The sequence below is a fragment of the Rhinolophus ferrumequinum genome (genome assembly GCF_004115265.2).
Source record: "Rhinolophus ferrumequinum isolate MPI-CBG mRhiFer1 chromosome 13 unlocalized genomic scaffold, mRhiFer1_v1.p Super_scaffold_3, whole genome shotgun sequence".
In the NCBI taxonomy this organism is placed as follows: domain Eukaryota; kingdom Metazoa; phylum Chordata; class Mammalia; order Chiroptera; family Rhinolophidae; genus Rhinolophus; species Rhinolophus ferrumequinum.
This window is the reverse complement of record NW_022680356.1, coordinates 2389852-2511747: the sequence shown is the minus strand read 5'-3', so window position 1 is coordinate 2511747 and position 121896 is coordinate 2389852. Positions and strand designations below refer to the sequence as shown.

At 50.0% G+C, this 121896-nt stretch overlaps 4 protein-coding genes and 2 pseudogenes across 8 annotated transcripts; 2 read left to right on the top strand and 4 right to left on the bottom strand.

Moving 5' to 3' along the window:
* Nucleotides 1-5622: 5622 nt before the first annotated feature.
* LOC117019310 (tyrosine-protein kinase ZAP-70) lies at nt 5623-31175 on the bottom strand. Of its 2 annotated transcripts, XM_033100930.1 has the most exons (14): nt 31100-31175; nt 30798-30869; nt 21135-21585; nt 20380-20540; nt 12550-12688; nt 12370-12451; nt 12241-12287; nt 11968-12019; nt 10794-10986; nt 10050-10256; nt 7995-8187; nt 7775-7915; nt 7567-7679; nt 5623-6109 (listed from the first exon to the last, which is right to left on the bottom strand). In XM_033100930.1, the coding sequence occupies exons 3-14, from the start codon at nt 21534-21536 to the stop codon at nt 5986-5988; spliced, it is 1854 nt and encodes a 617-aa protein (XP_032956821.1). In that variant the 5' UTR covers nt 21537-21585; nt 30798-30869; nt 31100-31175; the 3' UTR covers nt 5623-5985. The 2 variants fall into 2 exon arrangements, with proteins under 2 accessions (XP_032956821.1, XP_032956822.1); XM_033100931.1 differs by lacking the exons at nt 21135-21585; nt 30798-30869; nt 31100-31175 and adding an exon at nt 20731-20951.
* Nucleotides 31176-36942: 5767 nt separating this feature from the next.
* C13H2orf92 (chromosome 13 C2orf92 homolog) lies at nt 36943-55794 on the bottom strand. Of its 4 annotated transcripts, none has more exons than XM_033100932.1 (9): nt 55063-55794; nt 53961-54260; nt 52853-52915; nt 48552-48644; nt 46459-46521; nt 44358-44450; nt 41694-41771; nt 40164-40262; nt 36943-37263 (listed from the first exon to the last, which is right to left on the bottom strand). In XM_033100932.1, exons 2-9 carry the CDS (start codon nt 54055-54057, stop codon nt 37244-37246), a joined length of 606 nt encoding a protein of 201 aa, XP_032956823.1. In that variant the 5' UTR covers nt 54058-54260; nt 55063-55794; the 3' UTR covers nt 36943-37243. The 4 variants fall into 4 exon arrangements, with proteins under 4 accessions (XP_032956823.1, XP_032956824.1, XP_032956825.1 ...); XM_033100933.1 differs by having other exon boundaries at nt 52871-52915; XM_033100934.1 differs by lacking the exon at nt 44358-44450.
* Nucleotides 55795-56854: 1060 nt separating this feature from the next.
* ACTR1B (actin related protein 1B) lies at nt 56855-65209 on the top strand. The gene is made up of 11 exons (XM_033100936.1): nt 56855-57047; nt 58848-58912; nt 60096-60171; nt 61156-61281; nt 61565-61689; nt 61917-62133; nt 62241-62333; nt 62422-62596; nt 63644-63705; nt 63947-63987; nt 64180-65209. The coding sequence occupies exons 1-11, from the start codon at nt 57000-57002 to the stop codon at nt 64280-64282; spliced, it is 1131 nt and encodes a 376-aa protein (XP_032956827.1). The 5' UTR covers nt 56855-56999; the 3' UTR covers nt 64283-65209.
* A 4039-nt stretch (nt 65210-69248) lies between these two features.
* Nucleotides 69249-70814, bottom strand: LOC117019269 (cytochrome c oxidase subunit 5B, mitochondrial). The gene is made up of 4 exons (XM_033100833.1): nt 70653-70814; nt 70044-70117; nt 69778-69877; nt 69249-69447 (listed from the first exon to the last, which is right to left on the bottom strand). Exons 1-4 carry the CDS (start codon nt 70753-70755, stop codon nt 69335-69337), a joined length of 390 nt encoding a protein of 129 aa, XP_032956724.1. The 5' UTR covers nt 70756-70814; the 3' UTR covers nt 69249-69334.
* Nucleotides 70815-81685: 10871 nt separating this feature from the next.
* LOC117019268 (60S ribosomal protein L29-like) lies at nt 81686-82255 on the bottom strand (annotated as a pseudogene).
* A 4172-nt stretch (nt 82256-86427) lies between these two features.
* Nucleotides 86428-87879, top strand: LOC117019340 (tubulin alpha-1B chain-like; annotated as a pseudogene).
* Nucleotides 87880-121896: the final 34017 nt, after the last annotated feature.

The following is a 121896-nucleotide window of genomic DNA, read 5'->3' as shown; positions in this document are numbered from 1 at the left end:
AGCCAGGTTATAATTCTCCCTCCTAGCTGTGTGTCCTTGAGCAAGTGAAGCCCCCTCTCTGAGCTTCCCTGCACAATGTTTACAGATGATAAAACCAGACTTCGCTTCAAGAAATCAAGTACAACAGGTCCTTGGATAATGTTTCATTCAACATCATTTCATCATAACATGGATAAGGTGCCGTAGGAACTTAACTCTTGTTTATATCAGTTAACCTGCAGTAAAACTGGTTTCATTATACTTCGTTTCTTTTAAAGTCACAGAACCTGTCAACGACGTTAAGCAAGGCCTTACTGTACACACTGAAACCATCCATCCCACTGTAAACATTTAGAAATGGCAGGAAAATACTAACATGAATGAGAGTCCACAGCAGAGGTGCCTGATGACATTGGCAATGTCCCCACTCACCCACGGGAGGCTAGGACCAGTGCTGGGACCCCTAATATGTGAGGCCAAGAACACATGCTTTGTAAGCCCTGACCAGGTGCACAGGGGAGAAATCCTGAGTGACGATGGACTCACCCCTTCACGAAGTTCCCACAAACTCCCCAACTAGAAGAATTTGCATCTGAAGAAACAGAGATTAAGAGCAATCTCAAAAGGGTTTAACAACAAATATCTTAGATGACTCAAAGAGATCAAGAATGGAATAATAGCCATGAAACAAGAACAGGAGACTCTGAAACAAAAAACAAGCAGAAATAAAAGAGGTCGGATATATAAAGCAGAGTTGCTAGAATAAAAATTCAATAGAGAGCGAAATGAAGACCCAGAGCTGGGAAGGAACTAAACAAGATCACATTCGATTTTGGTGGCAGACCTGGAACCAGAACCAAGACAAAATTCAGGAGTCAGGTTCTCCGAGAACAATGGATGTTCTGTTTTCCTCTCCCTCTTTCTTGTTTCTGTTTCTTTCTTTGAAGTGTAAGGCTGGTGTGGAGCAGGACCCTATAGCCCCTTCCTAGATGAGAGGCAAGGCTTCCATTCCCTGACTGGGCGGGTGAGATAATAGGTTTCCCTTGGAGATGGACAGGTAGCAGCCACGCTGCTCTGGAACCTGAATGAAATTACACAGAATCAGAATGTCTGAAAAGGAACTGGTTAAATGAAGCCAAGAAAAGCAGCCAATAGAATTGCCTTTTACATATTGGTCATTGGATGCTGAGTTTGTGCCTTAGCCTCTCTGAACCTCAGTTTCCTCATCTGTAAAGTGGACGGGTGTTTTGAGAATTAAATGGGAAATTGTGTGTCTAAGACATTCAGCCCATGAGACTTTTCTTGAATGGAACACCTTCCTGGGGCTTCATAGCCTTGCCCTTTGAGTTCAGACACCCCAGACAAGGACAAACCTACAGGCACATGGGACCCCAGCCTCCAAAAAAGAGAGAGATTTAAAACTGTGCAGGGACATAAAAGGGGAGGAGGGGGCGGTGGGGGGGAAGATGACTCAAAGAAGAGCAAGAAGACTTCCCAGTCCTTTCCACCCCTCCCTCCCTGCCCCTGTGGCTTTCCTCTTTCTCCAGAGAGGATGCATGTTCTCTGCTGGTTGTGAGGTCTCAGGCACACCTGGAACCACCACCCAGCTGCTTACAAGAGGGCTAATGTGCCCTCCTCTCCACAGTGACACACCATTTTCCCCATGTGAAGGTGAAAACATTTTTTAAATGATAAAACCCAATGCTGGGAAGGATGCAGCTCTGTACTCGGGGTAAGGCTGGGCAGGCGTGTAAGTTTCTTCCTGGCAAGAAAACTAGGAAATACAAAGGGTGCCATTTGTCTCCCATGGGGTCACTGTTCCAGGGTCCCCTTATCCCTTTGCTGGCTTCACCAGCCCCCCTCAAACACAGAGTTCCAGCCAAAGTTTCCAAAAGGCTGTTATCTCACCTGCATGTGCTATTCCTTCTGCCTGGAACACTTTCCTCACCTCTTCCCCAGCCAAATCTCACTCATCCTACAGGGGAACCAGCTTAGATATCACCTCCTACAGGAAGCCCACCAGATTGACTCCCTCTCAGATGAGGAGCCTCTTCTGGGCCCCAGGGCCCCATGGGCTTTCACCGTCACAGCAGTTATTACTCTGGGTCTGTGTCCCCATGACACCCATCTCCACAATAGGCACGTGACAAATATAGGAAGACTGAAATGTTTGGAGAAAGAAGTGAGTTTTGTGTGTCCTTGGGGTCATGGAGGGAGTGGTCCAGGTTGGGATCAGCATTTGAAAGAACGTTCTAAGAATGCCAGCACACCAGCAAGCCTGGGCTCCCTCGGTAAGTAATGAGCCGCTCATCACGGGAGGTATGCAAGCAGGTGTGAGAAAGTGCGGCCCTTGGCGTCGCTTCGTCACACTCAGAGAGCCGCGGCTGAGGCCAGGCCTGCCTCCAGGCCTGTGTGCAGGGCACTCAGCCCCAAGCCTGTGCACATGCCTTGTACTCCCTCCTGGCTCAGAAGGCTGCCCAGGGGTGCTGGGCTCAGGCGGACCATAGGGGCTGTTCCCAGAGCTTTGCTCAGCCCAGTCCATTCCTCAGAAAGCCTTGGGCCCCGACTCACCTCCTGGCACATGGAAGCCTTGGTATGGTCCCCACCTGAGCTCAGTCAACACTACACCTGCCATGGCAGGAGGCACGGTGCAGAGGCTGTGTGTGGTGTGCCCTGGTATGTGCACAGAGCCCGCACATACCCAGCCCCAGTGCTTCACGCCTCGCTTGGGGTAAAAGCCAAACAATCCTGCACACTCTGCCCCCACCTCCCCATCTGCCCCTCACTCTGCTCAGCCACTGGCCTCTTCGCTGCACTGCGGCACACCGGGCCCATTTCCATCCCAGGGCCTTTGCACAGGCTGTTCTCTCTGCATGGAACACTCTCCCCAGATATCAGCATGGCTGCTCCCTCTCTTGATGCCTACGACCCTTTCTGTCCCAAGGGGAGGCTCCTGCCCCTGCCCAGGGCCCCTCAACTCCACAAACCCAGGCTCCTCCAAGCCCCTAGGACTTGGCATTCAAGGAAAGGAGCCTTAACTTGAGACACAGTGGCCAGCCCTTGTGCCCCACCAATGATTTCATTCCCAGGGCCAATCTTCAGGGGCGGGGGGTCCCCCATCTTCCCCATGAGCAGGGTCCAGAGCCCCCAAGCCCCTGCTCCAGCCAGTATACAAGCATACAGCAAGTGTTTGAGTGGAAACAGGAGGTCTGGGGCCACGAGAGGGGCAGACGGAGAGAGCCAGGTGGAGACAGAGGAAGACAGAGCAAAACACAGACAGAGGGAAAGATGGGACAGCTGATCTTCACTAACTGCACCCCAGGGTACCCCACACAACTCCAACTCCAGCAGACGATAGCCCGAAGTCTATACAAGTTTATTGCCTGCAACAGATACTGCATCATCCTCAGGACTCCCCAGAAGCCATCCCAGGCCCGTCAACCTTGGAGCAGCAGGGCCCTGCAGCAGCCAGACCCCCACAGCCAAGGACAAGCACGACAGCCCAGCTCTGGCGGGGACAACTCTCACCCCAGACCAGGGCACCAGCCCACACAGGCTCTGCAGTCAGAGCCCTGTCACCACACAGCTCCCCTAGATGTTCACAACTGCTTCTCCTCAACAGTCAGGTCCACACAGTGAAGCTGGGCTCCCCAGTAACAGCTCCAACCGTTCTTCACAGCAGAGCCCAGGAACAGCTAGCTACCCCAACCGCTGTATCCCTGCTCTCCCAGGAGCTGCGTCCTGAGCGCCCACGGGTGCTGCCCAGGCCACCTACACCGTACCCCCACACACACCCCTGCTAATGGCTGTGTAAGGACTTTTCCGTGGTGACTACCCTAGGATTGTCATTCAATTAGTGTTAAGAAGGCCGGCTGCAGTACCAGCTGGTCAGCGGGTGATATGTTTTGGGAACCCTGGAACAGGTTCCGACTTGCTGGTAGGAAAGATCTTGCAAATGGCCTGGGGTGAACGGATTGCAGGGGCCCGGGAAGAGACAGCCACACGGAGGACTGGAGGAGAAGGCCGGATTGGAGGGACTGAGCGACCTTGGTATGGGGAACAGCGGCACGTGGTGGTAGCTGTGGGGAACCGCACCCTCTTTCATTAGTTCAACAGATACTGGGAGCACATTTAATGTTCCCAGTGTATTTGACATCCAGAGCGGGTCATTTTTAACGCCTTCTATAAAATAAAATTATTTTCAGGAATAATACTGTAAAAGAACAAATAATAATGGTGACCTAAAAGAGATTCAATTTAAAGTTATTTCCCTTCTGATATACTTTATGTAGTAATGTAAATGTCCATTAACATGTAATAAAACTGAAATATCTGCAAACAGTACAATTTGCAGGGCCACAAAACTGTACCATTGATGTGAATTTTTTTCTTGATTTGTCCATTAGTTTTAAAACACTTCATTTAAAAAGTTTGCCTTTTAATGATGTTGTTCAAATTCAGTAATATAGTTCACATATGAATACGCATTTTCCAACTAAAGATCTTACATTTCATGGTTTGCAAGGCTTCACTGTTTTCCGTTTTAAGCACAGATGAAATCTCCAAGTGGCCACAGAGGAGAACAAAACGGAATTCAAGTTCCGTCTTTATCTTTACAATCTCTGTGCTTTCCTTGTCTGTTTTGAGCCTAAATGCAGCAAGACAGTGTCCGGCGAGCTCAGAGACCTCACAGAATTCCAGTGCTTCACAGACTTGCTCTCCAAACGCACACACACAGCTCAGGACCTTTGTGTATGTGGAGTTGGCTGTATAACTGGGGGTCTTTTGAACTCACTTCCATGTAGGATACAAAGTTCATTAAAGAACATGCTACTATGAGGCTAACATATAAAGCATGAAAACGTGATAGCAAATGGCAAAATCACAGCAAGGTATGTGACTTAATAATCCCAGTGTCCGTTTCCTGGTTCCACAATGTACTCACAGGTCACGAGGGCTCAGGGGTCTGCTCCCCGGCGTCACCATCTGGAACTCACGCTCCCACTTTGCACAACAGCTAAAGCCCCCGCCCCACAGCTCTACAAATACCACAGGCATTCCAGATCTCCACAAATAAGGACTGCTGTCTCCTCCTCACCCTCCCCGGGCGGGCGGGCTCCACGTGGGTCTCTGGAGGGCCAAGCCATGACAATGACAGGTCTTCTGAGCAGGACTCAGCTGGCACTTGAGGGCACCAGTTGATAAAAACCCCAACTATGACTGTCCAGCCCAGGGAGGAAGGGGGTGCAGCTGAGAAGGATTGCAGGGGACAGGATGGAGGGCAACCACGGAGTTTAGGTTGTTCCTGGGGGTAGAATTACCTGAAGACACTTTAAAATGCACCAGTGCGGAGGTGTGGGGTTAGGAGAGGGTCAGCATTTGTTGAAGTCTTCCCAGGTGATGCTACCGTGCAATCCACAAAGACAGGGAACCTGTGCGAGGCCCAGCCACGCACACAGCCCTTCAGCCCCCACACTCACTTGCCTCAGTTTCCCCACTGTGATAGCCCCTCACTCACATGAATATTCCCAGGGCAGAGAAGTGGGAAAACCAGCCCCACACAAAGAACGTGGTTTTCAGACACTTCTCATTGACCCGTTTCCTTGTCCCTCCCTCATCCCCCCAAAATGAGGAATCTCCAACAAGAGAGAAGCTGAGTTTATTCCAATAACTGGGGTCTTGCCACCTGCAGATGTCCAGAGTCTTCCCCTTCAGGGCCCAGAAGAAGGAGGGTCCTTGTTGTAAGTAATATCCCTAAGAGCCCAGGACCAGGCCACACAATCCCCACCTCCCTTGAGCTTCTGTCCTCTTCCAGCCAGAGGACAGGTGACAACACTAGGCAACACTAGACAGTGTGGGCCTCAGGCTTCAACTGTCGCCTTCCACAGCCCGGCTGGTGGGGGAGAGGAAGTAAGCTGGCCCAGCCAGACTGCAGGTCCTGAGACAGGGCTGAGCACACAGCGAAGGGGGGCACAGGGGCCTGCTGGCCCTGGGCAAGGTGGGCGCTCAGACACAGGCAGCCTCGGGCCCCTGCCCACACTCCGGGGGGCCCTCCATCTTGCTGGCCAAGCTGTAGTAGTAGGTCCGCATGCGCTGCTCCACAGTCAAGAAGTCGGGACGATCCTCCCACCTGTGGGGATGGGCAGAGCTAGGCCACTGATCACATGGCCAGAACCCAACTTCAGCTGGAGGTGGACATGCAGGGGGCTCAGAAATCATGGGGGCCGTCGGGCAGTCCTGGCTAAGGGGGCAGCCTCTCAGGTGTGAGATCTGGAATTCAGGGGTCTGAGAGAAGAACGGCTGACAGACAGGAAGTGGTGGTAACTAACAAGACTGTGCGTTGGGCTGACACTACTGACCATGGGTGACCAGCTGAAGCACTGAGCACGGGATGTACCCAGGGCCAGGTGCAAGGATGCTGCCTGCCCTTAGCTGCAGGCACTGAGGCGGTGGGGCTAGTGGGGAGCGGGACACTAAGGGCACTACGTGTGGGATACCCCTTTAATCGTTGGGGTGTCAGGGGCCAGCCTCTCTGGGTGTTGGCGTGCTGGTGTACGGTGGGCAGGTTAAGGCGTGTTGGAGTAGGGAGGGCATTATTTATCCTACATATTGGATTGCTTGGGTGTCCGGGTATTCATGTCTTCGGTGCTGGCCAGGGAAGGACAGGTATCGAATGTGGGATGTGTGCACTGCACAGCCAATGTGGGGTGACAACTCATTTGGGCGCGTGCTGCCTGCTATCTGATGGAAAGGCAGGATATTGATGGTGTTAGGAGTTCGAGCTTTGGGCTTCAACCAGAGATGTGGTTCTGAATATATTGAGCGTTGGTGTGCTTTCGTGTTGGCCTGTCTGGGTACCTGTGGGGACTGAGGAATTCCTACTGGAGTCATATCCCATGTCTGAGTTTGGTACCCTGTGGGGACAGAGCCAGGAGAGCTGTTTCCAGGCCCTGGACCTCACGTGGAAAGGTGCTGGCTCGAGTAGTAGATGGCCATCAGCTGTAACCAGTTAGCCATTAGCCACAAACATAACTGCCGTGGCTACGCTGGCAAGTTGGTTGGTTGGCAGAGAAGCGGACGGGTGATAGCACACCGTGTGGCTCCTGCTTCCTGTGTCTCCAACCCAGCCCCCAGCAAGACTATAGTGGTGTGATTCCCCTATCCATGGCTCCATGGGTGTTCCTTTTCGGCCTCACCACGGCCTGCGTTCTTAGGCGGAGAGCGGCACCAGAGTCCCTGCATGACACACCCTAGTTTGGTAAGAGTACTAACTTGGTTGAGTATTGCAGGATTGATGGGTGAAGTGTTGGCTAGCGGGGGACAAAGGTTTTAGATGCTGGAGCACTGGGTGTCCACAAGTAGGGTGCTGGCCCATTGGAACACTGTAGTGTCAGTGTGTTGGGGAGCCAAGCATAGATATGGGGGGGCTAACGGTGCCGAGTGCTGGAAAGGCCATGAACTGGGGAGCATCTTTGGGTGGGATGACACCAGGGAGTTTTGTTGGACCAAACGACGGACCACTGAGACCTCTTGTCCCAGGCCCACGTGTCAGTACTGCCAGGTCCCCACCCGCCAGCTGGCACTCACTTGTAGATCCAGCAGTCTCTCATGAGTGCATACATTTCAGGCGGACACTCCGGTGGGCACTCCATCCGCTTGTCCTCCTCGATGAAGGCCATGACCTCGGGGCCCTTCATCTTCTGCTCAAGCCAGAGCCAAATGTACACGTAAGTAACTGGGGCCCTCACGCCACCCCACAGCGACAACCCGCCCGCCTGCACACGCGCACGCCTGCCTTGTAGGGCTTCTGGCCGTAGGAGAAGGCCTCCCACATGGTGACCCCGAAGCTCCAGACGTCACTGCGGCTGGAGAACTTGCGGAAGTTGATGCACTCGGGCGCGTACCACTTGAGTGGCCACTTCCCGGCCGAGCGGGCCTGGGGGCAGGAGACACTGCTGAGGCAGGGTGTGGGCCCCCCACCCCTGCCCACCTGGGCAGAAAGGGGCAGGACTCACGGTGTAGTAGCTGTCATCAGCGCCTAGGGCCTTGGAAAGGCCAAAGTCACTGATCTTGGCATAGTGCCGGTTGACCAGCAGGACGTTGCGGGCTGCCAGGTCTCGGTGCACAAAGTTCTTCTCCTCCAGGTACTTCATCCCCATGGACACCTGGTGCAGCAGCTCTGCCACGTTGCTGACGGGGATCTCCTCCCTGGGTGCAGGGGAAGGCGGGGTCAGCCCACATTCCCAAGGGGGCCAAGCCCACATCTCTAACCCAGCTGGGCGTGTGTTCATGCATATTAAGCACCTGCTGTGTGCCAGGCACGGGGCTGGGGACACAGCAGTGACACACAGGCAAAGCCTCGGCACTCGTGCAGTCGGAGACTCGTATTTCACCCACAGGCTGATTCCCAAACTCATATCTTTGCTGCATCCTCCATGAGCCCTCCAGGGTGTCATGGCGTCTCAGACAGCAAGAACAAAGCTAAGCTCAATTGTTTCCTCTCCCTCTCTCTCTCTCCGTCTCTCTCTCTCTCTCTCACACACACACACACACACACACACACACACACACACACACACACACGGCCAGCTCCTCCTTCTCCCCACCCCCTCTCTTCTCCACCTCCATTCTCTCACCTACTCAGGCCAGAAGCCCTGGCCTTGCCCTTGGCACCTTTCTCACACCCAGCATCTAACCGGTGAGCACACCTGGCAGCCCTGCCTTCAGAACCCCTCCAGAACCCTCCACTTCTCCCGCTCCAGCTTCTGACTCCCTGGTCCATCAGCTCACTCAGGGTCAAATCCAAGTGTTTCCTGTGCCCACCAGGCCCTCCATGACCTGCCTGTCACCTCCCCAGCCACATCAGCTCCAGCCACAGGCCCCCATGTATTGTTCCTCCACCACAGCAGGCACGGGTGCACCTCAGGGCCTTCGCACTGGCTGTCCCTCTGACTGGAACGCTCTGCCCTAGAGCCGCGCTGGGCTGCCTCCATTTGCACAGACCTCACCTCCTTGTCACCTCCCACCGACATTCACAACCCCTTTTCCATAGTATTTATCTTCCAACATACTCCATACCTTACTGTATTATAATTATTAAAGCCTCTATTCACCCAACCAGAATTCAGGCAGAAACCTTTGTCTCTTTTATTCACTAATGAATTCCAAGTGATGTAATAGTTCCTGTCACAGAGAAATTGCCCATTGGACATCTGTGGAATGACCAAATGCATGAGCCAGGCTCACCTTGAAGGTGAGTGTGGGCTGGCGGCACAGGCCTCAGTGAGTGTCTGTGAGGATAAGAGCTTGAGGCACATGGGAACACAAATGAACTGGCAATTTCTTTAGATCAGAGGTTGGTCAGTTTTTTCTGTAAAGGGCCAGATACCGTGTTTCCCTGAAAATAATGCCTAGCTAGACCATCAGCTCTACTGCACATTTCGGAGCAAAAATTAATATAAGACAAAGTCTTATTTTAATGTAAGACCTGCTCTTATATAAAACCGGGTCTTCTATTAATTTTTGCTCCAAAAGACGCCTTAGAGCTGATGGTCCGGCTAGGTCTTATTTTTAGGGAAACAAGGTAGTAAGTACTTTATATAGCCTTTGCAAGCTGCATGCGGGCTCTGCCACATATGCTTGTGTGTGCTTTTTTCCCTTTACAGCCCTTTACAAATGCAAAACCATGCAGGACAAAACAAAGTGTCTGCAGTTAGCCGACGCTGCTTTAGACAGTTGACTTAATTACACAGGTCGTGAATGTGGCCGCGAGTAGGGTGGCAATGATGACAACATTTAGAGCCACACTTAGTTGACAAGCAGTGCCAGCCACTGTTCTAAGCACTTTATAAGTATAGGCTCATTTGACCCTCACTGGGCCTCCTGAGGGAAGCACAGGGCGCACCACTGCGGGACAAACGAGGAAACTGAGGCCGGATGAACTGAGAGCTGCTGGGGCACACGGTTAGTGGCACAGTTAGTGTCTGGGTGTGCGCAGGGGTAGGTGGGCCCGTGAACGTAGAAACCCCCGTGTGTCCAGGCAGACCGCACGCCGGCAGCCAGCCGCTCACCTCTTCCCGAGGAGGAACTTGTGCAGGGGCCCGCCGCCCGCCATCTCCATGACGAGCATGAGGGCCTCGGCCTTGCACACGCCGATGAGCCGCACGATGTAGGGGTTGTCCAGCTGGTGCATGATCTGCGCCTCGCGCATCATCTCGTCCTTGTCCGCCTTCTCGGTGCCGTGTTTCAACACCTTGACGGCCACGTCGATCTGCTTCCTGCCATGACGCACGCGGTGCGGGAGGTGCGCGGTGAGCCAGCACCGGCCCTGCTCCGCCGCCCAGTGCCCCCAGCCTGCCCCTCCTGGGACGTGCCGTGGACGCTGTGGGCGGCTCCCTCACACCCTACCGCCCCCCAGGGCCCAGGCACGGAGCCCCCAGCAGTGTCTTCGGCTGGAGCGGCACTCAGCCAACTCCCGCCCCGGGAACCGCCCCTCGCTGCAAAGAGCATCTCATTCACCCTCCCCGGAAACAGCCTTTACCCAATGACCACTCGACGCAGGGGTTCAGAGAGCGCCTCTGCAACTCCCGGGGGTTGGCCGAGGCCTCTGTTACAACCATGGCCCAGCCAGCCTCCAGTCCCAGGCTGCTTCTCTCACGCCTCTGGGACTGTCCCCACTGCACACTCCCAGGACGTCCTCTAGCAAGTTCCTGTCCCAGGGTCTGTTTCCCAGGCACACGGTGTCACATCCTGGCCCCCACCCCATCTTTGCCACCACCCCCATCGGTCCCCACACCGCACAGGGGCAGCCATACTTGCGCATACGGTAGACACCCTGGCGCACTGAGCCAAAGTTGCCGCAGCCAAGTTCAATGTCAGCTATCAGGAGGTTCTCACGCTTCAGGAAGAGCTTCTTGTCCTTGAGCTCCTCAGGGTCACTGTAGGGGCTCTCATACACACTCGTGTCCATGGGCAGTGGCCGTGCTTTCTCTGGGGGTGCTAGGCATGCTGGGTAGGGTACACACACAGGTGTGCACTCCCAGGTCAGGGGAAGGGCGAGGGACGGGGGGGATGGGGAGGGCAGGGCAGCCTCAGCACCCACAAGGCATGTGTCCCAGACAGGCGTGTACCACCCAGAGCGTGCACATGTACAAGGGTACAAGTGTGTTCGTGTGTGTGCACTTCTGGTCCCATCTCTGGGAAGCCATGTCCAAGTGGACTAAAGGCGGGTGCCTGTGTCCACACAAATGCACCCATGTACACTCCCACCCACATCTGTGTGTGTGCTGGCACAAGCATGAGCGTGCCAGCTGGAGCATGCACATCTGCCTGCGTGTGCACTGATGTGCGTGCACCTATGTCCATGCTTGCCCGTGTCTATGCAGGCACCACACAGCCATGTTTCAAGGGCTCCAAAGGGGAGCCTCCGTGCACCCACAACTATGTGTGTTCTCTGAGCCACACATGGGCAGGTTAGCAGCACAGAGCAAACACGGGACCATCGGCAACAGGGCATTTTAGGGATGTGGGCTCTGGAGCCCGTTTGCCTGGGTTCCAAACCTGCCTCACCACTGCCTAGCTGCGTGACTTAGAAAGTTATTGCCCTCCTTTCTCATCTATACAATGAAAGTAATTACTGTGGCTACCTCCTATGGAGAATCCAACGAGCTCATATGCCCGTGAGCTTGGAGCATAACTGGCATATAATAGGTGTTTAACAAATGTGTGTCTGTGCCTGGTGGCCCAGGCACGGCCAGGTGTCCTCCCCTGCAGGTCAGCATGAGCCCGTGTACGTGCACACAGGTGGGTGTGATGGGAGTGCCCCCGTGCAGGACTCTGTAAGCTCAGTGTATGCACAGAGCCAACCAAGCCGACTGCCACAGGCCAGGCCAGGCCCATGTCTGTTCCCCAGCAGACTCAGAGCCAGCAGGGACCCTGCCCTCAGCCTGGCACAAGCCCCATCATACACCTCTGCCTCTGCCAGCTCACCTGGTTCAGGGGTGTATCCATCTGAGTTGAGGGTGTCGATCCGTCTCTGAGGCTAAAGGTCATGGGGTCAGCAAGGGTCAGCAGGGCCCGAGCTGGGGCACCACCCCTCTCATGAGACCCATATCCCCTGACAACTCCCAGGGACAGTGCAGGCGGAGAGCCTCCTGGTCCACAGCAGCCCTGCTCTGCACCCCAGCCTCGCCCTGGAAACAAAACCCATGGCCCCACCAACTCCATCCCTGAGGCCCCCACCTTGGGGTGCCACTGACTCACGTGGGTGAATGTGGATGGATGGGCTGGGAGTGTGGGAGCAGCGGCCCCTGGGAGAGCAGAAAGGGGGGTGAGGGGTGAGGGACGCATCTCCCGCTCCCACCCCACGCCCACCCCCGCTGCCCTACTCACCTGCACTAGCGCTGGTGTTGGGGCAGGCCTCCTTCAGGGAGTAGATGAGTCCGTCAGCCTTCAGCTTCAGGTACTCCACCAACTGCAAGGAGGGCATCAGGGCAGGGCTCCCGTGCTCCCCAGGAGCCTGAGAACCCCGCCCCAGCGTCTCCCCAACAGCAGGGTGGGCAAGCAGCTCACCTGCCACAGGGTGTCAAACTTGGTCCCCTCAGGTATGCAGTATTTGCCCGCCTTATCCTGGCTGATGAGGTAGTGGTACACGGTTTTCCCGTAAATCAGGGACAGTGCGTACGTGCCTTGCTCCTTCCGGGGCCTCAGCCTGCCAGGGGCAAGGAAGGAGGCCACTCCTACAACCCCGAGTCCCTCTCGTGGTGCCCCCCACCTGAGCCCAGCACCCGTGCACACAGGGCATCATACAGAAGCAGAAGAGACAGGGGGAGCCAAGGTCAGGCCCCACTCAACCTCTAGACGTACTGGTAACCTCCAGGCCAGTGGGGCATGAGGCTGGGGGCAGCAAAGAGGAGAACCAGTAATCCCAGGAGATAGTCATGTAATGTGATATGTGACCATCCATCCACAGGGAAGCATTGGGCTTCCCACCGCACACACTTAGCCTGCATTGCCTGATACTCAGCCACCCACAGCTGGACACTAGGACACCCAGGGGGACACTCAGCCATCCGCAGGGGACACTCAGCCATCCGCAGGGGACACTCAGCCATCTGCAGGGGACACTTAGCCAAGCACAGAGTACATTCACTCATCCACAGTGGACACTTGGCCACCCATGGAAGGCTATGTGGCCACCTCTGGTGGCCACAGAGCCACTCACAGGGGACACACAGCTCTACTACACATATAGACTTAGGACCATTCTCTTGTGCAGAAGTGCATTCCCATGCACTACTCATGAAGAGCAACAAAGGTAAGCACAACTCCATGGCCAGCACACGGGACACCTTCGTACCAATCAGAACAAGTCACCTTGTCATCACAATAGACCTGCCAGTTATCCTAACAGACGAACCTTTGACAGAATGAGACCCTTCACTGTCCTCTGCTGGAAATTTGCCAAAATAAATAAATCTTCCATGTCTATGAAAGGGAATTGAGCCCTCAAAGATCGTGCCTCTCTATCCGCACATACACACATGCACACACAGACCAACCGACCACACATGTGCACACACACAGACCAATCTGATCACACACACAGATGCACACACAGGCCAGCCTGACACACATGCACAGACACATACATATGCACACACACGTGTACACACAGACCAACCTGACCCCCCACACACACACGTGTACACGCACAGACACATGCGCACACACGCTGATTTAGAGCCCAACGCCCACACCCTCACACCCCACGGTGAAACTGGTCATCATCTGCCACCATGAGTCACCGGCACAAGATTCTATTCCACAGTTAGGGGCAGACGTCCACCAGAGGACAGAGGGCAGCTGGTCCTGGAGGTCTCGGGCTCTGCGGAAGGTGTAGGCGTCTGACCAACAAACACAGGAATTGCACTGAGTACAGAATAGCTGGCTGGCAGCATGCAGCCTGAAATAGCACTGGAGTCCCGACAAGTCGTATAAATTCAGACAGCGCTTGGGATCTGCCATGGATATCCATTCACAGGACAAATGTTTACTGAGTGTCGACCATGTGCCAGGCACCATTCTAAGGCAGAGATTCAGTGGTGAACAAGTCAGATGTAAGCCCAAGTTGCAATCAAGCACTTCCTTGGATCAAAGGAACAGAGAAATCTCCCCTAGATCACCATGTAAAGGACTGAGGGGTGGTTTGTGAATGTCCCATCCATTCAACACAGCAAGTTCCCCAGAGAACAATACAGGTCCCACGCTAGCCCACGAAAGTGAGGAGATGCCAGAAGAGATAGGAAACCAGAATAGGGTGATGGGGAGCACCAAACAGCAAGGGGGGAACCCCACAACAAACAAATGTCCCACAGAATGGAAAGCACTTCCATAGCTAGACTGGTGGGCTAGCCTAGAGGTTATGGTCTCTAATTACTGCTTCTCTCCTTTTGAGAAGTGAAAATATCTCTTAAGGTCAAAACCTTAAGTTTTGAACTGACAACAGAAACTCAACGCCCAGCCGCTCACCAGCAAATGTGTGTGGAATACTGAAAATACAGCCACACATTAGGCATTTCTGCCCATCGGTAGCTGGAGCCTAGTTCCACGTTTCCTGAATCAGAGCTTGGCCATGTGACTTGCTTTGGCCAATAAGACATCAGCAAACATGACACAAGAAACGGCTTGGAAAGTGGTTGACCATCAGGGCTTGCCTGCCCTCTCTTGCTTTTCCTGGCAACCCTGCAACCACTGTGGTTCTAACGTGAGTCCACGTCAGCCTGCTGAAGAAGTCACGTGAAGAACATGGCACCCAGCCTGCCAGCTGCCCAACATGGGTGTGAGGCTATCCGAGACCATCCAGCCCCCGGAAACCCACCATCTGACTGCAGCCACAAGAGTGAGCTCCAAAGAAACCAGCAGGAGAACCAACCAGCAGAACTAAGTCCAGGCTGCCAACCCATTGAATCAAAGGTGAATAAATGACATGTTTCAAGCTGTGACATTTTAGGATGGTTTGTTATACAGCAAAAGCTAACTGAAACACTCTCTTTGGAAAGAGACATAAAAGAGGAGTCACCAATCCCCAGAAAATAACCACTTAGGCAAAGATTTTGGTGTGGTCACCATATAAAAGGTGTGATCAAAAACACAGTGAATGTCTAAATTTAAAGAATTTATTATAGTAAAAGACACATTGCCATTAATCCACCTCAAAACACTCCCCCTCGCTTTGAACACACTTATCCCATCGTTCTTGCCACTTTCTGAAGCAGTTCTGGAACTCCTCTTTCCTGAGTGTCTTTAGTTGCACTGTCGTGGCTGCCTCAATGTCCTGAATCGATTCAAAATGTTTACTTTTCATGGTAATTTTGACTTTGGGGAAGAGCCAGAGGTCGCACGGTGCCAGATCCAGTGAATAAGGTGGATGAGGACACACCGTAATGTTTTTATTTGACAGAAATTGCCATATACCAGAAGCGATGTGTGACACGGAGCATTGTCATGATGGAGGATGATTTACGGCACCCTTTAAAACACACCTTCTCTCCAGCATGGCTCACACCTGACTGACTGCACGAAACAAGTTGAAACTTGTCACACACTGTTACTAAGGTTGATGTGCTGCTTCCTGTATTGAAGGTCCTGCCTTTCCATTGGGTGGCACTCGGCAGTAGCATTTCACAACGTTTTGATCACACCATGTATTTCAACGCCCCACATTCTACTTTATTCACCAAAACACCACTAGGTGGGGCAGTTCTTTGTCCTTGCAGTTCAAACTTGAACTTAAGCTAGAGGTACAGGCGAAGAAATCAACTTGCATCTCTACTTTTAAAAGAATATAGATAACCTGATAATAGTGATAAAAATTAAGAGCCCAGATTTATGAAGATAGTGGTTCTAAACTCTTCACATTTTTGTCATTTCGTTTTCACAGCGTTCCCCACAAGGTAGGTACTAGTGTTATTATCCCCGTTTTGCAGATGAGGAACTGAGACACAAGGAGAGCTCTTGCCTACACTGCACAATTTGTTGGAGGTAGAGCCAGGATTCCATTCGACTCTACCATTAATTCTACGTAGGACTGACAGCCAGCTCTGTCACAGATTAACTGTGCAACCCTGAGCAAGCCACTTATCTGCTGTGCCTGTTTCCTCGCATGTAAAATAAGAAAACTGAACTAAGTCAGAAGTTCTTAATCTGAAAAGATCTCTGAGAATGAGATTCAGGACCAATCATAAACTCATGTAAGTATATAAGGGCTGACAACTAAGTTCACAAACTTGCCACCGTGCACTTACATTGGCAGCACTGTGCAAACAGCTTAGTAAGGTGTATCAGTGTCTCACAGCTGTGTTCCTGTTGACAGTGTGTGGCAGTGTCTTGCTGAGTGGCATACATTATTGTTGTTCCATGTTTTTGTGTGCTGTCGCGAGAATGTCTGAACTTGAATTAGAGCAACGAACAAACAATAAATTTCTTGTTAAACTTGGCAAGAGTGGAAGTGAAATCAGGGACATGTTAGTCCAAGTTTATGGGGATAATGCCATGAAGAAAATGGCAGTATATAAATGAATTATACGTTTTTCTGAGGGGAAAGAACGCTTCACTGATGAAGAGAGATCAGGGCAGCCAGTAAGAAGCAGAACTGACAAAAACATTGCAAAAATTCATCGAATTGTGCATCAAAATCGTCAGCGGACTGTGAGAAGCACAGCAGACCAAGGAACATCAATAGAGAAACAGGAAAAAATCTTAACTGAACATCTTGGCATGAGAAAGGTATGTACAAAAATGGTCCTGAAGGAGGTCAGCGATGAACAAAAGCAAAGGAGAGTTGACGTTTGCCAAGACCTTTGGGAGAAACAAAACGATGCTTTGGGCCATGTTATCACTGGTGATGAAACATGGGTGTACCAATACAACCCTGAAACAAAGTGTCAAAGTGCACAATGGAGGTCAGCCAGTTCTCCATGACCAAAGAAGTTCCGTCCAAATCCAGAGTCAAAACAATGTTGCTGACCTTTTTTTGTATCGGAGGGATTATTCATTATGAATTTGTACCAACTGGACAAACAGTAATCAAGTTTACTATTTGGAAGTGCTGAAAAGGCTACATGAAAAAGTTAGACGAAAACAACATGAACTTTTCACCAACAATTCATGGCTCATACATCACGACAATGCACCAGCTCACACGGCACTGTCTGTGAGGGAGTTTTTGCCAGTAAACAAATAATTGTATTGGAACACCCTCCCTACTCACCTGATCTGGTCCCCAGTGACTTCTTTCTTTACCCGAAGATAAAGGAAATATTGAAAGGAAGACATTTTGTTGACATTCAGGACATCAAGGATAATACAATGACAGCTCTGATGGCCATTCCAGAAAAAGAGTTCCAAAATTGCTTTGAAGGGTGGACTAAGTAATGGTGTTGGTGCAAAGCTTCCCAAGGGGAGGACTTCGAAGGTGACCGTGGTGATATTCAGCAGTGAGGTATGGAGCACTTTTTCTAGGGTAAGTTCATGAACTTAACTGTCCGACCTCGTATGCAAGATCTCTGGCGTAAACATGTTTGGGGAGGTTGTGAAAGGGGTTCGGCTTCGGTAAGATTCCCAGAGGGATCCATGATCCAGAAGTTCAGAACCAGTTAACAATATTCTCTTGAAGGCCCTTCCCAGGGGTCAAGTTTCTTATCAAGTTGAATCAACCAGTACCACAAATGCTGCAATTATGCAGAAATGCAGAGAGCTGTGGCAGCAAGTATCATTAGGAACAATGCCATCCCTTCTTTAATATTCTCAACAGTCAGTGGTAAGCGTGTCCCTGGTCTCACTTCCAAGCCTGAGTGGCATGCATATCTTTCTGTCACACCCTGACCTCAGAACTAGACTAGTTCCAGGCGTGTCCCAGGCCCCGTGATAGCAGGGGTGTTTCTCTCACCCCTGCCCCACGAGGTTCTGTGCCTACAGCTGTGACCTTCGGCTCTAGCCACATACTGAGAAAGCAGATACTGGCTACAGGAACTGCCAGAAGAGTCGACAATAGTGTCCATCCGAAGCACTTCTTGCCTGATTTTCCAGCAGTCTGGCTCATTGTAGCTGCTTCTGTCTCTTGACATTTCCCGGCACGAGTCACTGTCCCTCAAACTGTCACCGCTCCACCTGCTTCTGACGTAAGTGCCACCTTCAGTCTCTGTACTGTGCCCAGATTCTAGGTCCTTCAGCCTCACCCTCTGTGGCCATGCCGATCCTACCTGCCTCTGAGCCTCCAGGCCACTGGATAGGCCGAGCCCAGCAGCTCAAAGTCACTGGCCCTGGTTCTCCTGAGAGTCCTTTCATCTCAACAGGCCAGTTAACTCGAAGCCTGTCATAACTACTGCTGCGTTGGTGCAAAAACTTTTCCTTTTGGCAGTGGATTCCTTTGTCAAACAACATCTTTCACGAAAGCTTAACATATGAAACAGGTCAGAGCTGTACTGGGATGGGCCCTCAGAAGCCCCCTGGCTCCACCCTCCAGTCCTTCCACCAGTTCCGCCCGGGGTGGGGAGTAGAGAAGAAGAAGAAAAACCAAGACAGAAGGGAGGCAAAGACCAAGGTGATGAAAAGCTGAATTAGGCACTTGAGATGAAACCAGGGAAGGGAAGCCTAGACTGTGAAAACAACGGAAAAGGAAATGACATGTCATGAGGAGAAAGCAGAGACCAGAAGTGGCTGTACCAACTGGAGGGTCATACAGCCTCCTTCATGTGGCCGGCTTGGAGAGAGCCCCAGACACTCAGGCAACGGGGGTAACATGTACACGGGCAAGTGAGGTACGGATGTGTGCGAGACGCAGGACCAAATGTCCGCAGCACCTTCGTGAGCATCTCACCCTCGATGGGGAGTGTGCAGCCTCTGGATGAAGACAGGTAACATCGGGAGAAGTGCCAGCCCTCACTAAAAGATGGTAGGCTCTGCCCGCAAGTTTACATTCCAAAAGGAAAGTAAGAGCCCCGAACACTTGTGTGTGAGATGCTCGTCACCTCCATTATGGCTCCTTATTCCAATCCTGGGACAGACTGCTTGCAAAACTGGCTGCTCTAATTCCTCTCCTGTGGGATTAGCCTAAGTCATTAGGCAGGGTAAAAAATCTAGTTTATCAGCTGATAGCACAGTCTTGTGGAGGAACCTGCATCCTGTGGGACACCCGCAAGTAATCTGGTACACGCACAGAGACCACACATGGGTGGGGAAATCGAGGAAGGGGTCCACAAGGTGGCCCCAAGAGAGGAACAGGGAATGGAGGCCCTGAGAATTCAGACACCTTGGGGAGGATAGGATGCTGGACTTCCTGGGGTCACAGGAAAGAGGCAGGCACCGAGTTTCACTGTATCTCGAGGCCTGAGTGATGTCAGCTCACATTTGGATAACATCCGTTATACAAAGGGACCTGTGTCCAGACCAGAAAGCAGCAGCCAGCAAGACTTCCAACACGCAGCAAGGTTATGTAAATAGCTTCAGAGATACCTTCACAATAACCAATTCACAAACAGCCACCTGGCTCAGCTGTGGCCCAGACATGGGCACATACCAGTACATGTGTCCACCCATATATAACAACAGCTAACATTTACTGCACTTTTAGTACATGCCAGACACTGCATGTTGCTTTACACATAGTAAGTCATGCAATCCTTGTAGCAGACCCTTGGGGAGGCACCACTCATCCACAGAGCAGGCAGAGGGGGTCACCGCCTCCCTCCCTCACCTCTCCCACTCCAGCCCTCACTCACTCAGCTCCAAGCACACTGGCCTCTTCGCTGTTCTCAAACGTGCCACCAACCTGTCCCCTGGTCTTTGTACTCACCTCCCTTATCCCAGAGGGCTGCACAGCTCACTTCTCACCTCCTTCGGTTCTTTACTCAAAAATCACCTGATCGGACGGGCCTTTTCCAGCCACCTACTCTCACCCCCCTCCCCACCTGCACACTCTCACCACCACTTGACAGACTGTATTTTATTGATTCATCTTTTTTGTCTACCTGCTCCACAAGGACAGGGATCCGTGTCTGTTTTGTTCACCACCATGCCCTCAGAGCCTGCAACAGTGCCTGGCACATGGTGCCTATTCAGTGAATTTGTGTTGAATGAAGGTGCAGAAATGGAGGCAGGCGGAAGTTCAGCTACTTGCCCAGGGTCCCCAGCTGGTACGTACCAGACACTGGATTCCAATTTAGGCCGTCCAGCTCTGGGGTCCTCACCACTGCTGCTCCTGCCCCGTGGAACGGCCCTTTGCAGACTCAGAAACGCATCCCGACTTGCACGTGGAGCACAGGCACGCTGCTCACCTCTACGGGCACACTGACACCTGCGCCCGCCTCACTGCCCCAAAGCCCAGGCCCAAGCCCCACGTACAGGAACTTGCCGTCGGTCTGCGAGCCTGAATAGAGTTTGCGCTCAGCCTCCTCACGCGTCAAGTTGCTGTGGTACCAAGGCATCCGCTCGTGGGCTGTGGTGGCGATGAGCTTCTCCACCTGAGGGGCCTGGCTGATGATGGCCTGCTCCAGAGCGTCTCCCTAGGGACGGGAGGGTCAAGGGCACTTGGACACGTCCCAAGTGCGTGGCCACGGGAACCCTCTTCTATCTCCTGGACCTTCCCAATTGCCTCTGTTCCCATGAGACCCCACTCCTACCCTAACCAGGCGCCCCTGGGTTAAGTCCTTCAGGCAGTTGAGGACAGCCTCCCTCCTTTGTCCACATTCCCACCTCAGTTCGTTCCAGGCCCCGCCCATCCAGGGCCGAGCCCCAGCCCCCGCCTTCCAGCCGGCTCCTAGCACATCTCGAGCTTGAAGTTCTGATACTGGTAGTCGAACACCTCGGTGTAGTACATCTGGTCGAAGATCACAACCCACCGCCCTTCTGGCCACCCTACCCCAGGGCACCGCCCCCAGCCCAAGCCTCTCTCCTTCAGGGTCCTGAGGGACCTCCCCCTTCCTGTCTGTGTTCGCTTAGGCCCCTGCTTCAGAGGACCCCTCCTAGTCCCGCCCCTCCGGCTTCCAAATCGGACGCAACACGGCAAAGGGCCAGCGGAAGAAGAGGCTCCCTCAACCCCCAGGTCCGCCCTCCCCAGCCCCGCCCACTCGGAGCCCGCCCCGGCCCAGCGCTCTCACCTCCAGCTTCCACGTCTGGCGCACGTAGTCACGCACCATGGCGTCGCGCAGGCAGTCGAAGACCCCGGGCTGCGGCTCGAGGCCCGACGGCCGGTTGCACGGCTTGCGCAGGTTGCAGGGCAGTCCGTCGGGGTCTCGCGAGTAGAACTCGCAGAGCTCAGCGGGGCCGCAGTGCGCCTTCCCGCCGGCGATGGCGTAGGTGCCGTTGAGTTGGCGCTCGATGGGGAAGTGGTGGAAGCGCACGTCGTGCACCAGCGACAGCACGTAGCCGCCCAGCGAGCGCAGGCACTGGCGCAGCAGGAAGAGCCCGTCGGCCATGCCCGCCAGCTTCAGGTGCTCCTCGGCCTCGGCGCGCGAGATGCTGCCGTAGAAGAAAGGCAGGTGCGCCGCGGGGTCTGGCATCGCTTCCGCTGCTCCGCGCGGGTTGCGCGCCCCTGCGCCTCACCAGACCCTGCGGGTTCAGAGCGGGATTTGGGGCAAGTCAGGGCCTCGCTTCCCTACCTGAGCTCCGTCCGTGGGCCCAGAGATAGTGGGAGAGAGGCCGCATTGATGGGGCATCCGTGCCGATCGTGCAGAGCATGCTTTGTGTCAGAACCAACTTGGAGAGGAGACCTAGCCTGCGTCCCGAACTCACCTCTGACTTCTCAGAGAATTTGTGCGGAGCGCCCAGACTACACGACTGGCCCCTCACACCAGCACCTGGAACTATTCATCTCCAAAACACGTGTTGAATTCTTATTGTGTCAGGCCAATGCTGGAGATAAGCGTGGAAAAGACAGGCATGGTTCCTGCCCTCTTGAAGATAACAGTCTTGGGGGAGGGAATGCAATAAACAAAGAGACAAAAATAATAGCTACGGATTTAGGTCAGTGTTATAAAGGAAATATAGAGCAATATTAAGAGAGAGAAGAGGCCACAGTAACTGGGATGGTCGCCTTCTCTGAAGAGGTGTAGCATATGAGCTGAGATCTAAAGAATGAGGAGGAGCTAACATTTCAAAAAGCAGGAAGGAGAGCACATCAGGCAGAGGGAACAGCAAGTGCAAAGACCCTGAGGTTAGAATAAGCTTTGCTCATCAAAGGAAGCTTACTCTGTCTTCCCGTCTCACTGATTCTTTCCCCCACAGCCTTAGAAATTCCCTTTGCCTTGCCCCCTCTGCCTTCATGGACACATTTCTAGAAAGCATAAACTAATCTGAATATCCATCAATAGGGGATTGGTTAAATACATTAGGGTTTAACTCCAATGTGAAGTTTGATAGAGCCATTAAACAAAATGAGGTATGTGATTGGGAAATACCATATATGGGGAGAAGGAATTAAGGATATTTAGGTAAATGGGTATCTGGTGAGGCAGATAACCTAAAATTATCTACCTTCAACTTTCTGGGGTAATGGTGATGTCCGATATCTTGATAAGCATTGTGTAGGACAGGTGTCTGAATTCCTCAAAAATTAGAGAGTGTACACTTAAGATTTATTCATTTCATTGTATTTGGATCCCTCAGTAAAAAAGAACCATAAAATATTGAACCATAGTTAATGATCTGTGTGCAGAAATATTTATCGATGACTGTAATTTACTTTGAAAGGCAACCAAAAATTAATATTGACTGATAGATGAATAGATAGGTCCAGTCAAATCTTATTATTCACAGTAGTTCTGTAGTCACTGCAAACATGGAATTAGCAAATACTAAACCATAGAGGAAATCCAGGGCTAGGATCCTCTGAGATTCTGGTTACATTTTCACCCACTGATCAATATGTAGCCTTGTTCTATGTGTACTGCTGTTTAAAGGCACCTTGGTTTATGTTGTTGATCCATTAACATTGAACACTCAGCCAACAGCACTATAACTAGAAGCTTATCTAACACCGTTTTGGCACCCCACAGCCTGCCTGCACTTGGGAACACTAGACAGCACCTCAGCACTGCACTTGGGACCCATTGGAACAGTGAAATCTACAAACAGCACAAAAATCTGGCACCAAGTGGACTGAGGCACTTGTTTGTGGTATGAGAGCTGAGACAGGAAGGTAGAGTGTCTTGTACAAGCTTGGCGGGAACATGAACATCAGTTGACTCAAATTTCTTGCTGCTCTGCATGTGTCCTTGTGACCGTGAAAGTGCCTCAAGTATTAGTTTTGGGGTTCCAAATAAATTTTAGTGATAGGCTAATTCGCAAATACAGGAAGCACTAATAATGGGATCGACTGTATGTGATTGAGCAACTATGGCAAAATGTTAATTGTAGGATCTAGGGGGTGGCTATGGGTGTACAACTAATTCTTCCCATTTTTCTATATATTTGTAAGTTTTTATGTGACATTGAAAAAAATTATCTCCCCATAGCAGTTTCTGGTCATTTCTCTACTGAGGTGGGCCCAACAAAGCCACCCAGGCATAGGTTGTGTTCAGGGAAGGAGCTTTGGAGCCTTTCTTAGTTAAGCAAATGTAAGCAGGAGTGCAGAGGAAGCTTTTGTGGCTTGAGCAAGGGTGCCTCTCCCCTGGGTGTCCAGGGACATGCAAGGATGGGTACTGGGGCTGAGAGGAAGATACAGGTCTTCACTTAACGTCAGTAGGGTCTTGGAAACAGTGACTTTAAGCAAAACGACGTGTAACAAATCAGTTGTACCTGAGACTAATTGATAGAAACAAGAGTTAGGTTCCTACAGCATATTTCTAGTCACAAAAACATCATCAAACTTCAAAATAAGACCCAAAATACTTCTCTAATATTAAGCATTGGCATAAAGGTGAGCTCAACATACATTGAACAAATATGAATAAAAACAAGCAAGATCATTGTTTTCCAACCCTCTGATTCTAGTTCAGAGTCACGGTGGCCAGAGCCTCTTGACAGCTCAGGGCGCCAGGTGGGACCCAGCCTGGACAGGACGCCCTTCCATCACAGGGCCACTCACACACACCCGACAGTCACTCAGACGGGGACAATGCAGACACGCCATCCTCTCACATGCTCATCTTTGAGATGTGGGAGTCCTGGGAGAAAACCCACGCGGACACGGGGAGGACATGCAAAGTGCACACTGACAGTGGCCCCGCCGGGAATCCTGTTTGTTTGTTTTTCTCTCATCAACATTATAACAAAACAGCATTGAATGAAACAGCATTATTTCAGGACCTGCTGTACTGAAAATTTCAGGTGACGTTTGGGAATCATTTTAGGCAAGGCCTGTGATTCCTTTCAGGTGAGGCCTGCAAATCATTTCAGGTGACATCTGGGTTGGGACAGCTGAAGGAGGGGCCAGAACCTGCATTCTGACCAGATACCTCTGACACGGGGTTAGGAGGGCCAGGGTTGTGGGGATTCCTGGGTGTCCTAGAAGTTACCGGCAGGCGACTAATCAGGGACTGCAGCTGTGTCCCCACGTGGAGCCATCATAGGCCGTCATTCTGTAATATACGCAACAGCACGGGCGACCCTCAAAGGCATCACGATGAGTGAAAGTAGCCAGACTCAAAGGCTACCACCGTGTGATTCCATTCAAACCTATCAATGGGGAACACTTCAGTGGCTGCGGCAGTCTGTGTGTGTGTGGGGATGGAGGGAGTGCCGACTACAAACGGGCATGAAGGAATTTGGGGGAATAGTCTATGTATTAATTGACATGGTGGTTTCTTGGCTCTATGTATTTGTCAAAACTCACAGAATTTTTCTCTAAAATGAGTAAATTTTACTATATGCAAATTATACCTTTGTTTGTTTTTTAATTAAAGGGGGATAAAGGAGCTGGAAGGTAAAGACACACCACGCACTAAAAATAATAACTGAAATCGGAAAAGGAGGGCTGTCTTCACTCCTGCTCCCCTTTCTTGACCCCTGCCCTCCATCCAGCCTCAGAGCCTGCCCCCCAAACACAGGCTGCTCCCCAGTCTCCATGGACTCCCCGGCTGGCCTCCTCCCTCTCTGATGCCAGGTCTCTGCGTCCCCAACCCGGTCCCCTCACTTGGGCCATCCTGTCTGTAGCTAACTGTGCTGCCACTCCCACTTGTCTAGTCCAGATCTCTCTCCTGAGGTCGGTTTGTGCTGCCATCACCTCCTTTGATCTCTACCCACTGTTTCTATTAATAAAACCTGAGATCCTGATCTAGCTGACGGTGCCTGTGATTGGCTGAACCCTACAGTCTGTTTCCCACATGAGCTGAGCTCAGGGGTCTGCAAGTTGCTTCTACGCATCTCCTACCCAGGGCCTCCCTTATTCAAGAACCTACTGTGGCTCCCTCCTGCCTACTCCACTGACTCTAACTGAACTCCTCAGCCCTCCTTCTGCTCCAGCTAGGCTGCACTATTAGTCTTCTGCAAATCTGCTTACAAATTCTTATCCCTGGCGTGCCCTCCCCTCAGAAGGCCCTCCCCACTCCACTTCCCAAGTCCAGCCAGCCCTGCCTCACAGGTTCATAGAGCTGCTCCCCGTAGACACAGGACAAGGCAGTAAGGTGGGGGCCTGTCCAGCGACCGTGGGGAGGGGTGAGGTTGGGGAATCTGGTCTCTGGGGCAGGAAGCTGTGGCAGGAAACTGTCAACAACACAGTTTGAGAAACTCCTCCCCACAGTGGTTCGCAGGTGCAGCCTGGGTAGCCGAAAGGGGGTTGGTGCAGAAGTGGGGGTGGGGAGAGGCTGGCCCCTGGGGCCATAAGCCATGGTTGGCCACCGTGGACCCGAGGCCAAGGTGTCCCAGAGAGAGGAGTGCTCTCTGTGCGTCCTCAGCGTTACCCCAAGTTGTCCGCCTCACTGCAATCATGACAACAGTATCAACAGCCTTCAGAGCAGCCGGGCCCGTCTGCAGCGTCCTGTGAGACCCCAGACTCGGCCCGAGGATCAGCTGCTTCTGTCCTGAGCTGTGCCCCACAGACTCCATGGCTTTCGCAAGAGATGTGCCCTCCGTGAGACTCCCCACCCCAGTCCTGCCTGGGCTGGCTGTGTCCTGCCTCCCCTCAAGTGTGTGAGCATCTTGTGACACCCTAACCTGGCCTTCTCCGAGTGTGCAGCTCCACCCAGACACCAAGGGACACCGGCCCTGAGACAGGGAGGAGAAAACCTCTGATCCTTGGCCAGACACATCTGCCTGAAATTCTACCATTTAAGCGCCCTCCCTGTGTAAAGGTGGGGTTAAATTATATCTGTTCCAGGAAAACCTGACACCCCAAACGTACTGCAAAGGGAGGAAAAAGGGTCAAGGGATCAATATATTTTGAAAAGCATATTAGCATATTAAAGACTCTGATGCAAAACAGTATGGAGGTTCCTCAGAAAACTAAAAATAGAACTACCTTATGACCCAGAAATTCCATGTCTGGATATTTATCCGAAGTAATCCAAAACACTAATTCAAAGAACTATATGCACCCTTATGTTCACTGCAGCATTATTTACAATGGCCAAGATGTGGAAGCAACCTGGGTGTCCATCAATTGACGACTGAAGGAAGAAGAGGTGGTACATATAAACAATGGACCAATCATAAAAAAGAATGAAATCTTACTATTTGCAAATACATACATGGACCTAAAGAGTATTATGCTAAGTGAAATAAGCCAGACAGAGAAATACAAATACCATACGATCTCACTTATATGTAGAATCTAAAGAACAAAATAGACAAATAAATACATAAATAAATAAAGACCTGCGTGGAAGGTCCCTCTCCAGCTTTGTTTAATCCCACAGCTATGTAGCAGGGCCTTGAAGGTCCACTGTTCCACACAACATATTCTGAGCCCCAACTAAATGGCCATCGTGAGAGCCCAGAGGGGAGGCAGGCTGCAGAGGAGCTGGATCTGCTAGGAGTGGGTAGGAGTGGCCCCAGCCAGGCCTGCAGGCTCTGCATGCCACCCGCAGTCAGACCCCGAAGCGTCCCCACCCAAGGCATTGTGGAAACGAGGGCCCGGCTCCTCACTGTCCATGGCTCATCTCACTGACCCCTAGTCCTCTGCCCTAGACCCCAAGGCCCCCCTGAAGCCATCTTTCTTGCTCCTACTCCACCGGCCATGGTGGGGCCCCCTATGCCCACACACAGAGGCAGCACAGGCATTTGTCAGCTAACAAAATGCCACCTGGGTTACATAGTAAGTCACAAGGACAACAGTTAGCATGGTGTCATAGACGGCAACAGGCTCCTTCATATCTTTTCTCTGAACAGGGCGTCAGATTGGAATCATGGAATCATGGATCCATTGCATAGGAGCAAGTGTGGTCCTGAGCAGTGAGCTAAGCTCGCCAGACCCCACCTGGAAAACGAGCCAGCAAAGGTGCCCAACACTGGGGCACTGCGGAGGTTCCCTGAGCGACGGCTCGCGGAGCACCGAGCACAAAACCCGGCCCACCCTTCCACGTCCATGTCCTGCCTGCTCGCAGCTCCAGGACCCCGCCTCGCTCGCAGTGACCCCAGGCTCCGCACCACCTGCCCCATCACCTCCCTGCACTCACTCGCCCTACAGCAGCCACACGTTCAGGTCACTTAAACAAATCAGGCAAGATGCAAGTTCAGGGCCTCTGCACAGTCTGTTCCCTCTGCCTGGACACTTCCCCCAGTATCCCTCACCTCATTCAGGTCTCTGCCTAAACATCATCCCTTCCTCCAAGAGGCCTTTCCCGACGTCCCTCTCTAAAATCACCTCCCCTTCTTCCTCTGTCCTGAGCCAGCTTTATTGTTCTTTACCACCAAAAATGGGATATATATATATCAACTTGTTGACATGTGATCTTTGACATATGTTAACAAATGTTATGACATATCTTATAATATGATGGAACGTGAACAGTGTGAGAGTGGAGACCCTGTCTTGTTCCCCTGCCTATACCAGCAAGGTACATAGTAGGTGCCCAATAAACGTTTGTGGTGTTTGCAGAGGCCACTGATGCCAGGTACCTGAAAAGGTATGCAGCCTGCTGTGATGGGTGGACACACCTCTGCGAGTCCCTGGATAGGGACGAGGGGCCGTGGGGGCTTCCTTAGGAGAGAAGGGGGAATGGTGGGTCTAGAGTCTTCCTCCACTAACAACGGTGGGAGAGGAGAGGACCAACGCCAGCAGCCTTTGCACAGGCTGCTTTCTGTTCCCAGAACGGCGCCCACACCCTTCCCTTGGCCAGATGCTGCAGGTCCCCTCAGTTGTCCCCTCTCCTGGAAGTGTTCCTGCCCAGGCTGAGTCAGGCACCGCCTCTGCTCTCCCAGGGCCTGTCCTCCCAAATCACAGCCCTGATGGCTGCATAGGACCCCTGTCAGTCTGCTCGTCTGCCTCTGACCAGGCCGACCGCCCCAAGACAGAGCCTCCAGCTGTCTTGTTTTCTCCTGTAGCCCCTGCTGCCTCTGATAAATACCTATCACCCGGGCAACAACAACAGCCTCTGTGCCAGGGACTGGGTGGTACCTCTTACGAGCGTTATCCATTTAATCCAATCCTCATCTCACCTCCATTCACTGCTAGCCCCATTCCTCCTCAGCTAAAGAAACTGAGGCTTACAGGGGTCAATGCTGTGTCCAGAATCATGCAGCCTGCAATGGCAGTTGGGATTTGAACCCAGGCCTCTCACCCAGAAGCCGGCATCAACCACTCCAGTCCACGAGGACAGTGGAATCCCTGGTTCCAAGCTGTGTGCCCAGAGGCTCCCCCACCCACAGACCCCGCACTGACCCAGGTGTCACTGTCCCCTGAGCTGCCTTCAACTGTCAGGGCCCAGGCTGTCTGGGGGCCAGGGGCAGGTCCCCACATCCAGCAGACTCTCTAAGTGTATGCTGAGTGACTGGATGATGCCACGACACCAGCTTCCCCACCCCACCCCGACGTCTGCTGCCTGGGTTTTAAGGGCTGTGTGACCACGACGAGGAGCTCTCCCTCTCTGCACATCAGGCTCTGTGACTGTAAAAGGGAGATGGAAAAAGGTTTAGGGGATGAGTCTGGAGGACGGAGCCTGGTGGAGATGTGGGGACAACATGGTCCTATGCATTGCAGGGTGCTTAGCAGCATTCCTGGCCTATAGCTACTATGTAGGTGCCAGTAACACTCCCCAAGGGACAGAGGGAAGGTAAAATTGGCTGTGTCTTAACCCTATGCTTGGGGAGGGACCGGGAGTGGTCAGCATGGAGCAGTCTGGCTGCTGCAGCCCCCAGGACAGTCTAGGATATGAAGTCCAGAGCCTGAGACCACCCGGAGTGAGGAATGATCATCAGAACTACAGTTATGCTGGAACTACAAGCATTTGAACTGCCCTGGTCCACGTACACGCAGATATTTTTCAGTAACTATGCAGTCGGCCCTCCGTCTCCCAGGTTTCGCATCCACAGAGTCAACCAACCCACAGGTCGAAAACAGTATTTTTGATCCGCGGTTGGGAATCCACAGATGCGTAGGAGTGACTGTAGCCATTGTTCTAGGACATTTTATGTATCGAACTTGAGCCTCCGCAGGGGTCCTGGAACCAGCCCCCATGGATACAGACAGACGACGGTGGCGTCAAAAGTTATACATGGATTTCCAACTGTACGGGGGTCAAAAACCCTAACCCCCACATTGTTCAAGGGTCAACTATAGCAATATACTTATATAGCACCTACTGTGTGCCAGGCACTTAGATGTATTCACTCACCTAATCCTTGCAAGAGCCCTGTGAGTGAAGGATTTGTGGATTTGGGACTGAAGCATGCAAAGGTGGAGTGTGCTTCACTTCTGTGTGCCCAAGGTCACACAGCACACACAGTCGGTGGCAGAGCCAGGAGGCTAATCTAGGTCTCCTGCTCCAGAGTGTACACTTCAACACTGCCCAGTGTCCCTGCCGGGCTGCATGCATGAGGCTGGAGGACAGGCGAGAGGAGGAAGAAGCAGCTCTGGGGTGGCAGAAGAGCCTGGGCACATGGCACCCAAGGACTTGGCACCCCAGGAGTCCCAGAGCCTAATCTCTCAGCCAAGCTTTATTCAACACCTACTGTGTGCTTGCTGCCTTGGCTGAAAGAACAGTAACAATGATCATCTTGAGTTGTTCACCACACGAAGCCCTGATCCTTTCTGCCAAGACCGTTTCCTTCCTGGGGCACCTTTCCAAACCTCTCACCCAGCAGTCAGGAGTCAAGCACCTACTAGGTGCCAGTATTTTTATCTGCATGTACCAGATATATAAACTGAGGCTCAGAAAGGCCACGCAACTTGCCAACGACACACAGCGATTGAGCGGGATTCAAGCTCTTTGCTCCTTCACCCCTCTGGGACCCGTTTAACCTGAGCTGCCGTACAAGTGGCTCAAGCCTGCCCCGGACTCCTCACGGTACTCATCGGCATTTTGTTGTTCAGATTCACAGCCCTGTTGAGCCACCCTCACATTCATGGCCTCCGGCCAGAGCACAGGTTTACTTTCTCTGGAGGTTTCCCTGCTTCCTGGAACCAAGAATGCTGCCCTGGCGGGGCCCAGCGGGAGGCCAGGAACTGAACAGGCACCTCTGTGTCCCCAGGACACTTCTACTCAGCTGAGCCTCTGAAAGGGTTGGGGGTGGGGGGTGCTGCTTCCCTCAGTGTGGCCGCGTCTGCTTCCTTCTCCAGCTAGACACCCCCTGTCCCAGTCCAACAGCGCTCCGGACTCTATCCTCCTCCACCAGACCCAGGCCACCCCTGGAGACAGCAGCCAGCTGTTCCATCCGTGATGACTTACCTGGGGATGGATGTCCAGTCAAACGGGCCACCCACAAGGTCTCTGGTCCCCAACGCAGACTCACAGCTGCTTCTAGATGAAGAATGAGGGCCCAAGAAAACAACTTGGGTTTCTCTGTAGGCCAAGCCCCCAGCCTGAGGCCCCCGCTGGCTAACCAACCCCTCAGGCAAGGTGTAAGGAGGTCCCGCCCTGCCAGTTTCTCACTGGGGGGAGTTTTATTCACCTTCTGCCAGCTGCCCCAGAGTCCCCTGGGGTGGCTGTGCTGGCAGGACAGAGGCAAAAAACAAAGGATGGCCACTCACCTGGATGCAGCAGCGACAGCACGAAGGCCCCAGCCGGGCAGGGACCTGGGCCGGAAGGCCTGATGTGCTCTCAGCAGCGGGTTTCTCAGCCTATTTCCTTGATGCGAAGACAGGAAAGGGGGCTGCGTTTGAAGTTTACGTATAAGTCATAAAGTGCTGTGTTCAAGGAAAATCACAGGCCACGTGCTCCGGAGAGGGCAGAGGGCATTTCCGGGGCCAAGCAGTGCCTGCCCCAGCGGGGTGGGGGGAGGAATCAAGGCTAGCTGCAAGCAGGGGATATGCAAGAATGATGATTCCAATGGTACCCCCAAACCTCAGGAGGGGAGCTGTCTGTGCTGGAATTTTGGGGAGTGGGACAGCGGAAGTGGGAGGGGGCGGAAACTGGAATCCCCCCACTTTCCCTTCCCAAGGGGACATGGACACAGGCCAGCCCCTGACAGAACTGCCCCTATGAGTGATTCATTATTTATTCCATGGGCAGGTTAAAGCTAACAGAGGAGAAACCTACAAAGTCAGTGCACACCTCAAAGTTTCCAAGCACCTTCTGTGTGCCAGGCATCAGGACAGTGATGACAGCCCTGTCCCTGCCCTCAAATGGTTTCAGGCTAGAGGAGGAGGCAGCTGAGTCACCAGGGAGACAGAGCGTGATGGCAGAAACCTGGGCACTGTGTGTCCCCAAAGGAGCCCCACGCAGCCTGGGGGTGTCAGGGAAGGATTCTGAGAAGGATCGGCCATATCAAGGCACGGAGGCAGGGCGTCCCCAGTGCCCGCCAGTCCGGCCCCACCTGGACCTTCCCCTCCCACTGCACCTGGCTGGTCACCACCTCCGCTCCGCCACAACCACTTCCTCATCCTCTCGCCCTCCCTTCCCACACTGGCCCATCCTGTGATGGCACACACCCACCCTCGGAGGTGGTGGAGCACCCTCATCTGCTCCTTCAGTGGCCCGCAAAGTACCTGTGGCACGGCGCCCACTTCACCCCATCTCTCCCTCCTCTGCCCCAAGGTCCCTGGAGGCTCTCTCGTCCCCACTTCCTTGTCTCTTGGACCTGTGTGCCCTCAGGCATCTGTGTGGGGCTGTCCTAGGTCCACTGTTGAGATCCCAAGAACCTTCCTTCTCTGGGTCCTGCTGCCCTGGGGGAGGTGGGCTCAGCTCCCCAACCTGACTGCATTTCCTCCATGATGCACCCAGGTCTCCTCTCCTGGGGACCCTCTCCCCATTTCTGCTATCCCCCAGTTCCCTGAACCTCCCTCTCCCCACTCAGGAAATCCTTCTTCTGGGCTCCAGGCTGGGACACTTTTCTCCTACATAGATTTTCCCCTAAAACTGCTTTTGGTTAGAAGCCTTTCCTTTCCCCACAGCCATCATGAAACTCAGGATGTAGAAAAAAATCTCTTTGTTTCCATACTGGACTCCCCTTTCCTGGGGTAGTGAGAGAAGACTGCCACAGGCGAGGAGAGGACAAGTCACAGCATCAGTACCCCTACTCCGCAGAGGTAATAACAGGAGCACTTAGCCAGCACCTACTATGTGACAGACAACCCTGTAAGCAGTTCACAATTTACTCTGTTTTCCACATAATGTAAGTGAAGCCCAGAGAGGTTAATTAACAGATGCCAAGTGGCCAGGCGGGATTGGGGCTGGGGTCTGGCCCCACAGCCCACCTCTGGACACAGGAGGAGGATAGCTCCCTGCGAGCTGGCCTCCCAGAGACCTGGAAGGTAAGCAGGCTGCATGTGGGGGCTTCCATCTGGGGTCTTCTGGCCTGGGAAGGGGACTCCCAGACTCTGAGAGGCACTGGCTCAGCCGCCCTTGAGCCCCCTTCCGGTCCCATAGGCCTCCTCCTGAAACTACATGGCCCCAGACAGTCATTCTGAGATTGGCCTGCAGATAAGGCTGCGAGTTCTGCCCAAGTGATGATAGATGGATGTGTCTCCTGAATGTTCAGAGGAAAGAGCAAACAGGATGGAAATGTGGGCTGGGAAAGTTGTGGTGCATTTGTCGGGGTGGGTTGGGGTAAATATTCATTCCAGATATGCAAAGAGCCTCAGGACAAACTGATCGCTCACTCTCACACCCCACACTAGTCTCCCGGCCTGAACTCTGTCCCCCCACCTCTTCTGTCTGACTCCTCCTCCTCCACGTCTCTGGTTCCACGTGGCTTCCCCCAGAAGCCTTCCAAGCCTCAAACTGGGCAGGGTGGGCTCTATGTCTGTTCCACCCGACCCGTGCACAGGCCAGATTTGATGCCAGAATTCAAAGGACCCCAGGCCAGGGAAACCTGCCGCAGGGAGGGGGGCTGCAGGGAGAGAGCTCACAGCTCAGAGCAATGATCCCCCAAGGGAGGGTAGCCCCCCCCCCCCCGGGCCCCTTCTCAATTCCTTCCCACCTGGGGATCTTCAGCCATGCAGCTCACGTGCCTTTCCTCTGGATGGTCAGACAACGGTGATCTTTCTCTTGTTGCTCTTTTCTGGTTCTGCCACTTACAGCCCAGGGATCTCAGTAAGTTCCGTGACCTCTCTGTGCCTGCGTTTCCTCATTTAGGAAATGATACCTATCTCATAGGGCTATTGTGAAAATTAAAAACAGACCTTGAAGCACGTGCACTATTACTGCTGTCGTCGTCGTCGTTATCATCTTTAGGTTGTCCCGCTGTTTACAATGTGCTAGTGATTGCAAGTCCAAGGGCAGCAATGGGACTCCCTTGCGCCCTCCAGGGGCTGCTCTCAAGTACTGCATGCTTCCAAGTGCAATGCAGGAGCCTAGAGGTTGAAAGTGAAACCCATCCCCACCCCACTGCACCAACCCCCCGCAGAAAAATTAATCCAACCTGGTTTAAGTCACAGAGAATCAACTGGACACAACAGCACATGTGTGCTCTCCCCTGGGGTCATCAAATATCTGGCTCCTTAAACATTCAAACCATGGTGACAGTGTCACCTCTTCAGTCCTTTTGGGGCTCCCTATTGATTCAACCCCGAGCCCCTGCTCTGTGCAGACTCTGTTCTAGGCACTAGGGATCTGCTGTCAACAATTCATATGAAAATCCCTTCCCCTGTGGAGCTGACATTCTGGTGAGGGTGAAAGAGAAGTAACAAAATAAATAAGTGCTCCATAGAATATTTCAGGTGGTTTCAACTGCTGAGGACTAAAATAAATCAGGAAACGGGAGAACAAGTGTGTGGGCATGTGATTTGGAACAGAGGGGTCAGTGCAGGCCTCATGAGGGGATAGCCTGAGAGTTAAGACCTGAAGAAGGTGCAGGCGGAAGCAATGGAGAGAGACATCAGAGGAAGAGCATTCCAGGCAGAGCGAACAGCAAGTGCAAAGGCCCTGGGGCAGGTTCGTGACCTCTGAGAGGTGGGGAGTGTCTCACTCCTGGCTGCATCCCCAGCAGCGGAGTGGCACTCGGCACAAAATAGTGTTCGATAACTGTGGTCTGAGTGGAGGAAAGGCCCAGATAAGGGCGTTGAAAATGCTTGCTCAGGGTTTAAATGCTGACCCAAAAGTTGCTGCCTCCTCCACCTGTTGGTTTCATTCTCAGACAGTTTTTCTCCCTGTGGTCCAAGACAGTGATTCAGCTTCAAATGCACTTGGGGAGCAAGAACCTCTCTCAGTGCTCCCAGAAAAAGCCCCAAACAGCTCATTGGCTGAAGGGATCACATGCCCATCCCCCAGCCCGTCCCTGAAACCAGTGGCTAGGCCGTGAGTGGCTTAGGACCAGGTCACATGCCTTAGCACACCACACTGAGACAGGGGAGAAGAACCCCAGGGAAGTCAGAAGCTATGGCTGGAAGGAGGGGGGAAAGGGTGCCAGGCAGGCACAGAGCCAGAGTTTCACAGAGTAATCATCACAGCCCCATGAAGTAGGCTAGCCCCATTTTCCAGATATAGAAACTAAGGCCAAGAGGTTTCACAGCCGGTAAGTGACAGAGCCTGTGATCTCCTGGTTCAGAGGAAGCCCAGAGCCTCCACAGGGCTGGACCCTGCAGTCCCCATGCTGCTGAGTGGCCATTCCTCCCCAAGCCAGGGACAGGCTGCTGGGGCAACCACTGAGCTGACGGCAGAAGCCCTTAGCGGACAGCACACTGAGAAGGCAAAGGGAGCCACCTCTTTGATAAAGAGGGAGATGGAAGACAGTTCAGGGCAGGCTGCCTGGGGGCCCTCAGGTAAAGGGGGGGACCTCTGGCAGAGGCTGAAAGTGGCTGACCCCACTTGTTCCTCCAATGGCAACCTGAGGGAGAGACAGGAAGCCAACAGGAGGTGTGCTGCCTCTCGGGTCTGGAGTCCCAAGAGGTTGGGATGAGGGTGGGGTACCACTTGTCGGGAGCGCAAGGAAGAACCCGGTGTCTGGCGTGGCTGCTGCACACCCAGGCCTGCCAGATGCACCACACTGCATGCCCGGGAGGATGCCAGCAAGCTGCTGTGAGGAAGGCTGCACCACCTCTTCTCCAGGGTCCTCAGCACCCAGCCCAGCAGTGCCAGGCACACAGCCGGCACTCAATAACTGTACTGCTGAGCGAACCACCCAACAGCCCTGCAAAGGAGGCAAATTCCTACCCCCTTTGCCAAGACCAGGAAACTGAGGTTTAGAGGTCAGAGTGCAGCTGGGCCCAGCTTCCCAGGGGCCACGCCTGGAGTCATGTGTGGGGCAGTCAGATGTCAGGCAGAACTGGCCACACACCCGTCTCCGCCTCTCTCTCCTGGGGCACCTGCCCCGCACAGGCACCCACAGGTCTGTGGGGCAGCGCTCACTCTTTCCCTCTCTGGCCTCAGTTTCCTCATCTGTGAAAGGGGACCGGTCGTGCCCTCCTCCCGATGAAGGGGATACATCAGAGGCCAAGGGCAGGCCCGTGCAGGGCACCTTCCCGCAGAGAGCTCTGGGAAGCCAGTGAGTCAGGGTGTGTTTGGCACAGGGAGGTGCCCCATGAATTCTTGCTTGAGGGGGACCGGGGCTCAGTAAACACCAGCTATTGTTGCAACTGGTGGGGAGCGGGCTCTCCCTCCTTGCCTCCATCCCTCCACCACGTTCACCAGTCCCAGCCAGCTCTCCCCCACCCCTGCTGCCTCATGCCCACCCCACCCTGCTCCCACCCCTCCTCCATTTTCTTCCCACCCCACTGCCCTACTCGCACACCTGCACCCAGTTCCTCCTTCCTCCCCCCCCAGCGCCCCCCACCTCCTTTCTCGCCCATCCTCACCCTCCACCTTATTTCACCTCTCCCCGCTCAACTCAGTCCAGTTCCCTCTCACCTTGCCCTCTCCACCCCCCACTCCTACATCCCTCCCCCACAGGTGTCTTGGGCCAGTTCCTGCCCCCCGTTGATTGGGACCCTTCGCTTAGGCTGCACTCCTTCCTTGCTCACTGCCTCTCTCCTCTGACCTCTGATTTCCCTTGTCCTTGCCCCTTGGGACCCCCACCTGGTGCTAGAGGAGCCTGTGCCTCCGCTTGGGTGTGGGGGTGGGAACTGCACTGCACCTGCCGTGCTCGGTCCTCCCCAGCTGCTACTGGGACAGCTCTCAGGACCCTCTCCTGACATCTCCGGATCCGCCCTGCAGTGTCCAAGGGACTCTCCTGCCCCCCACAACATCCGACACCAACTGGAGGACCCCAACCTCGGAACAGAGCCCTAAGGGACCACCTGAGAGCTTCAGCCAGCCCCTGCCATCGGCTCAGAAACTTGCCAGGGCTGCACCTGCCTCCCGTACCTTTGGTTGCCAAGTGTATTTTGACATTGTCTACATATTAGCTGTTCAGTTCATGTCTGCCGAGGAATGGCTGAATCGATGAAGCAATGCTTTAATAAAGAAGTCCACTGGCAGGTTTGTCTGCGGGGAAATGTGCTAGGTCCCCTGCTGTCACAGTCCCATTCCACTGTAAGCATCCCGGGATAAGGTGTTTTCTCTTGGTCCGCCCAAGGTACGCATGCAGAGCACACCGCACAGCCAGAAATCCAGGGGCCTCTCAGGGGTGTGGCTAGAGACTAGCTGGGCCTCACAGCTCCCAGGCGCTTGGGCTGCCCGCGCGGCCTAGACACAGGAATCGCAGTTCAGCTGTTTCTGCTTTCCTGCAAACTTTTTGGAGTCCTTTTCTTGAGACTTTTGCCACCAAGTCTTTCCGTTCATTATGAAAATGTTATACGTTATGTTTGCCGGAGAGTATCTGAAACAAAACACAAGAGCCACACTGCACAACTGCATGATGAGAATCCCTGCTGTGCCCTGCTGAGGGGTGGGGACTGTGTGTGAAGTCCATTCTGCCTCTGTGCAGCTCCTTCCCCCAGGGCCTCCCCGCTCAGGCTCCCACAGCTTTGGTGGATCTCTGTGGGATAGAGCCCATCGTGACCCCGTCTTCTGACGCCTCCAAGAGGCACAGAGGGAAATGGCGAAGCTAGTGGGTGAGCCCGTCAGAAATGGGGAGTGGCTCAAGCTTGTCTCCATGAGCTCCTTCCATCTTCCATCTCTAACCCCTGCCCCCTTAAGAGCTGTCCTTTGCTTCAGGGGCCCATTCCTGTCTCAGGGAAGGAAGCTGCCTGTGAGGTGGTAGTGGCTGGTGGCATGCGTCTCCAGGCCTGGGAGCCCTGGCGTTTTAAAGGACACCTTTAGGGAAAGCTGTGCCATGCTGCTGGGGAATTAAAACACTGCAGCCGCGGAGTCAGAGAGTGGGCAGGGCCAGGGCCGGACACTTCACCCCTGGTGCCACACCACAGTCCCCTCTCTGTGCAGGAGCTCAGCGCCCAGCAGTGTCAGACAGGACCTGAGGCGCCTGCAGGGAGCTGCTCCTCCTGTGACCAGAGATGCAGAACAACACCCATAATTTCAAGGTGCAATGATACATATATACAATCTTGTAAACAATTTACTTCCTGGTGCCTGCTCGTGGTTAGAGCCACTGTGCCCGAGCCCTCTAATCCAGGGGGATAATCAAAATATTTAACATCTGGTAGGGACAGGCACTGACCAGTGAGAGTGGCCACTGCTGGGCCAGGCATTAACCCTTCACTGGCAGGATCATGGGGAGGACAGAGAAGTCTGTGGGAGGTTCTGGAGGGGGCGTTTCCCAACCAGTAGAGCCGTCTTCCAACATCCAAACCAGCAGTGCTGCTGGACCAGTGAGGACAAGGGCTGCTGCCGCCTCCTTTACCCTTTTACTGTGTTTTTCCTTTTTTTCTCCATCCATGTTCCTAGTTTTTGGTCTTCCAGCCAGAGGCTGCATCATCTTTTTCAGTAGACCTCACACAGAAATAGGGGTGGCCTAATCTGTGTGGTCTGTAGAGGCCAGCATGGCCCAAACCGGAGGCCCCCAAACCCCACTGCACGCAGAACCTCCAAGGCAGCACCCAAAAACCACCAGCCGGGTTAGTTGTGCTTTCATGGCTCCTGCCAGGTGGTGCTGATGACGTACCACCAGGTTAGACGCCTGCCCTCCTCCTGAACCCACCCGGGATCGGCGGGGGCACGGGACAAACACCCATGAGTTCTGGGAAGGAAGGAGGGAGCCGAGAGCCACTCACAATGGCCGCTTCCTCCTGCTGTGTATGGTCAGCATAAGCAGCAACAAGCCCGTGGCCGCCAGGATCCCTGCCACTGAGATGGCAGCAATGACGATGTCCCTCTGGAGGAAGCTTGGAAGCTGCGTGCACGGCACAGCCTTGCTTTGGGTGTCTAGATAAGAAGAGCCGTGGCACGGTGAGCGGAGAGGCTCCCACATTGAGCTGCAGGGACAACCTCTTCCTGCTGCCTGTAGCAGACATGGAAGCTTAGCATCTGAGCTGCTGGCTCCAGAAAACTTCTCGGGGGAAGGAACTGGCTTTGTTCAGGAAAACACATTCGTAAGCTTTTCAGGGGTGGAGGTGAGATGTTGTGGGTGTGAGCTGGGAAGCAGCAAAGCCACCAAGAAGAAGGTCCCACAAAGCACACTTTGTAGGAAGTGCAGAGAAGCGAGGAGAGTTCAGATGCAGGGAAGAGGCAGAGGCACCAGGGGAGGTGACAGTCGTACTGCGATGGCTCTTAAGGACAATGGCATCAGATACTCGTTTGAAGCTTTACCCAGGGCAGTGCTACAACCTCTCTCTGCTGTCCTCTTCCTCCCGCCCCCACTCCACTTTCAGGAAATTCTGTCGTATACACAACCTGCCTCATGTGTGTAGGTTTGGGGAATTCTGTGCCATAAGGCACACGTGATCCCGAGATGATCCCAAGCTCTTATGGCCCTCTGATGACATGCAGAAATCTTGAAGGTGGTGTGTGTGGGCTTGGGAGCACAAGGCAATCTTAGCTAGATCTCAAAGGAAGGAGAGCCCAGCTGGCATCAGGGACTCCTCGAGCTTCTGTCACCCCGTTTGTAGCATGGACCCAAAAGGAAGAGGACTCCAGGAAATGGGCACAGAGGCACGACGACAGGAATCCGACGGTTTGGTGTGGAGAGCTGTTGAAGGGACAGTTGCTGGGTGATGCCGGCAAGCGGTGCTGGCCAAGGGTCCTCCAGGGTTATGGGGAGAAAACCAGGCCTTTCCACGTGCTGCCTGCATGTCTGCCATGTCCGGAGGCAGCAGGCCACTGTACAGGCTCTGCTGGAATAAGTCAGCATCTAACCCTCCGAGTCAGGAAGAGACACAGCTGAGATTCTGATAGTGGGGGAGTGTGGACGGGCTGCACTGGTTTGGGTACCCGCATGCTGCCGTGGTGGGCCAACTCCTCCCCATGCCGAACAGGCTCAGGCTCAGGTAATGCATGGCTGACGATTACGGACTAGGTTCACGTGTGGCATTTATCCCTTGCTGTAGTGGGAGAGCCTCAGGGCCCCGTCCGGGGGCCCCAAGATGACGCCTGTGGCATGCATGGCCCTGGCTGTATAGAAACAACATAAAAGTAGCATCTTTGTGGAAAAGTGACCCGACTCCTGGAGTTAAATTCTAAGTTTCACTGCAGTTCCTATGCTTTTGTGGGTGAACTAAAGGTGTGCCGACATCTACTCCGTTTAAACACCGTGAAAGGCAAACGGACACGCTCTGACTCCTCTGTATTTCAGTGTCTCCTCGTTGCTCACGCTACAGACATTACCTGGCTTTACTCTTCCTTGATCCACTGTAGTTAACGGCTCGCTTACAGCCCTGTTGAATAGAGAGGGTGCCTTCCTCTTCCTCTCCTCTGAAATGTGACCTACAAGAGACAAAGGCAAACCGTGTTCCTTTAAAAACCATTGGGGTTTGTGACTAGTTCTGTCTAGGATAAAAGTAACTTCCTCTTGAGTCAAAGTGAGGACTTAGGGAGGGTTTTGGAGAAGAGTTCAAATGTACATCAAAGTTGTGTTCTTTATTGATTTTTTTAATTGAACAAATTTCTGGGTGTAGACTGAGACAGTGGTTCTCACACGTTGAGTGTGTGTCAGAATCACCAGGAGGCCTTGTTAAAACAGATCACTATTGAATATCAACTGTAATTGAAAAACATTTGTTAAATTTAAAAAAAAAATCGCTGGGCCTCACCCCCGAGTTTCTGATTCAGGTCTGGGAGAGCCTGGGAACGTGATGTTGATGCCACTGGTCGGGCACCCGAGCGAGCGAGAACCTTCCAGCCAATTGCAAGCCTCCCTGAGCCTCAGTCTCCACTCATATAAAACAGAGATAAGAACACCTACCTCACAGATGGCATGATGTTCATGAAAATTTATAAACCACAAAGTACTATAAAAATGTTTCTTGAATTGTAAGGGCAAGATAGGAAAATGAACTAGACTGAAATATTCATTTATGGGTAAACGGACCGCAGAATGGTTTAGGAGAAAGAGGCCGGATTGAAAATTAGAAGTATTTGCATCCTACCTCTGTCATTGGCTGTGTTTGACTCCTTTGCACACAGACCTGTCAAAGGGCACGAGTGAACTCAGCTTGGGGAAAATTGGGCAGCCAGAAAGCTGTCTGCCCAACACAGGAATGGCCCTAGAAAGGGACTGAGGAAATTTCTGAGAACTTCTGGGCAACAAACTAGAACCAACGAGTAGGAGCTCCGGAGAGATCTGTTTGGACTGTTTACAGTTAGAAAGTAGGGCTGTCAAAAAGGGAATGGGGAAGAGTGAGAAGTAATGGAGCTTGTGCCCCCAGAAAACCTCAGGCCAAGCTGGAAGCCGGTCCCTGATGGGAGAGCTCTGAGTGCCCAGGGACAATTTTGATAAGTCTCCCTTGGCCTAGTTCATGAAGTAGCGAGAATAAGACAATTGGGTTACGACTGTCATGAGGGGGTGTGATTACAGCCTCATGAGGTCTTACTTATTTCTGGGTAAAGACAGAAATTTGGCTAAGAAAAGAGCAAAAGCTCCTAGTATAATACGACTCCTAATTCCTTGACTTTGAGTGGCCAACTTGTCAAAGCAGAGTTGAGAGATTAACCATCAGACAGAAAACTAGATAACATGGAGTTGGTCTACAAAAGGGCTGTGTTTGCCTCACTTTTTCATGGAGTTGTAAAAAAGACAGACTCGTCAGTTGAACATAAATGTTTTACTTTCCTGGTCTCCGTACCACCAAAACAAAGAGGAGAACTGGGAGCCAGAATCCCCATTTATCATCAGTATGGTCCTACGTTTTCACTTACCTACGGTTCTTTGGAGAGTTTGAAGAATGTTTTCCACATGTGGTGGGTTATGGTTTTCATCATTTGTGGGATTATTTTCTGTGGGGGAAAAAAAAAAAAAGCACAATTATCAAGTTTTGCGTAATACAGTCAATTTCCAAACATCAACTTTAGAAACCCAAGGGCTGTGAGAGCAACAGCCCACTTCACTTCCAGAGCTGGCACAGAATGCGAGTTGCCGGTGCTTTCACGTTGCCACTCACACCCTGGGCCTGGTCAGTGTCTTAAAGGAGTACAGAACCGAGGAATTTTGGCTCTATGCTCAAGAAGTTGAAGTCTTACATCTTCATAATTTCTCTGTGTTTTTTTAATAGTCTTAGGAGACTCTAGCATTGAAACGAGCCTTTGATTCTATGTGAACAGGACCTCCAGTGTTAGCTGAGGACTAGCATCCGTCCAGCGGACCGGACCCCAGTAACGGGAACTCTGTGCACACTGTGTACAAGACACTTCACTTCTCAGAAAGTAGTGTCCTCCCCCACTTCCGATCCAGACCTTCTAATCATTTGTTTGAATGGTCACCGTTGCTAAGGAAGAGGTGAAAAATCAGCCACAATGTGTCTTTAAAACAGACATTCAGCAAGGGTTAACTGCTGTCTCCTTCAGGCACCCTGAGTTCAAACACCAGCAGTGGCTCCTACTAGCTGCCCAGCCTGAGGCAAGTTACTCAAGTTCGTATGTAATATGGGGGCATAATAATAATGCCACATACATAGGACTGCTGCGGAAATGAAATAACGTAGCTGGAAAACTACTATGTCTGGTCCATAGTGAGTGCTCAGCATATTTTAATTTTCTCGTTATAATAGTGATTATTGTTGTTACAGAGAAATGTACGATTCATTCGTTTACATATTTTCTCATTTAGCAAATATGACTAAACACCTACTATGTGTCAGAGCTCAACTCCTCGGCCCTGGGACACACAGTCTAATGAAGGCACAGATATTGTTGTGATCTGTCTTAGGGTCATTTCAGCATGTGCACTGGAAGGGTGAGGACCAGTACATTTAAAGGGGGAAACAGACAGCCCTAAATACAACAAGGCATTGATTAGAAAATAACGTTTGCAAAGATGAGAGGGAAGTTCTAAATTAATTCTGATGTTAAAAAACCAAACATTTTGTCCTGATCCTCCTGAAGGAAACTATCCAACTCAGTGGTTCCAAAGGTCAGGGGCTGGTGGCTGCTGCCTGCAGACAAGTCACTCTGAGGAGATGTGCAGAGCCCTGGACTCCGCTGTTGGATTTTCGGTGGGTTCCAGGAAGCGGGGTTTCCAATAGGCTCTCCCTCCTCATCCTGCTCCCCACAGCTGACGCTCAGCTGATCTGGGAACCACTACCTGGTTCATGTTCCTGCACCCAGGAAGACCACACACTTGCTGGTCAGACAGTGACCTGTGGGTCTATTTTCCCTTTTCAATCTTTAAATCTCTTGAGGGAAGAAATGCTTCATGGGACTCTAGTTCCTCATCCTGTCTTCAGGCCCATCTGCCTCCTCCATCACTGGAACTGTGACAGGGGCCTTTGCTAGTCAACCGTCAGCTAGTGGGCAGCACTTTCCCACACTCTTCTGGGGCGTCCCTTCAGAACCATGCTCAGCCCCTGCCTAGTACCCCACCTCCAGGGAAGAACGGGACTTCACTGGTGAGTTGGCTGTGCCTGCGGCCAGTACCTTCCTCTATTTGGCACCCATCTTCCCTGGGAAAGCAAACAATCTGATCCGTTCCTCTATGCTGTAAATTTTACAGAAGCAAAGTGTCTCACAGGGTGGGTCTGGAGAAGTCATGGGTCCCCTAAACCTCACCAGTGATTAGGGCACTTCCTAATTCAGGGTGAAGCACCCTCATTATCCAGCCATGTATTTCTCGAGAAGACAGGTTGCATTCCATCTGCTGGGCCCTTAGCTCAGCCTCACATATGTTCTAAACTCAGACGAGAGGAAGAAGAGGTATTATGTATCGATCCAGAATGACAATTCTACCCATCTGCAGTTACCATTATTGGAAATTCTGTCCACATGGCTGAGAAAAGATGCTGGTTCAGGAGAATTCCCTGCAACACTGGCTGCTTTGATGAAACACATGACAAAAAAAATGGAAAGGGAAAAGGTTTCGTCAGTCTGTGAGCACCTCAGGCCCCCACTTTAAGTGTTGAAATGCTAATACCATAGAGAATGCTGCTTGTACTTGGAAATGCAGATTCCAAGTGTGTGCGTCAGTGTCCAGAGAGGCACCAGCGACTGTTGACTGCGAGGCTGGAGCCCAGGCAGAAGCTGGGGAAGAACCTCGGGGATTAGGATTCACATCCACGTGCAAAATTCCAGCAGTGCCCCTCCCCACTGCCCAGGGTGCTTTCTGCTGGCAATTTCCACTACACAATTGGGTCCTGGTGACCTGTGATCAAACACCTGTCTTAATTCCCAAAGTGCTGCTTTTCAAAAATAATGTGAAGCTGCTTTAGGGAGGAGTATGCTCCTCATTTCTGTCATTTCCCCAGTGTGCCTGGGCTTTGATCGACTCTCCTCGGTCTCATCTGTGGAATGGGGTGCCCACGACCAACCCGCCGGCTCTCACAAGGGCCGACAGAGATATGTGCGTTTACAGAGCTCACGACATATACTTGCTTTCTTCCATGGCTCTCCTTGTCATTGATTTGCCTGCTGTTCTTCTTGTCTCATGAAAGGGAACATTGGAAAACATCTGCAGGAGAATTTCATCTCGAGAGAAGTACAAAGGGCAAGTCACACAGCAGCCGCAGTGCAGGCCCGCACCCTGCCATGCTGTGAGGCCCTCAGTCGTCTACATAGGGAACAAGTGGCACAAGTTCAATGGACATGGGAAACGGTACTCCAAAATACCTACCCTTGGAAGGGCAAAGTCTAACTACCTAAATCACTTCTGAAGATAATTCTGGTTGCCCTGTGTACCCTGGGCAGCAAACACTGCTCACTAAAGATATGTGGCTGGAAACATGGCCCAACAGCTCATGATGTTTAGTGTCATAATTTCCCTTCTCATTCTGTCGTCATTCTGACCACTTCTGACACCTTCCCCAGCTGGTCCATAAAAATGGGTGAAGGATATGTGGGTAAAAACAAAGAACAGCCTTTTTAAAATCAGAAAACCCTTTCTTAATTCCCAAATCTTTAGTTATCAAACTGTTCTGAATTTTTCACAGTTGTTTTTTCTTTAAATATGTTTATTTCTCCTTCCCTTTTAAAAGTTTTTATTCTTCTACATCTCCCTGGGGAAAGCAGTTTTATTTTTCCTTCTACATTTACTTTGTAAGCCACAGAAAATGATCACAAATTTCATTCATTTAGCATTCTTTGAATCCTTTTACGAAGGCTGTCGATACCTTGGTCTACTCACCCCCTGACTAGATGCTTACAATAAGGACACAAAAAAACTAACCGTCACATTCACTCATTCCAGATGATGAGTTCTCATCGCCAGCCCCTTCCTTGCTGAACGGGTTGACCTACGAGTTCCGGAATGCTGCTCAGACAGAACCCGGCCAGTTCACCAGCGGCCCACCAATGCCAAGGCAGACACTGCAGGGCACTGGACAGTCCAGAAGGCTCTCGAGGGAGATGGGATCCTCCCAAACCCAGAACCAGACACCCATCTTCAGGGGCACACACCCCCTCCCACACGTGTGGGTTCAGAGACACGGGGCACCTGCGAGGAAGAGCGCAGCCTCCTCCTTCCTAGACGGGAACTGGAACTGCTGAGAGCAGGGACAGTGGGACTGCAGGAGCTGGCCGCACCCATTCCTTCGTCACTCGCCACCCGTCAGCCAGCCAGACGGTCATGGCACACTTACTGAAGCGTCTTTAACAGCACATGGGAGAAGGGCGCACCCAGAACTCCTGGCATGGGCCGGCGCCTGGAACAAAGGGCCACGTCTCCTGTACAGAGACGTCCCCTTCCCAGCGGGACTGGCAGGCATGGCCCTGTGATCACAACACCCAGCAGCTCCTAACCCACAGGGAAGCATCCACGCTCCCGTCCCAGGAGCCCTTTTGCAGACCAAATGGCTCTCAGGGTCCACTCCTGACCCCCACACAGCACCAGAGAGGAGAGACTTCTCTGGAATCTGGACGGCTGGGGTTTCACACCTTCCCCTCAGTCTCACCTCTGGCAGGACTCCCTGGGCCTAGTTACTCTCCAGCAGTAAACGGGAGGCCTGGGCTAGATCAGAGAGTCCCAGCTGAGACTCACCCGGAGGGCTTAAAAACTGACTCACGCAGAGGTTTCACCCCACACCAAGGAACCTCGTGGCTGGGGTGGGTCTGGAAGTCTCTATGTGACAATCTCCCAGGGGACTGTCGTGCTCAGTTAGGCTGAGGACCTGGGCAGAAGGCCGAAATCAGCCTCAGGGCCTCACCGCCTCCACTACGTGCAGCATCTCCTGGGCACCTTCCAGGCAGCTGTGATGCACCTGGTCCCAGCTGGCACTGAGGCTGCACTTCCAACACCTGCCAGAGGGTGGACCCCCCGCTCTGTGGGGAGCAGAATCCTTTCTGCATGTTGCTCTTCTATGCTTTTGATGATTTCTAGGGAATCTGCCTGCCTGCCTGCCACTTAGAGAACTGGTTCCAGCCTCCGTGCAAAGCACCTCCCTTCCCATCAGGGCAGCCGATAGGTCATCTGGGGGCCGGCCAGGGATGCGCAGGAGACGCTCAAACACAGCCCGACTGGTTCACGGGGGAAGGTACTTACCAAATATTTTAGCCATACCTTCCTCCAGATTTTTTGAACTTGGTGAACGGTCAGCATTTGACCCTGTGGGGGAAAGTAAACCGTAGCTGTGAGTAAATCTTTCTTTCACTGGCTCCGCGTGTAATCGCAAGTCGATCGTCTCCCGGTGCTGTTCCGAGAACAGCACCGTGCAAGGGGCCTGCTCTAGGGGACACACGGGTTCTAGGCCCCCTCTGAGTGCCTGTGGGCTTGGGCAGTAAAGTGCTGTGGGTTTGGTTTTCTCCTCTGCGACTGGTGGGCAACGCGCCAACCTCAGGAGGCCTGCGAGGAGAGGAGATAAAAGGTGCTGATGTGACTGTGGAAGGAGAAATGCCCTCGCGTCTCCCATCTCAGGTCATCATCTGTTGTGACCTGACCGCTGTGCTCAGTGCTCAGTGTGGGGACAACAGAGGGAGACAGACACACATCGCAGGTTTTGAAGAGAAACTTTCCCCATCCAAGGATCGATGCCCATAGGAGGGACCGTCACCATTTTGAAATGTAGTGCTTACTTGTTTTGGAGGTGAGCAATATTACTGCATACTCTGGGTCTATGTTTCGGAGGGACTCACCTCTGAGGCTGTCCCCACTTGAGTTGTTTGCTCAGCCCAAGGAACCCTGATTTCATTGCCAAATGAAAACATGACGGTACAAATGAAATGGACCGGTTGACAATTCTCTTAGGACACTAGGGACTGAGTTTAAGATGTCTGCTCACATTCCCGTCGTTCCTCAAGGACATGACTCAATTGGACTAGAACATCGTAGCGACCTGGGTAGTTTTGGAGCTATATTTTCAGGCTTCTCTTTCTGGAGGTTGCGATGTCTCAGTGTCCAGACACATTTTCGTGATTTAAGGTCAAAGCCAGCCATTTTCTCCTGACCCCAGGAAAGTAGGTGACCACCAAGGAGGAGCAACATACTCCCTAATGAAGTGCTTGCCAGAGCCACAGCACCCCTCCTGAGTGAGTGCCACGGAGCAAGCCTGCGTGTCTGCCAAATCTGAACTGTAACCCCAAACTGGTGACATCGCTGATTTTCACTTGTTTCCTGGCATACAATCTGCATAGCCATTGAGAAGTTTTGTGAACATGACAGCTTTCAACTCTGCAGGAAAATTGGTAGCACAGCCTGCATCGTAAATGCCAAATGACTTTAAGTCTGACTAGTTTGATCCGATAAATGACAAACACACAGGCATCGGAGACATCAGAGACTCATTAGGAATAGGTGCACTGAACCATGTGAGCACTTTGCTGAAAACGTACCGTTCATATGGTGTCAGCCAAGGATGCAGAACAAAACCCGTGCAGGCACAGCCTCCTGACTCTAGTAAAACGGTCACTGTTCTAATATGTGCTTCATGAAATGCGCTGGCAGGGCGTTAGTTATAAAATTGGTTTGCTCATAGTCTTATAATTTCTATATGGCACACATGCCTGCTTGTCCTGAAAACTAATTACCCAATTTTATTTTTTTCCCTATTGTACAGAGTGTCCTCCTTACAGGGTTTCCCTGTCACTTGTGTGATTGGGGCTAAGGTGTATCTTGTTTGCATATGTGACCCCTGGCTTCCCCTCAGCTTTGGCATTTCATATCAGTGCAAAGGCAGAAATTGGCCCTGCTTCTCAGTGCAAGTATTTTCCAGAAGCTGGGGGTGAGGAGGGAGGTGGGAAGGCTTCCCTCTCAAAGCCAGTGACCCAGGCACTCACGCACGCAGCACAGGCACTGCTGAGTGGAACACTATTAAACTACCCATGGCCAGTGTTCCCAGGAACAGATCATGCCGCTTGGAAGTCAGTGCCTGTCCTCTGAGCAGCCTGCACTGTGACAGAAGCTGCCCGACACCTGAACAGAAGAAATCAGCCCAAACCACAGGCCTATCCACACTGCACACCAGAGACGGCCATAGTTGCTAGAAGGGTAGAGAGAGTAATTCTTCCTTCTACGTCTCCAGTTGTGTTTGCCCCGACATACCTGGTTTAAAGGACGCTAAAATGATAGGGTAATACCAATAAGACAATACACAGGCCTGCAGAAATATGTGCGTCATAGTTTTAAAGATATATACTTGCTTTCTTCTGTGGCTCTCTTTGTCATTGATTTGCCTGCTGTTCTTCTTGACTCATCAAAGGTAATACTGGAAAAAACTTGCAGGAGAATTTCATCTTAAGGGAAAGCAAAGAAAGGCAGGTTAATACCAGCAGGGCAGGAGTGACACAGTCTGCACTGTGAGGACCTGAAGTTGTCTAGGAATACGGTTGAGTCAGTGTATTCACTCACAAATGCATCTTTTATTGGATACAGAATGTCATGCTCTACCAGGCCTGGCCTTGGGGAACTCCATCTGTCAAAATCATTTCTGAAAAGTTGTGATTTCACTAGCTATGCCGGACAGGAAACACAGACCTACTATAGAAACTGCTCCAAATCTCCCGCTATTTAATGTCATAATTTTTCTTCTTACTCATGTCGTCATTCTCCCCACCTCTGAGACTGTCCCCAAGCTGTCCTTCTGTCTGAACAAACCTCTGTCCTGTTTCTATAAGAAGCACATAATTTCCTCCCGTGGAACCTGCTGCCCCTCCCAGGAAGCTGCTCACAGGGGAATCTTGCTCTTGTGGCAGACAGACCTAGTCCGAGTCTAGAGACTGGCTGTTTACCAACGGGCAAATAACTCCACCTCTTTGATCTTCAGATGACTCACTCATAGGACAGGAATACAATTATTTAACTCATAGAACTTCTGTGACAATTGAGTAAAACTATGTATATAAATGCACATAACACAGGTCAGAGTGAGGACCAGCTGGAAGCTGCTCCTCACCACCTAATTTTAACAAGGGCCCCGGATCAGCTAGTGCTTGTTTTCTGCTCAGTGGAACCCTGCACAAGTGGAATAATATGTGGGTAAGGAAGGAAAAAAGGACATAAAATACAAAGGAAACAAAGATGTAATTAACATATGACAGAAAAAAATAAATATGTTCGTAGATTCTGTGGCATTCCGTCACTAGCCACGCTCGCCCCCTTCCTGTCTACTGTGGTTGGAGCCTCAGAGGCCAGCCCTCAGACAGACGCGTCCTTTCCACCCTCCCTGGTCACAAGGGGGGGGGGCTGTGGGACTTGCAAAGTTCCTCTGAAGACTCCTGTGACCCTGGAAGAATCTTGCTCCTCCAGATGGAAGAGAAAGCAGTGCTGCAGCTGCACTTTCCCACCCCTTACCTCCTGCCTCGAAGGTGGACATGATTTCTGGAGCTGCAAAAGTCATCTTATGACCAAGAGACATAAGCCCCAAGGAAGGCTCTGATGATCTCAGACAAACAGGCCCCGACCTGAAGCCACTGAGCACTGCATCAAAGCCATGGCCGCCTCCCTCAGGCTGCTTGTGACAAAAGGAAAGTGAACTACCCTCTGTTGAAGCCACTAAATTCAGGTCTCCGGTAACTGCAGCCAAGTGCATTCTTAACTGGCACGGCGACTCTGGTGACACCTGCATGTCCCTCACTCACATGACCTTGGCCAGTTTTCGTTGTTTTTTTTTTAAGATTTTTTTTTTTTAGTTGGGGAAGGGGAACAGGACTTTATTGGGGAACAGAGTGTACTTCCAGGTCTTTTTCCAAGTCAAGTTGTTGTCCTTTCAGTCTTAGTTGTGGAGGGCGCAGTTCAGCTCCAAGTCCAGTTGCCGTTGCTAGTTGCAGGGGGCACAGCCCACCATCCCTTGTGGGAATCAAACCGGCAACTTTGTGGTTGAGAGGATGCACTCCAACCAACTGAGCCATCTGGGAACTCAACGGCAGCTCAGCTCAAGGTGCCGTGTTCAATCTTAGTTGCAGGGGGTGGAGTCCACCATCCCTTATGGAACTCAAGGAATGGAAACCTTGTGGTTGAGAGCCCACTGGCCCATGTGAGAATCGAACCAGCAGCCTTCGGTGTTAGGAGCACGGTGCTCCAACCACCTGAGCCACTGGACCAGTCCCAACCTTGGCCAGTTTTGATGAACCATTATTATATGGAGGACCCAAGCATCTAGGTTCCTAAAACTCATAAAGCCCATGCAAATTGAGACAGAATAGAAGCCTGCCATTCAGATGCCAAGTGTTTACTGAGCCCTAGCTCTGCTCAGAACTGCACAAGGAGCTGGATGTTCAAAGAGGACTGAGACCTGCTGCCTGGTCCACATCCTAGAGCCATCCAGACACGTGGAGAAGCAGGTACACACAGACATGACCAGACACACCCACACACCCACAGAGCAACAAGGCCAGGGCCGGAGCAGAGAGGAGAGAAAAACCAATACAGCCCCAGGACACCAGGAGGGGGAAGTGGGCCCTTCCAGGCCAGGCTGAGTCTGACTGAGTGACCAGAGTCGTCACTGAGACCCCCAGGACCACTGCTGTGCACAGATGCTGGGTGCCAGTAATCTCCCTTCAACTACACTCTGGTGCCCATCTGGTGGTACAGCGGCCTTGGTGGTCAGTGCGTGACATGAAGAACCTGCAGCACTAACTTGACGAGCCTCACGCAAAGTCCTTGAAGCAATAATCAGGCAGCTGCTGCAGACCAACGACGGCCCCACCAACATGCCACAGGACTCCCAGGGCCAAGAGAAGAACCGGGAGTGGGGGGTCGTGAGCAGACAATTCCATGTCCTAACAGGACTGCTGAGGACATGAGAAATCCAGAAGACATGGCTGTACTCAGAGGTTTCAAATCCACTTACAAATGTTCTATATGAAAACCATACCCACAAAAATTGGGTGGAGGCTGGGTAGGAGGGGGGAGAAGAATAATAGATTCTATAAGCTTAGAAAACTTTTTTTATAAACCTGTTACTAATTTTTCATAGCCACATTTTTTGAAACATCAATTTCTCCTTCTCTTATAAAGTGTTTCGGTTTCTACCTGTCCCTGAAAACAACCATTTCATTTTCCCCTTCTAGGTTTACTTTGCTAAGCCACATTGATGTGATATTTATTCTGAGTCCTTTTACGAAGGCAGTCGATACCTTGGTCTACTCACCCCCTGACTAGATGCTTACAATAAGGACACAAAAAAACTAACCGTCACATTCACTCATTCCAGATGATGAGTTCTCATCGCCAGCCCCTTCCTTGCTGAACGGGTTGACCTACGAGTTCCGGAATGCTGCTCAGACAGAACCCGGCCAGTTCACCAGCGGCCCACCAATGCCAAGGCCGACACTGCAGGGCACTGGACAGTCCAGAAGGCTCTCGAGGGAGATGGGATCCTCCCAAACCCAGAACCAGACACCCATCTTCAGGGGCACATACCCTCTCCCACACGTGTGGGTTCAGAGACACGGGGCACCTGCGAGGAAGAGCGCAGCCTCCTCCTTCCTAGACGGGAACTGGAACTGCTGAGAGCAGGGACAGTGGGACTGCAGGAGCTGGCCGCACCCATTCCTTCGTCACTCGCCACCCGTCAGCCAGCCAGACGGTCATGGCACACTTACTGAAGCGTCTTTAACAGCACATGGGAGAAGGGCGCACCCAGAACTCCTGGCATGGGCCGGCGCCTGGAACAAAGGGCCACGTCTCCTGTACAGAGACGTCCCCTTCCCAGCGGGACTGGCAGGCATGGCCCTGTGATCACAACACCCAGCAGCTCCTAACCCACAGGGAAGCATCCACGCTCCCGTCCCAGGAGCCCTTTTGCAGACCAAATGGCTCTCAGGGTCCACTCCTGACCCCCACACAGCACCAGAGAGGAGAGACTTCTCTGGAATCTGGACGGCTGGGGTTTCACACCTTCCCCTCAGTCTCACCTCTGGCAGGACTCCCTGGGCCTAGTTACTCTCCAGCAGTAAACGGGAGGCCTGGGCTAGATCAGAGAGTCCCAGCTGAGACTCACCCGGAGGGCTTAAAAACTGACTCACGCAGAGGTTTCACCCCACACCAAGGAACCTCGTGGCTGGGGTGGGTCTGGAAGTCTCTATGTGACAATCTCCCAGGGGACTGTCGTGCTCAGTTAGGCTGAGGACCTGGGCAGAAGGCCGAAATCAGCCTCAGGGCCTCACCGCCTCCACTACGTGCAGCATCTCCTGGGCACCTTCCAGGCAGCTGTGATGCACCTGGTCCCCGCTGGCACTGAGGCTGCACTTCCAACACCTGCCAGAGGGTGGACCCCCCGCTCTGTGAGGAGCAGAATCCTTTCTGCATGTTGCTCTTCTATGCTTTTGATGATTTCTAGGGAATCTGCCTGCCTGCCTGCCACTTAGAGAACTGGTTCCAGCCTCCGTGCAAAGCACCTCCCTTCCCATCAGGGCAGCCGATAGGTCATCTGGGGGCCGGCCAGGGATGCGCAGGAGACGCTCAAACACAGCCCGACTGGTTCACGGGGGAAGGTACTTACCAAATATTTTAGCCATACCTTCCTCCAGATTTTTTGAACTTGGTGAACGGTCAGCATTTGACCCTGTGGGGGAAAGTAAACCGTAGCTGTGAGTAAATCTTTCTTTCACTGGCTCCGCGTGTAATCGCAAGTCGATCGTCTCCCGGTGCTGTTCCGAGAACAGCACCGTGCAAGGGGCCTGCTCTAGGGGACACACGGGTTCTAGGCCCCCTCTGAGTGCCTGTGGGCTTGGGCAGTAAAGTGCTGTGGGTTTGGTTTTCTCCTCTGCGACTGGTGGGCAACGCGCCAACCTCAGGAGGCCTGCGAGGAGAGGAGATAAAAGGTGCTGATGTGACTGTGGAAGGAGAAATGCCCTCGCGTCTCCCATCTCAGGTCATCATCTGTTGTGACCTGACCGCTGTGCTCAGTGCTCAGTGTGGGGACAACAGAGGGAGACAGACACACATCGCAGGTTTTGAAGAGAAACTTCCCTTGAAAGTATGTTAAATAAAAGAAACCAGTCACAAAAGACCACATGACTCCATGTATGAACTATTCAGAACAGACGAATCCATAGAGCAGACAGATTAGTGGTTGTCAAGGGCTGTGGGAAATGGTAAATGGCGAGTGGAAGGCAGTGAGTGTGACTGACTTTTTGAGGTGATGAAAATGCTCTAAAATTAGATACCGGTAGTTCACAACCCTTTGAATATACTAAGCACACTGAATTACACACTTTAAGAGAGTGAATTTTATGCTACGTAAAAATGTCTCAAGCTGTTATTGAAAACAATGTGTGTGAGGGAGCAGGTGACACCAGCTCAGCCTGATTAGCACGTGGAGGTGCATTCTACTAATCATTCTACTTTTGTGTGTGTTTGAAAACGTTTATAATGAAAAGTTAAAATGTATGTTTATATATGCTACCCTCCTGTGGGGCTCTGGATTCTGAGAAAGCTGCAAAATTAGGAAAAATGTTAAAGCTACTCCCTTCTCCTGAGCAGAAATTCCTATGGCAGATTTGGGGTGATGAGAGGCTCCAGGTTCACCACACCAGGGCTCACAGAAGGAGACTCACAGTGAGTCTCCCACTTCTCCATATGCCCCTGCAATCTACCTGTGACCGTACCTTCGACCGGTGGGAAAGGCTGATGCATGTCTGCACACTGCCAACAGTCCAGGAAGAGGACAAATAAGAGGGCCCCTGCTCCTCTCAGCTTTACCATGGTCTGGACACCACTAGAGAGAAGGAAACCTCCTGAAATCCTCAGCCAGGATACTGTGGAACTCGCCGATCTGTGAAGTCACAACCGGAATGGGTGGAGGTAGTTCTACAGCTGGTAGAGGGAGGGCCCAGGCTCTGTGCACAGGGACCAGAGGGGACTCTGGTGCCCCGCAGGGCCTTCCTCCATCCTGCGAGTGCTGTGACCTGAAGGCGGTAGGACATTAACCAGAACTCTTAAGTCGCGAGTAACAAAAACTCTATTAAATCAGCTTAAGTTAATTGGAAGCGGCTAGAGTAGCCAGAAAAATCTTAGGATAAATCAGGATATCAAATTATTATTTATTGTGTTACATAAAATTATAACACCAAAAATATTATAAACAAAAGTATAAGTTGATGTTATCATTCACGTATCACTATTTCCCTTGTTATGTTTTATAAGTATCACACTACTTTCAAAGGAAAAATCTTTATATTTTAGCACCTTTAACTGCACTTTTTTCCCTGCATTTTCATTTTGCATTGGCTTGTGTGTGGCCATCTCCTCCCTATGTCTTCACATCTTCTTCCCTCCATATATATTTGTGTCCAAAGTTCCTCTTCTTATAAGGACACCAGTCATATTGGATTAGGACCCACTCTAGTGACCTCATTTAACCTCAGTAACCTCTGTAGACACACCAAATAAAGCCACATTCTGAGGTACTGGGTGTTAGGACTTCAACATATAAATTTAGGGGTGGGAGGTGGGGGACAAAATTCAACCCATAACATTAGGTAATAGCAGCAGCATAAATATTATTTCTCTAAAATATCTTCAAAAAAACAAAAACAGAACAACAACAAAAAAAGAACATAAAACAACACAAAACTCACACTCTCAGCATAACCAGGAGGAGGTGGCATCAAGCCTAGGATTCCATCATCTTTCTTTTGGGGTCTGATTCTAGGGAAATTCTTCAAGGACCCCACCCTATGGGTTCCTCCATATGTGCTAAGAACTTACCTGCATTGGTGCATTTTGTCTTGTCAACAAAATGTTACTGCCACTAATCCAAGGACAACAGGAATCCTCAATCCAGGGTGCAGTAAAAGTCAAGATTTTATTCAGGGAAACTGAGGAAACTCAGAGGAAACCGAAAGTGTGCTTCTCCAAGACAAAGCGGAGGCCCACTTACATAGAGAAAGTGCCTGCCCTGGTCCCCATCTGTCTATTTTTATGCAAAGAAAGATCCAAATTTTAAGTTTGATTGGTCCAAACGGCAATGTCCTGATTGGTTGGAATCACATGTCCTGATTGGTCGTTATGGAGCCACTCTGATTGGTCAGTAAAGATGCAAATGAGTATAAAACTGTGCAGCTCTGATTGGATGGGGCTGGTCTCAGCCCATTGGTCAAAATACATTCCAAGAAGTCCTTTATACAGGCGAGCTTTAGTAGGCAGGAACACTGTGTAGAAGTCTTGGCATCCCAGTCTGTGGCTTTTCCCTGAACTGCAGCAATACAGCAATGTAGCAGTGCAGCAATGCAGCAATGCAGCTCTGTGTGGGGGTGGGGGTGGGGGCTCTGTAAACAATGGCTACTAGACTGGGAATATGAATTTGGGCCCAGTTAACCATGAGGAGTCCTTTTGACAAGTATAACCCTTCTCCCGACCAACAGTCCTTATTTTGTAAAGTGGGTGTAAGTAACAGATTGAGAAGAAATCTAAGTGCTAGGGTGACATTCCAGAGAGAAAAGGAGGTGCTGTCTGGGAGGTGCTGAGAGGATGGCTCCAAAGAGCAGGAGGGAGTGGCTGGCCCTACAGGGTTTGGAGGATTCTCTCCTGCACTGTCATTCTCTTACCCACCTCTCTCTCTTTTCCTCTCTCTTTCTCTGTTTCTCCCTCGAAAGTAAGGTTTCTGAGCTCTTCCTCTTCCTAGTTATCTCAGTTGATAATTGAGGAGCCTGCCCTCCTGCCTCCGTAGCTGAGTTTTCTCTATAGTTTTCAACAACATGTACGAATTATAATAAACCATTGAATGTATACTTAATGATATCTGCACTTTATGATGTTTTTCAATTTTACCAAATTTAATCTCACAATCCAATGGGAAAGGCATATATAGAGGCCATCACTACGGCTCAGTTTAATAAGTGAATTCAGGATTGTTGCACGTTGACTCCTGCGCGGATGGAGGCTGCCTGCAGGTTAGGCCCCAGCTGTTGCTAGTTACATAACCTAGGGCAAGTTACATAAATGTGAGGCTCCTCAGTGCCCACATCTGTAAAATGGGAATAATAATACAACTACCTGGTAGACTTATTGCCTGGATTGAATAATGCAATCCACGTAAAGTGTGTCGAAATGCTCCGCAAGCACCATAGCAGGCGCTGGCTAAACGCCAGATACCAAGTTACCACGAAATTGTAATTGTTACAAGGGAGAGGGTCCTCGTCGGTGCTCAGTAAAGAAATGGTTTGAGTGATAATATCCAGCGCCGGCCTCCTTGGGGACTGCGTGCCCATGAAGGTGTAGTCGGAGGCGCTGGGAATCCGGAAGACGTCTTCCTGGACAGGGGACCTCCCGCCCGCGAGCCTGCCGTCTCCCGCGTCCCCTTTAAGAGCGGGGCCATGACGTCATCCCCACACGGTGCAGCCTACCTTGGAAGCGCCTGGGCGGTTCTTCCCCGCGGCCGCAATTGGCTGGCGGGCTCCCTCTGCCCCGCCCCTTTGCCGGCAGCGGGCCCGGGGCGCGCGCCGTCATCCGCCCGGATGGGAACGGTGATTGGCCGCGGGGCGCGCCCTCGAGGGAGCCCCGGGCTCGCGTAGGCTGTGCGCTCCGCACGGGAGGGGCGCGGCCCCGCGTCTGGAGCCGCTGCGGTCCGGTCCACCCGCCTGCGCGTCCGCCAGTTTCTCCTGCCGCCCGCCTGCTGGGCAGGGCCGGCCCGGCCCGGCCCGGCCATGGAGTCCTACGACATCATCGCCAACCAGCCCGTGGTCATCGACAACGTGAGGCCCGGCAGCTGGGGGAGGGCGGGCGCCCCGCCCGCGGGTCGCATGCGGCGGCACCGGGAGGAACCCGCCTGCCTGAGCTGGTCCTCCGCACGCTGCCCCCGCCCGAGGCCCGCGCGCCCGCCTGGCCCTGTAGCCCGGGCCGTGGGGCCCCTGCCCGAGCCCTGCCCCAGCCGGCCCCATGGTGATCGTCTCGACCGCGGGCGGCCCGGCCCCGGCACGCACCCGGGACCCGCTCGGTTCAGAATGGGGTCGCTGGGCTGGTGCCGAGTATAGCCCTTTTCTCCCTTTTTCGGGCTGTGCCTCTGGCTGCCTCTCTTGGTAGAGGAGGGTTGGCATTTGCCCTTTTGCACACTGCTGGCCCGCCTTTTGGAGATGGTTGGCCTGGTGACCTCTAACAGCACTTCCCAAGGGGCTGCACCCCCCAGGCAGGACCTCCGGAGAGGACAGCCCTACCTGGGCTCTTTTCCTACGACTTGGGGAAAAATGCAAGTTCAGCTCTCCCAGCCACAAATCCACCACCACCACCAGGATGGCCAGTGCCTACTTTGATCCTCTGCCGAAGTGCTCCCTGTGTGGAGCAGGAACGCCACAGCCGGCAGGGCCCATGAGCAGTTGGGGATAATTGTTTGGAAGCCGCAGAGAAAGATGCCTGGCTTCCGGTGTCTATGTCCTTCAGCCCTGGGACTCAGCATGCTGTCAGCTGCCCTCAGAGGATTTCTGGCCTCAGAAATTTCTGGTCCTTGGGAAGTAAATGAAGGGCAGGCGTCTATGGCATTGCCCCTAGCTGGCTGTCTGCCTCTGGTGTGCCAGCCTTGCAGTTTTTGATAACGACTCCCTGCTCTTTTGGGGAGCTGTCTCCCTCCCACATGATCCCCCTGTCATCCCTGAACAGCTGTCTTTTTTGAAGTACCCCTGTGGGCTCCTTGAGTCACATCAGGCGATGTTTACTAAGAATGCTAAAACCGAGCTTAGGGGGTGCTCTCCAGCAGGCGACAGGAGAGACCAGGCCCCTCCCTTCTTGTTGGGCAAATCATTACGTAGGCTAATCAACAAGCTTATGCGTTCAGAGAGCTACCTGCTTGTCTCCCTGGCCTGCAGCCGCTCTGTAATTTGGGGATGTTTGTTCGTGCACTGCAGAAAGGAAGTGTTATGATGTAAATCTGGGAAGGGGGGTGAGATGCTGATTCCTTCATTGGATGGAAGGGTGCAAGGTCTCTGAGACCCAAAGTCCAGCTTCCAGGCTAGGGCAGTGGCAGGACAAGTTGTCCTTGGCTTGCAGTTTTTGGGAAAGCCATGGAAGAAGTGCCAGTGTCCCCAGGCACCCAGTGGTCTTCCCGTGGGCCCTGTATGTGGTCCCGTCGGCTGGGGACCAGGGGACAGGAGCTGCTGAAAGAAACTACGCTTAGGGACTGCTTCTGGCTGGCTTTTGGGAGTAGCTTTCCCATGGATCTCTCCTGCCTGGAAGTGCCCTGGAGTGTGCAGGGGGTGCTCCGTGGTCCTTGCTGCTGGCATTCTGGGCTCGATCATTCTCGCTTGTGAGGGGCTGGCTTGTACATTGTAGGGTGCTTAGTGTCCAGTGTCCCTGGCCTCTACCACTGGATGCCAGTAGCAACAAGACACTGTTGAATTTGGGGGAAGGGATGCAAAATCGCCCCCCCACACACAGTTTTGAACCACTGGTGTACTAGTGAATGAACATGCCCTCTTGGCAGGATCTCAGCTTCCTCCCCAGCCGCCTTGGTCTGGCAGCCCACAACCTCCATGCCCGCAGCTAAACATTGTTTTTTCTTGCAGGGTTCGGGGGTGATCAAAGCTGGCTTTGCAGGAGACCAGATTCCCAAATACTGTTTCCCAAACTAGTAAGTGTCACCCAGGTAGCAGCCCTCACCCTTTTGTTTGCTTCCCGGGAGAGCAGTGGTTCAGGGTCACAGCTCTCTTTGAGGCCAGCCTTGCCCCCACCTGTAGGGAAGGAAGGCACCAGATGTATGAAGCTCATGCTGCTGAGGGCTCTGGAAGGAGCAGACAGGTGCTCTGGGCTTCCCCCTCTTTGGCGTCTGACTTTGGTCTCTCCCTGAGCAGCGGAGGAGAAGCCTCCAGCTTCAGCCTGGGGACAGGGTGTGGTAGCAGCAGTAAGAATAAAAGGCAATTTCCATGAGAAAGACCTGATCTCAGGAGGAAGAGTGGGGAGTTAGTGCACAGCCACCCCTTCCTCCTAGGAGAGTTTTCTTTGGAACTTACTTATTTTCAGACTCTAGAAAAGATTTTGTTTCAGTCACGCGGGTCTTTCCCTGCCTGACGCTGGTGGTGGCTGGGGTCAGAGGAGGAAAAACCCCGAGAAAGCCTAGGTGCGCCTTTGGCTACTCCAGCCCATCAGAAAATTCCCCCACGGCAGCGTCACCTCGCAAATCCGAGAGGCTTTAGAGTGATTGGCCTAATCCGGGCGGGGGTCCTGAGGCCCCCAAAGTGGCTGGCTATGGTCTGGGGACAAGCCAACATGAAGCACGCAGTCAGGCTCCAGCTTTCCTTTTCTGAACCCCACTGGGTGTAATTAAGGTTCCAGTTGATGTGCAGGGAACTTGGGTCAAATTGTGGAATCTCTTATTCTGGAAGCCCTGGCAGTGGGAAGGGACCAGATCTACTGAGTGAGAGAGGGGTGCAAACAGGGGCTGCCACCAGCTTCCTGGGGCCATCCTCCCTCAGTCTGCAGATAGTGGTGGCAGCCTGGCCCTCCTGAAGTCAAGAGCATGGGCTGAGTCAACTGTGGCTGCAGCTGACCCTCTGCCAGAGCTCTCAGCCCTCTCTGGGAGGGAGGGTGGAAGGGGAGGGGACGCCTTGTCTTTTGACCTGGGCTTTCTGTCCTGCCAAGGCCCACTCTGTAGTCCCAATGTCCCATAGGCTTGGGTTCCGACCTTTGCCGCATGGCCACATCCTGATGCTTTGGGGTACAGTACTCCTTTGACCGCTGGAGTTGGACTTTGGTTTTCTGGGGCTGGACTCAGCCGTGCCCCCCGCCCATCTCACTGACTTGACATGTCCTCACAGCGTTGGGCGCCCTAAGCACATGCGGGTGATGGCCGGAGCCCTGGAGGGGGACCTGTTCATTGGACCAAAAGCAGAGGTAACGCCTATGGAGCCTGCCTTTGCCAGGGTTTGGGGTCTTCACAGTCCCAGGAGCATCTGTGGGCTCCAAGCTGTCCTGTGGAGGCCCCCAGGACTCTGTTCTCTGGACCACGTGCCAGGTGCCCTCCTGGGCTGTCTAGGCTCCACCTCTGAAGAACTCTGCCCTATGATGGGGCGATCGTTCGGGGGTTGGGGGACACCATGAAGTTAGACGACTTCATGCCTGTCTTGTGGAAGCTGCAGAGGAAAGAACATTAAAAAGTGACCTAAGGGTCTGAATCAGCCAGACTTGATAACCAATCCCAACGAGAGGTGTGGGCCACCTCTTGTGCCCCACTGTGGTGATTTGCCAGGGGCCGCACGGCTGGAGGAAGCCCTCAGAAGGAGCAAATGTGGGGTGGGAGAATGACAAGCAAGTGCCGTTTAGGTGCCTGGGGAACACAGCGTGGGGGGGCTTGAGCTGGAGGTGCAGATGGAGGCTTGCTGGACATGGCTCCGAAGAGGCCCAGTGGTATGCTGTGGGGGACATCGAAGGCAGGTCTGTGCAGGAGACGTGAGCACTGGCTTGGCAGCTGGGAGGAGGGGGTGACGGGTGACCACAGGAAGGGACTCTCCGGGGTCGGCCACAGGGAGGCTCCTACTGTGACAGGAGTGGTAACGGTAAGTGGTAGGGTGGAAGCTGGGCCATGTGTGGGGAGAGGAGGGGAGAACGTGCTGGCAGTGAGCATAGAGCAGTGTGGGAGGGGAGGGAGCACATCGCAGCCCTCCTGGTCTCTGGCCACTTGCGGCTGGCTGGGCTCCGAGACCCTGAGACGCTGCCAGACAGTTGAGCCTGCAGTGAGTTCAGGGCCAGTGTGGGGACACTTAGTAAGCAGCGGTGGGTCAACTCCAGGCAGGTGAAGGGCAGCTTCCTAGAAGGCAGGGGCAGGGGAGGGCCTGGAGCCACAGCAGCCTTCCCACTGTGCCATCCCTGTCTGGGCAGGAGCACCGCGGGCTGCTGGCGCTGCGCTACCCCATGGAGCACGGCGTGGTACGGGACTGGAACGACATGGAGCGCATCTGGCAGTATGTCTACTCCAAGGACCAGCTGCAGACCTTCTCTGAGGAGGTGCGGCAGCCCGAGTCCCTCAGGGCAGGCTCCCACATTTCCTGCTGTGAGGCCCAGCCACTTCACTGTGTGTGTCTGTGGGCACCGTGGTCAGGGGCGGCTAAGCAGAACCTTCCAGAGAGCTGGTTCTTTGCAGGAATAAGTTCCGGCAGATAACAGGCTAGTGCCCTGGTGAAGGAAGGACAGTGGGCTGCAGCCACGGTGCTGGCCACTGGGCGGCTCCTGACAGACCCCTGCAGGGCCCAGGCTGCCTACACGCACCCACAGCTGCCATCTCTTGCAGCATCCTGTCCTTCTGACGGAAGCCCCGCTCAACCCGAGCAAGAACCGCGAGAAGGCGGCAGAGGTGTTCTTTGAGACCTTCAACGTGCCGGCCCTGTTCATCTCCATGCAGGCCGTGCTCAGCCTGTGAGTGCTCCTGGCCCCATCCTCCCTGCCACCCTCCTGTCAGGGGCCACCAAGTGTCTGCCTGCTCTGTGGAGACAGCCCCCATGACTGTTCCTTTAGCGAGTTCCTTGTGTCCCTTTTTCAGACCAGATCATGTGGTTGTCCCAGGTTCCTCCCGGGGTCGGGGGGGGGGGGGGTGGTCTCTGTGCCTTACTGGCGGATGTGAAGGGATGCTGACCTGCTGACAGGTACGCAACAGGACGCACAACAGGAGTGGTTTTAGACTCGGGGGACGGGGTCACCCATGCTGTCCCCATCTACGAGGGCTTTGCCATGCCGCATTCCATCATGCGGGTGGACATAGCTGGCCGCGACGTGTCCCGCTATCTCCGGCTGCTGTTGCGTAAGGAAGGCGTCGACTTCCACACCTCTGCAGAGTTTGAGGTTGTCCGAACCATCAAAGAGGTGACGAAGGGCAGGAGGGCACGGACATGACCAGGAGGGGGCGTGAGGTCGAGCCTTGGTGGGTGTCCAGGTCCCAGCCTTCTGAGGGCGTGTCCCTGCCCCCACAGCGAGCTTGCTACCTGTCCATCAACCCGCAGAAGGACGAGGCGCTGGAGACAGAGAAGGTGCAGTACACCTTACCAGACGGCAGCACACTCGACGTAAGTCGCTAGGCCTGGCCCTGGGTGACAGCAGAGCTGCTGGGACCTGGGGGAGGTGGCCTGTCAGCTTCCATCTCATGTTCCGAAGGTGGGGCCAGCGCGATTCCGGGCCCCCGAGCTGCTGTTCCAGCCGGACCTGGTGGGGGACGAGAGTGAGGGGCTGCATGAGGTGCTGGCCTTCGCCATTCACAAGTCCGACCTGGACCTCCGCCGGACACTGTTTGCGAACATCGTGCTGTCGGGTGGCTCCACGCTGTTCAAAGGTATGCCTGCCGGCAGGTGGTAGCAGAACCGGAGGCCAAGGCCAGCTGGACCCTCACCTGCAGCCTGGGCCGTGGCCCATTTTCTATGGGCGTTCTGGTGCTCAGTGAGCATTTTTTAAAGAGTAAGATTTAAAATTAAATTTTATTCACTTTGTAAATATAATATGTGGTAAGTTTACATGGGACATAAAATATGATAGAAGAAGTCTCCCTTCCCCATTGTCCTGGCCACACAGGAGTTGCTGATTTCTCAGGCGGCTGTCAGCCACCTCCCTGCACAGCTGAGCAAATGTGTGCACCACACACACACACACACACACACACACACAAACACACGGTAGTGTTCTCTGCGATCCCGACGGGGCACGGCCCACTTAGCGCCAATCTGAAAGGTCTCTTCCACCCGTGCAAAGTCTTTTATACAGCCGTGCAGTATTTCACCCAGTGGACAAGCCATTTAGCCACTGTCCCGCTGGCCTTTCAGAGAGCGGCAGTCACTTTCTAATCACAGAGGCTCAATGGCTACCGTCCTGCACTGTCACTCCCTCACGTGGTGAGGGTACACCTGAGGGCAAACCCTGGGGTAAAGCGGCGGACACAGTGGGTGTGCCTTTGTGATTTGGTGGATGCCACCCACGATCCCCTCCTGAGAGGGCCCCACCCGAGACGCCCCAGCAGCCTCCGACGCTGTGGTGATCTTTGCCCCTCTGATGGGCAGAATGGTAGACGTTTCCTCCTGGTTTGTCATTGCCCTTGACTTTGCTTCCAGCGGGTTTTGGCTGCTGGAGTGGTGGGTAAGGAAGAGCATGGGGGCCAGCAGTAGCATGTGACTTGGGGTTCCACCTCATGTTACCTTTTTTTGGAAGCTGGATCCCCCTGCAGGTGTGGTGCTGGGTTTCTGCCCTTGGGGTGGCTCACCCCTGCCCTTAGTCCTGGAAAGAACTACTGAACAGAGGGCGACTGGTGGGGGCACCAGGTTGGATATGGGGAGCTACAGGTAATGGGGTTGGAAGTGCACCTCGGGCTCAATCAGCCTTGTGTTCACAGGCTTTGGTGACCGGTTACTAAGTGAAGTGAAGAAGCTTGCCCCAAAGGATGTCAAAATCAAGGTGAGGTTGCAGGGAGTCCCCGTGGGGCATTGGGGTGCTGGGCAGCCTTGACCAGGGGAGGACAGAGCACCTGCGCCTACAGAGGCCCTGTCACATCCAGCCCAGCCACTCCTCCCCACCCACCAGCTCCCAGCTGGTGCACTTGCTGTCTGGCCTCAGGCCCTGCAAGAGCCACCCCCAAGGCTAGGACAGGGGCTGCTGTGTGGGGACAGGCAGTGATATTGCCTCTTGCTCCCTCTAGATCTCGGCCCCTCAGGAACGGCTGTACTCCACGTGGATCGGGTGAGGCAGGGCTCACGGGGTGGGCTCTGGGAGGAGAACATTTTGCTCTGGACATTTGTCCCAGGGTTGGCCCAGGCCACGTGGAGGTGGGTGGATTTTCCTCCCAGGTGAGGGGAAGGGAGCTCTCAGTGCCCAGGGAGGGCGGCCGGCTCAGCCCTCAGGTCCACAAGAACACCACCCTTCTGTCCTCAGTGGCTCCATCCTGGCCTCACTGGACACATTTAAGAAGATGTGGGTCTCCAAGAAGGAGTACGAAGAGGATGGCTGCCGTGCTATTCATCGTAAAACCTTTTAGTGCCCAAGGAGGGGCGGCGTGTTGAGAGAATGGGAGGACAGAGCCACAGCCCTTGGCCCTCTCTGGTCTGGGCTCGTATTGCGGGCCTCGGGTCCCCTGCATGCCAAGCCCTAAGTAGGCAGTGCACACACACACACACGTACACACGCACGCGTGCACACACAGTAACATTTAGCTGCATGGGGGGGAGTCTTGAGCTAGAATACAAGAATTGTGGAGCCCAGCCTAGGGTGGTTCTGGGTGTCCCCGTTGGCAGGGCCAATTAGACCCTCGGTTCCTGGCTCTGACACTTAGGGATGCTTCCCCGAGCTCCAAGGCCAGACACCCAGATGCCTCCATTTCCCCCGATAGGGTCCCTCCCAGGGCCAGCATGCCTAGCTGCCTGTGTAAGCAGCCTTGGGAGTGGGTGGAGGAGGGGGTGTCCAGCAGCTCCCCGCTGGTGCACCTTTGCTTTTCGTGCCACCTCCTCTTATGACCCAACAGGGTAGCACAGAGGGCCAGCCATTCCTAGGCATCCCTGACCTTCCACACTCTGTGCCCCGTCTTCCTGAGTGGACATCTTGGTGCAGGCTTAGTGCTGGGGTTCTGGCCAGGGTTGGGCCCTTTGGAGCTGGGCAGGCGATGCCCGGGGTCTGGACAGCCAGCCTGTCACTCTCCCCTCTCAAAGCACTTGCTGACTTCTGCCTCCTATCCTTTGCCCCAGCACCCTGGACGGGGAAGGGTTGAGGGCAAGCCACTTAATCAGGGGTCAGACCCGAGGGCTGAGTGGGCCACATCTCCTCTCCCAGCTCTCCCACAAAGGAGGTCTTCATCACCCTGGGCCAGGGCCCCCTCCCCCTCCCAGATCTGTACAATAATTTAACACAGTTGCCTGAAGAAAACTTTTTTGTAAATCATTATAGTAATAATTATGGACAAGTCCCAGTGTGTGGCTGTTTCTGCTGGTTCTTGCGCTGTTGTTTACGCACCCATCCCTGGGGACTTTGAAAGGACCGGTGAGATTGTAGCATGGCCTCTTGTCCAGAAGCCTGAGGGTTTCAGTGGTTGGCCGGCAGCGTGGCACAGGAGGTCCCAGGGGGCTGGGCTGTCAACCTGGTGGCCGAATTCGCAGCCTGCTGCCCTCCGCCAGCAGAGGCAGAGAACAGGCTGCCGTCCTCGGCCTTGTTCCTAGACAGGGCCTCCTGGCAGGCAGGGCTGGGGCGTGGTGCCCCCACGTCCTCGCCTGCTCTGTGAGTACCTCTGCTGCCCCACTCAGACGTGGCTGAAGCTGACAGACCCAGGCTCAGCATCAGACAGGTTGGAAAGGAGAGTGACGGACATGGCAAAGGCTGTGTCGGTGAGCTGGGCTCTGAAGGTGAGCTGAGGACGGGGGGCACTGAAAAGTGACAGTACGGAGAGTGCCCGCCCTGTCCTTCCTTCACCAAGTATTTGAACACCTAGTGTGTCCAGGAGGGTGCCACATGTTTGGGCCTATGGTAAACAAGACATATCTTTACCCTCAAAACATACAGGTCAGAGAAAGATAAACAGACCGATTCAGTATGGAGTTGTGGGGTCCAGGGAGTGGCATCTAACCCCGCAGGTGGGCAGGCTGACTTGCACAGGTCAGGGAGGTGTCAGGCGGGTGGGGAAGGGTGTTCCAGGTGGAGGTAGGAACTCGAGGAGATGCCTGGAGCCAATGGGGCTGAACAGAAAGGCACGGACCCCAGTGATGCCAAGTCAGCAGGGAAGGGAAAGAGGTCTCTGGCTAGAAGGCAGGATACACCCAAAAGGTAGGTTGGGGCCGGCGTGTGGAGGGTCTTGAGAGTTTCTAGCTTTGTCTTAGGTGATGGGTGGCCAGCCATGGAAGGGTGGTTAGTATAGCTGTGTGTTGAAAGTAGTCGGAGTTGGTGGGGCTGAGGGAGGGCCCAGAACTGAGATCAAGTAGGAGGGGAGATGACTGAGTCAGGCTGCCGTTATAGGGCACTTTGTGAGGCAGTGGTCAGAGCGCAATTAAGCCCGTTCCCACCCTCAAGGTGGAAACAATTTACAGAGAACCCTTTGTTTGGGGTTCTGTTCATGCCACTCTCTCCCACCCATATAAGTTGAATCCTTATGGACTCCTTTCTTCCTTACCTCTCCCATGTTCTGCCAGTTGCCAAGTTCTGTTGGTTCTCCTGTACCACCTCTCCTACCCATCATTCCTTTTCCATGATGGCCACTACCACCCTGGCTCAAGACCACAGCTCCATTCTCTTTCCTACCAAATCCTTTTATTGTTGGACCTACCACCCAGGCAGCCTTGGTTCTGCCATTTCCTAATCCCAAATGGCAAGTGGTTCTCCCCTGCCTGGTGAAATCCTTCATGAACTACACGTTGTATTTGGTGCCCGCCCTTTGGGGTCTATCCCTTCCCTGTTTTAGGCTTCTGCATCATCATGCCCTGCTTTGCCTGCCAGTTCTACTCACTATTCTCCCTGCTGGGAATGATATTCCCGCATGTCGAGATCCCGACCTTCAAGCCAAGCAGGATGCAGCATTCTCCTTACTCCTCCTTCCGCCAGGGATGGTGTGGTTACAGTCTGGCCCTGCCAAGTTTCTCACTGCTGGAGCAAAGCTACAGATAAGAAGGCGGTAAGGCTAGAATGAATCTGTGGGGTTGGGTTGGGATTGGAGGTAGGGACTCAATGGTTAATAGACATTCAGGTAGACACTGAAATTAATACGCATCTGTCTAAGTGCTAGGGTTAGAAATATTTGTGTATTTCCTAGCCCAGGCTGCTGGGAGGGCCTCGAGACAGGGAAACCCCATGGCAATGAGCACAGAGTTCAGATCTTGGTGGCTAAATACCATTCTTTGATAAAAAGGAACCCGAGTTCCTTGGAGAAATTCCCATCTGAGGCAGAGGGTGTATAAAATACGCCTGGAGTATCTTGTGGTGCATAAAGGACGTGCTCAAAACAGGAAGTGGGCTTGTCTGAAGGACACAGGAGCCAACAACTCTGGGAGGACCCAGTGGTCAAACTGTAATGGATTATAAGCCACTGAAGAAAATGGTCGTGATTCTACTCTGATATAATAGATCTATACATGGGGAGAAGGGACAGTTCTTCCTTAAAATTACAGTAAATGCTAATCTGCTGACATAAAAAAATGATCACACGCCTAGTGGCTTAAAGCAACACAAATACAGTTGTACAGACGTCTGACGTGGGTATTACTGGCCTGAAATCAAGGTGTCCACAGGGTTGCGTTTCTGGAGACTACGGAACAATTACTTTCTCTCCTTTGCCAGCTTCTAAAGGCTACCTGCGTTCATTGGCCTGTGGCCCCCTCCTTCCATCTTCAGACCAGCAACACTGCATTTCTGACCATTCTTCCAGTCACATTTCCCTGACTTCTGCCAGTTTCGTGATTACTGGGCCACCCAGGGAACCAGGAGAATCTTTGTAAGTTGGGTGATTAGCAACCTTCATTCCATCTGTCACCATAATAACCTTTTACTATGGAACCTAACATATTCAGTTTCCAGACATTAGGACACATGTATCTTGAGGGAGCTGTTACTCTGTCCACCAGTCTGGAAAAGTACTGGAGATTTTTCTTTTTTTTAGGAAAGAATTGGTTCAATTTTCTAAAAGACAGGGAAAAGCAGCAAAGTGGGCTTAGAGACGAGGGAGAAGACATCAGATCAATGATGCGGGGAGTCATTTAAGGTGGGAGTGGTAGGCATAGATTTCATTGTTACCTAGGTGTTCCCCTCCCCAAAGGGAGAGGCCTTGAGTGGCAGGTAAATGCCCGGGCATTTCCTGGAGACAAGAATGACTGACAGCAAGGAATGGAAGCAATTTGCACTGTACCTTTAAGAGGAGACATTGAAAGCCTTGGGCAAAGGGTCTTTTCTCTTGGACTCTACCATCAGTTCAAGTAAAAGATCTAGTTTAACTCTAATCAATCTTGTGGAGACGGTAACTAAAGCAGCTCTGTGGCTAATCCCAACACAAAATGGAAAGGTACTATTTCTATTTTACAGGTCAGCAGTTTTTGAGATCGTACTTGTCCAAGGTGTCAAAAATATAAAATGGCTAAATTGGGCTGTTTGCTAGTTTCCTCCCCAACTCTCTTTTTTTGGCGCTGTTTTATTGTGATAAAGCCCAAACGTATACAAGAGCAGAAAGAACAGTGAACCCCTCTGTACCTGGCTACAAGGGATGAAGTATACCCCAAAGCACTCTGTGCCTTCTTCTCAGTTTTAAAGCTATTCCCAGGCATATTTTACCCATCAGTACCTCAGTATGTATCTCTAAAGCATAAAAAATGAATTCCATTAACACACCTAAAAATTTAACAAATCCTTAAAACATCGAGTATCCAGGGTTGACATTTTTCTTCTTTACAAATCAAGATCCAAACAAGGTCCACACATTGCTTTTGCTTGCTGTCTCCCTCACATCTAGTCCATTCTATAGGTTCTCCCTGCCCTTTGTTCTCCTTGTAACATACTTGACAACACCTGGTCATTGGTTTCTGGAATTGTCCCATATTCTGGATTCTGCTGATGGTATTCTCATGAACTGTGCTTTGAACTTGGGTCCTTCAAGACTTCAAAACCCCCAAAACTCTCTTCATCAGTTCATCCTGTCTTTATAACAATACTGTGAGGACCTACCATCTTCCAGGCTCCTCCTATGTTGTTATGACTTCTGACACCTCACAAGGTATCTTTTTTGCAGATATAACGTACCCTCAGAGAACATGTCCCCAGTGACAAAGTTAGATGATGGAGCCAATATGACGAGTCCAGTCAGCCTGGCTCCAGAGCACATGCTTTTCCCTGTACAACGTAGTCCCAATCGTGGCATTATGGGATCGTCAGTCTCAGTGTACTCAGGTGGATGGCAAGCTAATATCAACAGATAACTATTCCCGATATAAGAATGATCCATATCTGTTCAAAAACACAGGAAAGAAAGAAGAGCAGCCAACTCTGGGAGAAAGAGCCAAAGCAACAGCTAGCCTTTATTGGAGAGAAGAAACCTTACAGCACATTGTGAGTGAGTGAGTGCAGGGGTTCAGTGGGCCAGCTGGTGGGGCACCAGTTTGTAATGGGTTCCACAGCTAGGGCAGCGCTGGGTCTCGCCTTTGTGCAGCCAGAACCAGATGACAGCACTGTTGTCCTCTTCACCTAAAAGCAAAAAGGTGGTTGAGGACCATCCAGCCTAAAAGGAGACTTTCAATATGAGTTTCTTTTCCTGAGACACAAAGTTATGGTTGACATCGTAACAGGTCAGTTCAAGCTCTCCTCCCTTTTTTCAGATGAAGAGGCATAGGACATTCAGTAAGGATGACCTACTTGGGCATAATGAGGCTTGAGAGGTCCTTAGAACATATTCACACACATATCCTCTTTACACACATACATTCACACAAAAGATCTGAAACAGCTTATAGACATCCTGTATGAACAGTAGGTATGCTAAACAAATGGCTAAAAAAACCGTGGGCAAGTACTTACAGATGCAGCCCACTATTCGCTTGTTGGTGATGGAGGGGACTAAATTAGGGTCTTCCTTCGTGCCGGAAGCTGCCTTTGGCGCTAGCATATTGTATGGGTCCTGAAAAGCAAGATTGAGCCATTATGCCGGATGACCCCTACAGGGGTAACGCTGCTGTTCCCACAGCCAGGTTTTCTGGGTGGAATGCTCCCAGAGAGGAGACTGCTCTGGTCCCATCCATGGCCATGAGCTCCAGAGAAGACACAGAAAGGCGTTTGCTCCTCACCAGTCCCTTCCGCGCAGCCATCATGACCTCCCTCTCCAGCCCAGTCGCCTGGTCATCATCAGTAGGGACACCACCTAAAGGAACATGTGAATTATGTCGTCTGATGATGATCAACTCAGAAAATGCACATATGTAAATTTTTGCATACAGTTTAAATGGGCTCACGAGTTTCTAAAGGCTACTCATACCCACTGTCTCCTAAGGAACAGAGTCATCCCCAAAGGTGGCAGCACAGGGGAACTATTTTCTTTCTCCAACCACCGAAGCCACACATTTTCTAGGTCAGTAACAGTCCTAGCGGGGTTCATCCAACTTAGGGTGCGCGCGGGTCTGAAAGGCTGCTTAGCCTCTCCCCACCGCGCCTGCAGCACCTGCCCCCAAGGTCACTCGGCCATCCGTTTAGGATTCTCTCGTAGCGGGGTCAATTCGGTGGGCGGCTGCAGCGGGGGCCGAATAACAGGGAGACGCCCACGGAGCCCGAGGCCCTCAGGTCTGGGGGGTGGTCCCTGGGGCCCGGAGGAGCTGAACCGCCCGCCCCGCCGTGCTGCGCCAGTACACCCCCGCGGTGGGCCCCGGCGCCGGTCCCTGACGCGCCGGCGGGCCGAGTACCTCCAGACGCCATGGAGCGCACCGCGGCCACCGCACTGGGACCGCGGGTCCTGAGGGCCTGCGCCGCAAGCGCTCCCGCTCCGCGAAGTAACCTTGAAGCCATCACGCCCGCTACAACAGCAGCACTTCCGGGACAAACTCCGGAGACGAGCGGGACTTCCGGGGAGGGCTCCCTTCCCCTGGGCGTCAGCCTTCCGCTTCCGCTCGGCCCCGCGTCCGCCCCTCCCACGTGACTGTGCCTGGAGCGCTGAAAAGGATGCGCGTGCGCAGTGCTGCCCCGCGCTCCTGGGGGCTTCGGCGGAGGGTGGTGTCGGTGAAGGCCTGAATTCTGCCTGGTGGGCTTCGCCCTTCACTGACTCACTCTGGCATTGCGGACAGCTCGTTTTCCGTTCGCGGGGCTCCGTGGAATGGGGCAGCCATACTGGCTTTCCTGTGCGTGCTGCCTAATAGTTGTGCTCGGTAAACGTGGAGGCTGCTGAGAGAAGTCGTGAAGCCTGCGTCTGTCAAAAGACTTGCTGGATCCCAAATGGTTTAAATTTAGGTGTGGGCTCCTAAAGGCCCCCTGTGCTCGCTCTTTCGCTTGTTCACTGCGATGCCGCTCCTCCTGGCGGGCTGGGAGCCATCGCGAACTTGCTGCGTTGGCCCAGCCTCCAAGAACTCGAGCAGGACCTACCCGCCGCGCTGGCTGGCGTCAGTCTCCTGTTACAGGGGTGTTGAGGTGATGAGGACCAGGAGGGTAGGGCCAGATTTAGGACCCCGTCCAGGACCGAGGCCCTTGGTGATGGGTGAGGGAATAGCTATACCGGGAGCTTATTAACCAAAGAAGACGTTACGGGAGGGGGGACGGGAAGGGGAGTTGACGATGGGAAATGGAGTCACAGAACATTCTGTGGTCGGAGTTCTTTGTTTAAAACGGGAAACATGTTCTATAGCTTTCATGACTCAAGCTAAGGTGTGCAAGCTTCTTAGCAGGGTGAGCATTCAAAAGGCTTTGCAAACACTGCCCTCCATCAGCTCCCAAGACTTTGTTCACATTGTTGTGTAACCTTGTCACAGCCTGGCTTCATGCGATGCCTGTGGTTTTTTTTACCAGATAGAAAATCCTTTCAGCGAAGGAGTTCTGATCTACTCTCTGTAATCCTCAGAGCCCTACAGAGACCTCGAATATAATAGGATCAAGTAAATTTTAGTACATTTACTGCTCGGACAGAGAAAACAATATGTTTTGTAGGGCTTTTGGACTGGTCAGTTTGAGGCAAACTGGGGAGGGTTGAAGTGCCAGGTGTTCCCACCTGTCTCCTGCAGGTCATGGTATTTTCAGAAGGACCTGGTGGAGCATTCCTTCTCAGGAGCACATCTAGTATTCGTTCATGCCCCCTCCATCAAGAAAAAAATGGACTTTATTCTGAGGCCAAAAATGTCTTCAAAGGTGGGTTTTGCTTTGAACGGCTGTCATTGTTACTCCATTACCGCCACTGTAACCCCTCAATGTGAGATTGAAAAGAGTTTTTTCCTTAAATCCTAGGAAAGATCCCCAAGAATCTATTATAATTAATTTGCACCTGTGGTTAGATGTCTAGTAGGGGGGAAAAGGCCTGGGTCTGGAAGACAAGTGTTCTGGGATGGAAGCCCAACAGCCAGTCACTTTTTCTTTTGGCCACCATCTTCCTCATCAGTAAAACTATGATTAGACTGGACCAGTATTTCCCAAAGTGTATTCCATGAATTCTAGTCTCAAGAGATGCTCTCGGTAAAAAGGACTTGGTCAGGACACCCTCTGCATTTGATGACCACGCTCTTGGAGATGCACATTGTAGCATATTAAAGGCTCTGATGAGGCCTGCAACAAAGAATCCTATTTAATTTCCCAAGAAACACTAACCCACCTCTCAGCAGACCAGTGAGAAATTCAGATTGTTTCATTGATTTGTAGAGACTCTTTGAATGTTAGGGAGATTATATCGACTCCTTTCCATGGGCCAATGCTGGTCAGTGTTCCAAGAGTGAGCAAAATGTGGTCTCTACCTTAAATCTATCACAAGAAAGTGGAAGACGGGAGGTTATTCTTGGTTTGGGCAGAGTTCACACAAGCTTGAAGTAATGGGGTCAAAAAAGGGACTTAATCTGCATCATTTCTGTTGCTGGACAAGCAGCTGTGAGCTCTGACTAGACCACAGAGGCTCTGCCCACTTACAAAGTCACTTGGGCTGGTTAATTACAGCAGGGTGGGGGAGACAGTTGTTGTTTGCAGGCATCAGCCAGGGCACCCCAGATGTTAGGTCCCCTCAGGGAGGCCTGAGGGAGACGTGACAAAGTGCTGAACCTCAGCAGGCTGCTGGGCTCTCAGACCCTTCCTGCTGAAAAGCCAGGTCAGAACAAGTCTGACGGTTTTGTGTAGATGCCACAGATCCAAATAGGTCTTCTGGAACTGCTGTCAGCATGAGGGCTGCTGCATCTGGGGCTCAGAGGGCTCAGAGGGGGGTTGTTATTTAAAGTGTGTGTGTGTGTGTGTGTGTGTGTGTGAGAGAGAGAGAGAGAGAGAGAGAGAGAGAGAGAATCAGCCTGACGAAAACAAGTGGGGCAGCACAGGCCATCTCACAGGAGAAAACGTGACTTGCCACCCTTCCCCTCCAAGGATCCTTCTCTCACTCACTGACCTCCCTTCCCAACCCCACAGAGCCCCATTAATTACTCCAGATAGGAACCTGAGCTCCACTTGGGAAATCCTAGCTTACTCTCTTTCCCCATATCCACCTCTTCCTCCCCACCTCCTCGCTCCAGCTCCTTCCACCTGCCCCTGCCCGGAAGCCGGTGGGACCTGTGCTTTCTAAGTCAGTCAGGGCCCCACTGAACCACACGGAAAGGGTCAGTAAAGGACTGTTTGCAGAGGGGTGACAGGGTTGAGGGAGCCCCAAGGAACGGTGAGGATCAGGGACAGCCACCCTCCACGTTCCTGCCAGTGAATGAATCCAACTGGGAACCAGAGGGTGAGGGAGTCCCTTGATGTGGGCCTCCTAGCAGGGTGGAGGGTGGACCTGGAGGGGTAGACAGAGTGACAGCATGGTTCTCTGCCTGAGAGTCCTCTGCCCAAATGGTTCCACCACGCTGTCTCTGGCATTCTCAGTTCCTTGTCTCATTGGTACCCTCTTGTCTCATTGGTACCCAACACTAAATTTGCCCAACCCTTTGTTTTCTGGGTCCTTGCTTCGAGGTGGCGAGCACTGCTGGAGGAAGTAATACACCATGACAGGCTGGTGATCGTCACCCTGGGCTGAGCCATTGATGTTGGGAGCTGGGTGGTTCTTTCACTCGCTGTCCTTAAGCCCCGGCCCTGCCTGTATTGTATTTCATTCACCCTCCCCTCTTCTTCTTTTGCCCCTCTCTTCCCCTTCCTTCCCTCTGGTCTTGGAGGAACTGGATCTCCTCCCCAAGGCTGCCCTTCATCTGCTGGGCTCTTTGCCCCCTTCCTGCATCAGGCACCTGCCCTCGCCTCCAAGGATGCTGAAACAGGAGTCTTCCCTCAGTAGTGCACCTCTGTCATCAATCTGTCTCCCACTCGTTTCCAGACTTCTCAGAAGAGCTGCTCCCGCCCAGCGTCTACCTCTGCAGTGACCACTTACAGATGGTGTCACCCATCCTGCCTTCTGACCTCCTTGTGCCCTCAAATTCTGTTGCTCAGGTCACCCCTGGCCTCCTATTCGCCAGCCCCCAGGCTCTGTCTACAACCTCATTTTCTTAAACACCTTCCCGTCAAAGTGCTGAACCTTGGCAGGCTTTTGGAGCGAGGATGCCTCCTCCTTACTTTCCTCAAAACGAAGCATCCTCACCCTTGCCCTCTGACCTCTCATCTTGGCCCTTCTCCTTCTACTTGGTCCCCAGCCGCTGTTTTTCATTCAGGGCCACCAGAACTCTGTGTTTGCTCCGAGCCCACTCTCCCCAGTTAAGCTGCTTACCCCCATCTCGACCTTGTGGTGACCCAAACGCATCTTCTTTCCCCTCCAAGTTTCCTCCACCTCCTCCTTCCCATCCATCCCTTTCTGGCTGACAAACCTTACGAATCCCGCTCTCCCAGAAAAGAGAAGGCCCAATGTCCTGGCAAGTCTTTAAATACTGCCTCCTGTGGCCCTTGCCCTTGGCCTTCCAGCCACACAATTCTTGCAGTTTTCCCAAAGACCTTGCAGCTTTTTCCTTTGGGGACTTCAGGACCGGTCCAGGCACCTGCCTCCTGGGGTGGGGTATTACTCCTTCCACCATCTTGTTCTCTCACAGCAATTTACACAAATCTGTGGAGCTGAGTGTGGATCCAGTGTCCTTCTTTATTAGCTCTGTGACCTTGGCCAGAAAGCCTTACTTCTCTGAACCTCTGTAAAATGGTGATGGAAATGCCCACCTTAGTCCTACACATTTATGGCCAATTGATTTTCAACAAGGGCATCAAGACAGTCAATGGGGGAAAGAATAGTCCTTTCAACAAATGGTGTCAGGAAAACTGCACATCCTCGTGTAAAAGAATGTGGACCTTTCTGTATCATGTACAAAAATGAACTCACAAAGACCTACACCAAAGCTAAAACAATAAGATTATTTTTAAAAAGCCTTGGTATAAATCTTAGTGACCTTGGGTTAAGCAATGTTTTCTTAGATATACCTAATGCACAAGCAAAAAAAAAAAAGTTGGATTTCATCAAAATTTAAAACTTGTGTTTCAAGGACAGTATCAAGAAAGTGAAAAGACATATAGAAAAGGAGAAAATATTTGCAAATCATACATTTCATAAAGGTCTGGTAAAAAAGAAAACTCATAATTCAATAGAAAGACAACACAATTAACAAGTGGGCGAAGGATATGAATAGACATTTCTCCAAAGAAGATATGCAAATGACCAATAAGCAAATGAAAATACGGTTAACATCATTAGTCACCAAAGAAATGCAAATCAAACCCACAGTGAGATACCACTTTATACCCACATCAAGTGGAACCTATTGTATAAATGAATAAAATAATTGAAAGTGTCACTCCAGGCTGGCCTTTGGGAGAATAAGCGGCTACTCACGGGAAGACAGGAAGGAGCTAGGCCAGCTCGCCTAAAGTTCCTCTCCGGTGTCAGTCCCGTCACTAGGGTCACTATTCAAAGGATGCTTGGAAACAACTTTTTCTCCCTGGTTTTACTGAGAAGTCATTGGCATACTTCACTGCAAGTTTAAGGTGTACAGCATGATGGTTCGATTTACTTAGTTGGGAAATGATGACCACAATAGGTTCAGCTAACATGCATTTTCTCATACAGATGCAATAAAAAGAAAAAGAAAGGAAAAACACTTTTCTGTGAGAACTTAGGATTTACTTCCCTAGCAACTCTCCTATGTAGCCTACAAGAGCTATAGGCATCCTGTGGTACATCCATCACATCCCGAGAACGGATTTATCTTAGAACGGGACGTCCGTACCTTTGGATCACCTTCCTCCAATTCCTCCTGCCTCACCTCCCACCTCTGGTAACCACAATTCGGTTCTCTTTTTCTGAGTTTGGTTTTTTGTTTTTACTTCACATATAAATGAGATCATACAGCATTTGTCTTTGACTTACTCCACTCAGCATAATGCCTTCAAGGTCTATCCGTGTTAATGCAAATGGTAGGATTTCCTCATTTTTCATGGCGGAATAGTATTCATATATATATACATATATATATTCCATAATGTATATACACCTATACCAGTATTACGTATAAAGATGTGATATATCCATCTACATCTATATACATATTTTATATATAATATATACATGTATTATTGTATATGTATATACAATACATGTATATACATATTATATATATATTACATTATATATATATATCTTCTTTATCTATTTGTTTATCGATGGACACTTAGATTGTTTCAATGTCCTGGCTATTGTCAATAACACTGCTGTAAATGTGGGAGTGCAGATATCTTACCGAGTTAGTGTTTTCATTATCTTTGGATATGCTCCTAGAAGTAGAACTGCCCAACCAGATGGCAGTTCTATTTTTAATTTTTTGAGGACCTTCCATACTGTTTTTCATAACGGCTGCACCATTTACAATCCCACCAACAGTGCATAAGGTTCCCTTTTCTCCACATTGACACCATTATTTGTTATTGCTTCTATTTTTTTTTTTTTTTAAGGGGAGCGCAGCTCACAGTGGCCCATGCAGGGATTGAACTGGCAACCTCGGTGTTTTTAGCACCACACTCTAACCAACTGAGCCAAGCGGCTGCCCCTCATCTCTTCTATTTTTGATGATGAGCATTTATAACAAGTGTGAGGTGATATATCACTGTGGTTTTATTTTGCATTTCCATGATGACTAGTGATGTAGAGCATGTTTTCATGTACCTGTTGGCCTTCCATATATCTTCTTTGGAGAAAGGTCTGTTCAGGTCCTTTTTCCATTTTTTAATTGGGTTATTTTTATTTATTTTTTTTGCTATTGAAACGTATGAGTTCTTTTTATGTTTGGGATATTAACCCTTATCAGATATATGGTTTGCAAATATTTTCTCCCATTTCATAGATTGTCTTTTCACTTTGTTGATGGTTTCTTTTGCTGTGCAGAAGCTTTTCAATTTCATGTGTCCCACTTATTTTTTATTTTGTTGCTTGTGCTTTAGGTGTCATATTTTTAAAATCATTAGCAAGAACTATGTCAAGGAACTTTGTTTCTATGTTTTCTCCTAGGAATTTCATGGTTTCAGGTCTCACTTGTAAGTCTTTAATCATTTTGAGTTAATTTTTGTGAGTGGTGTAAGATATCGGTCCCGTTTCATTCTTTTACATATGAATATCCAATTATCACAGCACCTTTTATTAAAGAGACTGTCGTTTTTCCACTGAGTATTCTTGACTCCCTTGTCAAATATTAATTGGCCGTATATGCTTGGGTTTATTTCTGGGCTCTCAATTCTATTCCACTGGTCTATTTGTCTGGTTTTTTTGTTTTGGTTTTTGATTTTTTTAATGCCAATACCATACAGTTTTGATGACTATAGCTTTACAGTATAGCTTGAAATAAGGAAGTGTGATGCCACCTGCTTTGTTCTTTCTCAATAGTTCTTTGGCTATTCAGAGTCTTTTGTGGTTCCATATAAATTTAGGAGTATTTTTTTCAATTTTGTAAAAAATGCCATTGGAATCTTGATAGGGATTACATTGAATCTATAGATGGCTTTCAGTGGTATTGACATTTTAACAATATTAATCCTTCCAATCCATGAACACAGGATACATTTCCATTTATTTCTGTCTTCTTCAATTTCTTTTATCAATGTCTTGTAGTTTTCAACCTAGAGGTCTTGTACCTCCTTAGTTAAATTTATTCCTAAGTATTTTATTGTTTTTGATTCTATTGTAAATGGGATTAATTTCTTTATTTCTTTTTCAGAAATTACATTGTTAGTATATAGTAACACTACTAACTTTGTATGTTAATTTCATATCCTGCAACTTTACTCAATTTGCTGATTAGATCTAACAATTTTTTGGTTGAGTATTTAGGATTTTCTCTATATAAAATCATGTTGTCTGCAAATAGAGACAATTTTACTTATTCCTTTCCAATTCTGATGCCTTTTATTTCTTTCCCTTCCCTGATTGTTCTAGCTAGGGCGTCCAGTACTATGAGGTATGACAATTAAATTCACAAACTCATCCTAGAAAAAGTGCTACATACCTCATTGCTGAATATCACTATGGTCACCTTCGAAGTCCTCCCCTTGGGAAGCTATGCACTGACACCAGTGCCTAGTCCACCCTTCAAAGCAATTTTGGAACTTTTTCTGGAATGGCCATCAGAGCTGTCGTTGTATTACCCTTGATGTCCTGAATGTCATCAAAATGTCTTCCTTTCAGTATTTCCTTTATCTTTGGGTAAAGAAAGAAGTCATTGGGGGCCAGATCAGGTGAGTAGAGAGGGTGTTCCAGTGCAGTTGTTTGTTTACTGGCTAAAAACTCCAACGCAGAGAGGCACCACATGACCTGGTGCATTGTCGTGATGCAAGAGCCATGATTTGTTTGCGAAAAGTTCAGGTTCTTTTCATTTAACTTATTCACGCAGTGTTTTCAGCACTTCCAAATAGTAAACTTTGTTAACTGTTTGTCCAGTTGGTACAAACTCATAATGAATAATCTCTCTGATATCAAAAAAGGTTAGCAACATCATTTTGATTCTTGATTTGGACTGACGGAATTTTTTTGGTTGTGGAGAATTGGCTGATTTCTATTGTGCACTTTGATGCTTTGTTTCAGGGTCCTATTGGTACACCTATATTTCATCACCAGTGATAACATGGCCCAAAACGTCATCTTGCCTCTCTAAAAGATCTTGGCCAACGTTGACTCTCCTTTGTTTTTGTTTGTTGGTGAGCTCCTTCAGCACCATTTTTGCACACACCTTTCTCATGCCAAGATTTTCAGTTAAGATTTTCCTAACTGTTTCTCTATCAATGTTCCTTGGTCTGCTATGCTTCTCTCACAGTCAGCAGACAATTTTGACGTATAATTTGATGAATTATTGAAATGTTTTCATCAGTTCTGCTCGATTTTGGCTGCCTTGACATCTCATCATCAGTGACATGTTCTCTCCCCTCAGAAAAATGTTTAATCCATTTGTACACTACTGTTTTCTTCATGACATTATCCCCATAAACTTGGACTAACATGTCCCTGATTTCACTTCCACTCTTGCCAAGTTTAACAAGAAATGTAATAATGTTTGTTCTTTGCTCTAATTTAAGCTCAGATATTCTCGCGACAGCACACAAAAACATATGACAACAATAATAAACACCACTCAGCAAGACACCACCAAACGTCGACACAAATACAGCTGTGAGACACTGAAAAACCAAGGTTATGAAACCTTCCCGAGCTGTTTGTACAGTGCTGCCAATGTAAGCGCATGGTGGCAAGTTCACGAACTTAATTGTCAGACATCATATGTTGAATAAAAATGGGGACAGTGGGTGGGGACAGTGGGCACCCTTGTCTTGTTCCTGAACCTAGAGGAAAAGCTTTCAACGATTTACCATTGAGTATGATGTTAGCTGTGGGCCTGTTTTATATGGCCTTTAGTATGCTGAAATATATTGTTTCTATGCCTAATTTGTTAAGAGTTTTGATCATCAATAGATGTTTAATTTGGTCAAATGCTTTTCCTGCATCTATTGAGATGCTCATATGATTCTTTTCTTTTACTCTATTAATATGATGTATCACATTGATTGATTTGGGCATATGTTGACCCATCCTTGCATCCCAGGGATAAATTTCACTTGATCATGGTGAATAATCCTTGTAATGTGCGGCTGAATTCTATTTGCTAGTATTTTATTGAGAATTTTAGCATCTATTTTCATCAGGGATATTAGACTATAGTTTTCTTTTCTCTTAGTATCCTTTTCTGGTTTTGGTATCATAAAATGAGTTTGGGAATGGCCTCATTAAATGAGTTTGGGAGTGTCCTCTTCTCTTTGTGTTTTTTTGGGGGTGGGAGGGGGACGGGAAAATTTTGAGAAGGATCTTTGTTAATTATTCTTTAAATGTTTAGTAAGCTTTACCAGTGAAGCTGTCTGGTCCTGGGCTGTTCTTCATTGGCAGATTTATTTATTTTTTTTTTTTTACTGATTCAATCTCCTTACTAGTGATTGGTTTGCTCAGATTTTTTTTATTTATTCCTGATTCAGTCTTAGTAAATTGTACGTTTCGAAGAATTTTTTCAATTTCTTCTAAGTTGTTCAGTTTGTTGGCATATAGTTGTTCATAGTAGCTTCTTATGTTCCTTTGAATTTCTCTGGTATCAGTTGTAATGTCTCCTTTTTCATTTATAATTTTATTGATTTGTGTCCTTTCTCTTTTTTCCTTGGCTAGTCTAGCTAAGAGTTTGTCAATTTTGTTTGCGTTTTCAAACAAACTTACTTAGTTTAACTTTTCTATTATTTTTCTGTTCTCTATTTCTGCTCTCACCTTTATTGTTTCCTTCTGCAAATGTTGGGCTCATATTGTTCTTCTTTTTCTAGTTCTTTAAAGTGAAGACTTAGGTTGTTTATTTGGGATCTTTCTTGCTTCTTAAGGTAGGCATTTATTGCTATGAACTTCCCTCTTAGAGCTGCTTTTGCTGCATCCCATAAGATATAGTATGTTATATATATAGTATGTTTCCATTTTTGTTTGTCCCAAGAAGCATTTTTATTTCTCCTTTAATTTCTTCTTTGAACTATTTGGTTGTTCAGGAGAGGGTTGTTTAATTTCCACATGTTCATGAATTTTCCAGTTTTTCTTTTGTTATTGATTTCTAATTTCATGCCACTGTTGTTAGAGAAGACACTTGGTATGATTTCAGTCCTCTTGAATTTGCTAAGACTTGACTGTGGCCTATCATATGGTCTATCCTGGAAAATGTTCCATGTGCGCTTGAGAAAAACGTGTATTCTGCTGTTGTTGGATAGAATGTTCTATATATGAAATCTATTAGGTCCATTTGACCTATATTGTTGTTCAAAAACACAGTTTTTGTTATTGATTCTCTGTCTGGTTGATCAATCCATTGTTGAGAGTGGGGTTTTACAGTCCCCAACTATTATTGTATTTCTGTTTATTTCCCCTTTTAACTGTGTTAGTTTTTGCTTTATATATTTAGCTGCTCTGATGTTGGGTGCATAAATAGTTACAATTGTTATATCTTCTTGATGTATTGACCCCTTTATCATTATATAATAACCTTCTTTGTCTCTTTTTACCATTTTTAATTTAAAGTCTGTTTTGTCTAAGCATAGCTACACCTGCTTCTTTTGGTTATCAGTTGCTTGAAATGTCTTTTTCCATCCCTTCACTCTCACTGTATGTGTGTCTAAAGCTAAAGTGAGTCTTTTGTAGGTGGCATATTGTTGGATGTTGTTTTTTAATCCACTGAGTCATTCTATGTCTTTGATGAGAGAATTTAATCCGTTTATGTTCAAAGTAATTTTTTTTGACAGATCCTGCCTCAGCTTTATTTGTCCAAATAGCACAGGAGGACCCCAGCCGCACGCAGACAGCAGCCCACGGGTCACACCAGTCCTCCCATCCTCACATTGGCGGACAGAGGCCTTTACTCTGGAGCCTTCACAAGGAGCTGGAAGCTGGCGACTGAGCTGGAGGCGGAGCTGCGGCTGCAGCTGCGGGCGTGGTTGGGGCCTTGGTTTGATCCTTGGCCTTGGACTTTGGCCGGAAGAGCCTGAGACCCTTGGCAATGTGGGCTCGAGCATGTTTCCCAAAGTTTGAGGTGGGCAATGTAGGCAAGTCAACTGAGCTTGTGGCTGCTGCCCTTTGGGATCTTGGGCTTGACCTCCTTGGGGTTTACAGGGGCCTTGATGGCCTCAGCCCGTGCACTCATGGCCTTGGCATTGTTGGCTTGCATCTTCTTCAGGCCCTTCTTGTTGTGCTTGGCAAACATATGTTCCTTGGGAACTTGGGGTCCACCCCCTTCAGGGATTTGTAGCTTTGTGAGTGGGGTTTCTTGATGCTGTTTCTGTGCCATTTTCATGACTGGTTGTTTGTGGTGTGGTTCTTGGACTTGGCCATGTCTGCACCCAAGCCCACAGCTCCCAAACCCTTCTCAAAGTAATTTTTGATAGGTAAGAACTTACTTTTGCCATTTTGTAATTATTTTCTGATTGTTTTGTAGGTCTCTTTTTAAAAAATGTTTTTATGTCTTTTAGTATCAGTACACTTTGACTTTATCATATTCTCTTGTGTAATTGCCACAAAATTTTCCACAGTGGTTACCATGAGACTTACATAAAATATCTTCAATTTTAACACCTATTTTAAATTAACAACTTAACTTCAATAGAATTTGTATACTTTACACTTTTATTTTATTCCCCTTCACAGTTAGGTTATTGTTGTTACAATTTACATGTAACAGCATGTGAATTGTTTAACTAATATTATATTGTTTAACTAATAACAAATTATTGTATTTATTGTTATTTTTCCTATGTTAATTTTTTTAAAACTAGAGTGTGAGTTATGTACCACTATTATCATATTACAGAATCTATGACTATGAATTTACCATTACCAGTGAGATATATGCTACCTTTTTTGTGTTTTTATGGTATTAATTAGCATTCTTTTACTTCTACTCAAAGAACTCCCTTTAGGACTTCTCATAAGACAGGTTTGGTGGTAATGAACTCTCGCAGCTTTTGTTTGTTTGGGAAAGTCTTTACCCCTCCTTTATTTCTGGACAGCTTTGTCAAGTATAGACTTCTTGGTTGGCAGTTATTTTCTTTTAATATTTTGAATATGTCATCCCATTTCCTCCTGACTTGAAAAGTTACTGTTCAGAAATCTGTCAAGAGTCTTATGGGGGTTACCTTGTATGTAACTCTCTCTTTTCACTTCCTGCTCTTAAAATTCTGTCTTTGTCTTTGATTTTTGACAATTTAATTATAGTGTGTCATGGTGTGGCCCTATTCATATTGAACTATTTGGAGTTCTTTGGGCTTCATGGATCTGGATGTCCATTTCTCTCCTGAAGTTCAGGATGTTTTCAACCATTATTGCTTTAAATATACTTTGTCTCTGTCTCTTTCTCTTCTCCTGGAATTCTCGTAATGTAAATATTCTTTTCACTGTGTCCCATAATTCGGCTTTCTTCACTCTTCTTCATTCTTATTTTTCTTTTTGCTCTCTGACTGGGTAATTCCCAATGTCCTATCATCCCGGTCACTGATTCTTTCTTCTGCGTGATCTAGTCTACTTTTGAAACTCTTGAATTATTCAGTTCAATTATTGTTATTTTCTAGAATTTCTGTTTTTGCTTTTGATGGTTGCTATTTCCTTGTTAAACTTCTCATTTTGTTCATGCATTTTTTTTTTTAAATTTCATTTAGTTATCTGTCTGTGTTTTCTTGTAGTTCACTAAACTTCCTCAAGAGGATTATTCTGATTTCTTTGTCTGATAGTTCATAGATCTCTATTTCTTTAGGGTCAGTTATTGGAGCTTTGTTCGTTTGTGGCCGACCAGCAGCCACGAATCAACGAAGAACCTGAAAAGGGGAGTGGGAATTAAATAAAGACACTCACAGTTAATTAAGATGCGATATCGGTCTCCAGTGATGCTGAAGCATCGGCTTTATTCACCTTCACCACTTATATACCCTAAGAGTACGTGCACAACTACTAATCAGCAAACAGTGGAATGCATTACATCACAGAGTGTTATCTTTTACCTAAAACACAGAAAAGCAGAACTTACAGAATCATCAAACAAACCTTAATGCTATTATCTCATTAAGAGTAAATTTATGACTTTTACATACAAACTACAAAATCCTTGAAACTTTCCCAAAGTCATTATCTCATGACAAAGCCCACCAATTATCCTGTTAGTCTTCAGTCCTCAGTGTCCGAGAACCGGTCACTCCCACCTCATTCCTCAGCAGCTTGCAAGCACCCTCCAGGCGCAGGCAGAGATAATGCCTTAGAAGCCGAAACAAGTTAATCATAAACTGAGCCAGTCTGCAAGGCTTTAGAATAACAAGAAATCATGGCTCCCCACATTCGTTTCCCTTGGTGGTGTTATATTTACCTGTTTTGTTTTTGTTTTTATGATCCTTGCTTGATTCCTTACATTGGCATCTGCACATTGAATAATTGGGTTCCTCTTTCAGACTTTACAGGTTTCTTTGTTAGAGACAGTTCTTCACCAGTCAGTTCAGTTTGGGTTTCTGGGTATGTCTGCTGGTAATGTATTTGGGCAGGTGGGACCTGCTATTATAGTCTATTTGGGGGCAAGGTAACTATTCAAGCTCTGAGGTTAGGGATGGGAGTGTGTGCTACAGGCTGAGAACAGTTGGATAGGACTGATGGCTTGGTTCCCAACCCAAGCGAGGCTATAGGATGGGCTCCACAGTTGCCTGGTCAGGCTTACTAGATGGTCGGGCTGGGTACTATATTCAGTAGTAGATGGGACTATGAATTAGCTTCCTTGTCCCAGAAGGGCAGCATGCCAGGGCCCAGGGCCTGTACAGCTCATTTGGAGGGGAGCCCTGAATCAGGCCTGAGTGTGCACTGAATTCCCTGGTTACATGAGGCCTTCAGTTTTGCTCTGCAGATGGGAGAAGCCATGGGCTGTGATCTCTGTTCAAGTGCAAGTATATGTAGGGTTGTTAAATGTTCTATGCAGCTTCCCATGTGCTCGGGTTAGGTTCCCTCGTCAGATAAGCTGAAGGCTGTATTCAGTGACGAGCAGGGTTATGAATTAGAGTCGCTGCCTACAGAGAAGCAGCTCTGAAACAGGTGAAGTTCTTTGTTTTTTATCTTAACTCAAGCCAACCCACACCCCAAGTTCCCTGGCCAAAGAGGGCCACTGGCTTTGCTCTCCAGACTACCAGCTCTTTTTGTACTTCTCTTGGCTTGAGCGCCACTGGGCCACAGAGTTTCCAGGAGTTGTCCCCAGCTCTTCTGGTCAGATGGGTGGGAAGGCTCTCTCCATAGCGGGTGGGTCTATGACTCAGCTCCTTGCCTGGGCATGGGCAACCCAGGCTCTAGGGCTGGGAAAACTCCTCATTTGAGGATTGAGTCAGGCAGGTCTGCACCTGCTGAGCTCCCGGTCAGAGTACGCCCCCGACTTGGTTCTGCAGAGGAGCACAGCCTCTGGTTGGGGTTCCTACTTGGGCACTAAAGGTATTAACTCAGCCTGCCAAGACCCATGTGCGCGTTGTAGCAAGTTCCTCCCCTCCTTCTCCATCAGTCAGATGCCCCTGCAATCCCCCTGGGGCAAGGTCAGAGTAGGGGCTCCCACAAAGCAATCCACAATGCTGGGGGTGCTGGTTGACCCTCTGGGCCCTATTTTCCCACTTGAGGAATCAGAGGCTCAAGGGAGACCTCATGAGGTGTTGTGCAGGCCTCGGGGAGGGGCAATGCTGCTTCTCTTCCCTTGTAATACAATCTGTCTTGGTCTGAGGTGCAAGGGAGGGCTTCAGCCTCACTCCCATATTCTAGGACTCTTTCAGTGGTATCTTGTGGTATCTTGAATAAATGTTAATTGTTCTTCTTGTTTGGGGAGCAAAGTCAGGAATGACCTGTGTTGCCATCTTGGTGACGTCACCCTCAGAAACGTAGCTTTATAAGTGGCTAAGAGATCAAGTCACTACTAGGAGTGGACACATGCAGCATGTGGTCCCATGGAGCAAGGCTGAGGGAACAGAGATCTTAGGAATAGGAGGAGGAGTAGGCAGAGAAGGGAGACAGGCAGGGCCTCAGCTGGGCATGGCCAGGCCATGCTAGAGCCCTCTGTTGGGGTCCCTGAGCCACCTGAAGCAGCTCTATTGGCCAAACCTCCTTTTCTCATTCCAGGATCCTCTAGAAGGAATGCGGAGGCCTCAAGGACATAGAGCCTGAACACAGACAGTGTTTGGAAGAAGTAAGGACAACAGGTCCCTAAAATGAGGGCAAAATGTTGAAAGATCTAGGATTAGAAAGGTCAGTAGCAATGGGAGCCCTGGGCTTAAATGCTGGCTCTCGTAACCCAGTGTGTGCCCCTGGGCCAAGTAGGTGGCTTCCAAGCCTCAGTTTTTGTCTGAAAAATGAAAGTAGTAAGAATGTTTCAAGCCTGCTTTGAAGATCAAATAAGGTAATGTTGGTGGAAGCAATTTTTATACTGAAAATTGGTTATTCTTTTGTATGTTATTATTTTCAGTTTTGCCTGGGGCCAGCTTTGTCTCTTCATATTAAAATGGATCTACCGAGTGCGTTACTTACCTCGACTCTTAGCTTGTCGGGGACAGTAACTGGTATCTGGTGTCTACTCCTGTTACCTGTGCCTGCTAACCCGTAGACTTGCGTGAGTGCATCTCCAGCCACGTTGGCCAGGCTGGTGTCCAGATCAGCAATGCCTGCTGGGAGCTCTACTGCCTGGAATATGGCATCCAGCCCGATGGCCAGATGCCAAGTGACAAGACCATTGGAGGAGGAGATGACTCCTTCAACACCTTCTTCAGTGAGACAGGTGCTGGCAAGCACGTGCCCAGGGCAGTGTTTGTAGACCTGGAACTCACGGTCATTGATGAAGTTCGCACTGGCACCTACCGCCAGCTGTTCCACCCCGAGCAGCTCACCACAGGCAAGGACGATGCTGCCAACAACTATGCCCGGAGGCGCTACTCCATTGGCAAGGAGACCACTGACCTTGTCTTGGACCGAATTCGGAAGCTGGCCGACCAGTGCACAGGGCTTCAGGGCTTCCTGGTTTTCCACAGCTTTGGCGGGGGAACTGGTTCTGGGTTCACCTCCCTGCTGATGGAACGTCTCTCTGTCGATTATGGCAAGAAATCCAAGCTGGAGTTCTCCATTTACCCAGCCCCCCAGGTTTCCACAGCTGTAGTTGAGCCCTACAACTCCATCCTCACCACCCACACCACCCTGGAGCACTCTGATTGTGCCTTCATGGTTGGCAATGAGGCCATCTACGACATCTGTCATAGAAACCTCGATATTGAGCGCCCAACCTACACTAACCTTAACCGCCTTATTAGCCAGAGTGTGTCCTCCATCACTCCTTGCCCCAGATTTGATGGAGCCCTGAATGTTGACCTGACTGAATTCCAGACCAACCTGGTGCCCTATCCCCGCATCCACTTCCCTCTGGCCACATATGCCCCTGTCATCTCTGCTGAGAAAGCCTACCGTGAGCAGCTTTCTGTAGCAGAGATCACCAATGCGTGCTTTGAGCCAGCCAACCAGATGGGGAAATGTGACCCTCGCCACGGGAAATACATGGCTTGCTGCCTGTTGTGCCGTGGTGACGTGGTTCCCAAAAATGTCAATGCTGCCATTGCCACATCAAGACCAAGTGCAGCATCCAGTTTGTGGACTGGTGTCCCACTGGCTTCAAAGTTGGCATTAATTACCAGCCTCCCACTGTGGTACCTGGCGGAGTCCTGGCCAAAGTACAGCGAGCTGTGTGCCTGCTGAGCAGCACCACAGCTATCGCTGAGGCCTGGGCCCGCCTGGACCACAAGTTTGAGCTGATGTATGCCAAGCGTGCCTTTGTTCACTGGTGTGTGGGTGAGGGTATGGAGGAAGGAGAGTTTTCTGCGGCCCGTGAGGACATGGCGGCCCTTGAGAAGGATTATGAGGAGGGTGGTGTGGATTCTGTTGAAGGAGAGGGTGAGGAGGAAGGAGAGGAATACTAGTTACCATCCCTCGCATCCCTGCAACACGTCGTACTCGGAACTGCAGCTTCAAACTGGCAGGCGCTAAAGCTTTCTCAACAGATTCTCTGCTTCTACCTGCGATCATGTGTGTCTTTTTAATGTGTATCTACAAGATTTTTTCCCTCATGTCTCAAAGTAAAGGCATTGAGAAAAAAATAAATTAATTTAAAAAAATGGATCTATCTATGAATGTTTAAAACGTTTAAAATGGGGGGCTGGCCCGGTGGCTCAGGTGGTTGGAACGCTGTGCTCCTAATGTCAAGGTCCCCAATTTGATTCCCACATGGGCCAATGAGTTGTGCCCTCTACAGCTAAGGTTGTGAACAACCGCTCTCTCTGGAGCTGGGCTGCCGTGAGCTGCCGTGAGCTGCCGTGAGCGGCCCACCGACCACTGGCAACCGACTGCCTCAGCCGGAGGGAGAGCACAAGGCTCATCGTACCAGCACGGGCCAGGGAGCTGTGTCCTACACAACTAGACTGAGAAACAACGGCCTGAACCGGAGTGGGGGGGGAGGCGGAAGAGGGGAATAAAATAAATGCATACATACATACATAATTTAAAGTGGTAGTTCTCGAAAGAACAGTAAGGAGTTTGGATATTATCTTTTCAACCTCTGCAATATCCCTTTTGACAACTGGAATTCAGATGAACTAATGGGCCCAAACTCCTAGAGGAGTTGATCAAAGGAATTAAAGATCAAGTAGCAATGTCGCTACGGCCTCCTAGCACACCAGAGCTGCTGCCTTCTCACCCGTCACATCCTGACCCCAGGAGAGGGCTCACTCGGGGATCGGCTTGGCCAGAGTCCCAGCAGTAGCATTGACCAGCTCAGCTCACCTCTACCACACTCATGCCTGGCGAACCATTAATTATTTATTCATAATGCCTAATTAAAAATCAGTTCCCCAGAAGAGTAGGGTGTGAATTTTAACTGATGACAAGGCTGGCGGAGGCTAAGAAGAAATAATGTGTGTAAACAGCCAGGCAGAGGGCGGGGGCTCAACCAATATGAGTGTGAACCAAGGGCCCACATCCTCCAAATCACCACGCAGGCTCACGCACTCAGATACACGCCCATGACAGATCTGTTCTCAAAGCAAAGGGTAGCAAAGAATAACCGTGGGTGGTGGTTATGACCAGTGTGCTCTCAGCATTCATGCCTGTAGTGCTTCAACTTTGCAAAGATCTTACATTGTCAGATGGCTGAGTGGCCACAGTCTGTTCTGGGTTCAAATGTTGATGCCACCCCCTTCAGTCCGTGTGCCCTTGGCAAGTGGCTCTTTCCCTCTGGGCCTCAGTGCCCTCCTCTGTAAAATGGACATTCTCATCCCCAGGTGAGGATTCAATGACTTAATACATGTGAAGCCGCGGGCACAAACCTATGGTTTGGGAAAGGGGAGCTGGGGCCGAGCAGCTGGAGCGGGTGGCCTGGCGAGCATAGCCGCTGCGGTGCGGCTGCGCATGTCGGGACACATGGGACAGGGCTGCGTACGTGGGGGCGTGTCTGCGTCCCACGTGGGGCGGGCTGGCGGCAGTGTCCTCGTTAGCACTTTCGCTCCCACCCCTCGAGCCGGAGGCTAGATGCTGGTTCCCTGTCAGGACAACGTTGGGGCGCAGGGAGGCCCTGGCTACCCTGGAGATAGGGACCCGTGTCTCTCCCTGCCCGCCTGGGCCCCGTCCTGCCAACCCCCTACCCTTCACTCCTCCACCCCGCACGCCCCGAATCCAGGAAACCTGCTTCCTGTCCCCACCAACCGGCCCCCTCCTCCAAGGCAAGTGGCTGCGCATCCGGCGCCCTCCCTGGCCCCTGGACCCCAGCTCTTCCGCCCTTCGTGCTGAAGGCGACCTGCACAGTGCGGGCCAGCCGGGCAAGTCAGCTGGTAGGAGGCCGGCTCCACTGCACAGGTGAGGAAACGGGTTGATGAGCCGCAGGCCCACGGGGGTCACACAGTTAACAACTCCCGGGGGTTCCTGCCTGGGCCACACCCAGCACCGATGGGCTCTGGCACAGCTCCCGCCGCCTTTTTGACGCTTCCACATATCCCTTCACTCAGCTTGTGTGTTTGCCGTTGACTGGGACCCAGCCTAACCCAGACCAAGACGGGCCAGGCCCTCGTCTCCTGGGCGGCACACCACCAGGGGTGGAACTTTCTTTAAACTAATTTGAGAATTGCTTCATGTTTTGGTTGATTTGGTGGGGGGGGTTTTGTTTTGTTTTGTTTATAATGTTCCTCAGGCACAAAAGGTAGCTGCTGTTTGTCTTTCCAGAAAGGTTTTCTGTTTCCAGCCCCTGCCCAGTTTGATAGATGTGCAGTTTATGATACTGCAGACTGTTTGACTTTCCTTTGTGGAAAAAACTCATCCTGTTTCATCTTTCAAATTGCGAGCTGAGTCCTTGCTAACCAGAGTGGCTGCCCTTGGTAACATTCGTAAACTATTAAATATTTGTGTAAAAGAACAGACATAAAGTATGGCGATAGGAATAAGGCATCTTGAAAAAGTATTCATAAAAACAGATAGTTGTAACATTCTGACTTAATCTTGGATCTTTTTTCAAGGCTGGAAGCACTTTGATTCCATAATTACTCAGCCTCATGACCACACTTTAAGACAGATTACTTTTCTTGTAGACAGGAAAGTAAAAGAACAAAAATGTGAGGTGCCATGTTGAAACCACACCGTGAGACAGTACTGAAGGGTGGGAGAGTTGGGAGGGAGGCCGAGGTTAAAGCTTTGGCCTTTGCCTTGCAGGACTTGGGGAGGCACTGGCCCTGCAGTGGGATGCGTCAGGCAGATGGAGCTGCAGTCGGGCTGGATTGGAGAGGAGCCAGCATGACCTAGCCGGGGGTCAAGCTCCGAGATGGTTTCAGTCCTTACTCTGGAAAGAATATGAGTGAGATTGTTGGGTGTTGGGGACTTGGGAGGGAGAGGGCAGAAGGAGAAGTGAAATTTAGGTGTTGTTTCTCCCCATTTGACTGTAGGGGCCCTTGATATCATCACTTTTGTCCTCAACACGTTCCTGTCTCGACACCTGAAACAACGCTTGGAGCGTGTCAGACTAACTAGAATTACCATTTTATATAGATTCTAGGCTGCATCTCTGCTCACATTTAAACAGCAGTGAGTTGAACTGGGTCCCACAGTGGTTGATGTCTTCCTTTGTGTCTTCGTTTACCTGGCAGCTTTTTAGTTTTCTTGGTGGCACAGAACACAACAGTGGCATCTTAGCTGATGAAGTACTGCCTATAGTCAACTGTGGCCTTGGTCGGAGAATGGCAGGTTTTGGAATTGGAGACTCAGGCAGAAAAGATTACCTTTTATCAGATTACCTTCTATTGTCATTCATTTCTTTTTCTTTGAAAATGCAAATGTTTTCAAGGAATGTAAGAGGAGGTGTTGGTAAAAGCCCAGAACAGCAGGTACAAGTATAAAGAATGTGTTACTTTGTGGATTGGAGAGGGAACAAATAGCCGGTGGGTGTGTCTCCTTTCTGGCTAAAACTGGATTGCCCTATTTATAGCTTTTTGACTTGGGTGATGGTTACCTAGACAAGAAAAAGAAATAAAAGACATTCAAATTGGAAAGGAAGAACCAAAACTGCCACTTTGCAGTTGACATGATGCAGTATACAGAGAACACTAAAGATTCCACTAAAAAACTGTTAGAACTGATAAATGAACTCAGTAAAGTAGCAGGATACAAAATTAATACTCATAAATTGGTTGCATTTTTATACACCAATAACAAACTATCAGAAAGAGAAATTTTAAGCAATCACATTTACAAATGCATCAAAAAAATACTAGAGAGGTGGCCAGTTAGCTCAGTTGGTTAAGGCATGGTGCTGATAACACCAAGATTGCTGGTTCGATCCCCACATGGGCGACTGTGAGCTGCGCCCTCCTTTAAAAAAAAAAAAAAAAAAGATTTGAAGAAAAAAAAAAAAACCTAGAAATAAATTTAGGGGCGGACAGCTATCTCAGTTGGTTAGAGCGCGAGCTCTGGACAACAGGGCTGCCGGTTCGATTCCCACATGGGCCAGCGAGCTGCGCCCTCCACAACTAGAATGAAGTCAATGAGCTGCCGCTCAGCCCCTGGGTGGCCAGATGGCTCAGCTGGTTGGAGCGTGGACTCTCAACCACAGGGTTGCTGGTTCAACTCCTCGACTCCCGCAAGGGATGGTGGGCTGCGCCCCTGCAACTAAGATTGAACACGGCATCTGAGCTGAGCTACCACTGAGCTCCCAGATGGCTCAGTTGGTTGGAGCACGTCCTCTCAACCACAAGGTTGCTGGTTTGACTCCTGCAAGGGATGGTGGGCTGTGCCCCCTGCAACTAACATCGGCAACTGGACCTGGAGCTGAGCTGCGCCCTCCAAAACTAAGACTGAAAGGACAACAACTTGACTTGGAAAAGTCCCTGAAGTACACACTGTTCCCCAATAAAAAAGAAAGAAAGAAAGAAAGAAATTTAACCAGGGAGGTAAAAAATCTGTACTCGGAAATTATATAAGAGATTGAAAAAGATACAAATAAATGGAAGCATATACTGTGCTCATGGATAGGAAGAATTATCATCATTAAAATGTCCATACTACCCAAATTAATTTATTGATTCAACACAATCCCTATCAAAATACCAGTGGCATTTTTCACAGAACTAGAACAAACAATCCTAACATTTATATGGAACCACAAAAGACCCCAAATAGCCAAAGCAGTATTGAGAAAGAAGAACAAAAGGGGAGGTGTCACACTACCTGATATCAAACTACACTACAAGGCTATAGTCATCAAAACAGCATGGTACTAGCATAAAAACACACATAGATCAATGAAACAGAATAGAGATCCCAGAAATAAACCCATGCCACTTAATCTGTGACAAAGGAGGCAAGAATATACAATGGGGTAAAGACTGTCTCTTCAATAAATGATGTTGGGAAAACTGGACAAATGCATGCAAAAAAATGAAACTGGGCCACTTTCTTACACTATAAACAAGAATGAACTCAAAATGGATTAAAGACTTAATTGTAAGACCCAAAACCGTAAACCCCCTAGAAGAAAACATAGGCAGTAGATTATTTGACATCGTTCTTAGTAATGGTTTTTTTTTGGATATGTCTCCCTGGGCAAGGAAAACAAAAGGAAAAAGAAACAAACAGGACTATATCAAACTAAAAAGGTTTTGCACAGCAAAGAAAACCATCAACAAAGCGAAAAGACATCCTACTGAATGGGGGAAGATATTTGCCAACAATACATCTGATAAGGGGTTAATATCCAAAATATATAAAGAACTCATACAACTCAGCACCAGAAAGACAAATTGGTGCAGCCACTATGGAAAATAGTGTGGAGGTTCCTCAGAAAATTAAAAATAGAACTACTATATGACCCAGGAATTCTATTTCTCAGTATTTATTTGAAGAATCCAAAATACTAATTCGAAAAGACATATGCACTCCTATGTTCATTGCAGCATTGTTTACAATAGCCAAGATATGGAAGCAATCTAAATGTCCATCGATAGATGGTTGGATAAAGAAGATGTAGTACATATATATAAAGTGTGATCAAATAATATGGTGAATGTTTAAATGAAAAAAATTTATGACAGTAAAAGACACATTGCCATTAGTCCCTATCAAAATACTCCCCCTCGCTTTGAACATACTTATCCCATCATTCTTGCCACTTTCTGAAGCAGTTCTGGAAGCCGTCTTTCATGAGTGTCTTTAGTTGCACTGTCATGGCTGCCTCGATGTCTTGAATCATTTTGACTTTGGGGAAGAGCCAGAAGTCACATGGTGCCAGATCCAGTGAATAAGGTGGATGAGGATACACCAGGTGTTTTTATTTGACAGAAATTGCTGTACCAGAAGTGATGTGTGACACGGAGCATTGTCATGATGGAAGATGAAACCATTTGCCCATTTCTCAGGCCATTTTCTACACACATCGTTTCTTAAACACTCTAATAAGCCCTTATAATCAGAGTTCACCGTAGTGTTCCTGGGTTCAAACTCAGCTCACTTAATTCCTTCAAGGTCAAAATCACCTTGCAGCAGCATTCACCATATGTTTTGATCACACCTCATATACGAGGTTTGACAATTAAATTCGTGAACTTGTTGCAGCAATGTTGCTAACCTTTTTTTCAGGATTATTCATTATGAATTTGTACCAACTGGACAAACAGTTAACGAAGTTTACTATTTGGAAGTGCTGAAAAGGCTGGATGAAAAAATTAGATGCCCTGAACATTTCTCCAAGAATTCATGGCTCCTGCATCATGACAAAGCATCAGCTCACAGGCACTGTCTGTGAGGGAGTTTTTAGCCGGTAAACAAATAACTGTATTGGAACACCCTCCCTACTCACCTGATCTGGCCCCCAATGACTTCTTTCTTTACCCAGAGATAAAGGAAATACTGAAAGGAAGACATTTTGATGACATTCAGGATATCAAGGGTAATACGATGACCGCTCTGATGGCCGTTCCAGAAAAAGAGTTCCAAAATTGCTTTGAGGGTGGATCAGGCACCGGCGTTGGTGCATAGCTTCCCAAGGGGAATACTTCAAAGGTGACAGTAGTGATCTTCAGCAATGAGGTGTGTAGCATTTTTTCTAGGATGAGTTCACAAACTTAATTGTCCAAACTCGTATGTATGCATAACACACATACTGTGTTTCCCCAAAAATAAGACCTAGCCAGACCATCATCTCTAATGAGTCTTTTGGAGCAAAAATTAATATAAGACCTGGTATTATATTATATTGTATTGTATTGTACTGTACTGTACTGTACTATACTATACTATACTATACTATACTATACTATACTATATTATATTATACCCGGTCTTATAGTAAAATAAAACTGGGTCTGTGGGGACAGAGCCAGGAGTGCAGTTTCCAGGCTCTTGGCCTCAGATGGAAAGGTGCTGGCTTAGGTAGTAAATGGCCATTAACTGATTGGATGGCCATCAGCTGTGGCTAGTTGGCCGTCAGCTGTAGCCAGTGAGCTACTGGCCACTAATATAACTGCCGTGGCTACACTAGCGGAAAATGGAGGCTAGCAAGAAGATGGTGGCTGAGCTAGCAAGAGCGGATTGCAGTTAGCACGGCAGATTGCAGGTAGCAAGTGGGGTTGGTTGGCAGAGAGAAGTGGACGGCAGGTTGCAGATTGTGTGGCTCCTGCTTCTTGTGTCTCCAACCCAGTTGCTAGCGAGAATATAGTGGTATGACTCCCCTATCTGTGGCTCCGTGGGTGTTCCTTTTTGGCCTCACCATGTCCTGCGTTCTTATGTGGGGAGCAGGAGCTGAGACCCCGCGTGACACCCTGCATGACAGGGTCTTATATTAATTTTTGCTCCAAAAGACACATTAGAACTGATGGTCCAGCTAGGTCTTATTTTCGGGGAAACATGGTATGTAAAAATTCTTAAGATTTGTGCACCTTGTCTAATGTGCTCATCAGTAGAAACAAAGTAAAAATGTATATTGTGTAGATTATAGACCTAAATGTGAATGGTGAAATAATGCAAGTTCTAAAAGGTGACGTAGACTATGTTCATGTCTCTGGTATAGGGAAGAGTTCTTAAACAGGACGCAGAAAGCACTAGTCATAGAAGCAAATGTGGATAGATTGGGCTACATTAAACTAACAAGCTTCTCTTTATCAAAACATGCCAGTAAAAGAGTGAAAAGACAGGCCACACAGGAGGAGGGGATACTTGCAGCATGTATAACTGACAAAGGGCTCATTTTGAGACTTTATAAAGAATGACCAGAGCAAGACCTTTTCAAAAGGACAACTCAATAGAAAAACAGGCAACAGACTTGAACAGGCCCTTTACAAAAGAAGATATCCAGGTGGACAACATAAAAGGTGCTCAGTCTCATTAGAATCAGGGAAATGCAATGAGAAATACTGCACACCAACTAAAATGGTAAACATTTAAGAGACTGCCAGTCTCAAGTGTTGGCAGGAGTGGAACAAGGGGAGCTGACGAATGGCTGGCAGGAGGGTAGATTTATCCTAGCACTTCGAAACTGTTTAGCCTTATCTACCATAATGGACACACCTATTCCTGTGAGCCATCAATTTGACACCTAGGTGCATTCCCAGCAGAAATGTGTGTGATTGTGTGTATAGGGGTCACAGACACATTATTCATAATAAAAAATGGAAACAATGGAGATGTCCACCAATAGTAGAACAGACCTATAGTCATACCGTGGAGCACAATGAAGCAGTGAAAATGAACACTCACAAACGTTAACATTGAACAAAAGAAGCTGCACACAAAAGCATCTATACTGTGTGATTCATTTGCGTAATATTAAAAAAAAAAAAAAAAACAGGGATGGCCGGATGGCTCAGCTGGTTAGAGCACGAGCTCTCAACAACAAGGTTGCCGGTTCAAATCCCACATGGGATGGTGGGCTGTGCCCCCTGCAACTAAGATCGAAAATGGTGACTGGACTTGGAGCTGAGCTGCGCCCTCCACAACTAGACTGAAGGACAACGACTTGGAGCTGATGGGCCCTGGAAAAACACACTGTTCCTCTATATGCCCCAATTTAAAAAACAAAAACAAACAAAAAAAACAACAGGCAAAACAAATCTCTGGTGTTGAGTCTTACCTTTGGGGCAGAAGGGGAGCGTCCTGACTGGGTGGGAGCACAAGGAGATCTCTAGGATGCTGTAATATGCTGGTTTTTTTACTTGGTTAATCGTTACCTAGGTGTATTCACTTTATGAAAATTCATCAAGCTGTATTTTTACCCTGGTAGTATGCTGTACTTCTTTGATTTAAAGTTGGTTGATTTGATCTGATCTGTACCTAGTGTAGTGATATTTGGTATATTGTGTGTCACTATGCACTATTGTGTCCCTACCCGGCCCCCCCCAAAAAAAGAAAATTCACGTGTTGAAGCCCTAATCCGCAGTGTGGCAGTGTTTGGAGTTGGGGCCTTTGGGTGTTAATTAGTGTTAGATAAGGTCATGAGAGTGGGACCCCCGTGGTGGGATTAGTGTCCTTGTAAGAAAAGGAAGAGACCAGAGCTCATTCACAGTCTCCCTGTCACACAAAGAAGACGTCATGTGAGCACAGCGCGATGGTGGCCTCCCCCAGCCATGAGAAAAAGTCTCAGAAGGAGACCTACCTTGCCAGTACCTCGAGCTTGCACTTCAGCATCCAGAACTATGAGAAACAAATGTGTTGTTGGAGCCCCCAGTCTGGGGTGTTTCATTATGACAGCCAGAGCAGACTAAGGCACATGGAAATGGACAGCCTTGACCACCTCATGTTATGGGGATCCATCCTGAGCTGGGCCCGGGCTGCGCGCTGCAGCACAAGACAGGCTTTGTCTGGGCACTGGCATGACTCCCGAGGAGAACTGACGCATCGGTGTGGTCAAGATGCATGAGTGTTATGAGGGTGACTAGTGGGGCTGAGACACCCAGTGTCCTCGGTCAGTGATACATCTCTCACAGACTCAAAAGTGCGCCCCTTGAGCTCCATTGGGAGCTGTGAATGCTGAACTTTCTGAAACCAGGGCGTGCTGCTTTTCATCATTTGTGCATCGGCCAAAACGGGAACAGCGAAGCCCGTGGGCGCTGCAGTGGAACAAAGGCTGGTGTGTTCCCCAGCCCAGCCGGCTCTGCATTGTTCGGAAGACACAGAAGCACTTGTGCTCGGAAGAGAAGCCGAGTTCAGAAGGACAGCATCACCCTCCCTCCCCGCACACACACAGAACTGCTCTTGGATGGAGGTCACCAGTTTCTGATCTTTCTGTTTTATTTTATCATCTCTATGGATTTCGGTTTGGTTTAGGGCAATTTTCTTTGGCAAATGTTCCAGATTCAACTTTAAGAACCCCAAATAAAAGCTTTTTTAAGGGCAGTTTTCATCCCCCCCCCCAAAATTCTCAAAGGCACTATCATTCACATAGACCATTTCTGGACGATTTTAGTAACACGCTTTAGTCTGTCTCGCTCTCCCTTCCTTTTTTTTTTTTTTCTTGTTTAAAATTATACTTTTTGATTATTAGTCAGGTGTAGCATTTTTTAAAAAATTTATTGGGGTGACAATTGTTAGTAAAGTTACATAGATTTCAGGAAACAACCAAAATGTCCTTCGATAGATGAATGGATAAAGAAGTTGTGGTATATATACACAATGGAATACTATTCAGCGGTAAGAAAAGATGAAAGAGGACCATTTGTGACAACATGGATGGATCTTGAGAGTATAATGCTAAGCGAATAAGTCAGACAGAAAAAGCAGAGAACCATATGATTTCACTGATATGTGGTATATAAACCAAAAACAACAAAAGAACAAGACAAACAAATGAGAAACAAAAACTCATAGACACGGACAATAGTTTAGTGGCTCTCCCTTCTTCTTGATCAGCACCTGCAAGGTGAAGAGCCCTCTCGGTGCTTGCCAGCTTCCTGCTGTGCTATCCCTTATCCTCTCAGAAGGTTCAGCTCCACGTCAGCCATGATCTTCAGTGTTAACTCTCCTTGTACTTGCTTTGTTGACTGTTTACTTTGTAAAGTATGGTTGGCATGCATTGTGTTAGTTTCACTTGTGCCACACAGGGATTCTACATTTGTGTGCCTTCCGATCTGATCACTGTGATCAGTCTAGTAACCGTCTGTCACCAAGCAAAGTGAGTAGGTTCTTGACTGTATTCCCTGTCTCGTACATTACGTTTCTGTGACTTCTTATTTTATCCCTGGATGTCTATACCTCTTACTCCCCTTCAACTCTTGCCGCTTCTTTCGTTGTGTAAAAACAGTTGTATTGAGATGTAACGCACGTGCCACGCAGCTCTCCCATTTAAAGTTCATAGTGCGACCATCACCACAGTGGAGTTTAGAACATGTTCATCACTCCACAAAGATGCCTGCATCCCTTAGCTGTCACGCCAGCTTCCCTCCTCTTTCTCTCCCAGCCGTAAGCAGCCACCAATCTGCTTTCTGTCCCTATGCATTTGACTCTTCTAGACATTTCATATAGATAGAACCACACATTATGTGGTTTTGTGAGTCTAGCTTCTTAGCATGTTTTTGAGATCCATCCATGTTGTGATGTGTCTGTACCTGATTTCTTTTAATGGTTGAGTAATATTTTATTATATGGATTTACCACCTTTTGTTTATTCAACAGCTGAGGGACATTTGGGTTGTTTCACTCTTGGCTTTTCTGAATAACGCTCTGTGGACATTCATGTATTAACTTGAGGAACTGCCAGACTGTTCTCCAAAGCCCTTAATCTTACCTTATCAGTAAGCAAAGGAAACATTGTATTGCTCTTTAACTTTTGTAAATTTTACTACCGGCCAGTTTTGCAGTTTGTCCGTTAAAATGCCTCTGTAGAAGGCGGAGGTATAATGAGTGTGTGGCACCCCCTGCTCTCCACGAACTTCTAACCCTGTTTGGGGTCCTGGTCTTCAGTGCTCTGAGAATGGAGACACTGACCCCAGATGCACCGCTACTTATGGGCCAAACACCCTTCCAAGTCATTCTGGTTATAAGATCAGCTTCTTTGGCTGCTCTTTACCTGTGATCTCATTTTCAGGTTAAACCATTGAGCATTTAGGTAGAAGGCTGCTCACAATTTTTGGTTGCTTGAGCTGATGTCTGGGTCATCTTTTATGATCATGCTGATGTCATGGCCGTATCGACAGCAAAACAATGTCCAAATCAGGACCACAGGGAAGACCTTGACTTTGAGTATCACCCTTTCTGATACACGTAGAGGATTTTAAATGTTTTCAGAGGCCTCACTGCCAGCTTCCACCTTCTGTGGCGCTCAGGGCTGCAGCTGCCAAATGAACCATACATCCTGATTGGGAATCCCTAAAATTCATATGTTGAAGTCCTAACCCCCAGCACCGCAGAATGTGAATGTATCTAGAGACAGGGTCTTTAAAAGGGTAATTAAGGTTAAATGAGGTCACTAGGGTGGGGCCCTAATCCAGTATGACTGGTGCCCTTGTAAGAAGAGGAAATTAGGACACAGACACACATGGAGGAGAAACCATGTGATGACACAGGAAGAAAATGGCCATGTGCAAGCCAAGGAGAAAGCTTCAGAAGAAACCAACCCTGCTGACACCTTGATCTTGGACTTGTAGCCTCCACAACTGTGAGAACATAAACTCCTACAGTATAAACCACCCGATCTATGGTATTTGTTACATCAGCCCAAGCTGACCAATACATGCACCCCAATACCCCTTTGCCTTGACACCCACCTGCCTGCTCTCCTGCCCTGTGGGCCTGATGGACAGAACGCAACCCTAAGTCCCAGACCATATCTTCTGCTTGGGTCATCCTAAAGCCCCCATTTTGGCTCACTTTACCCTGGACCCCTCCCTGGTCCTTCTTACTTCTCCAGGTCCAGAGATGGCTCCCACGTAGAAAGCATACCCTAGTCCAAGTATCACCCCTCTAGTGGGAGAAAAAATGCTATTGGGGACCCTGGTCAAGCCATGGACCTCTCGCCACTCCCACTTCTTTACAAGGGGAAGTTCAGTGATTCCTTAGCACTTGCCAGGGTCCCCCGTGGAGGGTGGGACCAGAAAGGCCAACAGTGGACGCTTTATCCACAAAGATGGCTTGATTTTCCCAGGAGCATTCATCCCATTTAACAGAATTTGCACCTGTGCTTTCCTCCAGATGATTTCTAATGTGGAAATAATTATGTGTAGAAAAGCTGGTCTCAACATTTGCTAAGTAGAAGCTGGTGCTATTTCTGAAGTTAGGTTTATCGAGCTATAACTCACCTATAGTAAAATTCACCCTTTCTAAATGTGCAGTTCAGTGAGCTTTGACAAGTGTGTGTAGTGTGAGTAACCAATACGGCCACAATCGGGAATGTTCCTGTCACGCTCAGAGGAGCCCGCGTGTATCTTTGTACAGCTTCTGAGCACAGGAAGTTACACAGTTGAGCTGATGCTATAGGAAGGTTGAGTGAGAAGCAGTTTTCAGGAAGGATGGGAAGGAAAATAGACTGGTTATATTTTAGGGCAGAAAAAAAATGGGAAAATTCGGGCCGGCCCGGTGGCTCAGGCGGTTAGAGCTCCATGCTCCTAACTCCGAAGGCTGCTGGTTCGATTCCCACATGGGCCAGTGGGCTCTCAAACACAAGGTTGCCAGTTCAATTCCTCGAGTCCCACAAGGGATGGTGGGCTCCGCCCCCTGCAACTAAGATTGAACGCGGCACCTTGAGCTGAGCTGCTACTGAGCTCCCGATGGCTCAGTTGGTTGGAGTGCAGGTTCTCAACCACAAGGTTGCCAGTTTGATTCCTCGAGTCCCGCAAGGGATGGTGGGCAGCGCCCCCTGCAACTAAGATTGAACACGGCACCTTGAGCTGAGCTGCTACTGAGCTCCCGATGGCTCAGTTGGTTGGAGTGCAGGTTCTCAACCACAAGGTTGCCAGTTTGATTCCTCGAGTCCCGCAAGGGATGGTGGGCAGCGCCCCCTGCAACTAAGATTGAACACGGCACCTTGAGCTGAGCTGCTACTGAGCTCCCGATGGCTCAGTTGGTTGGAGCGCGTCCTCTCAACCACAAGGTTGCTGGTTCGACTCCTGCAAGGGATGGTGGGCTGCGCCCTCTGCAACTAGCAATGGCAACTGGATCTGGAGCTGAGCTGCACCCTCCACAACTAAGACTGAAAGGACAACAACTTGAAGCTGAACGGCACCCTCCACAACTAAGATTGAAAGGACAGCAACTTGACTTTCGAAAAAGTCCTGGAAGTACACACTGTTCCCCAATAAAGTCCTGTTCCCCTTCCCCAATAAAATCTTAAAAAAAAAAAAAATGGGAAAATCCCACTGACAAATGGGTGGATGGCAATCCTGGGCAGTAGCTCCCCGAAGGCCCGAAGGAGGATAGGGTGTCAAGACCAGGAAATAGGGTGACTTTTAAGGCCACCCTACCTCACTCATCCCCTAAGAGCATCTGATCCTGCCCTCCAGAGTGTAGATAGGTGCAAATTTAAAACATTTCATCATTTAACAATTGTACAAAAATTACAACCATACATTATTCGTTTAGTGATTTCATACTTCTCTACGTAGTTTTCTGTTTTTAATTCATGATTTCTACCAAGTTGTGTTGACTTCTACTTACTTGACATTGTTTTACATGCACTTTTTCTAATGTATAAATTATATATTTATTTATATTTTGTGGTAAAATACACATTTTTAACTATCGTAAAATATATAATTCAGTGGCTTTTGGTACATTCACAGTGTTGTGCAACCATTACCACTGTCTAGTTCCAGAATATTTTCATCGTCTGAAAAGGAAACCTGTACCCATTGAGCAGTCACGGCCCCACCCCTCCTCTCTGCCCTCCACCCCTCCTCTCTGCCCTCCACCCCTCCTCTCTGCCCTCCACCCCTCCTCTCTGCCCTCCACCCCCCAGCACTAATCTGCCGTCTGTCTTTGTGGATATTCCTATTCTGGGCATTTCACATATAGAGAATTGTACAATTGTGGCCTTTTGTGTCTTCTTTCACTTAACATAATGTTTTTTAGTTTTATCCATTGTTATAGCTTATATCTGTGCTGCATTCCTTTTTGTGCCTCAGGAATATTCATTTCATTGTGCTGATGTACCACACTTTGTGTATCCATTCAGTCATTGATGTACATTTGCATTGTTTCCACCTTTTGACAATGTGAATAGTGCTGCTATAAACATACACGTACAAGGACTTGTCTGCATATCTATTTTCATTTCTCTTAGGTATATATGTAGTAGGAGTGGAATTGCTGGGTCATAGGAAATTCTATGTTTCCCTTACCAGGGAGCTACCAAGCTGTTTTCCACAGTGGCTGTATGATATTACGTTCACACCAGCCGTGCATGAGAGTTCCAATTTCTCCAGTCCTTACTAATACTCGTAATTTTGTCTTGTTTTGATGAAAGCCATCCTGGTGGGTATGCAGCGGTATCTCATTGTGGTTTTGATTTGCACTTCCCTGGTAAAGTGACTAGTAACACAGTATCTTTTCATGTGCTTGTTGGCCATTTGTCCATCTTCTTTTGAAAAATACCTATTTTGTTGTTGAGTTGTAAGAGTTCTTCGTATATCCTGGATACTAGACTCTTACCAGATATATGATTTGCCAATATTTTGTCCTATTCTGTAGGCTGTCTTTTTATTTTCTTGACAATGTTCTGTGAAGCACAAAACCTTTAAATTTTGATGAAATCGAGCTGATCTACTTTTTCTTTTGTCTCCTGTGTTGTTGGTGTTATATGTAAGAAACTAGTGCCAAATCTGTAGCCATGAAGGTTTATTTCATGATCTGTATCTGAGTCATACAGTTTTAACACAAATTTAGGTTTCTACCTGTTTTGAGTTAATTTGGTATGTTGTATTTCTGTTTTCACTTATTTCTAAGTGTTTTCTAATTTCTCCTATGATTTCTTTTTTGACCCATTGGTTAAGAGGTGGTATTTTGTTTCTATATATTTATGAAATTCCTAATTTTTCTTCTATTGTTTATTTCTAGTTTCTATAATGATTGAGAAAGATACCTTATATGTCTTTTAAAATATTTAAAATATTTTGAAACTTGCTTTGTGGCCTAACATATGATCTATCCTGAAGGAAATCCCGTGTGTACTTGCAAAGAATGTGTATTCTGCTGTTGCAGGGTGAGGTGTTCTATACGTCTGCCATGTCTAGTTGCTTTATAGTGTTGTTCGAGTCCTCTATTTTCTTTTGATCTTCTGCCTAGTTCCTTTATTGAAAGTAAGATATTGAAGTCTTCAACTATCAATTAATATTTCTCCCTTCAACTCTGTCAATTTGCTTCACATTTTGGAGCTCTGTTTTTAGGCACATATACGAGGTCTGACAATTAAGTTCGCGAACTCATCCTAGAAAAAGTGCTACAGACCTCATTGCTGAATATCACTATGGTCACCTTCGAAGTACTCCCTTTGGGAAGCTATGCACTGACACCAGTGCCTAGTCCACCCTTCAAAGCAATTTTGGAACTCTTTTTCTGGAATGGCTATCAGAGCTGTCGTCGTATTACCCTTGATGTCCTAAATGTCGCCTTCTTTTCAATGTTTCCTTTATCTTCGGGTAAAGAAAGAAATCATTGGGGGCCAGATGAGGTGAGTAGGAAGGGTATTCCAATACAGTTATTTGTTCACTGGCTAAAAACTCCCTCACAGACAATGCCGTGTGAGTTGGTGCATTGTCGTGATGCAAGAGCCATGAATTGTTGGCGAAAAGTTCGGGCAGTCTTTTTCAAGCAGCCTTTTCAGCATTTCCAAATAAACTTGGTTAACTGTTTGTCTATTTAGTACAAATTCATAATGAATAATCCCTGTGATATCAAAAAAGCTTAGCAACATCATTGCAACAAATTCGTGAACTTAATTGTCTGGCGCTGTGTATTTATAATTGTATCTTCTTGATAATTGACCTTTATATCAACCTGTAATGACTCTCTTTGTCTCATAGTAATTTTTGACTTAAAGTGTATTTTGTCTGGTATTAGGGTAGCGACTCCAGCTCTCTTCAAGTTTTTATTTGCGTGGAGTATCTTTTCCATCCTTCCACTTTCAACCTATTTGTATCTTTGGATGTAAAGTGAGTCTCTTGTAGACAGCATATTTAGTTAGATCATGTTTTCTAATTCCATTTGCCAATATCTGCCTTTTGATTTGAGAGTTTAATCTATTTACGTTTAAACTAATTACTCATAAGGATTTCTGTTTCGCTATTTGTTTCCAATACATCTTATATCTTTTTCATTCTTCAGTTCCTCTGTTACTGCCTTCTTTTGTGTAATCAATTTTTTTGTAGTGTACATTTTGATTCCCTCCTCATTTCCTTCTCTCAGTATTTTTTAGTTATTTTATTAGTGGCCACCTTGGAGATTATAATTTATATCTTAAATTTACAACAAACTACTTTGAATTAATACCAACTTAGTTTCAATAGTACACAAACTGCTCCTGTACAACTCCACCCCTCCCCTTGGTTTTCATTGTCACAAATTATATCTTTAAGCACTGTTCATTAACATAGATATATAATTACTGTTTTACACATTTGTCTTTTAAATTATATGGGGGAAAAAAGAAGTTACAAACCCCAAATACAGTAATACTTGCATTTTATTCACCTATAAATATCACATAGTTCACAGTCTACTTCAGATTAATACCAACTTAATTTCAATAGGATGCGAAAACTTTGCACCTATATAGCTCTCTTCCCTCTACCTCTTTTGTGCTGTTATTGCCATATCAATTATATCTTTATACATTGTATGCCCATAAGACAAGATTTATAATTATTGCTTTATGCAGTTTATTTTAAATCCGGTATGAGAAAAAGAGTTACAATGAAAAAATACATTTATACTGTCTTTTACACGTGCCCATGTGCTTGTCATTATCAGTGTTCTTTTTTCTTCATGTAGATTCAAGTTACTCTAATATTTTTTCACTCCATCTTGAAGGACTTACTTCAGTATTTCTGGTAGGACAGGTTTTTTTAGCAACATATTTTCTCAGTTTTGTTTATCTGAGAATATCTTAATTTCTCCTTTTTTGAAGCATAGTTTTGTTGGATTAGTGTTCTTGGTCCATAGTCTTCAGCTCTTTGAATATTTCATCCAGTACTTACTAATTTCCATGGTGTCTAATGAGAAATCAGCTGTTACTCCTACTGAGAATCCCTTGTAGATTATCAGTTACTTCTCTCTTCCTGCTTTTCAGATTCTCTTATTGATTTTTAACAGTTTGACTATGGTGTGTCTCAGAGTGGATCTCTTTGTGTTTATCCTACGTGGCATTTTTTAAACTTCTTGGAAGTGTAATGTTCTCTCTCTCTCCCTCCCTCCCATTTCTCTATCTCTTTATTCCCATCTCTCTAACTCCTGCTGAGACTCCTGTTATGCATATATTGCTATGTTTGATGATGTCCCACTGGTCTCTGAGGTTCTGTTTTTCTTCATTCTTTTATCATTTTATTCCTCAGACTCAATAATCTCAATTGACCTACCTAAAAGCTCACTGGTTCTTTCTTCTGCCTGCTCACATGTGATACTGAAATGTTCCAGTTAGAGTCTCATTCCAGTTTTTGTACTTCTCAACTCCAGAATTCCTGTTTGGTTCCTTTTTATAATTTCTGTATTTTTATTGATATTCCCTACCTGGTGAAACATCATTCTACTGGTTTCTTTAGTTTTATGTCCATCATTTCTTTTGCTCTTAGAACATATTTAAGAAAGTTGATTTAAAGTTTTTGTCTAGTAAATCCAATGTCTGCGCTTCCTCAGGGGTGGTTTCTCTTCACTTATTTTTTCCCCATGAAAACAGCCATACTTTCTTGTTTCTTTTCATGCCTTGTAATTTTTGTTGAAAAATGGACATTTTGAATATTATAATACAGTAACTCTGGAAATATTCTCCCCAGGTTTTGTTGTAGCTGCTTGTTTTGAATTGTAGTTATTTAATTACTTTTCTAAACTATTTTTCTAGAGACTATATTATTTTGTTGTGTGTGGTCACTGCAGTCACTGTTTCCTTTAGTTAGAGGTCAGCTGGTGATTTGATAGAGATTTCCTTACATGCCGAGAGCCAAAACAGCAACAACAAAAAACCCCCCACCCAGCTCTGCTGGTCTTTGCAGACTGGCTTTGTGCTGGAGTTCTCTGTCAACTCTTATCCAGGCCTCTCACAACTCTGTGTTAGCCTTCATGTCCTGGCTAAGGTCAAAGCTGATGGTCCTCTCGGGTCTTTCCTCTGCATGTGTTAGTTCTGGGCATGCACGTGGCCTGCCTGGTTGTGTGGGAGCCTTCAGAACCTACTCCTCCATGTGTGTCCTCTCTCAGCCTCTTCCTTTCTAGGCTGTTCATTCTGCTTGCCCTATCTGTTATCCTTTGCCCCAGGTAGCTGTGGCTAGTAGATTGGCCTTTGAACACCTTTGACAAATGCTGCCCAGGAGGCCACTCTAGCCCTGAGAAAATTGAGGGGGTAAAAAAAGGCAGGACTCTGAGCTGATCCCTCAGGGGGTCAGAAGACATGTCAACACACACCAACAGTCTTTGAGAGCAAAGTTTGTCTGCTGCACACACACCAGCAAGCTATATCAGGAACGCAGTTCCTGGGGTGCCTCTGAGTGGGGGGGTAATAGGGGAAATTCAAAAGCCAGACTGTAGTCTCACTGAAATTTGGCAGATTTCTTCTTTGTTAAGCATCCCCCTGGTTGGTGTTAGTTTTTGGTTCGATTCCAGAGTTCTGTGCCTGTGGTTGGTTCTGACAGTTTTTGCCAGCTTAATTGTTTATTCTGTGAAGGGACAGATGTTTGGGGTTCCCTAATCCCAGGCATGGACACTTTTGCAGTTAGTGTTACATTGAGAGGTCACCCTCTAAAAAGAATAAACTACCTTACAGTGCAGACAGCAATGCATGTCCTCACAACCACGGCGACATCACTGTGCTAAGTGTTGGAATTTTTGATTATTTCATTCTTAGTGAGTCATGCTGATTGGAATTTCTGTCACTGTTGCTGAGTTTGACCCCTTGCTGAGGTAGGGTCTGTGTTCTGTGAACTGCTGTTTCCTGAGATCATTGGACTTCAATGTTAGCCTTTCCCTTGCATTTCCCTTTACCTGAGCCTGGGCTTCGTGTGACAGGAGGTGTCTGTGTAAGTGGCATGGTACACCTTAGCTGGGGACAGGTAGCCCCTAACACTGAAGGAGGCTTGTTGGACCAGTTCTGGGGTCTCTTTAACTCATTCATTCATTCAGCGGAAATGCACTGAGCCCTACTGTGTGCCAGGCCTGTGACAGCCCTGTCCCCACCCCTTGTGAGCAAATAACTGTACAGGGGTGACACCAAGCAAGCAAGACGCACACGATGTCATCTCAGAACACACTTTCCTGCTGACCATCTGGTTTTAATTGTATACAGTTTTTTTTTAACATTGACGTCCTTACATTTGCCCGTCGCATCCTTAAAATGAGAGGTCAGACCGAGTCCCTGTCACCTTAGCAACTTGATCTTTGTGGTGCATGTGCTTGGTCCTTGGTTTTAGCTGGAGGGGTGCCCTCCTGGGCACCGGTGGCTGGGGTACTGCTCACTGGGAACCTACGGTAACCTTCACCTCACCTGACAGGCGGTTCCTTCCAGGACAGAACATCCAGCAGTTTGCAGATGTCCAGGCCCCAGAAGACGGTGCTAGCCCTTCCTCAGAGAGAAGGCAGGTCTCTCACCTGCACAGGTAGAGCCACAAGGGAGTAGAAAAGTCGTGGCTGAGGGGTTCCCCTGGAGTGCTGCCTGCAGCATTTGCGGGTCGACCCCTCTCCTCAACCAGCATGATGCAGTGGTGGGATGGTGGCTGGTAGGTGGGGTCACTGTAGTACTCATCCCCCCAAAGGGGTCTGGGCAGCTGCCACCATTCCCATCCTCCTGCCCAACCTGAGGCACAGCGGCTTCCACCACCCCCTGGACCAGAGGCTCCTCCAGCCCACTGGAGGCCTCTGCAGTTCCACTTCCGCCCCAACTCCCTAGTGGCTGAAGAAGCCAAAGATGCAGGCCACTGGGGACATGCTCCCCACCACCTGGAGCCCACCGCCTGCTGAGTTCCTGACCTTGAGAGCACTGCAGGCCAATAGGGGGCTGGGCATGGTGGGGCCCTGGGGGCTGAGGAGCTGGCCTCGCTGGAGGAGCTGCTCTGGACCATGGCCAGCCGCTCCAGTGGTGGATGGACACCCGCAGTGAGGCCACCCCTCTTGGGCCACCCCGTCTCCATCACCCCCAGACCACCCTTCTTGGGCCACATCCTTTTGATCATCCCTCCTCAGCCACACCCCCTAATCTCCCTATAGCCCTTGGCCCCAAGATTGGGTTGCTCCTCTCCCTTTATTTCCACTCCCAACTCCTGCTAGGAGACGGTTTGGGGTGGGTCCAAGTCTGATGTCCCTTCCTGCGTGGGGCCCCTCAAGGCTTTCACAGCCAAGGCTGGGATTACAGCCCTGGAGAAGGGCAGACCTCGGAACTGGGGCTAGTCAGACACAGAGACTCGGGCTGGCTCTGGTTCAGTGGGTCTGGGTTCCCGAATGGACACTTCCATGAAGAACTTGTAGGGAACGAAGTGCTGTTGTAGGAGGCTGGGCCATGTAAGGAAATGTATTCTAAGCATAGGGCTTCGGTTGTCTGTGGTGGCCCAAGACTGTCAGTCGCTGAAATGCCCACAACTAGGGAACTGATAAATTATGTTCTATCAGAGTAACCTGAAAGTGTTTTTATAAAAGTTATGTGTGCAGTGTTGAATGAATGACCCTCAAAACGTAATGTGAAGTGCAAGGTGCGGGACGGGGCGGACAGTATGCCACCCTTTGTGTTGGGGGTTCTGTGGGGTCTTACTGTTTGCTCCCCGCACAGAGCATCTCTGAAAGCAGGCCTGTGGGGGCAGGGGGGAACATGTTTTACTCTATGCCTTTGTGCCTTTTGACTTTTTAGTCATGTAAATATATTGTCTATTCAGAAATGTAAATGAAGTAACTAAAGGGCTTAATTTATATTAAACTTTGTTCTGTTTCCCTCTCTTTGTCTTTCTCTTTCTTCCCTATTCCCATGTCCTGTTTCTCCAGTTCAGCTCTGGGGGGTTCAGAAAGATGCGTCAGCAGTTTCGATTACTTATTGCAGGGGAAGATTTGAGTGCGGGAAAGGGCCCATCATGGGGTGTTCGTCTCTGGAGTTGGCTGTAATTTCACGGGGTCGTCCTCCAAGACTCCTAGCAGATGGTTCTCGGGATAAAGCCCCCAGCGTGCCTCCTGGAGCGTCTCCTGGGGCTCAGATTAATAACAAGCATGGGGAATGGCAGCCAGGTCTAAGGGGAGCACCACGTGCAGGCCCTCGTCCCGGTCTTCTCTCGCCCTTGGCTCTCTTCTGCCCGATGCCTGCCTTGTTACGGGTGGGTGGTGTTGCAGCTCCCGTTCAGGTGTTGGAGAGGTGAAGGCGCTGGCCCTGGCAGGTGTGCAGCCTGACTCCTGTCTGGACAGAGATGGGCATCTTCTGTTGGCCTGTGGAGTCCGGCCCTGTTGTGCTCTGCTTGTCCCCCAGCACCCATCTGTGTCACATCTCCTGGTGTTGCAGTGAGCCTGTCTCATGCACAGGCCAAAGTCACGTCCTATCAGACTGAAGTCCCTCACGGAGGTGAGGTGGTGTTGAGACAGCAGCCCTGTCACCATGCACTGGGCCCTGACCAGGCGCTGGATGAAGAGGTGACGGTGTGGCCCCCCTCCCCTGAAATGTGACATGATGATTCTGGTGTTTCCCGTGCCATAAAGCTGCTATAGAGGGGCCTGGAATAGTGGCACTTAGCTTAACCTGGGGATTGGAAAAGGCTCCCCCGTGGTGTCCTTGCCTTGAACCTTGGAGGATAAGAAAATATGGGGGTGAGGGGACAGGGGTGACTGGACACTAAGGGGCGAGCAGGATCTGGAGGGCCGCCTGCCACGGGCCGGAGAGGCAGGCGTGGGCACAGGCCTCTCCTGGTCAGTGCGGCGGCACCGGGAGGAGCAGACTGGCTGCGCACAGGCTTGCTGTGTTACAAGGAAGCAGATGCCAAACAAGGAGCCCATGTCTGAGTGTGTGCTGGGGGCCAGCCTCCGTCCTGCCTGCCTGCTCGTCTGCTCATCGGGGCACAACACAGCCGATGCTGTGCAGCCCCCCAAAATTAAGTCTGTGAGGCCACGGCAGTGCAGCTGCCTGGTCCTCCTTCCTAGGTGTTGCTCTGCTCCCAGGGGTCCCTGAAGTGCAGGGAGAGGGTGGGTGACCCGTGGGAGTGGCACTGACCCCATTGTTGGCTCTCAGTTCCCTGCAGGGAGGAGGCTCTGGGGCAGGAGGGCAAGGAGCCGCTTGGCAGGACTGTCCCGGTGGATGCCTTGGAGCTCGGTGAGGACCTACCCTCACACCCGAGCACAGGTGGGGGGCGAGGGGTACGGCTGGGGCAGGGGGTGGGGGCCACGGGGGGCACAGGTCCAGGCTGTGGATTTAAGGCCCACATACTCTGGGTTTTGGATAGTTTCACCCAGTGATTTGTGTCATTTATGAGTGCTCAAGCTGCCTCCTCTTAAACCCACATTCATTCATTGATTCGAGAAATACTTGCTCACCAACTGTGTATCAGGGCCTCCTGTGGCCTTTGAGGACACAAATGAAACACATCCTGCTCTGCCCCAACTCTGTCCACATTTATAGAACCATATGTCTTGGGACAATAACCACATAAAACCAGTGTAAGTGACAGCTGCCTTGAAAGGGGGAGAATGTAGACACATGACATTATTCATCGTCCCATCTGGAGGAAGAAGGTGGCTTCTGCCCACGTTGTCACACGGGTGGAGTCCTCCCGCCCATTGCCTGGACGGAGGGTCGTCTCATCTGTGCCAGAGCCTCAGAGATGACCGAGGGCCACAATTGAGTCCCCATTTGGGTTCCCCTGTTGTCCATCCATCCCTGTGGCCATCTTCCATCTGTCCGTCCATCCATCAGACAAACATGTACGGAGTGCCAGCCTCATGCCAGGCTCTGTTACAGACTCTGGGAACACAGCAGCAACAAGACCAGATAGACATCTCTGCCCTCATCTCGCTTGCTTTCGGGCCGAGTGGAGCTCTGTGACAAGTGCTGATGAGAAAGGATAAAGGGGGTGGGGAGCATCAGGAGGGTTGGGAGATTTGGGGTGAGGGGTCAGTGTGTTGGGGGCAGGGTGCAGATGAGGAGAGGTCAGGGAGGCTGAGGGGTGCCTGCTAGAGCTTTTCCTCTGTGTGAGCGGCTTCCATCCACCTGGACAGGATCCTCGCCTGTGAGGGGGGACATGAAGGGGTGTGGGGGTTGCTGAGGACCTGGATGGGAGGGCGTGGGAGAAAGATGGGAACCCAAGGGTCCTAAAGGGCTTTGGCGTAAGCAAGCGGAAGGTTGTAGCTGTGTGAGTGTCGTGGGGTGGGGTGGACACGGGATTGAGAGTTCACTGGGGGATCCCAGGTATGGGGTCCCGGAGGCGGCTAGAGTGCCGTATCTGGGAGTCTCCATGTACAGGGGATGTCTAAAACCACAAATGTGGGTGAGATTACCTGGGAAGCGAGTATCGAGAGAGAAGAGGCAGCAAGGGAGCGACGGAGAGCTCGCATTGACCCTGACAAGGGCAGCTCTGGTGGACAACTCGGGGAGAACCTGACTGGAGTAGGTTCACAGGAGAACAGCAAGGGTCAAGAGAGCAAGACGGGCGGACCTGCAGGGGCAAGTCAGGACGGACTCCCTGTCTTCTTTCTTGTCCTCCCTCCCTCCCTCCCCTGGGAGCCATGTGCCCAGGAGGGCAGCCACCTCTGCCAGGTGACTGGGGGCAGGTGACCGGCTGCCTGCCCAGGCTTGGCTTTTCCAGAAGTGAGTGCTGTTGTACAGCGCCGGTCCCCGCAGCACGGCAGGCGCCCTCCAGGCCGGCACCCACGTACTGAGTGGCAGCACACTGCCTTCCTTGAGCCCTGCACCTTGAATCCCCAAGTGGTTTACATTGTCGTTCTCGGGAGATTATGATAACAAGTGACACTTTGGCTGGCCATTTGCTTTTTTCTCGTTTTTCTGATAATCATTTCTGGACTAGATGAGGGATCAGTACACATTCTGGAAAGTTTGTAAATGGTAAATGTTTTAAGCTTCGAGGACTACAGTCTCTGTTGTGACTCAGCTCTGCTGTTGTGGCAGGGACGCTCCCACAGACAGCTGTCAGCAAGCGAGCGCGCCCAGCGGGCAGGAGTCCCCACACATCTGGCCCCGCCTCCTGCCCAGTACCAGTTCTCACTGTGCAAATCTTAGTGATGAGATAGGCTGAGTGCTGCTGATGCTGCCGGGAGACCCAGGGAAAGGGCGCTGTGTGAGCCGCCCGGTGTGTCAGAGAGCAGACGTGCTGAGCGTGGGGACTGAACAGAGCTAGAGGCTTTGGGCCAAAGGCCTCGGTGGCGTCATAAGTGATGAAAGCACTATTCTCTCTGTGTTGGAACTTGTGGGTTTGGTTTCCAGGTTTCCCAATCAATGGATAGATAGCCTTGGAATTGGACCTTTTAAAGTCTCTGTGGTGAGAATACACGGTCAGACAATTAAGTTCGCGAACTCATCCTAGAAAACTTACTACACACCTTACTGCTGAATATCACTATGGTCACCTTCGAGGTACTCCCCTTGGGAAGCTATGCACCGACACCAGCGCCTAGTGCACCCTTCAAAGCAATTTTGGAACTCTTTTTCTGGAATGGCCATCAAAACTGTCCTTGTATTACTCTTGATGTCCTAAATATCATCAAAATGTCTTCCTTTCAATATTTCCTTTATCTTCGGGTAAAGAAAGAAGTCATTGGGGGCCAGATCAGGTGAGTAGGGAGGGTGTTCCAATGTAGTAATTTTTTTCTGGCTAAAAACTCTCTCACAGACAGTGCCATGTGAGCTGGTGCTTTGTCGTGATGCAAGAACCATGAATTGTTGGTGAAAAGTTCAGATTGTCTAATTTTTTCACGCAGCCTTTTCAGCACTTCCAAATAGTAAGCTTGGTTAACTGTTTGTCCAGTTGGTACAAATTCATAATGAATAATCCCTCTGCTATCAAAAAAGGTTAACAACATCATCACAACAAGTTCACGAACTTAATTGTCAGACCTCATAATTACCCTAGCCCTTTGCTTTCTGCTGAGTGCATCCAGGATTCCGGAAGTCATGGCTTGGATGTTTTGAAATTCCCCATAGAAAGGGAATTACCTGGGCACCAGCTTAAGATAGCAGGGGTTTCACTTTGAAATCACCGATAATTTTCTGAGCACGTGACATTTCCAAGCAGTACTCTGAGAAAGCCTTCTCGATAGCAGACACTTTGATGTGTGGTTTTGATGTGGGATCATTTTGATGGGATGTTCTAACGTTGCTTCAAAGAAAATGACTCACTTGATACACAAAGCCAGTGGCCTGGTCGCTCCCTGAATGGGGCGGGGAGCAGGAAGGAGTACAAGTCTAGAGGGGAGAGCTGAGGCTGGGGGCTGGCCACATCTGACCAAGAAGTCACCTGTGACCAGGACTCACTTAACTGCCACAGTTGCCCCTCAGAAAGGACTCTGGGTGTCCTGAGCAGACCGTCTGCTCTTGCTCTAAGGACTGGCTGGCATCCATTCTTGAATGGATGATATCCTACGTTCTCTATTTCTTCAAGTGAAAAGACCTATGTGTATGCTGGGGCAGGGGTAGGGACTTGGGCGGCTATTTAAACCACGACAGCGTCCTTTAACCTCAGTTCTGGGCCGCACAGGAAATCCTCAGTTAGATGTGCGTGGTCTTAGAACTCTGAATAACACGCAGATATTACATTAAATATCACTAAAGTCCCTTTGAACAGTGGTTTGGGGACAGGGCTAAGACCCTTTTACAATGTGAGTCTACTTCTTACAGACTTTTAATAATTTGTGCATTTTTAAAAATTATCAAAGCAACATCAGAAGCCATAGATACTCAAAAACTCAAACAGCAAAGAAATGAGCAAACCAGAAAATTGTTTGACTATGTGTGGTGGTTTTCCCAGGCAGCTTCCAAAAGGCTGCAGGGTCAGAAGCTTCCCCAGTGTCACCCATGTCACCATGGTGCCATTTCATCCTCAGGGCGGCCCTGTGATGGGGGTTGGTGCCTGACCTCGCGTCACCTGGCAAGGAGTGAGGAGAGTTCTCCTGGCCACCGTTGGGCCACCACCTCATTGCTGCCAGCTGCTTGTGTCCCCGATCCCAACGGGCACCCTCGGCAGTGTCCCCCTTGGAGCCCAGGGTCTCGGCCGGCTGGGAACCGGGGTGTGGGCCTTCCTCTGGCGACAGCAGCAGATGCAGTGCCCGTAGCTGGTTTAATTTGTTGTTGTTACATGTGGTCAGATCACCAGGAAGTCCAGCAGGCCACCGTTGTGTGGCTACACAGGGAGTGCCTCCTCTTCATCCCTGTCCCCAGGATTGACCCTAGAGCGTAGTTGGTGTGTGTAGGGTTCTGCATGTGTGTACAAATGTGTGTGCACGTGTCTGGGTGTGCACCTATGCACACACACCCTTCTGCTCTGCAGCTGGCCCTCCCCCCGCCGGGTGCATGGGCCGGTGTCCATCCACTCCTTCTCCTGCAGTTGCCTCCCCTGCCTGCCCCCTCTTCAGTGATCCATCAGTCCTGACGGTACCCTCCCGACATGGTCGGGCCGGGTCCCTTCCTTCCTGCTCCTTCCATCCGTGGCCCCAGCTCTGACCTACTTACAGGTTCAGGGTCACCCGGCAGGGGCAGGGGCGGGGCATCCCCGACCACGGAGTTTGAGGCCTGCTGCCCAGAGGAAGAGCCGGGCTCCTCATGGCCACGTGCTCCCCGGCCCTGGCTGACCCTTGTCCACAGCTCTGTGGCCCGTCCACCTGCTGAAGGGTACTGGGGTGTGTGAGGGCAGCCCACACCTGACTCACCCTCCAGCATCTGGCACCTGTACATCGTAGGCACTCAGTGAAAGTTGGAACTGAAGGGAGCTGACAGGTGGGGATGAGGCTGTCACCAGGACCCTTGGCTGCTGGACAGAAGCCCCGAGGGAGGGATAGGGTGTATGACAGAGGGAGGGGAAAGGCCCTTAGTCTGCATCTTGCGGGCTCTTCCTCTACCAGCAGGTGGCGCTGTCCCCTGTGGTCTTGTCCCCCAGGCCCTAGCTGCAGACCAGGTGCACCTGCGGACAGCCGGCTTTCCGCTCCTTGCTTTACCAGGAAGCTGGTGGAGAGGTGCTCCATGGCCCTACGGGTCATCCCATTAGAGCATCCAGGTGGCACTGAGCTTGTACCCAGGCGTCGCCCCTGCCTGGCATCCTGGACTGTTCACACCTGAAGCCACGTAACCACCTGGAAGGGCTGTTCCTCAGGTGTCGGTGGGCAGGGCCAGGCCCCTCTCTCTTGGAGCCCAGTGGTTAGGACCATCCCAAAGGAGGAAATCCCAAAGCTGTGTCTTGGCATGTTTGCATATGTCAGCTTTTATGGATGGAGATGAAATCGTCACACATATCGACTTACAGTATTTAATTCACTAATTTGGATGCACATCTTTACAAAGTCTGACATGTCAGCAAATGTTAGACTGTGCATTTCTGTATCCACACTGCTTTGTCCTCCCCTACACCCTAGCTTCATGGGACAACTTCAGTCACACTTGTCCTACATGCCTTTGGGTTCACGTCCTCATCAACACTGGAGACACTTTCTGGGCCACCCAGCAGTTTTCCAGAGTATGTCATCGTCACTGCCATTTTCTTGTTCGAAACACTGTACTTTAGTCTGTGTGATGCTAACACTGAAATGTCTGTCCCCAGCTACGAGCACACACTGCATAATTTAGGACAGCCTGTTCTTCTCTTTGGAAGTAAATTCTCGATCATTATCACATAACACAGACTATGGTGCTTTTAAGAGGTTTTAAAAAACTTGACAACAATAACATCCAACATTTGCAATTGTGTGTTCATACGTCTAAGAAGAAGACAGAAAGAGAAAGCGGCCGTCCGCTGGGTGCACAGGTGGTGCGGGAGCAGAGGCCACGGCCGCCCCCTCCTCCACCCTTCTGGCTGCCCCTGTGGCCTCTTCGACCTGGTTAGGACCTCAGCACCCAGGTAGGACCTCAACACACAGGGATCCTGTTCTCTTTTCCAGCTGTGCAGCGTGCTTTTATGCCTATTTCATTAATTCTCAATCTCCCTTATTTTATGATAGAAAGATAACGTTGTGATGTGTGTCCTTTAAAGCTTTATTGAGGAAAGTTTCAGGCATACGTACAAGTAGAGAGCAGTACAGTGCACTGCCCTGTGCCCGTACATAACTCAGCTTCTGCAGCTGTCAGCTCACAGCCACTCGCTTCATCTCTTTCCCTGCCCACTGACATTACTGACATTGTCCCCTCGGGGTTGTTGTTTAGCAAATCCCAGACACATGTAATTTAATCTGTATGGACTTCAGTGCATGTGTCTAAAACTCAGGACTCTATCTTTAGACATAACTTCAATATCATTGCACCTAAAAAATACAGTAGCTTCTTAATATCATTAATATCAGCATTCAGATTCCCTTGATTATCTTAAATATGTTGTTCAGATCAGGGTCTAAACAAGGCGCGCACACTGTCGTGAGACAGTAACATCACTGGGAAATGGCGCCTGACACATTCGCTATCGTCCTCATTTTTCTTGCCTTTTCCTTGTTACAACAACATGGTAGAGAATATCCTTATACACAGATGTTTGTCTGGACGCCTGGCATGTGGGTGTGATGTGAGGTGATTGGGCCTGAGTGTGTGACTATTAGTAAAGGTTCAGCCTGCCAAACTGTGAAAGTGCCTAAGAAAGAGATGATGAGAAGAGGGGAAAAGGAAGGATGGGAGAAGAAGAGAGTGGAGCTGGAGAAAGGAGGGGACGGGAACAACGTGCTGGGCAGGAGGGGGCGGGGAGGACAGGAGAAGGGACGTGTCTTCCTCAGCTGCCTTGGACTCACAGTTTGTATCCTGGGCTGGATGGCCTGCAGGAAGTGTTGGACATAGAGGGTGAACTGGGATCAAAGGGCCCTGCCAAATGGGACCAGGTGGCCGGCCAGCTTCCCTGGAGGGAGGAATTCAGGCCCTCCCCCCTCACGCATGCTGATGAAACACAGTGGGGACTGTGCCAGCCCCTCAGATCCCAGGGGCTTTCTGGGGGGGATGGCTGCCCTACACAAGGTCAGGTCAGAGGTCTCCTGCTACGTAGTGGGTAAGGGCCACTTCCTGAGGGTCACCGTTTAGCCTTGGGTTCATCTTTTATTTCCTGTTTTTGCCAAGGATTTCAAGTCCAGACAGACACAAGAGTGGGAAATACTAGTCCTTTAATAATTATCCCGTTGTATTCAGCCGGAAACATGAAACTGGAGGAAGAATAAAAGATCACTTGATGTCTCAAAAAAGCAGTATGGTTCCATTTCTTGCTGTACAAAAGGTTAACACTTTGTGAGATTACAGATAATTTTGCATTTTCCAAATTTTCTGTAATGAATATCATTTTTATCATTCCAGGGGGGAAAAAAAGTAATGTTTTAAAATCACTTCTGGAAATAGATTCACTTCTTCTCCCCATTCTGTGATGAGGGATATTGTCTTTCTACCCACTGTTCACCAGGGGAAATCTTGGCACAGAGGAAGCAAGCAGTTTGTCTCAGATGGCAGAACAGGTGTGGGCAGCCCAGTGTCCAGGCGCCAGGCCCCAGACCCAGGGCTGGACCTGCACAGGTTTCTGGGCAAGTACACTCCCCGCCCTTGACAGTGGCTCCGGGACTGGAGAGGCCCAGGCCTTGTGGTTGTCCCCTCTCGTTCACCACCCAGCTGGATGTGTGACCTCAGGTCAGCTCCCTGGGACCAAAGTCACATGCCTTTCTGACACAGTTGATACCAGGGCTGAACTTTTTCCTCCTCCCTTGAAAGCAGTTCAAAAGGATATCCGATCCCCTGAGTGGAAAACTCAGGATGACGCCCCACCCCTCGAGGCCTGAAGGAGGCGGGAGCTCCAGGGAAGGAGGGTTGCCATAACTTCTCAACTCCATTATCAGGGGACTGCCTCTGGATCAGTCATTCAGGGTACTCCCCGCAGCATGTGTGGGGGCATCTGGAGCCTCATTTGTGCTGTGGGTGAGGTGTCTGTGGTGGGTTCCAGGAGCCTGGTGCCCGGCCTCCCTCTGTGAATATTCCAGCAGGAGAACGTGGGTGGGTCTGAGCTGTGTGGGCATGAGCACCATTTCCTCGAGGCCTGGCCAGGGCTTTGCCACCACCTGCTCGCCTTCCTGGCTCATGGGCCACTCCCCACAGCAGGGCTGAGCGGCCCAGCGGCTGCAGTGTACCCAAAAGTACACAGAAGTGTTCAGCCCACAGGGTGGTCTCTGGGGTCCTGCTCTTGTACCTGTGGTGCTGCTGAACTTTAACAAAGGAACAAAAGAAAAAGAAGAGCAGGCATGAGCGCTCTCAGCCTTACTTCTTCCTATCCTCCCAAGGCCTTTCAGCTTTTGTTTCAGTTACTTGGCAAGGGCGCAGAAACTGATACTGTATAAATAGCTACACTGGTGTTTATCCCTCTGCCATCACTTGGGATTCCCGAGGCACTGAGACACTTACCCTCTGGGATTGCTGCCGTGAGCTGGAGAGGAGGCAGAGGCTAGAGGCCTCGTGGCATTATCAGGGACAGACAGTCCAGCAGGGTCAGAGCTCTGCCCAGCTGCCCACATGGGGACCAAAGCCAGCCGGTTCTGTGCTATCCCTTTGTGCTGTGCATTCCCCTTTTTAGCTAATTTCTTCCCCTTCCTTCCTTCAGTTCCGAGGGCTCTCTGTCCCTGACTGGGTGGCTGGCGATAAGCAGTTTTCCAACTGTGGCTGTTCTTTGTCCCGGTGGGAAGCTCCCACACAGGGATCCCTAGGGTTGACAGCTGGGGCTTAGTGCTGTGGCATCAGCTGTGACAGACTTTCGCTCCCCTTCTGATTCTACGGTCCTTTGACATTCTCAGCATAACTTCTGACCTTGGTGTTGGCCTTGCCACAGGCGAAGACACCCAGTTGGGCTCAGGTCTGCATTCTTGATCTGTGGACACGACAAGGACATGACAAGTTTTTTGTAAATCTAACAACAGTTGATTGTGTAACTCAAGGATTTTGAGCTTTCAGCACACACAGCTCCCACCCCTCCCCCCTTCCTCCCGCCTTCAGCCAGGTGCTGCTATGAGGACTCCCTCCTGCTCCCTCCTGCTCAGGGCAGTGTCTGAGAGGGGCCCTCCGCCCTTCTGCCAAGCCATCGGAGGTTGCCTGTGCCATCGGCCTTGTCCCTTCCATTGAGGGCGGGAGGCTCGTGGATCCGCCAGGTGAAGCAGCCCTGGGGCCCAGCCTGTTGGGCAGAGAACTCACATCTCATCAGCCCTACGCACAGAGTTTTCTGAAAGCCACTTGCTCCAAGGCACAGCTGGGCCTCCCTTTCTGCCTCTCTCGCTGCTGGTCTTCCTGAGTAAACCTCACCCGGCAGCTGTGAACTTGAAGGCAGCCTAATCATTTCTGTGGTAGAAACTGCGCTGCAAGGCGGGCGTAGCAGAAGACAGATGTTGTGACCCAAGGTGTGTCTCTCCCTTGGAGTGGCAGCCAACTGGGGCTTGTACAATCAATTCCCCTACTGAGGACTTGGCGGGGTGTCCCCAGCAGAATGCCACAGCCTCAGAGTCCAGGAGCACCAGCCTCCTTGCCACAGGGCCCTGGCCAGGTCCTGCCCATTCGTGAGGTTCTCCAGACATGCTTCGCCTGGGTATTGTCTGCATTCGGGGTACTGTGCTTGAACCGTGCGTGCATTGGGAGAGGGGGGTCAGTGCGTAAAAGCGTCTGTGTGACTGAGCATGTGGAGCGAAGGGTGCCAGCAGCCCTGGGGGGGCCCATGTTTGTATGTACAACTGAAGGTCTATTTTAGAGCGGTCATCTTCACACACAGGAACAATGCCGCTTTCTCCTCTGAACTTAAATGATTTGGATAAAAAATACAGAATTTGTAAATTGCCTGGACATACTCAAGGAGACAGAAGCTTGGCTCGGAGAGAATCTTTGTTTTGGAGCGTCCTGTTCCTGGCAGACAAAAATCTGTCCTTTTTACAAAGGAAAAGAAGGTTGGGCTGACCGAGGAAACTTCTATCTAGAGCCATGACTTTAAATGCTGTCTGAAATGTTCTTTGCATGGTTTGGCCGTTAAAAAGAACAAACACGAAATTACTTTTTCATTTCCTGGAATCCATATTAATTGCTTTTAGGATGTTGTCTAGAAGGAGATCAAAGGAGCTTCACAAAATTCAGAGGGTAGGAGAGTCCTCCCCCAGACCGAGCGTCCCCAGGACGAAGTCCTGCCAGCCCTCCGAGGTGACTTCTGAAGCTCCTTCAAGCAAAGCTCCTAACCCTTGAACACAGGATATTTCACATCTCCCAGTTTACACAGGAACCTGGCATCTTGTAGGTCCCCAGGACTAACCAGGGCCCCAGTGGACTTAAGATGGGCTCCTCTTCATGCCAGCAGCTAGATTTTGAGAGCTCCTCTTAGAAGGGGCAGGCCTGGCAGGGTCCTGTCGAGAGTGGAAACACAGGTCCTGGCCACAGGCATGTGGCATGTCTGAGCGCCGGTCCCCCTGGACTCTGGGGCCCTGGCCGCTCACGTGTGTCTAGAGCCCTCTGTGGCCACCCTCCTCATTTGTGACTGCCTTCCCAGAATTTCCCTGTCTCAGGCCCCTTTCTGTTATTTCCCCATCTTCTCAGGTGTCCCCTTTGTTTCGGAAAAACACAGGACGGGGCAGAAACGCCCTGTGTAACCAGAACCTGGACACTGGCCTCGTGGGCCCCGCCGGTAACTCTGTCTGCCTGCCCGGGGCCCTGGGCTGAGCCGTGTGAACCCCAGGTTCTCCCCTCATCTGCGTCAGACCCTCTGCTCAGCCTTGGAACACCTCAGTTTCCGCTCCATCCCACAGACAGGACACAGTGTACCATCCAGTCTCGCATGTAAAGCACTGTGACATGTCCTCAGGGGGAGCAAGTGATCGTGATGATGACGTGGGTGGTTTTTCTTTGTGACAGCTGCTTGTGTCAAGGACTCTACAGACATTTTTATCCATAGCAATGATTGGTGTGATCCTAGCGTCCCAATGAAGCCGAACTATGAAAATCCCCCGTTTTACTGAGACAGGTGTGTTGGGGATGGCGCTCAGCATGGAGGCTGCTAACCTCGCTGTCTGCCCGCAGCTCCCTGCTGGACCAGCAGCTGTCCTTCCTGCACGGCGGCCTCCTGCCAGCCAGTGTCTGCCCGCGCCAGCCATCCCCTACCCCTGCTCCAGTGGCGGTGCCCAGTGAGGGCCTCAGGCCT

What these genes read in the sequence shown, in the direction of transcription:
- LOC117019310 (XM_033100930.1), bottom strand. Translation starts at nt 21,536, where the DNA reads ATGCCAGACCCCGCGGCGCACCTGCCTTTCTTCTACGGCAGCATCTCG. An exon ending in AGTTTGACACCCTGTGGCAG is followed by an intron (nt 12,452 to 12,549) that starts GTGAGCTGCTTG and finishes CCCTCCTTGCAG; the next exon opens with TTGGTGGAGTACCTGAAGCT. An exon ending in AAGTTCCTCCTCGGGAAGAG is followed by an intron (nt 8,188 to 10,049) that starts GTGAGCGGCTGG and finishes CCCTGCACCCAG; the next exon opens with GGAGGAGATCCCCGTCAGCA.
- C13H2orf92 (XM_033100932.1), bottom strand. Translation starts at nt 54,057, where the DNA reads ATGGTAAAGCTGAGAGGAGCAGGGGCCCTCTTATTTGTCCTCTTCCTG. An exon ending in AGGTATGGCTAAAATATTTG is followed by an intron (nt 48,645 to 52,852) that starts GTAAGTACCTTC and finishes CTTTCCCTTAAG; the next exon opens with ATGAAATTCTCCTGCAAGTT. An exon ending in TCAAGGAAGAGTAAAGCCAG is followed by an intron (nt 37,264 to 40,163) that starts GTAATGTCTGTA and finishes GTTTTGTTTCAG; the next exon opens with ATACTCTCCGGCAAACATAA.
- ACTR1B (XM_033100936.1), top strand. Translation starts at nt 57,000, where the DNA reads ATGGAGTCCTACGACATCATCGCCAACCAGCCCGTGGTCATCGACAAC. An exon ending in AAATACTGTTTCCCAAACTA is followed by an intron (nt 58,913 to 60,095) that starts GTAAGTGTCACC and finishes ATGTCCTCACAG; the next exon opens with CGTTGGGCGCCCTAAGCACA. An exon ending in TCATTGGACCAAAAGCAGAG is followed by an intron (nt 60,172 to 61,155) that starts GTAACGCCTATG and finishes CTGTCTGGGCAG; the next exon opens with GAGCACCGCGGGCTGCTGGC.
- LOC117019269 (XM_033100833.1), bottom strand. Translation starts at nt 70,755, where the DNA reads ATGGCTTCAAGGTTACTTCGCGGAGCGGGAGCGCTTGCGGCGCAGGCC. An exon ending in TGGCTGCGCGGAAGGGACTG is followed by an intron (nt 69,878 to 70,043) that starts GTGAGGAGCAAA and finishes CTTGCTTTTCAG; the next exon opens with GACCCATACAATATGCTAGC. An exon ending in GCGAATAGTGGGCTGCATCT is followed by an intron (nt 69,448 to 69,777) that starts GTAAGTACTTGC and finishes TTTTGCTTTTAG; the next exon opens with GTGAAGAGGACAACAGTGCT.